The sequence below is a fragment of the Canis aureus genome, chromosome 18 (genome assembly GCF_053574225.1).
Source record: "Canis aureus isolate CA01 chromosome 18, VMU_Caureus_v.1.0, whole genome shotgun sequence".
NCBI lineage: Eukaryota > Metazoa > Chordata > Mammalia > Carnivora > Canidae > Canis > Canis aureus.
The window spans coordinates 17,439,511-17,582,145 of NC_135628.1; the positions used below are offsets into that span (position 1 = coordinate 17,439,511).

The following is a 142,635-nucleotide window of genomic DNA, read 5'->3' on the forward strand; positions in this document are numbered from 1 at the left end:
CCAGGATGCTCCTTGATATCATTCCTTCCAGAAGGCTATGATCCTCTACATGGGTACTTACCCCACGAGGATAGCTCATGGGAATGGTTAGAGAGTTGCTTATGCACGGACACAAGGCCCCATTTTCTGGGGGTTGCCACTTCTCAGGAAGGCCAACCCCAGGACTCTCAGGCCCTCTGCGCTCCTCTTCATCCTGGCAGCGGGAGGCGGGGTGGGGGGAAAGGGGTCAGGGCTGGGCACAATCATACCAACACAATCTCATTACCCCAGGAGTGGCCAAGAGCCCAACTGTAGGATGATCACCTTGGTCCACAAGGGAGCAGATACCTGGCTCGTGAAGGGTCCCCTCTCCTGGCACTTGCCCACCACCTGCCTCATCCCTATATAGACAACAACCTAAGAGGGCTCCCATCCCACACCCCTCAGTGACCTGACCCTGCCAGAGAGCAGAACTGAGGGTCAAAATCAAAGCCAGGGCTGGTTTGATGGAGTGAGGTCAGGCTTGGGCAGGGCTGCTGCTGAGGTCAATGTCTTTGGTGGAGAAGTCAGTGTAGGAAAGGGGAGAATCATTCCTGGTCTTACTGCATATACCTTTTATAGCTGTTCTAAAAGCATTTGAGGATTCCATCAGCGCTTCTCCCACTGTAATGTGAACACAAATCCCCTGGAGGTCTTATTAAAATGCAGCTTCTGATTCAGTAAGGTCTGGGTAGCGCCCAAGATTTTGCATATCTAACAAGCTCCCAGTTGCTACCAAGGCTCACTGGTCTTAGGACTTTGAGCAGCAAAGGTCGGAATTATGAAACAAAACACTAGTCTAGTTAAAACAAAAAACACTGGGGAGGAGGAAGCTTCTTACGAGACCAGAAAGAGATTGCAACTGAGCATCACGTTCCACCTGAGCTTCCTGGAAGCCATGGCAAGAAAGGAAGACATGTTCGCCAACGGTTACTGTGGTAACAGAGGCAGCTGCCTCTGGTCGGGAGGACGTCTTTCCCCTGATTCTGGCTGCCCAGGGAACTGATGGAGCAGCCCCTATTAGGAGGAGCAGGCCTAATGTTTCAGGGGGGCATTTGGGTCTCCCTGTGAGAAGGGCTGAGCCATGGCACCCACCGCAGTGGGGCGCATCCCTGATGGAGAGCGTCACAGCGTGGATCACACAACGCCCCGGGTGCCTCACCTGGGGCAGTGCCATGGTCAATGCCCATAGGAGACCATCCTTCCCCACTCGCTGGCTCAGACCCGAGCTGGGGTCTGAGAGTGGTTCCTGACAACACAGAGGGCTTGCAGGCGGCCCGTGGGTGTTCAGGGGAGGGCCGCCGAGACCTAGGCCTGAGCCTCAGGAAGGGGTGAGGTGGATTTGTGGGCAGCGGAAGAGCCCCACCTCTTTCCAGTAATCAGGAAAGTCTTCCTAGAGGAGGGGACATGGCAGACAGATTTGTTTATGTAAAGGAAGGGAGGTGGTTTGGGAAGAGGAAAGACCAGGGAGAAGGAGGGATGGATGGGTGGGCTTCCAGCCACGGTGGAGGGGGGGAGGGCCCCTCACTGTCCCGCTCTCTGGGGCTGACTCCGACCCCCACGGGGGGCTGCTGGGACAGGGATGTGGCACGTTCCATGAGCCTGGCCGGGCCTCTGAGCCTGAATCTCGGCTTTCCCTCCAGGCTGGTGCAGAGGAGGCACCTGGGCCCTGCCTGCCTCCGCCCTCAGGGCGCTCCTTGCCCAGACCCGTGCTGGTGGGAGCTGGGGCCGAACGAGGAGCTGGCACGACTAGGCCACCGCACACGACTGTGGGCGCAGCCATGGATGGGACACAGGAGAGGACAGACTTGCTCAGCCTTGTGCCACATGGCTGTAAGCAGTGTGTCCCCAGGAAAGGACAACCCCAAGAGTCATCTCGGCCTACAAGGGTGTCCAGGGAGAGTGCAGCTGGGTCACATGGGGCTAGGTTCTCGGCTTCCCCAGCTCACCCCTTCCCAGGGTGACCGAGGACACACCCCTCTCCTCCCAGCCTCCTTTGTGATGAAAGGGACGACGTGCACAACCCCAATGACTTTCCAGAAAAGGAAATGGAAAGTCTTTAGACAAATAAACCCAAGGTGTGTCTGTGTTAATGGGAAAGAAGGAAAAGAGCGCTTGGCATTTTCTGTGGTTGCTAAAGCCATAGGGGCTGGGGGGATGACAGGAGATGGGGTTTGGGGGAGACCCTGAGGCTGGCTGCCCACTCCCACCTTGGCTGGCCAGCCTTCCGCTGGGAAGGGCTAGACAAGGGGTCTGACTCATCCTTCTCTCTGGGATGCTCACAGGGAGGCGTCTGAATCGAAGGGAAAACCAGGCTCCCATAATAGGTTGTAGGTATGGAAACCCGGACACTCACAGGCATTCCTGAAGGCCCTGAAGTCTCAGGCCTGGGCTGGTGACTGGAAAGCAATCAGGGAAGACAGGGGACAAGGAGCTCCAGGAAGTCTCTCACTCCTCTGCCCTGCGTGGGGGCCTCCCAGGAGGCAAGGGAGCAAGTGAGAACCTGACACCTGCCATCCATTAGCCTGGAGGCCCTGGGCGAGTGCCTTGGCTCCCAGAGACTCAGTTTCCCCATCTGGGAGGGAGAGGTTGGAGGGAGGAGCCTGTCAGGTGCCGCACACAGTGTCTGACACTGGTGCCCTCGTCTGGGTCTTGGGTGTGGTCACCGCTATGTAGAGCCACCTCATCCAGTCACTTCATTTTACAAAAAGTGGGACCGAAGCCCAGAGTAGAAAGGGAGGGCCCCACGGGGTGACCAGAGAGGAAAGCACATATCCAGTTAGCCCAGGAGCTGCTGAGGGCCCAACAAGGGGAAAGGAGAGGAGGGACTGCCATCTGGGGTGGGGGGGAGGGTTTGTGGTCAGGGAAGAGGTACCGACCCCTGGGGGTGCAGCTGGCCTCACTGTGTCACGGCGTTCCATGTGGTCATACTTCTTGCATCTCAGTGAGTTAGACCCACCGCAGGTCCTGCGTCTTCCCATCCAGCTCCCAGGAGAAGAGCCAACATCTGCTGGGCACACACTGGGTACCAAGCTCTGTTCCAAGCACTGTGCATGGACCCCCCACACCAACCTTAAAAGGTACGGGCTATGATTATTCTTTTTATAGGGAGGAAAGCTGAGGCTTGGAGAGGTTTTTTTTTATTGTTTGGTCACTTAACTCAGGTGACACAACCCAGAAGTTGAAGCTAAGATCTAAACCTGGGCTGTCAAAAAAAATAATAATAATAAAAAAAAATAAACCTGGGCTGTCAAAGCCCCGGTTGGAATTCATAAGCACTCTGGCAGGCTGCATGGTCCCCCGTCTTACGGTGCACACCGCCTGGCAGGTGCAGCAAGGATCCCCCAAACCCAGGGATAGCACAGGTTCAGGAGAGCCAGGGCCCCCACAACAGCACATGTGGAAGAAGCATGAGACTCGGACCAGGGTCCCGGGAGCTCTCTGTGAGAGACTCCTGGTCCTCGGGAGACGAGCAGTTCCCATAATGCCCACTAACATCCCAAAAGGCCAAGCTAGGGGGCCCAGGCTCTGTGAATGGAGGTGGGATACGGCATGCCAGGGGCCCTCCCCACAGCCACCGAGAACCCAGGAGCCATCCTGTCATCCTGCCAGCCTGGCCGTCGTCCATAGGCACTTGGAGGTGGCCAGGCCCAAGGGAGGCTGCTGGGCCCGTCCAGCTGGCCCAAGGTCACCAATGGCTGCGAAAACAATGGGCAGTGGGTCCAGCCGAAGCCGGGTCCAGAACAAAGGCCCGGGTACTTCCTCGCATTGAGGCCCCCTCCTTCATGGTTTGCCAAGACGGGAGACGGAGGAAGCCTTCATCAGGAGGTAGGGATGTTTTGCAAAGACTGTTCCCGGGAGAACTGCAGCTGCCACTGCCCTCAGGGGAGCACACACTGGGAACGGCTGCTCCCGGCCAGGCCTGCCTGCCGGGAAGCAGGGGAGAGAGGCGCCCTCCAAGCCCGCGGGTGCCCCCACCTTGCTCCCTAGACTGAATCACTGAAGTGCAAGGTGTCTCGGACCGCAGCTCCTCCCCGGGGTCCTGGCTCGGAGGGAGGTCAGCATCTGCCTTCTGAGCTGCCCTGCACGCTGCTGCAGCAAAGTCCTCTAAAGCAGCGTGGGGCCACCTCTGCCCTGCTCTAGGAACCCCCACAGCTGCCCAGCACGCAGAGGGCGGCCTGAGCTCCTCAGCCTGACATGCAAGCCCTTCAGCTCTAATCTCCCTTAATGTCCTCCCACCTGGAAGGGCCCAGCCCCTTCCTCCTGGCAGCTGTGCACCTGCCCATCCGGCCTGGGGTACTTCTGCCCTTCCTCCTCTCCAACCCTCCCTCAGGGTCCAGCTTCAATCCTCTCCCTCTAGGAAGCCTCCCTGACTGCTCTAGCCCCTACAAATTCCCCTCGTCTGAGCCCTGTGCCCTCAATAAAATCCAAGAAGGATCTGAGCCCAGGAGTTTGGAGAGCACCAAGGCAGAGATCAACTGAGAGTAGAACAATCCTTCCTTAGAGTAAAGTTCCCATACACACCGCGGTTTGTTTATATAATCGTCCTGACATAATTACTAATAGCACCCTCCCAGGTTCGGGCCCGGGCTGGAGCAAGGGAGGGGTGAGGCAGAGGGGGCAGGGCCCAGGGTTGGCACTGACAGCCGGGGCTCCAGTGCCCTGGGAGTACTCACAGTGGACACCCAGGCAGGACACAAGGAAGTGGATGCTTATCATGGAGATGGGCTCCATTCCACAGGGAGGCAGGACTTTGCTGAACCTCACAGATGTCAGGGGGCCTTAAAACAGAAAATGCCAGATAAGCACCCAGAATTGCCCTTATCAAGGGCCACAGGAAAGGCGCCAGGTTTAATCTCAAAACCACACCTGGAATCAACGGTTTAGAGACTTCGAGCAGTGCCTCCCCACCCCAGCACCCTGTGACTGGGGCTTTATGCCTAAGGGTGGGGTGGGGGAGGGGTTTCTTCAAAGATGGAGAATGAACTTTGGGCCCTCAATCAGCCCCTCCGTCACTGCCCAGATCCCAGTTGGTGGTTGGCACCCAGCTACAGGTTTCTCCCATTACCCTACATGTGCACGCATATGAGTGCACGTGCATCCCCCCCCATCCCCACCACCTCACCTCTATAGTGCTCAATTTCCTGGTCTCTAGGTCTGGGGCTCATTGTCTTCCCTCCCTTCCTCCCTTCCCTCCTGTACCTGTCCCATCCTGAGGGCACTCAGACGACAGGGCCTGCACTTTCAGCTAGGTAATCCCTGAGGGCTTATAGAGGAGGGGCCTTGGAGATAGGCTTTGAGGGTCTAGGGTAGATCTGGCAGATGGTCATGGGGACCCAGAGGGCAGGGACCCAGGGGCAGCAAAGAACACGAGCAAAGGCTTCAGGCAGCGAGGGAAGCAGTGCTATGGTTTGGGGTGGGTGGAGTAAGCAGCTGGAGGAGGGAGCGAGGTGGGGAAGCAGAATGACAGACAGGTTGGCATCACCCCCACCCCCTTAGACCTCCCATCAGATGTATTCCCTTCAGCCCAAAAGCCATCCAGTGGTCTGGTCTCTGGGAGACCCTTCCATGAATGACAAACATCCTATCTGGGCCTCAGTTTTCCCCACTGTAAACAGAGGGCTTTCAATGATTTCCTAGGGAACAGGACATAGGATAGACCTCCCTGGGGAATGCTGACAGGGCAGTGGGATGAAGCACTATGGTCCCGAGATGGCAGGAAGGGCCAACAGTGAGCTGCTGTGACCATCGAGCCCCTGGCCAGTGCGGGGCTCTGGTTCTTCTCTTGTGAGAGCAGGTCTGCTGGAGCGACATCCCTGAGCAGCGTGCAGGCGCTGGCAACGTGCCCCCCTGACCCATGGGCAGCCTGCCTGCCCCCTCTCCCGCCCACCTGCCAACCCGCCCCTCGTCCTGCATTAAGCAATCTCTATTATCGCAAATGCCTGACATTTTTCCCTGGTAATTACAGCTCCCGCAGCCCCATGAGGATTAGGGCATGATTAGGGAGTAGGGAGGACTCTGGCAGATGGAGAGAAATACCTGCAAATAGACTTGGCACCCTGACTGCCTCCTGCAAGTTCAGGCTCCCGGAAGAGCTCAGTGGCCGGTGAGGATCGTCCACGGGGCCTTGGAAAGCAAAGGCCATCCGCATCTGTCACTTCCATCATCTCCTGGCCTCCTCCCTCATACTGTATTTCCTGGGAGCAGCACAGCAGCCCCTCGATGTGCCCCTCATCTCTGCCCCCCGCCCTCCCTGGCCAGGGAGAGAGATCTGAAGTAGAGCTCTGAGTAGACCTTGTCTCCCGGGAACACATCCCAGCCCTGGGCCTGCCATCTGAGACCTCCCACTCTCTGCCTCCTCCCCTAACCCTCTGGGACTCCCGCTTTTGGATCACCCTGATGAGACCCATAGACCCCGCAGACTTTCATGGTCTCTTGGCTCTCATCATCTCACCATGTCACCTGGAATAATCTTTCATTCAATTCTCCACTTGTCCAAACCGTACCCATTCATCAAGGCCTAGGTAAGATGCTACCACCACTGAGGAGCCTCGCCAACCCCCACCAGACATATTGAGAGCAAACACCTGGCAAGTCCACACACCTCACTGTGCATTGACTCTCATTGTCCTCAATACAGCCCTGTGGGATTGGTGATTTTACAGAGGAGGAAACTGAGGCCCGGAGAGCTTAGGTCAGGTGCTCATAGTCACACAGGCAAGCAGCAGTGGAGGCAAGACTGAACTCAGGCCTCTGGTCCTGATGCTGCTTCTTCCCCAGACATTGCTTCGTTATGAGGACATCTGCGTTTTCACACTGTCACCCCCACAAAAATCACAAGCTCTAGAATAGAACGTTCTCAAACTTTAACCTGATTCACCTGATGGTTTTGTTCAAATGCAGGTTCAGATTCAGGGGGGATGGGTGGAACCTGAGATACTGCATTTCTAAGAGGTTCTCAGGTGCTGCTGATGCTGCTGGTCCAAGGACCACACATGGAGTCGCAAGGCTAGAGTCTACACTACAGCAGACAAGTCTTCCTCCTGCCATTGTTGGCTGAGCAGAGCCAACGGCCTGTGGGGGCTTAAGACTGGTCCTTCACATCCCGGGTCTCCCAGAAGGCTGGGCCCACTGCTCCCCCTCTGCCACTACTGATGCTCAGGATGGGCTGGGCCCCTGGCCCTAACTTCCCTTCTGCTCAGAAACAAGCAGTGGGATGGGGTCTGGATGCACCCTTGCCTTAGGATATTCTCCAAGACCACCCCCAAGCCTTGGCCCAGCTCTGACAGCCCCCCCACCCCCCACCAGGGAATCCTGACAGTTCTTCTGGAAACTGCTCTTCTTACCTGTGCTGCTGTCACGAAGAACCTAGAGTCAGTAGTACAGATGGCTTGGCCGACATTAGCCCAGTATGTCGTCTGGCCACGGAAGAAGGTGAAGAAAGCCCTGGGCTGGCCGTGGAAGAGGCCAGTAGCTAGTAAGGAATTCTGGAGAGAGGTGTCAATGTGCTGGGATCCCTTTCCCCGGCCATGGTGCACAGAGGTCTGCATCTCCTCTCCTAAGGCCAAGTAGGGGAGCCTTCAAGGAAGCTGCTTAAGAGCTTGGTACGTGTGCCAGCAGCAGTGTGGGATGGTCCCTGATTCCCACCTGAGGACAGCAGACGCTGCTGTCCCCGACAGGGGGTGGAGAAGACAGGCAGGCTGAGGTGGGAAAGGTCTGACCTCCAGAACCGGGGAGGCAAGGATGTGCGGGTGCTTGGCCTGGTTCAACCGTGCAGAAGACTCAGATCTTCTTAAAAGGGGAAGGAGGAGGCTTCCCCAGAGGCCGGGTGGGAGCAGGTAACGGGAGCTGCCAGGGCGGCAGCCGCAGCATGAATCATCTGCCTCGGGAGAGGTCCCTAGTGGCTGGGGCTGCTCCCCAGAGACCGCTCTCACTGCTCGCACAGCCGGAAGGGCAGTGGGATCCACCGGCTCGTCCCTCCCGGGACCAAGAATTCGCACCTCCCTGAGGTCTGCTCGTCCACTAACCTGGCAGGCGGGTGAGCACGGATGGGGTGGCCACACCCAGGACGGTCCCTGGGAAGCCACTCAACTCTAGGACTCTTAATTTTTTCAGGAGGGTGTTAGGCCAAGTCAGTAGACCCTCTCCCTGGAACATCACACATACATACACGAACGCAAAGATTTTAGTATAATTTGGGAGGGAGGCTATGGGCTCACTGAAGCCTACCCACACTCTCCCCAGAAAACCACGCACCTCGGGAGGAGAACACCCACATGCAAGGAGGCACAGGCCTCTATTTAATTCTTGCAGACCTGGTGGCAGTCCTGTGGGTCTACTCTAGCTCCCGGATCTGGGAGAGGGTGGTGCTGGGGCTTTGCTCACCCTTCATTACAGGAAACCCCAGGCACAGGGTGTCAAACGGTGCATGTACCTGTGTCTTGGCTTCTAGAAAGATGTTTTCATAGTTTGTTGGAACTGGGTTTTTCAAGCAACGCTGGGAATATTTTGATTTCTCCAGCCCTGCCAACGGGACCCTGGTCAGGAGGTTAAGTGAGTTTCATTGAAAAAGACACACTTTTCCTTCCCAGGCTGATAAACAAGCCTGCTGCAGGGAAACTGACTTCCTCCACCGGTGCTCAGCTGGAGCAGCCTGTCTCTGGCCAAGGAAAACAAATGCATAAACATTTTGGGGACATATAGGAAGCATTTCTGCTGGACGCCTGCTGTGAATAGCCACTGGAGTTTACACAGCAAACCCCAGTGGGGCCTCTGCACAGCATGGACAAAGAACGCCCTGCCCTCTCACTTCCCTCCCGGCTCCTCCCTGCATCTCCCCAAAGACCCACAATGAGATACTACAACAACCCGGCCACTACTCGTGCCCAGTCCGTGAGAGTGCAAAACAGGCCTGGAGTTGTCACCACCAACGTCCGGGCACTGTAGAGGGAACACCGTCCCTCAGCTGCTTGCATCCTGAGCACGGGGAGAGCACACAGAGGCTGGGGACCAGCTGCCATCCAGCGTCTACCACTCTCCCGGGCCTCTCTCTGGGCCAGGACAGACATGGAGGAGCTCACAACCTGGTCCTTCCATGCAAACACCCACTGCTGCAGGGCCCACCCAGAGCTACGGCCTAGGCGCTGGCCAGGTCCAACAGGGGCAAGCACTGACGCTGCTGAGTTGCTCCCAGTCAGCATGGCTTACAGAGCCTGGTGCCTTAGACTTGGGGCTGATCAAGAAAAGACAGGCTAGACCAGAAGCCCAGCCAGGGAAACTACTGGACCAGAGGGCATCTCCTGCCTGCAGAGCCCCTCGTTAGGTGATGTCTTAGCCCACAGGTCTCCGGGGCTCTGGGGCCCCTCCACCATCACTGTTCCTACCCCAGCCGCAAAACACAAAGACCTCATGCATCCTTTGCCACAACAGAATGAATGAGTCTCTCTGTACTTGGTATGGGTTTGACTCTTGCTTTATAGAAAGACAATTGCCAGAAATAACGAGCCCAGGGTGCCCGGGCTGACCATATCACAGGCTTGACAAGGGGACAGGTGGCCCAGCGGGGAACAAGGGAGGGATGCAGACAAAATGCGCAGAGGCGGTCAATCCTTGGCAGTCATGGCTCAGCTGGGAGGGAGCCGTGTAGCAGCACTGTGGGCCCTCATCACAGTCCTGGGGGCCCTTCATGGAAGGGGCAGGGAGGTGCTGGATGCTTCTGCAGCACCGCTGGCCCAGACGGGGGTGACACTCTTCTGAAAGACTTGTCCCTGAGGCCTGGGGCTCAGCTGTCACCCCCAGTGATGAGTGGCGGAGCCAGAGGCTTACCCAATGGGAAGGGTCACAGGATGGGCTCTGAGCCGTTCCAGTTCACCGACGCCCCCTTCCACCTAGAAGCAGAGTAGCAGATAAAGGGTTAGATCTGCAGAGACCCACAGAGGAGCCATCTCTTGCCCTCACTCTCCTGAAGTTCCTGTCTTTAGGGCTGTGAGGATTTCTGGGTCCAACCTCCCTACCTTGCCTCTCCACACTCACGCACAAGCTTACACACCAGGCCCATGAGAAACAAATACACCTAGGACTCCAGAGAGCCACGGAGAAGACAAGAGTGGCAGGTCATTCATTCATTCATGCCCCAAGTGTTTATCGAGCACCTCCCCTGTGCCTTGCACCGCAGGGCCCTCAGCTCATGGGAGTGACCCACAAGCATGTGGATCCAGCCGCCCTCCAGGGGTGCCTAATGGTAGTACTTTAAAGCATGTGGGAAAGACCTCAATAGGGAGAATCCTGGAGTGTTCCAGGTGCTGGAGCCTAGAAAAGGAGGGAGAGAGGTGCAGCACATTAGGACCTGAGAGCCCCCTAAGGATTCTGGGCTTTGCTCTAAGAGCCAAGGGAAGCCAGCAAAGGGCTGGGAGCAGCTCAGTAAAACACAGATTTGCATTTTTGTAAATTATGAAGTCTTACGAGACAGAGAGTATCATTTAACTGTAGTCCAGGCCTAGATACAATTTCAATTCCAAAATAAAAGTTATTGGAAGTGAGACCATGAAATGACCCAACACTTATTTTCTTTTTAATTTTTATTCATCCATTTATTTTTTGAGTGGTGAGGAGGAGCAGAGGGAGAGAGAGAGAGAGAATCCTAAGGCAGGCTCCATGCCCAGGGCTCAATCTCACGACTTCCAAATCATGACCTGAGCCTAAATCAAGAGTCAGACACCTAATGGCCTAACGGACTGAGCCACCCAGGCACCCCCCCAAACACCTAATTTTCATACGTGGCACACTAGTTTTCTAAAGCAACTCAGAGGAATCACATTTCTAGGGGATGGAATATTCCTGCAAGAGCTGGCACTGGGTATCTAATACATATACATACATCCTGAGATTATAGGGACTAGGAAGCAGATGTTGCATACCTCAACAGCAGGGCGAGGGTGCAGAGTCTGAAACTGGGCTCTAGAAATGCTTTGCATGGAGTGGGGCTTGGGGAGGGAGCAGACTTTTTCAAAACCTGAAGCTTTTCTTCTGACGGAAGTAAAAAATCTTAACAGCCAACAAAGGAAGAAAAAAAAATGGAAGCTTTCCTCATTTTCGCCGTGCATCTGCACTGGAAAGTCCAGTCTGCCTGAGATGGGAACCACGACAGGTGAGTGAGCAGGCTCTCCCTGAGGAAGACTGCTGCACTTTCCCAACTGAATGCTCGGAAGCACTGTGAGGTTTCAGCGCTGGTTGGTTGTAAACCCAACCTTCTCCACCTCCACCAATAGCCCAGACTCCCTCGGAACTTCTTTGTCCAGGACTCCTTTGTCCTTCCTCAGGCTCCTGCTCTTCGGTCTTACATGATGTCCTTGCCTCAGTTGCTGCATCACCGTCTCCAGCTTTTAGGTTGAGAGGGACAGCCTTCCAGAGGCAACGGGACTCACACTTACTCTGCTCTTACCAAATTACTTTCCTCTTGATTGCAGGCAACTCCTTGGTGTCTGTAAAGACTGTATTTTCCTCTGTTGAATATCTTGCACACCTTATACCAGCCCATTCCTTTTCAGATGAGCAAAAGGATCTCTTGTCATTCGGAGAAAAATAATCTTCGTGGTAATTGTGTGTCCTGCTCCCCCTGGAAAGGTTTGGTTGTGGGAGATATTTGCATGTCGTTTTCGAACAATATTACTATTCCCTGGTTCTCCTAGCTCCACCCAGCTAGGGTGTGAGGATCGACGGGATGTAAGAATGTGGTGTCTAGACACAAGACGCAGCCCTGTCCCGTGCTGTACACACCAGTCGACGTCCCAAGACATTTTTATCCAGTCTATATATGAACGCTGAATTCCATCTTTTCATTAAAACGCTCAGCATAAAAAAATAAAATAAAATAAAAAAATAAAAAGCTCAGCATAAAAGGCTGAAATGGGTGGATGATGGAAGAAAATCTGCCAAGCCATGACTGTTACACTGTTTTAGGAAACTAGTCCTTCAAAACTAGCTCTGCGTGCTCTTCAGTGTCATTAATAAAGTCCTGTCATGCCAAGAGAGTCCACTTGGACTTTTTCAAGGGGTTGTATGGCTTTTTGACAGCCAACCCTTTCTCTCCTGTGTGAAAGGCTGGGAGATACCTTTCACACCTGAATCATTTGACCCCTGGGATCCTTCTGGTCACAGATGCTTAGAAGCAGGTCTGGATATGCAAAAAAGTTTGCATACATTCCTCAGTCTTTTCTCCAGATTAACTGGTGGAAGAACTATCTTAGCAAGACACATTCCAAACATAACCTGTGACGAGACACATAACCCTCTGCTCATCCACTGACCCTGCCTCTCCTTCATTTTCAACCATGTCATGTGAATCAAAATGGTTAGCACCACTTGTTTCCCTGGCTGGGCGTGGCGAGGAGGATGATTAGGTGATTCTGTGGTGTATGGGAGCTTTCGACTATTTCCTGAGCTGCTATGTGTCAGCGCTGGGGCAGATCCAGAGGGATCCATTAGTTGCTCTGGGGCTGAGCCACTTTGATAGACTCCATCAGCGTCAAAGCATCTGTCACTGCTTGAAGAAGAGGCACTGGCACTGTATCTGGAGACTGCCTGACATGGCTGGGGGAAGTCAGACCACTCCTCAGTGGTCAAGTGCCTGCTGCCTGCGCTGTTTGGTGCTGGGCCTGATGATGTCGTCGGGTAGCCCCTATGGGTCCAGTCAGTAGGGAAGATGGATGCAGCTCTTACTTGCATACTGAGTAGGGTCTGTGGGGTAAGACAGGCTGGGAGGGCACTGTGCTGATCACAGGTTCCGAGGGACCAGGGTCACCTATTGCACCAAGTGGGTTAATAGGAGTTTAGCAGTACATAGCAATGTGACCTGGGGCTTAACTGATACTACCATATAACTTGAGATTTTCAACTTTGCTTCTCTGTTCATCATCTTTGCAATTTTGAAGCACATCACTAAAAAGCTTTAATCGTCTATTAAGATTTATAGGTAAGCATCAGCCTCTGTAAGTTTCTTACCAAAGTCTTAGACACTAGGGCTATATCCTGGATCCAGACCTCCCAGAAAGCAGTAGAAAGGAGGCATGGAGGGGAGCAACATTCTGCCCATAGCATAGCTCCAGGCAGGAATCGGAGGCCCAGATTGTGAAGGGAAGAACACTACTGCCCAGACCCAAGTGGTTTCTTGCCCCAGTTGTGGCAAGAATGGGCATGGGGGGGAGGGGCAGTGGAGTCGGAAGTACACCAGACCTCTTGTATCACTGTAAGATCTACATTTAGCCTGGCCCCCCAAACCCTTCCCTCATTCCTCTCCATCCCTCCCAGACTTCACCCTCCCCACTCTGATAGGCACCAAGACGTTCCTGCTAGGAGCTCCCAATCTTCAAACATCTCAGATCCTGGCAACACAGGGTTTGGCTTCCGTGCAGGGGTGAGTCATATTTGTCTACTACTAGACATCTATGCCATACCAACCGTCACGGAGTCTTACGAAACTAGGCATAACCCCCTGCCAACTGTGGGAGGGTTATGCTTAGTTTTGAGGCTTTTTAGGGGTAACTAACGCACCTCATCCCAGCCAACAGGTGCAAGGTGAAGAGAATATTAGAAGCACCAGAGAGAAGCAGTTTACAATTGATAGAAGACCAAAGCAGAGATGTTTTTAAAATGGCAAGGGCTGAGACTCAAGGCTGCTGTGTTTGTGTGGGGATGGATGGTTCCCTGGTGGGAAAGCCCACGGTCAATTACAAGGACAGTAAACAGAGCTCTGGGTATGCAATTAGGGGCTGGCAGAGGGAGGGGAGGGATGAAAGGAGACCCGCAGACAGTGCAGCAGCAGAATTAAAGCTCACTCATCCAGGAAGCTGAGTGTGAGAGTTTCCAGCAGGCTTTCTCAACCCCGGACCACTACACCGTGGGCTAGGTTGGGGGCTGTCTTGTGCACCGTGGGATATTTGGCACCCTCCTCCTCCTCCTCAGCCGCGATACCCTGGTGTGCTACTAGATAAGCACACCGCTCCACAGCAGCTGCTCCTCCCGGAGCCCCAGCGGCCTGGAGGGGAAGCCCATCTTCGTTCACATGGCACTCCCTTGCCTGTGACCCAGGCAGTCACAAAGCCCTGCCCTCGGCCCTTGCCCTCTCCTGTCCCTTGCTCTCTGCCTCCTCCTGATTGTTCCTCCCCACCCCGAGCCTCACGTGAGCCCCTGTGGTCTTCACAGGAAAGGGAATGCTCCTGCCTCTCTTTTTTCAACCTCCCACCAGCTCAGAGAAGGGATCTTTCTACCTAATCAACAGATGAGGAAACTGAGGTTTGCAGCAGGACCAAGGCTTCTGGAGGTCATACAACGTGACAGCAGCAGAGCCAGGACTCCACAGAGATTTCCAGATTCCTGATCTGTATACTTCCCTCGCATCATGGTGTTGAGTGTTCTGGGAACCCAATGGGCAAGTGTGTGGGGGTTGCAAGGCAGGGAATCAGGAGAGGGCAGCTGGGGCCATGGGAGGACCAAGGGAACCCTCCTTTGGTGGGTGAGAGGCACTGTGAAGAGATACCTGGGCAAGAAGGGTGTCAGCACAGGCCCCCCCACGGGCGGACATACAGCCTAGTGACCTGCGCACTCAGCTCCAGCCCCTGGAAGGCACCGTTCCCAGCTGAAATTATATTTTCAATTTCTTCTCTGAGTCTCCAAACAGAAACATCTGTGGCCTAGCCCCAGGCCCTGGTTATGAGTTCTTTCCTCTTTCCTCTGGACCACTGACAACTGTTTCATTTTCTCCCACTCTGGCTAGGCTGGAAGCTCGAGAGGTCACTGTGTGTCTTGTTTGGAAATGACCATAAATGAGTCTGTTTTTGCTGAGATGGTTAGAGAGCAGCAGGAACCGGGGGGTGGGGTGGGGGACAGACCCCACATTCCTGACACAAGTGTAGGTAATGGGAGACTTGCTGAGGCCCAGACATGAGTCACACTTGAGAGCAGAGGCGGCACGGGACCTGGGATCGTTTGACTTAGGATGCTCTTCCCCAAAGGCAAAACCAACAATCTGGTCTTGTGTAATGTCACTGTGACAACAAAGCCAGGTGGCGGGAAATCACACAGCCCGCTGGGTGACCTTCCACTGGGCTGGGACAGCACAGGTCTATGCTCCAGGACTTGGGCTGTGTGTGGCTCAAGGTATGGCCTGGGGCACAGAGTGACCTCTATCTGTGAAAGGAAGGGTCCTATCAGGTAGCGTCTAAGGGCCTTCCCATGGATCTCAGCAGGCTGCCAGACAGCCAGGTGTGTGGTGTGCTCCATACTGGGTCAGGGTGAGCATCAGAGGTCCTTAGGAGGTAACAGAGCTAGGTTTAAGGGTAGGCAGCACATCTCTCCCTGGATTAAGACAGAGTTGATCATGAACTTGACTTCTATTCAATTGTGAACTCTCTGAGAGCAAGAACTCATTCTTATCTGGCTGTTTCTTCCAGCCCAGGGGTTCCATGAGGTTGAAGTGATGGGCCCACCGGTCTGGTCCAGCCCGTGGTATGACCTGAGATGTGGCCAGAGTTCAGGTCATGGCACTACATGCACCCCTCATTCATGTCAGGGTGGGGACCTCCTCCAGGCAGTGGGGCTCATCCCCAAGACGTACGGCCCTTTCTCCCCAGGGTCTTCACTGACCTTGAAGGCTACTTTCCCAAGTTTCTCCCTTTGAGCTGTTCGAGAATCTGGGATGAAAACAAAACGCAAAGCCTTTGTAATCCAACCCCTCAGAATAGGATTCCAGGAGACTGGGCCTGCTGTTTCCCATTACAGTGGTATGTTATCTGATGGGTACTGGCGGGAGAGGGGGGAAGCAGCATTCCCACTAGTCAGTCACCCACTCAGCTTTTCTGAGAATAATTCTGGGAAAAATCTCACCGCATTCACTGCCCAGGTGGACCCACCATGGTGGGGCAGGTGGCAGAGGCAATAGAAGAGGCAGGCAACTGGTTTCAGGAAACTCCTAGCAGAGGATGGATACCATACCTGGGGGAGGGAGGGAAATGGGGTGGGGCAGCCCAAAGACCCAAGAAGGAAGGGCCCCTGGCCCGGTGTACTATAGCAGGCCAGAGGCTAGAGGCTCAGCACTTCACCTGACATCTGACTCACAAGGCAGCCAGAGCGGGCCGGAGGGGTAGCCATGGCCCTCACCAGGCACCACAAGTTCAGAGCATGGTGCTGGGAACTCCCCAGATATGCGAATTTTCAGGCCCCACCTAGATCTCCTGAACCAGAACCCCTGGGGGTAGGATCCATCCGTGTGTGTTTTACCACAGCCTCCAGGGATGCTTGCTAAAGCTTGAGGACCGCACTCTTCCCAAGGGCTACAGATGGATGGATACCATAGAGGGATACACGTGTCAGAGTATCGATCCCCACACCCAGCAGGGGGCTGGTGGAGTCTGGGCCAACAGAGGCCCCAGGCCAGTCGTCCCTCACCCTGTGTGCTGCACAAATGTGATCTTCTATCTGTAACACAGGGCTGGGAAGCACGGCTAGAGCCTTGCCTGACCCCCACGGTGAGCAGGAACAGAGAAGGGCAGGGCAGGGACTCAGCATGGACCACACGGCCCAGGCCGTCGGCTCGCTCCTGGCTGTAGGCAGTGACCCCAGTTTCCCCCATCACGTCACGACACACAGCCACAGCTGGGAAGGGCGGGGCCCTGAGAGAAGGGGACAGAAGAGGAAGAGGCGCTCGGGGCCCAAGCTCACACTCAGATGACTCCGGACTGAGCTCCCTGACAGACCAGAGCCCTGAGTCACTGTCAAGCATTGGACAAGTAGGGCTGAGCCCAGAAAGTCCAACTCACTGGGTGAGTCCTGCAGTGGAACCGTCCTTGGGCAAAGAGGAGTTATTCCAGATGGGGCCGTTGGAGAAGCGCTGGGTGGCGGTCTCCTCAGATGGAGGCCTCCAGGGTCGGGGAGGTGGGCGGAGCCTGTGCCCAGGGTGTGGTCCACAGCCCCGCTTGGCAGGCCCACCTGCAGGAAGGATGCCCTATGGCCTGCGGAGGGTGCCAAGGCCAGTGTCACCTCTTTTTTCCAATGCTGCCCTTCTCTCATCACCTGGAATGAGTGGCCCTTTGTACATGAAAGGAAAGCGACCTGCATGGGCCTTTAATCCTCCCGACGAAAGAAAAGCCAGCACATGACCCCACAAGAATGCTTTGTCCCTGGCTTGGTGGGCGGGTAGGCGGACAGATGAACAGATGGACGATGGGGCATAATGAGGATGTCCCAACCAACGTCTCCTGCATCCCCACCTGGTGTCGCCACTGTGACCGTGGCTCCAGTCAAGGGCTCGCTAGCCTACGGGTGGGCAGCACCTTGAGGCTGCAGGCGAACCCCCAATGGTCAGAGCCCCAGGGCCCAGCATCGTCCCTGTCCTCCACCCCAAGCCGATCTCTTCAGAGTCGGGGCCACAAGGTTCTGCCTAAGGCCACGAGGCCTGGGCGGCTCACACAGGACCAATGAGAGCTGCTTACAAAGCACCAGCAGTATACCCAGCGCTCTTCACAACCCTGGGCTTGGCTCTCCCAGCTGACAGTGTGACGGACAGATAGGTGAAGTCTAACAGCTCATGGCCAGAAGGCAGAAAGGACCGGAAGTCTAGAAGCCTTACTTACCACATGGGAGTCATAGTGCTTCCCTAGGAGGAGGCACTGGGATACATACCTGCTCCTGCCACTGTGGCTCCTGGAGGCTCCTGAGGCCTCCAAGTCATAACCCAAAGGCTCTGTGAAGGGCCTGCCTGAGGCTGGTGGGGAGAGGGGCCAGAGCTACAACCCCAGAGCCCTCCAGAGTACTGTTCCCAGCCCTGGGACCTGGTCAGTGGGCTCCTGAGTAAGGTGACCCCAACTCACCCCAAGCCTGAGCTGAATTAGAGGAGTCAAGGGCCCCCATCCCTGGGTCTGCTCGGGGTTCAGAGGGCCCAACCCACACCACAGGATGACTGGGGCCTCTCCCCCCTGATGCAGAGGGCACGCCATCTCCGAGCTATGCCCTGGGGGCCATAGGCCCTCTCACCTCCCTGTCCTGTTCAGACACTGCCCCCTGCCCCTCCCCGACCTGTACCCCTACCTGTCCTTCCTGACTGGGCCTCACTGCCATGAGCAAGGAGGGACCCCAAGAGGCACCTACTCACACCACCATGCGTAGCATAGGGCAATCTCAGGAGCTGTCTGAAGACACGTCGCCTCACAGATCACATGCCTCTCCACTTAGGCCACAGAGACCACAGAATGCTACATACAAACAAGCCCCGAGCCCCGCGTCTTTCCCTTCTGCGGAGGTCCTGCCTCACTACGGACTGGTAGTTGGGGCAATCCAGAAACACATCCTCCTCCCCGCAGGTCTGACGACTTCCAACCACCACACCTCCCAGCCACTCAGGTGAGCTTCCCGAGCCAGAGACTTGACTCACCTGGTTCTGATGCAGAGCTCAAGGGGCGGGATGAGGTCATTGTCTTTGTCCTCAGGGACGGTCTGGGTGGTGTCTGTGGGCCAGGAGAGAGAGGCATCAGCCCGGGGCCTGAGCCTGCTTGAAGGTTGGCACCCACGACCCAGCTCCCAGCACCTGCCCCACTTATCATGGCTGGACCCATCCTTGCTCCTGCCCATTGGTTCCCTCCTGGACCACAGCACTCCTCATGGCCTCCTGCCTCCACTCCACTCTCCTGGTCCCCGTCAGCCACTAGAATAGTTCTTTCTAAAAACACATCTGATCCCACCTTTTTCTTGCTCCAAAACCTTCCATGGCTCCTCAGTGCCTGCCCAAGAAAACCCAAACTTGTCAGCACAGTATTCCATACTCTGCTACCACAGAGTAGGTCTCAACTTTCCTTACACCTGTAAGGCCATCAGTTTCTCAAGGCCCGGCTCTGGCTCCTCCTGTAGGAGGAGCACAACACAGTCTCTGATCCCCCCAGTCCAGACACAGGTCTGCGGGTCTGCGCTCTTCTGTGACTGCCCAGAGGATGTGTGAGGGCCGAGAACACAGGCCAGGGGGGCGGCGCACCAACGGTCAGCCGGATCTGCTCCTGCTGGTTGGCCAGACCGTCGTAGTAGTACAGGTCAAAGAGCCTCTCAGCCCTCCAGTCTCGCAGGAGCTCGAGCTGCAGGCTGAAGAGGATGCTGAAGTGGCTCTCACTGCACACCACCCAGATGGGGAACCTCGGCGTCTTCAGGAAGCAGCCCACCTGGGAGAGGGAAAGGAAGAGGGAGCAGATACAGAGGCCTGTGTTAGCCCCAGGGAAAGGGCCCAAGCATCCTCCATCTAACCCAGGGTAGGGCTGGGGTCTCTCTGGGTCTCTCAGAGAGACCTGCTGGGGATCACGGCCCTTGAGCCATGCTGAGAGTCTCTTGCACTGCTTGCAGACATGGACTCATCTCCCAGAGCCATCCCCACCACTCTCAAGGCCTTTCCCTCACACACGGTAATTGCTTTAAGGTGCCCCAGCCTGAAACCCACGAGTCCCCACTGCTTCCTCTCCCACACCTAGCTGGCTCACAGTGCTGCCCATCCTGCCTCCAGAAGCTCCCCTGCAGCCAGCCACTCCTCCCCAAACAATGACCTCCTGATTTTTCCACACCCCCACCCCGCAGCTGCACCAGCCTCTCACCAGCCCTCGAATACGCCAGCACAGCAGGCCCCTGTGCATCCACCGTCCACCACCTAGAGCACTGGGTGGAGGAGACACCTCTCCTCCCCTTCCAGGTCCTGCATCACCCAAATGACCCAAACAAGGGAACACAAATCCCCTCCCTCTGGCTCCCGGGTGGGGGGTTACTAGGGAGTAGGTACTAGGAAGCAGGTACTAGGTACCAGGTACCCACCTGCAGTACACTACTGCCTCACCCGGCTGCACCAGCCTGCCCCCTGCACGCTGGACTATGCCCTTAGCACCGAACGCTGGGGTTATAAGTCAACATAAGCAAATGTTTGACAAATGCAGGTCCTCATGCATGACGTGGAACTCGAACTAGATAGAACTTTACCTTGAAGAGAGGTGGGCTTGGAGCCATGGGGAAAAGGGAGAGAGGGCCTCTGGGTGAGTAGTCTTGGGGGGCGGGGGGGTTCCAGGAAAGAATGTCCAGAGACATCCAGGGACTAGCAGGGTATTAGGGAAAGAGCACAGGGGACGGAGAGGATAAGAAGCTGGGACTTTCTGATGACTCTCTTAGAAAGCTCCTCAAGGAGGACTTCTTCCATGGCAGAGGAGTGTTTGTGGAAGGCAGATGGCATGGAGCATGCCCTAGGACCCTCAGTGCTGCTGCTGTTCAGGGTAGAGGAGTGACAGGAACCCTCTGCAAAGTCCAGCTCAGGGGCCTGGATGGCTCTGCCCCTTGGGCCAGCCATCCCTCTATGTGCTCTCTCCCTGTCACCTGTGCCTCCCTGGGGCAGCACCTCTCCCAACCCTAGGCCCTGGTTTAGTCAGCTCTGTGCATGCCATGGGCCAGGCTGATTCTGGCCTAATCCCCACCAGCCCCAGGGAGATGTTTGCATGCTCAGGTATTTACAGCCACAGCCTGCGGATTAAGGAAAGAATGGGAATTATTTTTCCAGTGGGGAGAAGGGCATACTTTCTCTGGCCTGTCACAGAAGAGTGGCCGAGCAGTCTTCCTGGGGCCCCTCAGAGCCCTCCTGGGAGCAGACTCTGGGCTGGGGTGTCTCAGACAGGGGGGCTGTGCTCAGAAGGCCCTGAACCAGGTCCCTGGTAAAAGACTTGCCCATAAACAGCTGCCTCCTCCAGAGGGCCAAGCATCCTGCCCCGCCCCCACCTGGCCAGTAGGGCCCTCACCCCAGCCCCTTGTGACATTAAAACGTGACTACAGAGCTCTCTTGGTGGATGTGGGGGAATTAGATGCCTTAGAGACGGGGCTGGACGTGCCTAAACCCTACTGCAAACTTGGCTCCTGTTCCAGGCTCAAAAGAGGCTTTTCTGGCGAGGGCCTCACCTCGAACAGTGAGCCTTCTTGGGGACCCAGGGCTCGTTTGCTGCAAGGAAAAGAGCTGTGCAACCTGCCAGGGGGCAGGCGTCTACATAAGCAGCCACCCTGAATTTTCCAGCAGAGGGACAAAAGGGCAGCTTGCCATTTATTTATTCAATGGTCAAAAGATTGCAGGCAAAAAAAAGCTGCCCAGAGACTTTATAAATGAGTTTTCTCATTCAGGAGCCCCGTCCAAGTGGGTGACATTTTCCAAAGATGAAATTCGCTTCCTCTGGGTTTGGAGGTAGCTGGCTGAAGGCCCTGGGGCGAGGAGGGAAGGTGGGGGGCACACTTCCTTCGGTACAGTCTCAGGCTTGCTCCTGGCAGAGGTGCATATGGCACCATTAGGAATCACGTGTAAAGGCGGATTCTTTTTTTTTTTTTTAAGATTTTATTTATTCATTCATGAAAGACACACACACATAGAGAGGCAGAGACACAGGCAGAGGGAGAAGCAGGCTCCATGCAGGGAGCCTGACGTGGGACTCGATCCCCAGACTCCAGGATCACACCCTGAGCCAAAGGTAGATGCTCAACTGCTGAGCCACCCAGGCATCTGCAAGGGGGATTCTTAAATCCCTTTGCAGAGGTGAGGTGAGTGACGGCCCCACACCCAGCTGTGGACCGCCAGCTTAGAGGCCCTAATTTGAAAAAAAACAATGTTTGGTTGCTGGCAGTCACCACCTGTCATCTCCAAGGGTAACTGTCATTCACTGTCATGACTTACGCTTCGGTCCCAGGCACTGTGCTCGACCATGGGGGTACAGCAAAGGAGGAAACAAGGCCAGTCTTGTCCTCAGGGGGGCTCACCAGATTCATGGGGATGACAGAGAGTAAACAAATAGTCATACAGAGACATTTGCACTGCACTGCCCTGAATCTACGGTGCAAGCAGAGTCACCTTAATTGTTTGTTTCACTAAGAAAGAAAGCTGGCCATCAAAGTCTGACACGCCCTCGACTGCAAGAGTGCCTCCAAATCTCAGAAACACTCAAAAGTGTGAAAAGTTTGCATCTCAAAAGCAATGAAATGGGACACTTGGAATGAGGAGGCGGCCTAGGAAGGAAAGCATGATGGTTCCATGATGGAGAAGGACAAAGTGGCAGGGGACCATGAGAGTGGACCCCTCTTTAGATGGCTGATTAGGTCGGGAGAGGCTTCCCTTGAGAAGTGACAGTTAAGTCAAAAGGTGAAGGGATGAAACAGTAGGGACAGCGCTCGTGGGGCCTTGCAGATTGTGCTAAGTTCAGGGTTTCGGGCTCTGCCTTAGTTAGCTGGGGCCGCCATGACAAAGTCCCACAGACCCAGTGGCTCAAACAACAGAAATTTGTTTCCTCACAGTCCTGGAGGCTGGAAGTTCCAGATCCAGGGGTGGACAGGACTGGTTTCTCCTGAGGCCTCTCTGCTTGGCTTGCAGATGACCGTCTCCACTGTGTGTGTCTGTGTCCTAATCCCTTCCTCTTGTAAGGACGCTAGTCAACTGGATTAAGGGTCACGCAGATGACCTCATTTTAACATAATCACTTCTTCCAAGGCCCTGCGTCACATTCTGAGGTACTGGGTGTTGGTGCTTCAATGTGTGAATCTGTGAGGGGATACCATTCAGCCCCCAATGGCCTCAGAGGTTGGCAAAACCACCGACAGGAGGGAAGCAAACAATGATGTGATTCAGTCTACTCTTTTAAAGACCACACTGGCTTCAGTGAAGGACCAGAAGGGGGTGGAGACAGAGGCCAGAGGCGTCACAGGTGTCCAGACCAGCACCTGGTGCCTTGGACCGTGGCAGAAATGGACAGACTGGAGAAAGGACTCCAGGTAGGAGCCACATGACCTCCTGGTGGTTCAGGCATGGTCCTGGGTTTGAAAAAGTTGGGGCTATTTGCGGAGCAGGGGGGAAACAGGAGGAGGACGCTGCTGGCAGAACTCTTCCTGCCAGGTTTAGTCTCTGCTCAGGTCCCTTCACGGGGACAGCAAGGAACGTGCCCTGCAGGGCATGGGAGAAGGGCTGCAGTTAAACACGTGGTCCCACGCTGTCCTTTCCTGGACTGCCAGTCCCCGCCTCGCCCCCCTACCACAATCACCTTGAGCCAGCGGGGGTTGGCCTTCCAATTGCAGCCCCCTATGTGAGCTCTGCAGTGGCGAGAGTGAGGTGCAATTCAGGTGGGCAAGACCGGCCCCCGGGGGTCATGGAGAGCCAGCGGAGGTCCAGGAAGGATAGCCAGGCTGGGGCGGGAGGCTGGCTAGTTCAGCAGGAGTGCGTTTCTCGGCCCAGAGGCTCCTCTGCTTCCCCAGCAGGCACATCCGGAGTGCGGGTCATCTCATATGCTCACTGATGGGCAGGCCCTTACCCCCAGCGCACACATACTCAGTGAGGGCCCCAGAATCAGGCTCCCAGCTAGAGCCTGTAGTGAGAAGCCCCGGATAGGCTGAGTAGCAGGCAGGCCCACTTCTGCCTTCTGTGAGAGAAAGTCTAAGCCTTACAAGAATAGCCCCACTGTGGATGCCAATCCCCCAAGCTGTCCCAAGTACCAGATCTTCCCCATGGCCACACTGGTGCTGCCCAGCGGAGGGGGACCAGGTCTGAGCATGGATGCCAAACCTCCTGGATTCCTGCCACACCCAACACGGCCAACCATGTAGAACCAGAGGAATTCAGTGACAGAAGGGATGGCAGGTGGTGGCAACAGAGAGGACAGGCTTTGTCTACGCTGCCAGACCTCTACCTTCTCCTTCAGAGGCCCAGTCCTCAGTGAGCTCTGGGGAAGAGGGTCGGCCTGAGGGTCCTTCCTTAGAGAGCTTGCAGCCCCAAGGCAGAGGAGCAAACATCCTCTTGCTGCAGAAAGATACAAGCCGCAGTCTTTGGTCAAGCATATAACAGCAAAGGGGCGTCTGTGTGAAGTCAAGAATTTGGAAACTTGTAGGGCCTGAACTTCTTCAATCAGCATTTTATTCCAAGGGAAGGACGACCCCCAACTGATGTTCCCATCAATTACCCTCCACGGACCGAAGGAAAATAGTTTACTTTTTGACCAACGCCCTCAACACAAGAATGAAACCAGGGCTCATGGTAAGCCTGGGGATTCCACGAGCCCGGCCAAGGTTACCTTTCTCAGCCCATGGAATTTCGGGCTGAATGTTTTCAGAGCCCACCCAGGGCTGGATGCTCAGGGGCCCCGGTGCTTCTCTTGGGCCACGTGGCCACATTCCTGGGCTCCCTCCTGACACCAGTAAATCAGCGAGGGAACCACTATCGTTCTTTTCTCCCCAAGTCTCTGGAGACCATGAGTCGGCTTTCTGTCCTTGGGGGTAGGATCTGGGGACGCCGGCGCACCACATGTTCCATTAGCAACAGGACAGCACACCTGAACTTGCGACATGAGAGAAGGGCACCATGAAACCAACCAGAAAACAATGTCTTCTCTGAAGATACAAAAACCGAGACTCACAGAAGGTCTAGCAGCAAGCTGGGACAGGGGCCCAGTGCTAACCTCGTAGAGACATGCAGCCACCCTACCCTGCCCAGCTTCACAGAGGCCTAGCCCTTTCCAAGACCCTGGCTGCAGGGACAGAGGAGAGAAAGGGACCCGTACACCAGCAAACAGACTGAGTGGCCTGTTAGGGGTTGAACTGGGCCCTCAAAAAGACATGTGGAGATCCTAGCCCCCAGAACGTGACCTTACTTGGAATTAGAGTTGTTGTAGGTGTAACTAGTTAAGAGGAGGTTAGTGGAGGAGAGCAAGCCCTTAGCTCCACGTGACCGATGTCCTTATAAGGAAAGGAGAAGGCACATGGGGAGAAGATGGCTGTGGGATGACAGATGGGAGAGATTGGACTGGTGGACCCACCAGCCAAAGAATGATGCCAAGGATTGTCAGAGAACACCAGCAGTTGGAAGGGATGAGAGTGGATTCTCCCGATGGGTTTCAGTGGGAGCACAGACTTGCTGACATCTTGATTTTAGACTTCAGCTGTGCGAACTTCTGCTCCAGGACAAATCTCTATCGTTTTAAGCACCCAGTTTGTGGTGCTTTATTGTGGCTGACCTAGGAAGCTCTGACAAGGCCTGAAACTTTCGATCCCATCCCTAGAGAAGACCCCATTCCCCTGCCTCCAGCCAGCACACACATACACCCTGCCTCTGCTCAGACCCCCAGTCATACTGTAAATCCCTAGGAGTCCCTTTGAAACCGCCTTTCCCAGAACACGGTTTGGGCTGGCTTTGGGCACGAATTACATGCCAGTACTCAATGGCAGTGAGGTTAGACTTCTTCCCAAACCTTCTGTGATTGAGAATGGACCAAATTCTGCCCGGCTCTGGGAACCTGAGTTGAACTTCCTTTCCCCTGCCTTCCTTCTCACTGTCCCAGGGAGCGGCGCCCCTCCATCTCCAGAGACTTGAGCTCCCGGTACCTGGCACACATTGTAGTGCTCAAAGAGAGATAAGAATCCAATGTCGCTGCGTGCAGCAATGCCTTTGAGTAGCGTGATGTTCCCGTTCCCAGAATCCAGCTCAACCACGTCGTTGAAAACATTGGACACAGCTTTCCCGGTCAGGAGCAGATTGACAAGTTCCTGTAGATGAAAGAAAGGGGAAAGGTTTGTTCAGGGTTGATCGGGAACAAGAAAAAAAAAAAAAAAAAAAAAGGTGAAAAAGGAAGGAAAGCAAGGAGGGAGAGACCAAAATCACAGGGGGCTGGGCCTTCGGGTTCCCACCAGCCCGCAGGGAAAGCTGCCAGGGGTTCCCAGCCAAGCGACCCTCGGAACTCATCGTGATCTTTACTTCATGGGCGTTCACTGGATGACAGGTGTGCACAGGCCCCTGTCCCAAGCCTGGGTGGCAGCAGGAAAGTGGGGGTGTCCTGCTGGAGGGAAAGAATGGCTCCCAATCTCGGGCATCCGGGTCTAGGGCAGGGATCAGGTGCGTCCCTGTGCGGCTGAAACACAATGTAGGATGTGACTGGGACTATAAAAAATGTGTGCTCGGAGCACTCCAGGGCCAGGCGGGCACAGGACCACATGGCTGAGTCAGAGCCACTTTGTAGAGAAGCCACATTTGGGTGGGTCTTGAAGGATGGCATTTTTTTTTTCATAAACTTTTGTATTTTGAAATAATTTTAGACTCAGAAGAATTTGTAAAAATAGTATTGAGTTCCTGTGCACCCTTCACCCAGCTTCCCCCAACGATAACATCTTACACAACCAGCACTGGTTATCAACACCAGGAAGCAGACAATGGGGCAAACACCAAGAATGCAACTCTAGGCCTTATTTGGATTTCATAGGCGATGCGGGGTCTTTGAGCAGGGAGGGAGAGTGGAAGCCTGCAGAGGCAGACAGGTGGAGGTGGCAGGGAGCCCTGGTCTGGGTTCTAGATCTGCCCCTGCCCTCGTTGGCCGAGCGCCATCACGCACTCGTTGGCCATGTGACTTGTGCCGCACAGCCAAGGGGCCAACAAGCCCGCTGACCCCGGAACCGGGAGACCAGTGACCTGTGGAGCCCTGTTCCTCTGGCGGTCTCCTTCAGCCAGAGCCTTCTGCATCAAGGTGGCAGGAGAGGATTTACCAACTACACAGCTAGTTAGTAACAGAGCTGGACTTCCGCCTACATTTTCAGGCTCCCTGCCTGGTGTCCTTCCCTCACCCCTCATGTGTTACCCTCAGGGTAGCCCCTGGCCATGGAAGGTCCCAGATGAACGGTGGCCACTACAAGCCTGCCGCACAGCTGAGGAAGGATCTGAGTGAGGCCAGCCTTGGCACTTGGGCGGGCGGGACCCTCTGTCGGGCCCGCCCTGTCAGGGCTGGTGTGCGTGGAAGGCCAGCAGGCAGCAGTCGCCCCCACGGTACGTGGGAATAGCCGTGATAGCCCTTTCCCAGCATAAACTCTGGAGGGAAGAGTTCACAGAAGTGTTTTCCCCTGAATTGTAACAGCCATGCCCCAGTTAATAAATCCCTCCGTCAACACCAAGACCCCTGCCCCGGTGACAGTAAAAGAGGCCCCCTCTGATGGCCACGGAGGGAACCCCATTGGAGGGAGATAGCGAAAGGGCCCCATTGTGTCCTTACAGAGGAAATGAGAAAGAATTTGGAGGAAATGTCTGCTCTGAGATACTGCACCTCAGGGGCAGTGGCCCTGCTAAGAAAGGCGCGGCGTTTTTCAGATGGGTTTGAGTTTTCCCATGTGGTTCTCAGGGGAAGAAAAAGGTTCTTGCTCCCCATCTGTCTCAAACCCTCCTCAGCACAAGGAAGCCCACTTGAAATGGGGAAGGCAGGGGAAATAGGCTGCTCCCTGCCCCAAGACTCAAAATCACGCCGTGGCAGAGCATACTGGTCATGGAGACCCTTGCTATCCAAAGTGTGGTCCATGGACCAGCAGCATCCCCTCTGGGAAGCCTGGGAGAAATTCAGAACTTCAGGCTCCAGGCCAGACCCACTAAATCTGAGCCTGCTCTTCCACAGGACTCCCAGGGGATTCATGTGCATGCACGTCAAAGTTCAAGAAGCAATGCTTTATGGGCACCTGGGTGGCTCAGCGGTTGAGCATATGCCTTCAGCTCAGGGTGTGATCCCAGGTCCTGGGATGGAGTCCCGCATTAGGCTCCCTGTGAGGAGCCTGCATCTCCCTCTGCCTGTGTCTCTACCTCTCTCTGTGTGTCTCTCATGAATAAATAAATAAAATCTTAAAAAAAAAAAAAAAAAGCAGCAGCAGCAATGGTTTAGTCCATGCTCTTTGGTCTACAAAAGAAGGAACTGGGGCTTAGGGAGAGGAAGAAGATCAGCCCAGCTCATTCGTGTGTGAAACAGTGAACATGGCTCAGAACCAGCCCAAGATTCCGGTCCAGCATCTTCTACACACCCCCTTGGCTGTCCACGCCTGCTTATATGTCTCTTTTTGCCTGCTGAGGGAGAAGCTCCCACCAAGAAGACAGGCCCCCCAGAGAGGGCATGAGGCCATCCCAGGTAGATAGGAAGGCAGCTGCTCACCCTGAGGACTTCCTCTAGGAAGGTGGGCTTCAGCCAACCCAGCAGCCCCTCAGCTTCCCGGCACAAACCTCAGGCCCCGAGCTGGCCCCTGCCCGGTACCTGGCTACGTTGGCAGAGCGGACACAAGTAAGCCAGGACCCTCAGGACAGCTGGGTCCTCGGTTGCGCCCAACAGACTCCACAACTCTGCCCAGCCTGTCTGTGCTATACATGCTGCTCCGTGTGCATCAAGGGTCAGAGATAACTATGGCCTGGTGGCCATTCTGGTGGCCTGGCCATGCAGAGAAAGGCACAGACGGAAGCCAGGTGCAGCATCTGGTGCCTCATCCTAATGCTCCCTGATAGGATCAGGAGCAGATCTCCTCCCTGGTGTCACTGGCTGTCTGGTGGGAGGATCGATGATGTGTGTAAGGGTTCCTCCTGCCCCATGAGACCCCTCAAGGTCTCTCGTGAGGCTGCAGAGGTGAGGGTCATTGTCAAGATGGTGCCCTGTGCAAACATAAAGGGTGCCATGGGGCTCTGACTGGGGCTCTGGGCTGTGTGGCGCCTGGCTCTGTCCTTTGCATACCCTGCAGTGCCAAGCACACAGATGAGGCACAGCAAGTTCTCCAGAAGTGGAAGCTGAACTGAGTGGCCTTTCAGGGTCTCCTTGACAGTGAAGTCCAGCAGAGGCTGGCACGTGAAAGCTGCTTGGAGAAGGGTGGCAGGGGCCAAGAAAGAAGGCAGGAGGAAGGAAAAGAAGTGCCCTGCTGCCCAGTGCCCCACTGCACCCCCTGACCTGGGTGCAGTATCCATGTGCTCCAATCAGGTGGCTGGTGGGGACATCAAAGTCTTGGCGGACACTAGAAAACACAGAAGAGGTGGTATTAGCATGCCTCTGCCTGACTCAGGCCTCCTGGGCAAACCTCACTGGGGGACCAGGGGCTCCCTCGGGTTCCAGGCTGAGGCCCAGAATTCTGGATCTGGGGGCAACTCAGGGCTCTGCAGCACATGCTCACTCTGCTCTGGGCAATGGCCTCCATCTGGCTTCACCAGGGCCACCACCAACATGCAGAAGAGTGATGCAAGCATGACACAGCAGAGAGGCCCCTGAATTTGGGATCCAGCATCCCACATTCACACCCCAACTGCCACTTACCAGAGTGGGAACTGGGACAGCCCCTTCCATCTCCCGGCCTCAGTCTGTGAGCCCGCTCAGTGGGATTGATGGTCTCTAACACCTGCTAGAATCCTAATACAACAGCTGCCACCACCTGGGCACAGGCCTCATACCAGGCCCTCTACACGCATAATTCCCCAAATGCCAAGAGGAAACCAAAGCTCAGAGAAGTACTGACTTGCCCAGGGCACAGGGTGTGTGGGCTATGGAGCTGGTGGGGAACCCAGCAGCCAGCCTTAAGTCCTGCGCTCTCCCGACCCCAGGTCACCACAATGGCTCTACCCTCAGAAGGGGGCCCCCAAAAGACATGTGGTGAAAAGCCCCTTTGCCAAAACACATCCCTCAAACCAGAAAAAACGATTTCTTAGGGCAGTATGGAGCTGGGGACCAGGTGTCATTGTCGGCAGGGCTCTGTCATATGTGAGGCCAGCACCAGGAGGCAGCCCCACCCCTCCACGAATCTCAAAGCTCTCCCACCATCTAGAAAGCCCAGGTCTAGGACACAATTGCTTTTACCTACCCCCACGTAAGTCCTTCGGGAGACCAAGTGTTATTGTTGACCAGAACCGTGGACGGTTGGACAGGAAAGAGCCACCATCTATGGAACGCGCCTGGAGGATGCCAATTACAGCCCTGCCCCCAGCGAAGTAGGATCACTATATTTTATAGACATGGAGAGACTCAGAAGGGCATCGCTGGAGGTGACGGGAGGCTGCCGCACAGTCCTGGGGCACGCTGCCAGCCCAGCGCTGTGCCCATGGCCCGGCCTGCCCCCTCCAGCCCCACCCCAAAGAGACCACAGAGAGACAGCCCAGAGGAAAGGGCTCAGCAATCACAATGTTTGTTTTCTCTTTTAGTGGAAGAGAAGAGAAGCCTGGTCTCAATTTTATGCTTTAAATCTAAGATCTGCCATAAGTCCACAAACCTAAAACACCCTGGTCCTGTATCCTTCCCAAACGAGTTTAGAAACTCAAGCTCCATGACCTTTGCTGGAGAAATGCTTTCTTGTGGTTTTTAATAACCGTGGCCAAATGGGGATGGTTTGCGGTCCACACGGCAAGATGGGCCGGGTTGGCACTGCAGGGGCCCGGCGGAGAAGTACAGAGGCCTGAGGGTCCTGGGAAGGGCCTGGGAGGCTCACCCATCAGAGAAGCCCAGTAGGCCGGGGAAGGAGCCGGCTGGGGCGCCAAATGGCCAAAGGCAGCGCTCGACTGGCGCTCGTTCAGGCAGAAGAATTGATGGAAACGTTCTGCGCAGCATATATGGGCATCTTCTAAAGGGAAGAAAATAACCTCAAAGGAGCCCTGGGTGGACTGATAATCATCACTGGCTCCGAGCCAGCCCAAAGCTTTCAGAAGCGGTCCGATCTTCATCATCTCACAGCCTCGTGCTCACCCAGCGGGTTTGAGAGCCTGCGTCAGCTGAGAGCGGAGAGACAGGCAGAAAGGACAATGGGAGGAAATGGTAATTGCATCCTTAGGTGCAAACACGATGGGAAATTCAGGAGTGAGCGCTGAGCTTGAAAGGGAGGAACGTCTGCATTTCACATTAGGGCACTCGCAAGACGCCAGGGAGCAGCTTACGGCTTAAGAGATTTACAACTTTGGCAAATCTAGATGCCCAGACCTCCCTCTAGGGGAATTCCCTGGAGAGCTGAGTGTGAGGAGTCCTTGAGCAAAGGAAAAACGGGCTCTGCTCTGCCCAGAGAGAGGGCAGTTCAAAGGGCAGGGCCGTCACCAAGCTGGTGGTCCAGCCCCAGCCAGCTGTGTGGCAGCCAATCTCTCCTCTCCAGGCCTCAGTCTCCCCTCTTGTGACATAAGGCCCTTGCACAAGATGAGTGGTGTTGGGCACCTGGGTGGCTCAATGGTTGAGTATGTGCCTTTGGCTCACGGTAGCATCCCGGGGTCCTGGGATCGAGTCCCACAGGCTCCCTGCTTATCCCTCTACCTAGGTCTTTGCCTCTTTCTCTGTCTCATATGAATAAATAAATAATCTTAAAAAAAAAAAAGATGAATGGTGTTATGGGCTGAGCTGTGTTCCCCCAAATTCCTATGTTGAAGCATCGACCCCAGTACCTCAGGATGTGGCTGTATTCAGAGACAGGGCCTTTAAAGGAGTGATTTAAGATCCCCGAGCCCATCAGGGTGGGCCGGAGTCCAATCTGCCTGGGTCCCTGCAAGAACAGGATACCAGAGATACAAGCTCACAGGAGAAAGACCATGTGAGGACACAGAAGCAGGCAGCCACCCCTCAGGCCCAGGAGAGAGGCTGCAGAGGAAACCAACCCTGCTGATGCCTCAATCTTGGACTGCCAGCCCCCAGAACTGTGAGTTTCTGTTGTTTCAGCCACCGAGGCTGTGGTGCTTTGTTATGGCAACCCCAGCAAATTAACACGAGCAGCCTCCGATGTCTGTTTAGACTTAGAGCTCTTTCTTCGAATGTAATCTCCTAGGCAGACACCAAACATATAAGACATAAAGGCAGAGCTGCTCTGGCTGAGGGGTCCCCTCTTTCTCTCTCCTCCAACACCTGTAGCCTCTTGGGGGAACCCCCAGGTCTCCAAGGTCGTGCAGCCTCCTGGGAGCAAGTGCTGAATCAGAGGAGGGGTTGCCTGGGCTCTGAGGTCCCCATACCTGCTGGGCTTCTGAGCCACAAGCTGTGATGAACCCTTCCCTGGGATCGATGCCATTCCATCCAATGAGCAGGCTCTGCCTTCCACAGTCCACTTGGGGGACTGGACAACGCTGGGCTCTAAAAAATTCTGCACAGCCCAGGGCCAGCTACCGGGCTAGGTGACAGGAGCCAGGAGGAGCCACAGCCTGATGACACCAGTACCCCGAGGCTCTTGGCACTGGAGACCCCTCAGGGAGCAGGAGCTGACCTGGATTTTCGATTCCAAGAAGCATAGGGAAGGAGGAGCCTGAATGGATCCGCCCAGGGCAGGGACCCTTATGAGAAGGGGCTTGGCCCTGGCTGCCCTGCTACTAACCTCCTCAGCATTCTGAGAGCAAATGGCCAGAACCTGGACCCACGGTTGGAGTGACAGTTCACCACAGAAGTATCCAGAGGAAGAGGAACAGAGAGCTCTGCCCAGGATGCCAGCAAGGGCTGCTTCTCCCAGCTGTGCCCCCAGCGAGAGCTCCCAGAGACCAGGCACTGTACCAAGACACAGAACAAAGAGGACACCGGGGCTGGCAGAGCCCTCAGGGCTCAGCAGTTTGCAGATGGAAAGATGGGTGCCTCGTGAAAGGAACACAAGCGGCCCAGGGCTAGTGACAGGTGCCAGCCCGGACTCAGCACCCGAAGCGGGGCTAGAGCTCCACGGGCTCCCTCCAGTCACTCCTCCTCACACGTCTTAGAGGGGCAGCTTTTGAGCTGAGCCACTGAGCAGCTTACAGTGCTTGCGCCTCAGAATCTGAAGAACCTATGAGCTCGCTTTCAAACACATCCTCTCCTAAAGCCCCATAAGGCCCAAAGAGCAAGAACCACCTAGGGGGATAGTGAGGCCTGGCCAGGAGAAGGGACCTGGCGTCTTGTGATCACACAGCCAGCCAGCAGGCAGGACTGTGTCCCCACACAGAGTCCACTGTGGCCTGAACCATGTCGTGCTCAGCCTGGCTGGCCAACTCCAGGCAGCTCCGAGAGCCTCGAAGCCCCACTCCTGGTCCCACCCGCGCTGGCGGGGGCACGGCTTGTCCCTTCACACTAAAGCCTCCCCAACATGCATCTGAACATGTGAATCTGGGCATCTCGTGCAGAAGTTTCTCAATAAGAAGGAAGTATATGTCTCCATGGCCCAGAGACACGGTTCCTGCCTACAGTCAAAGCCACTCACCTAAAATCAATGTCCGCGAGGTGGAGTCAGTGGCCAGCTCGGCCTCAGACTGGCCGTGTAACCTCAGGCAAATCCCTGCCTCTCTCTCAGACTGTGTCTTCACTTATAAAAGCAGAGGACTGGAGCGAGGGGTCTCAGGGGACCTTCTGGGATGTGAACAAGTGTGCCTGGTTCGTGACTCTGATGTTGAAAATATCATGCCTAAAATAGGTGGTAATTAACCCAGGAGAATCCGGCCAGCCACCTCCCTTCCACCTGACCCCAGAGCACCGGGCCTCAGGAGCACCACCACACCCTGCTCTGGCTGGTCCTCCCTACCGCCCCCTCCCCTGAGAATCCTATTGATTTGTGAGGACAAACCAACAGTGAGAAGGGCAGCTTGGAACAACTATGAGAACCTGGGCTCCGAAGTCAGGGGGCCCTGGATTTGAATCCAGCCACTGCCACTTACCAGCTGTCCCCCTTCTAAGCCTGCCTCCCCTTGCAGTAGGGGTGGGATGATGCCTCCCTTTACTATAGACTGTTGTGAGAGTGAGGTGAACTATATAAAGCATCTGGCATTTGGTAAATGTCACTTCCTTTTTCCTACGATAACAACAATAACAACAACTAAAAACACAATGACCGAGAGGTCACGATTCCCGCAACCTCAAACTACTCGTGTGGCAGCCAAGAACCCAGAATAAATGGAGGTCTGCGAGCAGTTGAAAGTAACTATGAATATCTAAAAAGGATTTGGGTAGAGCGGATATTGACTGTTTTCCCAGGAAGGCCTGCAGGGAGTGGACGATGAGTCAGGACACCTGGGTGGCAGGCCCCCACTGCCACCTGCACTTTGGGACCTTCTGCAAACAAACTGCTTTCCATCTCTGGGCCTTTGGTGGGTCACTCCCTGATGGGGATAATGATATGCACCTCAAAGATCTGTTGCAGTAAGGGCCCTGGCCACTCAAGGACCTCACAAACAGCACAGGGCTCCACAGGTTAGAGGGGCTGGCTGTTACTTCTGCTCCCCAGGCAGGGGCCAGGACAGGAAGGGGCTGGGTGGGGACCTGAGGGATGGGGCACAGTGCATGGATGGAGAGAAACGAGTGGGCCTGGAAGAAGGAAGGGAAAGTAGAAGTGTCCAAGGCCTTCCCGAGCTGTCCCCCTCCTCACCACCCACAAGACCCCGCCACCTTCCTTCTCAACCAGACCTTGTGCAATGGTTCCCTGCAAACCCCCATCACTGGCCTTTGCCTGCTTTGTTCTTGGGCCTGCCAAAACCCTTCCCACATATCCCTCAGAGCCCAGCCGAACGTCGCCTCTTCCATAAAGCTACTCCCTCACCGCAGGACAGATGTGCCCCACTCTCTCCTGAGCCAGCCCTCTTCCTTAGAGCACCTGCCAATGCTTTTCCTGTGCCTGCCTCATCCCTCCAGGCAGCAAGGACTTTGAGGGCTAGGGTTATGTTGGGTTCGTCTGGCCCCCTGGCACCCAGAATTGGACTCTAACTCGGCAGATGCACAGCAAAGGGGCCCTAAATCATGTAAGCCTGGCCCACACCCATCCGAGGAGAAGCTATAAGGAAGGCCCTGATGGAGCAGCCTCCAGAAGCTGAATCCCAGGAGGTGTGCGGAGGCAGGCGGAAGGAAGCATCCCACCCAAGCAACTGAGGTTGGTCTGGAACAGAAGATCCTTCCAAAATAGTCCATTGCCTCTCCCTCCTCCCAAGGCCCATCCTCTGTATCTGGACACCCAAGCCCTTCGAGGAACACAGAGGACTGGCTCGTGGGTAGGAATGCTAGATGCACTGAGAGTCAGGAGCCTCTCCTAGCTCTGCCGCTCACCCCAGGGTGCTCTGGGCTTAGTTGCCCTCATCTGCCACAGGGGCTCAATGTTCCCAGGCAGACCTACTGCCCTCAGCCACACCCCGCTGCCACTCACCAGCCAGGACTTGCCACCTCAGCAGCCTGGGGCCGGGCCTGCTTTGGCCCAGGCCATGCCGGCAGAAATTAAATGGAGAAGGAAGCTGGTGGACAGGCGTCTGGTTTGGGATGGGCCTACTTAGGGGTCTTGTTTCCCACCTCTCCTTCTAAGTTGGCAGACACAGCAGGGCAGTGCCTGTCATTCCTCCCCTAGCCCAGGAAGGGCAGGCAGGCATCGAGTCTTAGACTGGAGGCCAGGACACTCAGGGATGGTGTCAACTTGCCACCAACCTGCCCTAATTTCTTAGAGCCTTGGTCCCTTCATCTGTAAAATGGAATAATGGCCCCAGGTCTTTGGGCTGCTCCTTGGGTTGCTACACGCCTTCAAACCCCAGAGTGGCACTGAGGACCCTCCCTGTCTCCTCCACCTGTGGTGAGCCTGGGTCTCCAGCCCCTGCTTCCCAAGGGGTAAGAGGCCCCCACAGGGTCCCCAGAGGGAGCCGCTGAGAGATCTCCAGGACACAGCTCTGGCCCACTGTGGAGGGGACACGGGAGCAGGTGGCCAGAGAGAGGGTCTCCTGTTTCCAGTGACAGAGGTACCTGCAAGCCCTTTGGTACCCGTCACCTTGGTCTCCTCAGACACATTTGCTGAAAGCGCTCACAGGCATGGCCGCTGCCCTAATCTGAATCAAGGTTACAGAGGACTCGGAGGTCACTGAGGAAGCTCCTCTCCTCCTGTTTCCCAGCTATACTCAAAAGATGTTGGCAGGTTAGGCAGGAAAGGCCTGTAGGCCCCCTGTCCTGTCTCTCCTGTTGCACGTGGGAGGCCCAGGTGAGAGAGGCCAAGGGCTTTGTTCAAGGAGCACAAAGCGGCTACTGTGTGGGGCCGGGGTGCCTAGGTTGGGTGCTTCTGTGTGCACCACGTTATTCTGGGCTGGAGGAGTCCAGGCAGGCGAGCAGGAGGATGGAGGAGGAAGCTGGGGGGTATCCCACCTCCCCCACCCCTGTCACAACAGCATAGCTGGGACCACCAAGAACAGCCTCCTGCTCAAATCCTTATGCCACAAGCCCCTGGCCCAGCCCACGACTGAAGGATCTGGAAGCTTTGTCGTTGCTTTTCTTCATTTCCAACGGGAGCCTGTGGGGGCCTACATTAAGGTCCAGATCTGACCCACCCCCAAAGTCACATCTACTCTCCTGTTCCTGGACGCCTCCCAAACTCCCAGTTCCTGACGAGACAGCCGTCCCTTTCCCAGTCAGCGTGTGCCCCTCTGTGGGTCCTGCCTGCCTTCTGGGCCCTCCGTGTCCACACGCCCCGTGATGGATGCAGCCCAGACCTGTCCACCATGAGGTGTCAGGAACGGGTCGCGGCTGCCAGCAGGCCGAGGAGCGCTGGGGAAAGGGTTTCCACAGGGCACCTGGGTGGCTCATCTGGTTAAGCATCGTCTGCCTCAGCTTGGGTCTTGATCTCAGGGTCCTGGGATGGAGCCCCGTGTCAGGCTCCGTGCTCAGCGGGGAGTGTGCTTCTCCTTCCCCTTCTCCCTCTGCCTCTCCCCCTGCTTAGGCTCTCTCTCTTTCTGAAATAAATAAAATCTTTAAAAAGGTGGGGGGATTCCTCTCCACGGGGCTCACTGGAGCCTACCACGCAGCAGGGCCCCCCTGGGAACACAGCTGAGACAGAGGAAAGAAGCGTGACGGGACAGAAGGAGGGACACCATGTCCCAAGGACGCTGTCTGGTTCCTGGATCCAGCCACTCCTAAAGCTGTGGGCTTTTGATATGAATCAATTAATAGTGCTGTTTTCTGCTTACATTGGCTAAGAATCAAGTTTCTGCCACTTGGCTTTGCGTTACCAACACTCATGGCTGGCTTGCATTTCAGGGCTATTTCCACAAAGAAATAAACTGTGCTGTTGTTCTTCCTCTCCTGGAGAAAGTTACAGAGAGCCACAAAGCCACCATGGTGTGGGTACTGCCCTTCACCCTCAGTGCCTGGCTTGATCTGTTCAAAAATGACCAGCAGATGACAAACTACTACCCATTTTGGACTTTAAATCAAGATTGTCTCTGAATGGCCCCAAGTTGCCCCTGCAATGAATGCCACGGGTCTGAGGCATGAAAAGGGTCTCTTCCCAAACTGTCCCCCCTCTACCACCACCTAGGCCTAAGCCACCCCATGGGCGTCTCCGGAGCCCTCCCTTGTGCCAGGACCTGGATCACTGCTCACTCCCTGGGCTGGAGCACCCTTGCACTGCATTGTGCAGGTCTGGCTCTGAGCTGGCCTGACCCCAGGGCCCCGAGCATCTTTGGGACTTGTGACAACATGCTGGGGAAAGTTCTAGGCCACACAGTTCAAAAGGCAGTGGCACTAGGTAAGCATCAAAGCCTGTATGAGATTTACTGTAAGCAACTCAAGATCTTAGGAAGGAAAATAGATGGCTGGAAATCAAGTGGATAAAAATAAAACCTTCACAAGGCTTTGCAGTCGGCCCCAGTAAACAAAACTCAAAGGCCAGCTTCAGTACGGTTATTTCAGCCTCTGAGGGTAAAGTGGCCAGGCTGTGCCAGGCTGCATCTGCATCTGCCCTTGGTGCCCTCACCCTGGCTCCCCCCAGAGCTGGGAACAACCACTGGACAGAAGGCACTGACTTGGGTGCAAGGCCTGCCCCTGGGCCTCGGGGCCCCTGCTAGAGAGGGAGGGACGGCCATGCCCTCAGTCACACACACAATCACACAATCAAGTCACCTTCACACCATCTCGAACATAACCACCAACTCCCACATCATCTCACACCCAGCCCCACAACCTCACGGGAGCCCTCATGCACGCACACGCCACCACAAGTGCACACATACTCGCTGTACTTGTAGAGCACTGGAGGCTTGTTCCCAGCCCCCCACTCTGTTTTTCCCGGGCTGCACAGCACATGATCTGGGCGACCGCTCTCCTTGGGCTACCAGGTCATGTTTTCAACTGCCCAAAGTAGTAACAGATCACCCTGAGACGGCATCAAAGGGTTTGGCGACACTGAATCCGAACCTCAGAGCAGGAAGGCCCTCAGGGATCGTCTGGCCCTACTCCTGTTAAGCTTCTCCAAACAGGGGTCTCCTGGGGCCAGTCTGGGAGACAGGGAGGGGCAGGAAGGGGTCTCCACCTCTCCCCCATTACCACCACCCCCCCCACTCTAGGCCTGCTGCATCTGCTTTTTATTGAGCTTTGGGATATAGTTTATTTGGGAAAATGTTAGATTTCAGGTTCGCAACTCAAAGAGTTTCAGAAGCACCAGTTTGCCTCCCTCCTGTTAGAGATAAAGGGCCTAAGGCGCAGGCTGGGTCAGCCACAAGCATGTAGGCAGCCAAGCAGACTGGGGACTCGGGTGTTCTGAAGCTACATCTTAGCCAATGAGGGGGATGCTTTCATGTGAACTGTCACCCACTGGGCTGCCCCGGACAAGCCAATCAGCTCAGCCGGACAAATGGAGACTGTGCTGGATGACATCTGTCCCCATATGCCCCAATGTCCATAAAGAAAAGACTTTGCAAGCTGCCAGGCCCTGCGGCAGGCCAGGATGGGGTGGGCTTTCACAGTCCCAGACTGTTGTCACTGCCAGGGGAATCACAGCAAACCTTCAGCCAGGCCTGGCACCCCTCTTGAGATCAGAGATCAGAGGCTCTGGGGAGCCAAGGGAAGCACCGCTGGAGTGCGTGACTGGCATAGAAGAGGCGTGGGCCACTCCAGGAGCTCCCCTTCTAAGGCCAGAGAACAGCTTCTTCAGAGGAGCCCTGCGATGCCAGGAATGCTAACGTGTTCTTTTAAATCATTTCAGCGTGAATCTCTCACAGGATCTGGGCACCGTTTCGACAGACTGCTCTCCTCACCATTGGTCCCATCTTTCCACCTCACACTGCCACCCCCTTCAGAGAGCCCCCCAGACCACAGGGAGGAGTGTCTGGCTCTCCTCTATGTCGCCAGCAGCCCTGTGCCCAAAGGCTGCCCCATTCCCCCCGCAAAGTCCTCAGTCTCTCAGTCTGTCTAAAAGTGATTTTGAACTTTGACCAAACAAGACACTTGTGCCGAGTGTCTTCCCAGACACATCTTTGGGTGGTGCCCTCCCATGGCAGGGATGGGTTTTCCAACCTCCCCTTCTCTTGCCTGCTCTGAGCACCAGCACACAGCACCCGGGAGCCTGCCGGCATGCCTCCCATCACCACTTACGGTGACATCCCTGGGGCCATGTCTCCACCATCAGGCACCAAGCCAGGTCTGAGGGCAAGACACAACAGGATGGGACATAGGACACCTCTGAGCACAGCTGTGACAGGGTCAGACCAGCAGTGGCCATCATCTAAGGCTTGCTACCCACCAGGAGCCGACTCAAGCACTGGACATATAAATCTTTGTCCAATCCTGTAAAGCAGGAACTATCGTCCCCCTTTCAGAGTAAGAAATTCAGGCTCAAAGGAGTAGAGAGATTCAGGCCTGAAACCAAGCAGCAAACCCAAAGAGCCCCATCCAGGGCCCTACTGTCTGGGCTGAGCTGTGGGAGCCAGGGCAAGCCTTGTTTCTTCATCTGAAAGACAGGGAGGCTGATAGTAATCACTAGTGCCCACTAACAGGGTTGGGGGTGGGGATGAAGCTAGTTTCCTGTGTAAAATGCTGTAGCATCGGGTCAGGCACATAGGAAGCTTATGAGATGCCCGTTACTATCGTTCCTATTGCTAATGAGTGTATCCTCTGTGTTGCCTTCTTAGAAGGGAAGGGGAGGCCCAGGAGTAAGACGAGCCCAACCAGTGTGGTGCCGGGTCCGGTGCTAAAGCAGGTCTCTGCGCCAGTCCTCCTGGAAGGCAGGGGACAGACGGCCAACGCTGCCCCTGGGGGCTTTGATACCATCAGCCTCCAGGACCCAGGGAAGGTCCTCAGGAGCCCTGAGTGGGAGGCAGATTATCTGTACATACTTCCACTCCTCTGTCCTGAGACAAGGGGAAGGAGGTGACTGCAGCCAGATCTTGTGGGTCTGAGTGTCTGTGGCTGTGTCTGTGCCTCTCCTTATGTATATCTGTGTGTGTATGTGGCTGCGTGCGTTTATATGTGTGTATGTCTGTCTTCGTGTGCATGTGTCTGTGTGTGCTTATCTGTGTGTGTATCTGCATATCTGTATGTGTCTGTGTGTGTGTGTGTATTTGTGTGTCGTGCATGTATGTCTGTGTAGGTCTGTACTGCAAACTCTGCATCTGTGTATGTGTGTGTCTGTGTATATATCTGCATATCTGTGTGTGTACCCGTGTATCTATCTGTGTCTGTGTGTATCTGTGTGTGTGTAGCGTAGCACAAGGGAGGAGCATGGCAGGGCTGAGACCTCAGGCCTACTAGCACGCCGGGCTTGGTTAGATGGGGCAGGGAGGGTGCAGAAGCAGCCCAAGCCCTCCAGTTCCAGACGACATGAACAGTAGCCCGGATATGAGGCTCCTGGGGGGCTCTGAAGGCCCCTGCAGAGGGAGAGGCCCACCAGAGCTGCTCCCTACAGGGGCATGCATATGAAACAGCTCCCAGGCTGGCGAGCAGGACTTGCAGCTGCTGCCCAGAACAGAGACACTCGGATCAGAGGCCTAGACCTCCAGAGCCAGGGGACCTCCCCCTGTACAGATGGGGAAACTGAGGCCCAGGAGATCACAAAGCCAGATGTCACCATGCCTGGTCCTTCTGAGAGCCTAACTTCCCCTCAGTGAGCTCAGGGGTCTCACCCACACACCCAGAAAGCCCCACCCATCCTGATCAGCCAGGGATTAGCAAACCCAGGCCTGGGAGAAGGCGGTGAGGCTTATGGTCTCCATGCATGTGAGCCCGGGCCAGGAATGAATCATATCATTATGGCAGGATTAGAAGAAAAATGCCATTAGAAAAATCTGTGCGTGCACCACGTTTAATAAGGTCAGTAGCAGCAAGCAGCAGGCAGGCTGGTGGCATGAGGCCACAGAGCCCCTGCATCCTCCTCCCACCCAAACCAGAGCCTGCAGGGAATGGGACAGGCCCTGGCCAGGCCCAGCCCCAGTGAGCAAGTGTCTCCTCCTACTGGGGCCTCCCCAGCCTGGGCATCACATAGCTACTCTTTCTGCCTCCCCACTCCTCTGGGCCCACCTGCTTGGGGTTGTTCCCAAATCATCTCTCACAGCAAGCATCCTCTCAAGGTGAAAATTCATTCCCCAGGTCCCCACACCCTCTGGAGTCTGCCCTCTACTTGGACAAGGAAGGAGCAATCAATTATACTTTACAAAACTGCTAATGTGCTGTTAATCTGCCACCCTCCCTGGTGACAACATGCCCAGGTGACAAATACGGATAAGAAGCCTAGAAAGCTCGTGGAGGATGACAGTGATGGAGGAAGTCCAGCTCTCAGGCAGTCTGGGAGGCCACAATTGACAAACATGCATGGAATTGAAGTCCTCTTGCTTCCAGGGCCCCTGGGCACCCATGTCTTCAGGGCTCAAGATTCACAAACCTTGCAGCTTTCCAAACTGCCATGGCCAACAGTGAACCCCCCCTTCCTGAGATGGTGGGGACCCCCAGTCATTTCCAGGGCCTTAGCCTCAATTGCCCACCCCTGCACATGTCCCAGGGGCGTCCACACCTATGCTTAAGTATGTGAACACCACAGTCCCATTGGGGCCCTAGTGGGACCGGAAGCTCTGTGGGCAGGGGTGTCTCTCTGGTCAGCCCCAGCACATGTGGGGAGACTGATAAGGGTGCTCTGAACACACATGCAACTGTTCTCACCCCACTGCTGATGGTCCTCACTGCTGATGGTCCTTCCTTCATCCTCTCAACCACATCTGCTACACTCCCACTACGCACCAAGCAGAGCACCAACCAGATAGACAAGCCCGGCCCCGGGGCGGGGAGCGAGGTGAGGGAGGAAGACACTCACAGCTCCGTGGACCTGGACAGGATGGCAGACAGGGTGAGCAGGATGCATCCGTAGGGACCTGCTTCGAACTGGGAAAGAGAAGAAAGGAATGAGCACCCACCATTCCCCTCAGTCTGCACTTCCTTCCCCTCACCTCCTTGCGGGGCCACATCCAGGGAGCAGCCTGACCCTGAGACAGCTGCCACCCGCCTGGTCCCAGAGGTTGCCAGGTGGCTCCACCACAGGGCCCTTGAATGATGGGAAGCACAGCAGCCTGAGTGACAACAGAGCAGACGCACTGCCCACCGAGGAGCCCCCGTGATGTCCGAGTCCTGGAAGCTTGCCAGATAGCACCGGGGCAGCCTCCCTTACCACGCAGGTGTCTTACGTGCATCATCACACTTAAAACTGTCACAGGCCTATGTGACAGTAGTGTTAATACTGCCCTCTGCCACAGAGGGAAATGGGCTCAGGTACTGAGCAACCGGCCCAAGGTCACATAGCTGGGAAGCAGCCTGTTGGGATTCCAGCAGTCTCTGTCTAATTCCAAATCCCTTCCGCCAAAGACCTGCACTGTGTTAAGAGCAGCAGCAAGCAGCCTGGGGACAGAGTCAGGGTCAAGAGGGGTGAGTGAGGTGAGCCGTGCAAAGACAGATCCCATCGTTTAAATTTTTGGTATTTTGTTCATTGTGGATTTTTTTTTTTTGAAGATTTATTTATTCATGAGAAACCCAGAGAGAGAGAGAGAGAGAGAGAGAGAGGCAGAGACACAGGCAGAGGGAGAAGCAGGCTCCATGCAGGGAGCCCGATGTGGGACTCGGTCCCAGGACTCCAGGATCACGTCCTGGGCTGAAGGCAGCGCTAAACCACTGAGCCACCCAGGCGTCCCATGAATGTTTTTGGATTAACTTTGATATTATTACTTTTAAATTTTTATACTTTTGGGGATGACTGAGGACTTTGGTACCTCCTTGCATTCTTCACCCAAGGTAAGCACCTTCATCTCCCCCTAGTCCCAACCCTGGGTTAGAGCCCAGCTGCTGGGGTTTGAATCCTGGCTGTGCCACTCTTAGCTAGGTGAGTACAGTGACCTTTCCTAATCTACCTGCCCCCCAGTCTTCTCATCTGTAAAACAAGGAGGATTATATTTTGGACCCACCCTCATCAGGTTGTTGTGAAGAGTCAGTGAGATCATCCTTGTACAGCACATAGAACAGGGCGTGACACCTGTGTGAGCCCTGAGCATATGCCAGCTCTGTGCGGCCCTTCTGTCCAGGGGGCTCAGGAGGCCGTGGCCTCCCAGGATAAGCTAAGTCACTTGGGCTCACTAGAGAAACGCCAGCCCCCAGCTGCAATTTTGTCTGAAGACCTTACTCATCCCACTTTGGGGATGACACTCATCCTCATCTGTGAGCTGTGATGGCAGATGCTGCCTTACAAGGGTCAGTGTTCCTTATGTGTGATCAGTTTCTTAGTGGACTTGAAACCAGATCCAAAAGTGCTTGTTTTCCTGAAACAATAAATATAATATAATTGATCATATTTCCATTTTGCCTAGGTTGCCAGGAAGCTCAGAGCGAAATACGGTCCTCAACTGTGGCAATTATTTCGGCTCAGGCTTCTGATAAACTTATCTTTTCTTTCCTTCAAAACATAGACTTTGTTTTCATACAGTAATTTGATTAATCCTTTAAAAAAATTACTGTGTGAACTTTCGTGCCAAGAGGATGCTCTCTGCTAAGGCTATGCTTGTGAACAAGGTGGATATGGATCTGCCTTCATGAGAAGTAATGCTAGGAAAAGAACAAGAAACACCTGGAAAAGAGTGGAGCAGGGACTCTGCTCTGACAGGAAGTACCAGGTGCTCTAAAAACACACAGAAAGGGCCTCTAAGCAGACTCGGAGTGCAGGGAAGGAAGGTATGTAAAGGAAGGCTTTCTGGAGGAAGTGGGATCTAAACCGAAAGGATTGGGAGAGAAGGGAATTGCTGTTCCAGGGAAGACGAAAAGCAAGTGCAAAGGCCCAGAGGCAAGAGAGGGCAGGTTTGCTAAGGCTGAAGCCCAGAAGAGCCCTGAGGACAGCAATCTTATATTATTAACTTATTCTTATAAATGTGTAAATAAGAGAACCTTTGTGAGGGGGTATAGAAATGGAATAAATGCATCAACAACAATCTTAAATCAAGCTCATCCTAATCCTCTGACCTCAGGCCAGGCACTTTGCTCCTGTTGCCCTCAGTTTCCCCATTTGCTGAATGAGGATAACAAATCCCTCCCTTGTGTATTTCCTTGGGTTCATAAGACCGAGGCTGTGCAAGTGTTCTGACAACTGAGTCATACTGAAATCCTCGCACAGGGGACACGGGCCTGGGAGGACCCGTAGCCTGTCGCAGCTCCCCTGCAGACTTCCCTGTCGCCTCGGGGAGTGACAGAGCTGTCTCCGTTTCCCCTTTCGAAATGCCAACTGCCTGCTGCCATGGACTTGCACGCTGTCTTGGGGGAGCAATGACACTTTCTCGGGCTGTTGCCCCTGGGGTGCCCGTGGCTGCAGGGCTCCAACAAGGCAGGGGACATGGAAGCCCACCGAGGCCCTAGGCCTGTGTAAACGTGGAGGACTACTGGTACTACGTGGGCCAGCGTCTTCCACAGTCCTCGGGCTCCTTCCAGGACAGCTTCCCGGGAGCTGGGGACGTGCCCCTGGGTGTGGACTGTTAGTGCAACTACAGAGGGTGGAGAGAGGACGCTGCCTGGGGCTTCTGACCCCTGCCAAACATGACTGAATGGCACCAATATGCCATTCTGTTTTTTTTTTTAAAAAACATTTATTAAAATTATCTCATCAAATTCAAGCTGCCGAGACATGGGAGGCCACAGGGAAAGGTGCCTGCATTGAAAGGAGAGCTCCCCAGCCCGAAAGTCAGGCCGGAAACTGCTATTATGCTCCAGAAAAATGTCTGGTACTGGTAGGCAAGAAGGGGCCGTCCTCCAGCACTGCCCTGGCCCCGGAGAGACCGAAGCCCACCGAGGAACCCCAATGGGAGGCTGCGGGGGGCACCGGGGACCTCGCCCAGCTCACAGGGGGGCAGCCAGACAGCTCACTCTGAGGGTGAGCAGTCATGAAAACACAGCAAGGAGCCTATTTATTTTGGGCAGAGATGGTTCAGTGTTCGTTTCCAGGCCTGGCACGAGGAACCCCTCTTAGGCCCAGGCCATGAAAAATGAATTTGGTGAGGGTAGTGCTGAGGCAGCTCAACGGCTTCCAGCAAAAACATAATTAAGCTGTGGGGGAAAACATCACCTTCCCGAGTGAGGAGGGCCAAAGACAGACCGCCGGCACCCAGCGAGCAAAGCCGAGTGACGAGGGGGAGTCGCCGTGGGTCCGGAGGAAGGACAGGAGGCCGGCAGCCCCTCCCCTGGCACAGGCCCCGCTCTCTGAACCACTTCCACCGTCAACGTCTGGCTTGGGCTTCACCGAAACCCTGGGGTACTGATGGAGGGAGGAGGGAAGCCTCTTTTCACAGATAAGGATGCAGAAAGCCGGGGTGCGGGGTGCGGAGGCGTCAGCCCCGGGGCCATCAGTGGGTGGTGACAGGCCTTTGGAGCCTGTGAGCAATTGCCCCAGAGCCGTCCTTTGCGCCCTAGAAGCCTCCAGGGCACCTCCCTCTCCTGGCCCTGGGGCTCCATGCTCTGCTTCACCTGACTGTGAACACAGGTGCAGGGGGAGGGGAGGTCTGCCCCCCACTCCTGTGTCAAATCACACGCACCGAGACAGTCAGGCTTTGCTCGGCTCCCGGATGCACAGCTGCATTCTCAGAATGCTCTGAGTGCAGTTAGGAGTATGATCCTTCCTGCTTATTTAGATCGTGCCTGGTGCTTAATTTAGAAGACATTCTTCTCCATGCATTTAAGTTTCTTCTTAAAAAACCGCTGTTGAGCAGTAAAGAGCTGCAAGTATCTGCTAACTGCTCCATCTTCCATTTTCTAGACAAGGCAACTGAGGCCCAGCGATGATCCTAGGGCCACAGGTGGCCGAGGTATAAGCTAGAGGAGGTCGCTAGGCCCCTGCTCCAGGCCCCCTACAGCTGCTCTGGGCCAGCCGGGGAGCGCACCACATCAGCAGACAACCCACTGGGTTATGCCCATGAAGAGCCAGAGGGAGCCGGGGGACAGGGAGCGGCCAGCCTTGGCCAGGCCCCCTCCCACGTCAGAGCCCCTCCCTCGAACCTCCCAGAAAGGCCAGACAACACAGTCAGTGCAGAAAGGCAGCGTCCTAAGCTGGGGACATGGGCCAGGCTCCTCGGGCTGTTGCTCGCTAGGCAACAGCTCTGGGGCAGAAAATTGAGGGTGAATCAGCGCCTCAATGAGTGTACCCCTGCCTCCCAAGAGTCTCTGAGCAGGCCCCATTTTCCTACCCAAGAAGCATCTGTGATGTCAGAGCTGGCACTCTTCCTAGGCTATGCCCAGACCCTCAGCACTTTCAGGGAACGGGAGGAAGGTATTTGGACAGCAGGAGTGTCCAGCCTGGCCCCACATCTGGCAAGTTCTCCCACCTTCCAGGCTCACCAGCAAATACTCTGTCACCTTCTCTGGAGCCTAAAAGAGCTGGTCCCACAGGCCAGAAGGCTGAAGGAAAGGAGCAGAGGAGGCACGGAGCATTTGCTTGCACACCAGACGGAAGGGCTCAGTGCTCTTTCCTTCCATCCTGACACACAGACATCAGAAAATGAGACTTTGCAGTTGGGGATCTCAGGAAATGACCTCTGCCAAAGTCATCTGCACCCTGCCCCTGTAATGTGTCCCCCTCATTTCCACATGTCCACAGCTAACCAATCTCAAGGGGCCCTTAAATAATCATGATGATAGTGATCATAACATCAACAACAAAAGCTAAAATCACTGACAACATCAAGCCGGGCGTGCTAGTTCTGTTATTATCAGCTGCACTTTACAGATGAGCAAACTGAGGCAGAGAGGGGCTAAAGAAGTTGCCCAAGGTCACAGAGCTACTAAGGGGTGAAACCTAGATTCAAACACAGGCTGAAGGCTCCAGAGATCATGTTCTTTGCCATGGAGACTTCAAGTCCCTCATTCACAAAGCCAGAGAGGCTACAGCCCTTCTCTGAATCCCCGTGGCACTGTGCACTGTTCAGACCTTGGACACCCCATCTCACAGCAAGGAGTGGGTACACAGATCTCCAGCAGATAGGGTGCTGGAGGACCCAGCCAACCAGCCAGGACACCAGGCAAGATCCTATATCCAGCAGGGTCTCCAAAGAAAGCAGCTTAAAAACACACATCCCCCCCCAAATAAACCATTGTCCATACCTGATGGATACTTTGTTGAAGAAAAGTCACCAGCTCCTCATAGCAGGTCAAACTGTGCAGTGTGAGCTGAGGAGACACAAACCCATAGCGTGAGCTGTCTGAGCTCCACAGACGGTTCCATGTCCTGCCCTGGTTTCAGTAGCTACAAGCCCCCACTTGGGAATGTCCCTGAGGTCACAGTGGCGACCCTGAGAGCCAGGGCAGCAAGGCACCCCCATGCCTGTTTGTGACAGGACCCAGCCGGGGTCTCCGGGGTCAAGCCGGCCCTGCCAGCCAGACAGGGCCTACAGAGCCCAGGAATGGAGACCCCGTGGAACTAAAGCAAAGGAGCCAGTGGCATGCATGCCTCGCCCCACCAACCAGCGGGGCTGCACCCCTGCAGGCCAGTCACAGGTATCTGAGAAGCACCTGAGGCCTGGCAGGGGCGTGGGGGTGTGTGGAGAGAGGCAGGAGTCCCATCCAATGGGCCACCACCAGTACAGCTCTGAGCCCAGCAGGCAGTGTCATGAGGTCAGTGGAAAGCTGTGGGTCTGAGTTTCCTTTGCTTTCTCATGCAGCTCAGGAGAAAACCACTTGTAGAGACAACACCCAACTAGGTGAGACCCCTAATTAGGATCCTAGGGCCACATGTGCCCAAACTTAGGTCAAAGGAAACAAACTATGTCAAACAAAAGGCCTCAGTGAAGAGGAGGCTCGTCTGTGGGAAATGTGGCTGTGTCCATATTCTCATGTCTCCCATTTCTTTCCCTTACTTGGTCACACTAGGTCTGGCTTCATGGCTGTGCTCTGCAAAGCTCTTCCCCATTCTCTACCCCACCCCTCTGTCTCCATGCCACCCCACTGCCCTCTCACAACAACCCCGGAGGGGATGCTGAGGAGACAGGGAGGGCTGTGGCTTGGCCAGAAGGCATCACGCATGGACTGCTCTTCTCTGTACAGCCTCCACGTGACAGGGTATCCATCAGCCTTTTAGCCATAAGGGCAGTTCTGGCCAAACCCCCCCAGACCCCCACCTCTGCCCGCACCCCATCCCAGGTGGAAGATCTGCTAGCCTGGGCTGCAGGGAGGGCTGGCCGATCCCCAGCTGAGGGAGGATTTACTTATATGAAAGGAGACCGTCCCCAAACAAAGCCAAAGGTTGCGTGATAATTTTTCCAGAAAGCCGTACTGTTTCTAAGACTCCATCTGCTTTGTATTTCCCTGTTGGACTGAAGTGCTGTGTTCCCGAAGCCCTAAAAAGGAAAGAGAGATGCATGAGTCCTCCGCATGGAGAGAAGACATGCCCTTGAGCCAGGGTGAAACCACATGTGCCACTGACTGAGGACAAATAAAAAGGTGGCTCTGGAGGAAAGAATGGGACCGAGGGTTTCTCCTTTCTCCCCCGATTTGAACTCACCCAATAGGCTGGGCCCAGGGGACCTGATGAGTGGGGGAAGGGAAAGGAATGGAAAAAAGACCTCAGGAGGAGAGCTCAGGGTAACCAAACCCAAGTCCTGGCAGTAGGGAGTCTGCCTCTCACCCACGACCGACAAATAGATTTCCAGACCAGGAATGCTGACTTGCCCTTCGCTTTCAGGGCCGTGAGGAATTCCAGCCTCTGGCCTGAGGCTCCCCACGCCAACCCCATCGCCATCTGTCTATACAACACCCTGTATGTGCAGCCCAGGAGATACACACTAGAAGTGGGGTCTGGGTGTGCGGCCCACGATGCCATTAGCCTGCTGCGTAGGCTGGGACAGCCGCTGTCCCTCCATCTGTAAAACGGGGAGAAATTGAATTTTTGCCCCATCTGTTTTCAGGGCTGCCATACAGATCCTAAGGGCCAGGGTTAATGTGTAATAATGTATTATCTGGAACACGAGTACCAAGGACAAGCACTCCATAGGAACAATAACAGTGATACCGAACTGTTAAGGTATTTAGTATGGGCCAGACATTGTCCTAAGCACTTCACATTTATTATTATTTACCATTTACTTATATGGATAAATGATTTAAACTCATAGATAGTATTATCATTTGTTATATATGATTTATTTATATGGACTCATTTAATTCTCACAATCACTCTACCAGATAATCGTTACTATCATCCACACTTTCCAGACGAGTACACAGATGAAGCACAAAGAGCACAACTGCCCAAGGTCATACAGCCAACAAACAACAGCATTGGGAGTTAGCCTCTGGAGCCCCTTCTCTTAAGCAGTATGCTCTAGTAATCATTCTACCCCACCTGAGTGTCACCTTTGGCCCCCAAAGGTACCCCTTTTACCCAAGCTTAGCCACAGGCCTGGGATGAAGTGATGCCTCCACTATGAAGGGCCAGATTGAAAAGCAGGCCGACCATCCATGTGGATTACAGGGATGGTGTCCTCCACCTGCAGTAGGATAGAGGCGGCAGGGGAGGTCTCTTCCTCGGTGGCGCAGGGGACCAGGTGACAAAGCGAATGGAAGCATGTCTTGGGGACTAGGAGAGAGGTATGAATCAGAGGTATAACTGGTTCCTGAGAGGTCCAGATCAGAGAAATAGGGGAGCAGTCTGCCTAGGCCAGAAGTTTTCTCAGATGGGATGTGTCCCCCAAAGCTCCCCAGGGCAGAAGGCCAGGCAGATGTGACCCCAAGCAGAGATGAGACTGGAGCTGTGTGGAGGCCCCTCCAGGCCTCTCCCCATGTGGGGCTGCCTCGCTGGGCTTGTACCGGCGTGGGGCATGGGGCCGACATCCAGGAGGATACACAGACAAGCAACGTCCCTAAGGACAGGAAAGCACATGGCCAGCTTGTCCGCAGCTGTGCCAGCGCATGAGTGGTAGCAGCATGGCCCTGGGGAGCACTTACAGTGTGATCACAGCTCTCTCTCGGCCTCCCGCCCGCCACACCATGTCTGCGATGGCCAGGGCGAGGCAGTGGGTCCTGCGGGCGTTGGAAGGTTGCAGCTGCCTGAGAAGGAAAAAGAGTGTGTTTATGTCTGTAGGGACACAAGCCAGGGCCTGTGCCACCCTATAGCAGATGGCCTATTCTTTCCTCTCCCACACAGAGAGAACCCCGCAGCCCACGGACTCCAGCAGGGCCTCCTCGGACCCAGGCCAAAGGAAGACCCCTGAGGGAGAGGCCCTGGGTGGGACTGGAGGAGGAACAGGTCCAGGAAGCTGCCCAGGGGAGCAGAGGGGACCCTGGAGGCTTGGCAGGGCTGTGGGTTCTGATGGAGCCCAGGAGGCTGAGCTAAATGTGCTCGGGAACTCACGCTGCCCCAAGGAAAGGCGGCCACCCCAGGCAAATGCCTGATACTGTCCTGACCCAGTCTTGGCCACTCCCAGCATCCAGGCCCCTGGAGACAGCAGCTTGTGAGAGCAGGTGCCCTTCACGCCCACCAGCCACAGGAAATGAGATCATGGGTGCAGACGGGAAGGCAGCCTGTCTTGCTGTTACTTATATATAGGGTGTGGAATGGGGGAGAGGAAGGATTAGGGGTAATCTCTGGGGGTTTAGTGGGTGCAGTGAGGCTGCCAAATGGAATGGGGAATGCAGGGCAGAGAGGAGGATTGGGGGAGCAGCTGGATGTGCATGCGGGACCCCTCGGTGAAGCTATCTGACACATGGAAAGCCCAGGAGGGCATCGGGGCTGAGGGTAGGTTTATGAGCCACCAGAATGTGAGAAATCCTTGGCACTTTGAGGGGCTAAGATTTCCCAGGGAGAGGATGGGGAAGGGCAGAGGCAGCAGCCAAGGATGGAACCCACGGAACTCTGGGTTATCAGAGACACAGACGAAAGCAGGAAAGGGTACAGCAGTAGGGGCATGGCTGGGAGACAGTGCTGTTACCCAGTCCTGGGAACAAATGGGCTTTGAACGAAACAGGTAGTCAACAATGCCAAAAATGGCAGAGAGACACCTGATGATAAAAATGGTAACAAAGAAGCCCTGGTGCATGAAATGAGCAACAGGGAAGAACAGGCAATAGCCTGACAGAGACACTTCTTTCAGTTTCATCTTTCCAGGGCTCCTTAGAGCTGTACTTCCTGCCCACTGCTGGAATCTATGAATTTTTTCTAAATTCTTAGAAAAATTAAATTCTTACAAAAGCATTCTGAGTGTTAGGCTCTTCCTAACAGACAAAGGTGCCTTGATGAAGACCTGCTGGGGCTCAAAGGAATACACGGTGGGGGGTGGGGGGATTCTATGTTTTCAGTGCCCAGCTAATATTTGAGCTCCATGCTGAGCTGTGGGGCGGGGGGTGGGGGGCGGACTGGAGAAATGTGAACCAGGAGACCAGGACACAGGTCAATATGATGGGCAGCATGTGGCCACTCCCCAGTGCCTGAGACGCAGAGCAAATATCCAGGCTGTCCAATGACTTTAAAATGGGAGGTGAATGACACAGCCGTCCCTCAGTTCCCCTTCCATAAACTAGAGATGACAACAGTACCTCCTCTGTAGCACTGGGGGCTTTAAAACAAGGTGATAATGTGTAAGGTCCATAGACCAGTGCCTGGCATGGGATGAATGTTCAATAATGGACATCTATCACTATTGTCTTTATGGAAACATCAAGTCCCCACTTTGGCTGTGGTGACAGGAAGGTGAACTCCTAACATCTGGCGTGAAAGAACAAGCCCCTGACACCAGGCAATCCTTCAAACCTAATGAGACAAACAACAAGTCCTCAACCACTTGAAAGATGAAATGGCAGACTGCCTGCAACTACTGCAGCCTTTGGAAGCCCGCCACGCTTCTCGAGGAAATGGTTACCACGCCATCACTAAACCAGGGAGCCTGAGCTGTGCGGGGAGCACTGGCCCAGGTCACCATCAACTATGAAAACAAAGGTAAGGAAATGTTGTTCTGGGTTTCCGGAGAGGTGATGCCAAGGACAGAGGAGGGCCTGGAAAGCAGGGCTTGTCAGACAAAGGAGAAAGGATTGGCCATGTATCTCTTTGGGTTCAGAATCTACGAAAGTAGGCTTCATCATCCCCACAGCTCCTGTTTCCTGCTGTGTGCCCTCCTGTGCGACCCCACTCAGGTGGGGGCACACATCCCGTCAAATACCCCTCCTGAGAACCCCTGCCAATCCCCATCCTGCCCCTACCCAGGACTGGGGTGCCCTGCTCCCCAGATGAGTTGTTACAGCCAGGGCCTGACCAGTGTTTCTGCTCTGTCTTGTCCCTGTGGGCTCTTCCTACAACAAAGGGGTGACCAGGGTACTCCCCCGGTTAGAACCCTTATCATGGCTAGAATTGTGCAAAATTGTGTCTGGACTGTAAACTCTGCCTAGGACAGCTATGCTGGAAAATCTGCAGACTGGACCTAAGAAGTCCCCTTTCACACAGTCACTGTGCTCTGCACGAACTTGCTGACGCGAGTCATGTGCTTCATTGAAAGCTTCTCGGTGTAGCCACAAATAAGATTTATAAAGCCGACACACAGGGGCACCTGGGTGGTTCAGTGGTTGAGCGTCTGCCTTTGGCTCAAGTCACAATCCTGGGGTCCTGGGATCGAGTCTCCCTGGGATCTGGCTCCCCACAGGGAGCCTGCTTCTCCCTCTGTGTCTCTCATGAATAAATAAAATCTTTATAAAAAAAAAAAGCTGACATATATTGAGCACTTACCATGTGCCAAGCACTGTTAGAAACACTTCACATGTATTGTTTCATCACCCATCAAAGCTCCCTTATAAAGGTGGCAGTATTCTTGCCCCTTTTAAGATAGGGAAACTGAGGCACGGAGACTGAGACACTCGAGGTCACACAGTAAAGTTGGAAAAATTAAAACAGCATTGAGGGAGGAAGGAGAACTCAGGGAAGTGGAACCAACTGTCTGGAGCTCTTGGCTTTAAGAACCAGCATCCCTCTGTCTTCAAGCCCGTCTCTTCCGCACCGTGCAACACCACCAAGAGATCCAACTCATGTCTTCCTGATCTCACAAACTGGTCATAGACCCTCTGAACCTCTGTGTTTCTACACCAAAATCCTCATTCTTCTCACTGGCTCCTATTTAGAAACTCTTCCCATCTCTCCATCCTCTCCTGGGCCCCAGTTTGCTCTTTAGAGACACATCTTTCCAGAAGACACGGTGGGAAAGTGCAGTGGCCGGGCCTGGGTTAGGCTCCTGGCTCCCAGGCCTTAGGGAAGCCCCTGGTCCTCGCTGCCCTTCACCTTCCCACACAGATGTGGACACCGGGCCACGTGCCCCCAAGCATCATTCTGCCATTTGACTGGCCACAGGGTGGACAGGGCTATCCATGCAGATGATGACGAGAGGAAGGGAACAGTGGGGTGAGTCACCCAGACTCCAGCTTCACCAGGTAACTCCCTGCTTTAACCTGCAAAACCTCAACGACCAGGATGGTCCTGGGTTGCCTTCATCGGTCAGATACACACTCATCAAACTCCTCCCACAAATCTAGCACCCAGCCTGGCTCTCCAACCAAGAGAAGTTTCTTTAAGCATCTACTTCCTCATGGGAGAAGTGCAGGATGAAGACATTTGTCTATGGGTGGTGGTGGGTGGTGGTGGGCGTAGGGGAGCAATACAGCCTGCATACTTGCCCAAACTACTCAAGTCCTTCAGATTAAAGAGATGCTCTGATGCTGATGATCTCCAACTAGCCTCACCCATCCACTCTGCTGTGCCCAGCAGTCCGCATCTACAAACCACCCAGAGGAAGGCTGGGAAATGACCACAGCCTTTCTGTTCCCTCTCAGGCTCACCAGCTGCTGCCAGGGGTGGGAAGAAGCATGGTCTGGGGACCGCTGGACCTGGGGTCCAACCCCAGCTCTGCTACTGGTGTCCAGACAGGCCTCAGAAAACTGTCCCTCCTTCTCTGAGCCTTGAATGTGGCCATTTCAAAGGGCAGAGGAGGTGAGGAGCCAACATCCTTGTCTGTGGCTCTCTCTAGACCTGCAGGGGAGTGAGGCTCATCATCGCTTCCCACAGCCAGCCACTGGCACGACCCCTCCCTCAAGGGGTAAAACACGGAGCCCTGCCGCCTGGCTCTGTCCTCGACTGAGGAGAGGCCAGCTGCCGGCCTGACAGAGTGGGCCCTAATGAAGCCAGACAGCCTTGACGAGAAAACACCACCCCTGCCAAGAGGCCTTTATTTCAGCATGACTTCCCTGGAGGGCGCAGTCAATCCCCCACGCAGCTTCCACAGAATCGTTCCCGTCCGTGGTGGGTGGAGGACGTGAGGAGGGGCCCCACCGCCAGGCCTGCAGCCCCAGCGTGGGAAGGCGCACAGGTCCTTCAAGCCCCCACCTCCACCCCCAGGGCCCAGAGTTGGGCAGCTGCCTAGACGGGGCGGGCCAGGCCACCGTGGTGTTCCTAAAGAGAACAGAGGAGTCACCTGCATTTTTTTTTTTTTAAGTTGGGTCATTTCTGAAATCCTGGAATTTCAGCGTCAGAACGAAGTACTGAAAGCCTCCAACTCCACTCAGCACACACCAGCCAGGCAGAAACATCAATAACCCAACCCATCAATATTAAAATTGTATGAAGAAATCAAGGAAACCAGAGGTGCTGGGCACAGAGAGAGGCTCCTACAGGGAGGTCACCCGTGGTTCACACGAGGCAGGGGGTCCCCAGGATTTTGCTGTATTACTCTTTGTACCCTTCTGTACTGAGTTCTTCCAATCAGCGGTAAGGGGGAGGGTCTTCCCAGAAGCCCTCTGTGAAACACAGAGCTGCACCTTGGTCATGAGAGTCCCTATAGGGTCCAGCACCCAAGTGTTCTAAACTCAGGCCATCAGCCTCCTGGCACTAGCCCCTCCTGACCCCTCTGGCTCTCCCATTGCTCAGAGTTTCTTCTGGGGCACAGCAGAGTCAGATGGCAGACAGGCTCAGCTGCAGATGCCAGGAGGGACCCCGGGCGAGCAGAGCATCTTCCCTTTCTGAGCTTCCTATGGTCCTGCCTGCTTGCACAGCCCTTGATGATTTGCATTTCCTCGTCGAGTCAAACTTAGAGGCAAGACAGAGATTCACCACTGGAAAAAGTGAAGCCTTGCAGCCCAGGTCTCTGGATCCAGCCCAGTATGTCCCACCCTGGAATGGGCTAAGGAGAGCAGGATACTCCTTCTAGCCTCAGCATGGGCACCTACAGGCTGCGTGGAAACTCACGTGGCAGGGACAACCCTCTGTGGCTTCTGACCTGCAGGGCCTCACTGCCACAAAGACTCTGCTCTCACTTCCCTCCTCTGCTGCCAGCCCTGGGCACCAGGCCCTTGCTCCCCTGACCTTGGTTTGCTGCAAGTCCTAGCTTGAACCCAGAAGACTCTCCCCTCCTACCCCTAATCCCCCTCGAGCCCTACCACAGCCCCACAGCAAGGGAAGTAGGAGAAGGAAACACAGGACTCGTGTGTGTGTTTGTGTGTGTGTGTGTGTGTGTGTGTAGGCATCTGGCACCGCCCCTTGCCTATAGCCTACCACCACCGGGACCTCCCTCAGCTCGTCCCCCTCTGAGGTACCTCTTCCTGAGCCCCTGATAGAACCCCGGTGGATGGAAGCAGAAAGCCAGCCCACAGCACTCAACCTGCATGGAGGTCAGCCCTGGTTGCAGCACCTGGGGCAGCAGGGGCTAGGGGTGCAGAAGGGAAGGTGTTTCTGGTAAGGAACAGTTGTGAGACTAGTTGTGGGGCTCTCCCCCACAAGGAATAGTTGTGGGGCTCCCAAGAAAACTGAGGTCACTCTTCCGCAGCATGGATGCTCCCATGCTTCCTGGAGGAGGGGGCCCTGGCCTGCAGGCCAATCTCCCTGGATACCGCACGCAGACCTCTCCTGGTTGAGCCAGGCAGCCAGACTGGGGCTCCTTCCCACCTGGCACACCCCTACATAAATCCCCCAGCAGCTCCTTCTTCCCCCTTCTCCCTCTGCCTATCCACCATTGCCCCTAGGACCCAGCTCAGACCCACCAGCCTGGCCACGGTGGGCCTTCAATCTAGGCTGACCCCAACTCCCCTCTGAGTCCCAGCCAATGGGGAGCCTGTGGGAGCCAGGAATGCACTCCCTCCTCCCTCCTTCCCAGCAAAGACTTGACGGAACTCTCCTCTGGTCAGTGCTTAGACACCGGTCAGTGTAAACTGGGGCCTGAGTCCAGGCATGGCCAGCGGCTGGCTTGCAGATGGTGGGAGGTGTTAGAGAATCTCACGTCCCATAGCTGACCCAGTTTGCTTTCTACCCAGAGCCCAACTTGCACCCACAACCAGGACGTCTTTTTGCCTTCCAGGCCCTGGCTCCCCTCTCTGGTGTGGGGACCAGACTGCTCCCTGGAGAATGTGCCTATGGGTACAGAAGCTAGAACATCCTCTCAGTGGTGGTGGGGAGGGACGAAAAGGAACTAAGCCTGCCTTGTGTGTGCCCTGGGCAGAAACAGCCCTTCCTGGAACCAACTTAAACACCCCATCCCAACCTTTGGGAAACAATCCACAACTTCCCCCAAGTACAAAGTCCAAGTTCAAAAGCAGCTCTGAAGGAGAAGGGGGCCGAAATAAATTATGAGACATCTCCCATGAGGGCCAAGGCCACGGCCTGACCCAAGCAGCTGGTAAGACCCCAAGGCCCTTGTGGCAGCCTGGCCCTGACCCATCCGCCAGCCTCAGATCTCATCCTGCCCCTCCAAACTCTGCCCCAGGCACCCTCAGGCAACTCTCAGCTCCTCTCTCTGCCCTGCTCTCACTGCCCTCGGGCCTCTGACATATTGTTCTCCTTACTGGAACACCATTCCCTCCCCTCCCTGTTAGTCTGGATAACTCATGCATTTGTCCATGCGTTCATTCAACAAAAATTCTGAGGGCCTCTTCTGTGGAGTAGGCCCTGGGCTGGATGCCAGGGACAGGCTGCGAACCAGGCCGCCCAGGGAGGCCCCTGTTCCCATGGGGCTGGTGTTCTCAGCGGAGGAGGAAGGACAGAAGACTGTGGACAGGTAACAACGTCAATGAACGAGGGCATCAAGTGGTGGGGAGGCCTTGGAGTGGGCCCAGGTTTGTCTCAACTAGGGAAGGCCTCCCTGATATCAAGGACTCTGTGCTATGAGGAGCCCAGAAGAAGTCTGAGGGATTGGCTGGGAAGGGGGACACTGAGGGAGGAACAAGCATGTGCAAGGATGTGTGTGAGGCCAACTGGGAGTCCTGATTATCTCCAGACCTCAGTGAGATTTAAGTGTCACTCCTCCAACAGGCCTGCCCCACCCTGCCTAGGTCTGGTGAACCCTGAGCATCTGGCACATCCCTATGAGCCTCCTGCTTGTCTGGCTCTCGTGCTTGATCATAGGTGCCATGAAAGCAAGGCTGTGGCTGTCCTGCTGAGCCCTGTGTTCCCTCCAAGCACCTGCCCAGCCCTCCCTGCATGCTTCTTTTCAGTGCAAGGAAGGAAGGTGGGCAGGCAGGGGCATGTGCACTCAGGGACAGTCCCTGCACCCTTTGAGGGCAGCAAGAGGTCCCTCCCTTAGCAAGCAGGGAGCATTCCAGAATCTCATGCACTGTGCTGCCTCTCCAGGAGAGTCGACAGCAGGGTAACTGTCGGCCGTGGTCACTGTGGGCAGCAGTCTGCTGGCTGGCCTTGCAGAGGCCTTGCACAGACAGGAGCGGCTATGTTCGGCCTGGTGGGGATGGGCACGGAGAACAGCAAGGACAAGGTGGGATCCTGCTGTGGAAATGCGATGTCCCTCTGCTCTGGCTATAGTTATGCTACACTGGTAATTAGCACCTATTAGCTTGAGACACAACACCTTGATGATTACTTGGTAATTAGACAAATTATATTATTAGACAAATTCTAAAATGCCAAGCAGGAAGAGCTACCTTCACTTAGGCCCTGTCTGAGGCAAACTCCTCTAAGCCGGTAAAAGATGTTTCATTTGTCCTGAGCTTGGCAGGATATCAGGGGAGCCAGCATCTCTCCCAGGAATCTAAACATGGATGAACAAGGAATGGGCCTTTGTTGTCTTTATAACACCTCAGGTTTGGTTTTTGGTTGGTTTGGTTTGGTTTTGGTTTTTGGTTTGGTTTTCAAGGCACTGGAATGCCCAGAGCAAAGAGCAAGTCCCTTTAATTAAAATTCAGAAACTAGGGACACCTGGGTGGCTTAGTAGTTTAGCACCTGCCTTCGGCCCAGGGCGTGATCCTGGAGACCTGGGATCGAGTCCCACATCGGGCTCCCTGCATGGGGCCTGCTTCTCCCTCTGCCCGTGCCTCTGCCTCTCTCTCTGTGTCTCTCATGAATAAATAAAATCTTTAAAAAAAATATTCAGAAACTGGCAAAACTCAGCTGTGATTTTAGAATCTGTTTAATCACAACTTTGTGGAGGGGAATGGCAGTATCTACTAGGCAGGACTCTTCTGGGGTGCCGGAGATATTTTTCTTTCTTGATCTGGCTGATAGGTTCCCGGGTGTGGGACTTTGCAATAATGCACTGAGCAGAGCATATAGGAGTTGTGCACTTTTTTGAGATGTGTACTTTTCTGTATGCATGTTCTATTTCAATTAAGAGAGAGAGACAAAAGAACACATGCCAGTTCTAGAGTTCTGGGGGGTAACCGAGCCCAAGCTAGTAACCGGGCACATGCGGTGATGAAAGTAAGAAGCTGATCTCAAACTGGCCATCCAGCCCCGGCCTTGGCCAGCACCTTGCCAATCCTATCTTAGCACCCACCACAGTAAACAACTGTGGTTTTCTATCCACCCCTCAACCTCACAGAGCACTCTGCCTGCACAGAGATGTTCCAGAAAAGTCGATGGAGTGAGGAGAAGGAGGTGCCCATGTGTAAACACTTAATGTGTGAGGTGGAAAACAAATGGCTGAAGGGAGTGGAAGCAATGCACTGTGGGGCCGGCTGGAATGCGTGGTAATGGCTGTTGGCAGAGGTGAGGTAACATGGGGAGGGAGGGGAGACCTGGGCTCAGTCGAAGGGTCAGCAGGTTGATGTGGGTGTGGATGGGATTCGGGCAGCTGCTGCGCTCGACTGCTGAGGAGGGGGCGGCCTGAGTCTGGGTGCCATTCCAGCAGCTGCTTGCCACGTGGAGCAGGACTTAGCAACCCTCCCTTCTTTTAGAGGCAAACGCATGCAGGTCATTTAAACTGGTCAGGGCTGGCCCCATGAGCCAGTCGCCATTTCCCTTTCCAGAAGACAGGAAATATCAGGGAACACACACGCTTCCTTGCTTGTTTTTTCTGGACACTGAGGAAAAGACTTGGGAAAAGAAGATATTGCTAGAATGAGCGCTGACTTACCGAACGCCGTCAGCTTTGCTATCTCCTTCAAATAGGAGTTTTTGTAGGACACAGCCTTGGACAGCTGCCAGAACCCCACAGGGACCCCCCTGCAAAGAAGGACATACATTAGTGCCAGTGAGGACTGGCCCAAGGCAGAGCTGTCTGTTCCTCCAGAACCAGCCTCTACCCACAGGTTATAGACACGGGGCCACGAAGCCACCGCCTCTCACACATGGGCCTTTGATACGCTGAGTACTTCTACGAGGCACTGAGCCTGATCACAGAGAAGGGCGGGGACAGAGGCCCCGGGGCCCAGCACCGGAGAAGCAACGGGTCTGCAATGTCTCCTGCGAGGAAAGCCCGCCCTCACAGCCAGTCAGGTATACAACCAGGTATGACCCAGTCATCCAGGGCCATGCTTCCACAGGCTGAGGATGTCAATGGTTTGCTCAGCCTTCAAGGCCCATCCTAAAGGCGTCCTCTACCAGGAAGCCCTCCCTGACGATCTCAGCAGCCCCTTCAGCAGCCTCTGCTTATGTGAGCACCTTCTACCCAGCTGTGGCCTGCCTGAGCACCCGTTAGGTGTGTCTTGGCCCCCTCACCCATGTTAGAGGAAGAAAGCTCCTTTAGAGTTCATCCCTGTAGGCATCCACAAGTACAAGGATTATCAGAGTAGCAGGTGTGAGTACCCTTGAACTGTGGGTGCAGGAAGAGGTGCTGAGCTTGGCCACACTAGGGACAGAGGCTAATAGTCCTGCGGTTCTTCCACAGGCAGTGAGAGGCAGGGGAGACTCTAGGGGCTTGAGAAACAGAACCCTATTGGGCTGCTGGATTTCGAGTATCTTCTGGCCCTTAAAGTGTGTATCTCGGGAAATGTGTACACACCTGCCCCAGCCTACCTACATTTCCCTGTCTTACAAGGCACCTCCCCTTCATGCACTTCTTCTCAAAGCCTCCCCTTTATTCATGCTGCCTCCTGCTTCAAGTGTCCTCCTCTTTCCAGCCCTACCTGCAACACCATTTCCCAAGACTCTGCCTGAGGACCCTCTTTGATGCGCCCAGCCAAACACAAGGCCCCCTTCCGCCCCTCTCAGAGAGGCTTCTGGACATTGAGGAGAAGCCTTGGTAGGGTGAGGGTCACATTCCCCAGCTCTTGCTCTGCCAGCCCCCCATGAAGTCCCAGCACTGGGTGATGAACCTGGGGCTAGCCAGCACTGGATAGCTCAGGAAATGTGCATGGGACTTAGCAAACTGGAGGACACCCTGCATGCCAGGCCCACAGAAACATCCCTGGGAGTCGTAAAGGCAACCTGCCTTGTTCTGCACGATGCCATATTTTAATGACGCTTTGTCACTGAAGGAAAAACTCTGAAGTTTCCATTCTTCATTGAAACAGCAAAAGCTGGAACCGAACAGAAGAGTCTTTATGTCCTGTCAAAAGAAGAGAGGGTTTCGTTAGTTGTCTTAAGGGCAAACTTAGTATTATTAGTATTAAATTAGTATTAGTATTACTATTATTAGTATTATTAGTATTAAATCATAGTATTATGCTGCTCAGTGTTTGAAGTCCCTCAGGAGCTGGTCTTGCATTCTAGCAGAGCAGTCTGTTTTCCAGCAAGGTCATCGACTTTCGTTCTTTCACAAACTCATTCTTCTCACATTTGAGAGAAGAGAAAGTGTGACCCTGAGGGTCTTGGCTCTGGAACATCCGCAGGCCAAACCAGCCTATGATGACCCAGGCCCAAGTCTTTTTAGGTTCCTTAGAGGAAAACTGAAACACAAAATTTTAGTCCTAGAAGAGACCTTGGAGGTTCTCGACTGCACGCTATAATCACCTGTGGAGCGCTTAACAATCCTGGTGCTCAGGCCACATACCAGCCCAGCTAAATCAGAACCCCGGGGTGTTAGACTCCAGTGTCTGTAATTTTAAAAGCTCTCCAGGCAATTCCAAAGTGCAGCTATGTTGGAGAACTGGTGCCGTAAGACAGGCTTAGCAAACTATGACTCACAGGCCAAATTTGGCCCCACACATGTTTTGTAAATAAAGTTTTACTGAAACATGGGATCACCCATTTACTTATAGATTTTTGATGCTGGCTTCTACGTTACAATGGCAGAGTCGAGCGGCTGCAACAGAGAGCCCAAAATACACGATCTGTCCCTTTACAGAAAAAGTTTGCCAGCCCCTGCGCTAGTACCACCCCCTACTACATGTAAGAATCTCCTCTATGCCATCACCTACAAGTGGTCCCCTGTGAACTCAACTTGAACCCCAACAACCCAGTGAAGGGGTTCCCACCACCCCCCAAGGCAGTACCTCCATTTTTTCACAGCTCTGTATCCTCTAAATTTCTAGCTGATATTGATATCACTGTGCATCTCCCATAAACCCAAGCCCTACTCTACAGAGCCCTGGAAAGTGCCCTGAGCATCCCTGGAAGGCAGAGCCTCTCCTAGGATGCCCCCTCCTAATGCCGCTACCTCCTCTCTGTCCACCATGATTTTATAAGGTCTCTGAAGGATCAACACATGGGTTGTATGGCCACCTCTCCAGGTCAGATCTTTCCTGCAGATTCAGATTATTTCCTTTCAGAATTTTTTTTTTCATTACACGTGAGGAAGTCTAATTGATCAAAGCATTTGTCTACACGACGTCAAATGTGGGCTGGCGGCACACAGGAGAGAAGGCTGGATGAATTCAACCGCCAGGACTTGGTTTCCTGTCTTACACAACAACAATCAAACAAAAACAAATTTGTACTGAGTTTTTTGAGAGCTTAGAAACTACAGGGACTGGAGTTTGCTGGCTGAAGCCCATGTCTGTTCTCTTAATCACAGAACGACAGCCCGCTAGGCACAGCGTGGTCACCAGGCCACAGAGTTGCAAGCCTGGAAGCCTGGGTGCTATGGATGCCTGTGCCCTGGGCCCTCCTTTTCCCTGGGTGGGCCTCAGGTTTTCCAGCTTTCGGAAATGCTACTGCTGGATGGTCTGATTTTAGGAGTCTCAAAGGGCCCTTCTCAAAATAGGAGTGTGCACTGCAATGAATCACAGCCCTGTGGCTACAGATAGCCAGAGCACTTACTCCCGGGCTTGAGGCCATGTAGAGTGTCTGACCCGACCCCCTGGCCTCCTCTGCCCTATGGTCTGAAAAGAAGGAAAGAAAAGAGAGGGGAGGAATGGAAAGGGATAACACTCCTAGAAAAATCTTTGACTTTTTTATCTGTGAGCTGAGTAAATACTTATAGGTAGGAAGCAAAGGAGGTCAACTGCATCCCCAGGCATTTTAGCTTTTCCTCCTGGATCCTGGTTGAAGAGCCAGTGGCAGACAGCAGGAGCAGCATTCCATCCCCCAGAAACTGCCGGCCAAGGGGAGAGGTGAGGCCATCTGGCAGCTGAGATGGTGAGGAATCCAGGGCATCCCTGCAGAGGAGGCTGACAAGGCCAGGAACCTGCTCCCTAAGTCTTATGACCTCAAGTGCCCCCAGGAGGCCAATGCCGATGTGAACCCAATGCTAAGGAATGATTAACACCCGGATATCCTTCCCTCACTTCGATGCAGCCTGAGCCCAGCTTGGGAGATGAGCGCCAAAGAGCCAGTCTAATGAGGACAGTCCTCCTACTGCCATCACAACTCTGGAGTTGCCTGTTGCACACGTGGGGTAGCAGCACTAGGCCGAAAGGAGAACGAGACCCTGGAATGTCTGAATGGGAGGAGGTTGTACGCTCACCTCCTCTTGGAGAGGACAAGGCCCTCATTTTCCTGACTGGAATTTCCATTTTAACAATGACTGAGACATAAGCTGAATGGGGCCAGAGGGATCAAAGTCACCTCACCCACACCAATTCACACCAAGACAGCCTCAATTCACACTGCACCGATTCATACCAATTCAAATCAAAATGTATCCATCCATACTTTTAACTCCACACCAACCTTGGCCACTGAAAGGTCCATCGGCTTTGACACTATTTGCAGCTTGAGCATCGTTGGGACTGGAGACAGGATCACTTCTTCCCTTGTCAGTTCATCCTCCACATCCTCTGAAAGAATACCAGGACATGTGAGCTCGTTATGATGCATAGAGAACAGAGTAAGAAATCACTTGGGGTGTCTGGGTGGCTCAGTTGGTGAGGTGTCCAATTCCTAGTTTCAGCTCAGGTCATGATCTCAGGGTCATGGATTGAGCCTCCTACCAGGCTCCATACTCAGCAGGGAGTCTACTTCAGATTCTCTCCTTCCCCTCTTCCTCTGTCCCTCCCCCAGCTCACCCTCTTCAAATAAATAAATAAATAAATAAATAAATAAATAAATAAATAATTAATAAAATCTTTAAAAAAAAAAAGAAATCTTTTAACACGAAAGACATGGATAAGTTTGAATGAAAGGAGGGCTTTCCCAGCTTCAACCTGCCTCTCCTCTTTGGAGTTCCCAGCCCTTCACCAGAAGGAGAAAAGGTGCTCCTTTTCGCAAGCTGCTCCTTGTCACAGCTCCATGCTGGTCCATGGCACAAGTATGCTGTGATTTGGCTACTGGTCCACTAGAAAGTTCTGCCTACGGACATGCAGTGAAACAAGAGCCTAGGTCTGAAGCCATGGCATGGAGTCAGGCCCAGAAAAGCCTCCCTCAGACATGTTTCTTAAAAAAGGTGGGCAGGGCGTGCAAACCTATGGCCGAGGACAAACATGAAGAGGGCAGAATTAGGAAAGAAAATGCCACCATTCCTGATGAAATAATAATAATAATAGATTATCACTGTCATGGCTTTCACTTACCAACCACTTGTGTTTTAGCACCTAAGTCCTGTAACAGTCCCAAGATGGGGCAATTATCACCACGCCCACTTACAGGTGAGAAACTGAGCCTACAGAAGTGAAATGACCGGCCTGATAGCCTGCAGAAGGAAAAGTGGCAGAGACAGGATAAAACCCAGGCCAACTCCTAATTGTTCTGCCATCCTGCCAGCCAGACTTCCAGACCTCCCTGGACCTCCAGCCGGAAGGGACACTAAGTCACATATCCCATACGGTCTTTCTACAGCTGGAGCAACAGAGGCCCGGAGAGGGTCCCAGCGTGGTCTTGGCAGCACCAGCCTGTGCCTTCCTAGCTGGCTGAGCCTCCGTCCTGCCTCTTTACCCACGGCTGCAGCATTTACCAGAACACTCAGAGGAAGGACCCAAGTGAAAACAATCCAGGATAATTATGCTGGCAAAGCTGAGTGGACCAGTCTCCAGAGAGCCTACTGAACCTGTTTTTTCCTCATTTTCCCAAGATTAAATGATTATTTTAAAAGTACACTCCACTACATAGAAATCAACATTATTGCTCATAATTCTGTACATCTGGGACTACAGAATTGTCATTATCCCTGCCCCACATCTTCTGGAGATGCTATCCAAAGGCCAACATCCCCAGGACACACGTCTTATATCCTATTCTACAGTCTCCTTTTCTCCCCTGGAGGAGGACCAGGCACAGGACGAGGCCAACTCCACTGAGAAGGAAACCCTTCCACCTTTAAGCTGAAAAAAATTAAAAGTAAGTCTGGAATTTAAATGAGAACTCTTCTTAGTTAGGGCCTCTGAAAAAGTTGCCCTGTGACCACAGCCTTATAAAAGTACCCAGAATTATGACCAAATGTTCACTCAGCAACGTACATAGGTCTTAAAAACATGGTGCTCAGTAGAGAAAGCAAGAATGCGGATGGGATGTGTAAGGCGGATGCGATTTACAACCGTCACAAACACATGCACACAAAAAACACTACACATTTTGCAAGAACATACACAAGTAAACAGATATTGACTAAGTACTGGAGAATGGTGGCTCGAGGAGAGGAGGGTCATGGGAGCGTGGGGGTGGGGCTAAAGGGAAATGAAGGAAAGCAAGAGGCAGGGAGGAGGAGAGACAGAGAAGGAGAGGGAGAGAGAGAGGGGGGAGGAAGAGAGGTACAGGGAGGGAAGGCCAATGGGCAGGCTTGCAAAGATCAATACCGAGAATGTTCCCTGGGGGAACAGATGTGTGATTAATTCAACCCTGGGCAGCTGAGGCCCAGAACAGATGGGAAGATAACCTGAGTGACTCTACCAGGCCCCAAAGGGCTCCTTGCAACGCCTCAGCCCAGACTGTTTCCTGGAGGCGAACAAGGGGCAGTATTTAAGCCTATTTGGAGGCTTCTGTTTAGTCTGAGTTTGTCCGGGAGGGAGTTGGGGCCAAAAGGAGCTCTGCTCGGGGCTCCATGAAGTGAATCTGAGACTGAAAGCTGGGGGCCCGGGGGACACAGACCGGGTGGGGCCCCCGAGAGCAAGCAGCCATCCTCAGCTATGCCAGGAGGAAGTTGGCCCCTGCGCAGGGATTTGGTTCAGGACCACAGAGCAGGCCTCGGGCCCAGATGTGGTGGGACCGCCATGCGAAGGAAAAACAAAGCACTCCAGAATGACATGTTGGCCAAGCAGACAAAACCATCTGCAAATGCCGGTGGTTTCAGGATGCTATTTTTAAGGCCCTGGAATAAGGGTTTGGTTGAAAAGAAGCAAGGGAGTTTGTTTCCCATACCATTGTATTTACCCTTTAGAGGAAAACATATATACACACACGCACACACAGTAATATATAATAGAGGTCCATATATGTCTATTTCCAGGCGTCTGATGGGTATTTCCCACTGACTGCAGATATCTTGCCCTGGAAGTGCCACAACACCCAGACCCGGAATCTCAGCACAGCACCACTCCAAGACTGCATTCGGATAACAGATCCCATCTCCCCAGCCTGAGACCTCAGCTCTCTCTCACACACCACGAGGATCCAGCCTCCAGATCATTCTGCCTCCAGGATGTCTCATACCTCACCCCTACTCCGTCTCCCTCCACTGTTACAGGAATATGTCATTCTTTTTTTTATCCATCCATCAAGCACTTCATTAAGCATCTGTGGTGTACCAGGGATTGATTATGTGGGACAGTGGAGGTCCAGAGAGGAGTAAAGCACCACCCCTGCCTTCAAGAAGCTCTCTGTCTAGAGGGAGACACAGAGCCCCAAACAAATAACGTAACATGAGACAGTGCAAGGGTTTTAAGAGCAGAGGAGAAGGGGCAAATAGTTCTGCCTTAGAGAGCAACAGAAGCTTTCCATTAGAGCTAATTATTCGAGCAGGGTCTTGAAGTACCCAGAGGATTTCACCAGAGAGAAGAGGGTACCAATCACATCTTTCTGAGACTATTCCAAGAGCCCCCCCCCCCCCACTGTTCTTCCAACCTCCAGGCCCTTATCTCTAAAATCCATCCTCCACAGGTATCCAGAGATAGCCCAGAACCCACAGCACTGCACACATTACTCACCTGCACAGAATCTTCAAGTGCTCATTACTGGCTAATGATTTACAGTCAAGCTCGTTAGCACAGCACTCAAGGTCATCCTGGCCCTGGCACACCTTCGTTCCAGCCCCATCTCCTCCTGACCCCATGACTTCCCCTATGGACCAGCGGCCTCAAGCCAATCACTCTTTCTCATACTCCGTGCCTTGTCTACAGGCTTGTTGCACATCCCTACTTGGCAAGACCTTGCTCAGCCTTCAGAGCCCCATCTAAATACTACTTCACTATGGAGACTTCTGGAACCCACCACAGAGCTTGCTTATACATCTCTTGAAGCACTGATGAACTGCTAATCATCTGCTTTATGTGTTGCTATCAGAGGACACCTCTCTTCCTTTGCCCCACCCAACTCACCCCTCCAAGAAAGTAGGTCACTTTTTATTCCCCTTGATGTACTTTCAACGGCCTCATCTATGCCCTGGCACATAATCACCAACAGAAGTTTGCTGAACTGGACCAAAGGAAAATGAATTGGGAATCAGGGTAGGGAAGAAGATTCTATTCCTCTAACCAAATTTTATTCCTTGTCTCTGCCTCACCCCAAAACTTCTCTTGCCCTTCCTCTTGAGGGCTGGGTTCCATGATCTCTTACCTGTTACGTCCTTCCCTTTTCTAAATCATTAGCTGAGCCACTAGCAAAGTGGGGTCTGCCTCCCTCTGGAAAACACACACACTTCAAACAACTAGGTTCTGAGAGAATTGCTAAAAGCCTTCCTTCCAATAGAAGCCCTCTGGGTTCTGAAGGCCAGGAAGTGCTTCATTTTATGTCCAAACAGGAGTGGCTTTCACTGGAAAATCTTAAAGTGCAGTGCTTTACAGAAACACTTCGGATGCCAGCACTTGCTGGCTCCGTACCTCATTCCGCATTGCCACGTGCAGGACTCTGCCCCTTCCCGGGCTGGCCAAATGACACCCACCAGGCACTTCTGATGATTAAAACTCTAAGGGAACTGTTACCTCTGAAGTGAGCTGAGCAGAATAAACAAACCCCTGCCTCGTCATTCAGAGAGAGGCCCCCTGCCTTTCAACTTCATCAAAGCAAATTGTCAGACTGCATGTCTCACACAAGAAACTTCTAAAGAGTGCATTGCTTTTTTCCTTTGGTTTAAAGGGAGCACTTAAAAGGAGAGGGAAAGTATGTGAAGAGCTCCTGTCTGCCAAAATGGCCCAACAGGTAAATTGCTGGCTTCCAGAAGAAGACCAAATATCAACGGCACTCAAGGCTCATCCTTTCAAGTCTGGTCGCTGGTTTGGCATTATGCATTTCACTGCTGCTTTACCAAGCCCCGCAAACACATCAGTCCTTGAGGAGTAGAGAATTGTAGAAAGAGGAAACAAAAGATCGCTTCAAAACCAGAACAGATGGACATGTTCTCTATCTGGATCCTGAAGAGTAGTTATAGGGATGTACATATATGTGAAAATGCGTGGAGCTAAACACTTAACGTGTGTACTTGGGGATCCCTGGGTGGCTCAGCGGTTTAGTGCCTGCCTTTGGCCCAGGGCGTGATCCTGGAGTCCCGGGATCGAGTCCCACATCGGGCTCCCAGCATGGAGCCTGCTTCTCCCTCTGTGTCTCTTCCCCCCGCCCCTCTATGTCTATCATGAATAAATAAATAAAATATTTTAAAAAGAAAAAAAAAACAGGTGTGCACTTAAGTACTTCATGCTTATGCCTAAATAATAAGTTGATAAAGTTTTTAAAGGATGGTCCCCGCCAGGCAGAGCTGTCTTCTGGAGACCTTGGTAGGTTCTCAATAGCCCTAAAAGAGCCTCCAAAGGCAAAAGAGGCCCCTCTGTACCCCGCCCACTGCCCCCCACCCCAAGGTGGGTCCAAAAATGCCCAGATTTCTTATAAGGATTTCTCCAGGACCGAAAGACAGAAGACAAAAGAAGACAGCAACCAAAAAGAGAGAAGCCTGCTCTACTCACTGGGCCAGCGTCTCCTTCCTAAGGTCAGGTGGGAGGTAAGGAGCACCCACCCACTAACTCCCAGATGGAGCAAATAAAGCCCCCTGAGCCCCACGGGCACAGCATAGAGGCACAGCTGCACCTACCAAGTTGCAGGACACCCAGCTCACCATCAGCTTTGTTGGGCACTGGCAACTTGTTTTTCCTAGAAAAAAAGAAAATGTCAATGTACCAGAGGAAAATGATACTGAAACACAAAAAGCAGAGAAGAACATGAGGAGCACTGGATGGGGGTTCAGGGGCTGGTTCTCTCTGGCCCTTGCCCTGCCATTCATGTGTGCCTCGCACCAGCCACTCCCCCTCTCTGGGTTGCAGGTTCCCTCACTGGATGGGACTAAACACCCTCCCAGGTGCCTCTCAAATATGTGTTCTCACGGACACACACACATACACACAGCAGCCAATACAGGACAACATACCTTGTAGTCTGACACTTGCTAAGAACCAAATGCAAGTGTATCTTGCTGATGTCACTGTGATACTGCTAGAAAACACACGCACACACACACACATGCACACACACACACACAAATCAAGTGCTTGTAATTAATCATTGCACAGATATTTTTTCATCACATCTCTATTTTCTTTTTATTTTTTTTTTCCTCCTAGCTTTCTTGTAAAGCCATCAGCAGCCATTTATGAGAAACCTCTAAAATGCACCAAAAACCTGTCCTGGGATTCTGATCTGTAAGTTCATGTATGTACATGTGGAGCTTTCTTAAAATGGCCCACCTGTATTTTAGCTCTCTTTAGATTTTTTTTTCCCTCTAGCATGCATCATTCTGGATTAAAGCAAATCTTTTTTTTTTAAAGAATGTATTAAGAATAACAATATTACATCACTCTCTGAAAATCCATTTACTATGTTAAAAAATGACAGCCCTTTTGAACATGGCATTGAAATATATTTTCCTCCAACATCCTTGCAGGGTAAGATATGATTGAAGTAACAATCGTAACCTTGCCACGGTACGTTCTATTGAATTGGCTTCCTCCTGAAGATGTATGAAGGGGCGTGAGTAGAAGACCACAGAGGATGCATGGCACCAAATCCGTGAGCACACACTGCTCTGAACTCTGAGTTTCTTTCTCTGGCCTGGGGCTCTGGAACACAGAGCTCCTTTCCCCCACCCTCCCAGGCAGCCCTGATCCTCCCCCACTGGGTCAAGCCCATTTTTCCCTAATTCAAAACCACAAAATTCCTATGTCTCTACGCTACCAGGATTCAGCAAGCGTTCTCTTGGGGACTGGTAAAAGAACAAGCTGGAAAGAGAATCTGAGGCTTGGAGGGGCAGGAGGAGGAGGTGGAGGGGGAAGCAACACAGATGCTGTGTCACAGCCTCCCTTCCCCAGCCTCCAGCAATGAGAAACTGCACTTCACCAGAGGCTTCTGTAAGCATCTCTCTCCCACCGCCACTGGCTCTGCCACTAGAGGCTGAGGACCCGAGTTCCACCTCTTTCTGCCCCTTCTGTCACTATTCCAACCTGAGACTAAGGCAAGATGCCTCTCCTTCGCATCTCAGTAGCCCTTCCTGAAAAGTGAGGATCGAGGCACGGGGCTAGATGACCTCTAAAGTCTGCCCCAAAGCATCCAAGCAGGGAACAGCAGGAGCAAAGACATCTCCGGAAGGCCCCAAAGAAAATGACATCTCTCTTGTACCTGGCTCTGCTCTCTCTGTCTCTCACCCAGATCACTGGTTCCCTGAACCCCCAGTGTGATGCCCCACCTCACACCGACTCTCCACATCTCTCTCACACGGGTGTCAAGGGAATATTTCTAAAAAACAAATCTGAATACACCACAGCGTGGTTGAAATTCTTCAAAGGTTCCCCATCATCATCACCACCACCAACAATAATATTTATAAAAATGACAGCAATAATAACAGCAAATACTCTCTGACTCCTTTGGCTGTTCCAGGCACTGTGCTGATGCTCTGCAAGCAACAAAAGCCATCTGCTTCTCGGGACAGCCTTATGAAGAAGCTGTTGTGCTGAACCTCACAGACATCCAGTAATGTTCCCAGTACAAGTAAGTGGCGGCCAGGAATTTGAACCCAGGCAATGATGCCAAAGACAAAGGCAGCAACCACCACATATACTGCTTCCTTGAAAAATAAAATCCAGGATGGGGCGCCTGGCTGGCTCAATCAGTGGCACCATGACTGCTGATCTCAGGGTTGTGAGTTCGAGGCCCATGTTGGGTGTAGAGGTCAAGTTACAATAAAACATTAAAAAATAAAATAAAATAAATCCAGGCCCCTTAGGGTGCCCTATGGGCTATCTATTACTTGGCCACCTACCACCCCAGCCCCCTCTCCCTCTGCACCCTCGCACTCCATGTGCATTCCCTGCATGCTGAGCTTCTCAGCCTCTGCCTCTGTACCTTTTCATAAGCACTTCATTCGGGCTAGAACATCCTTTGGCAAACCCATGCTGATCCTCTACAGCCCAAGGGTATGCCACTTCCTTCTCAACTCCAAACACACATTCATTCATTTCCTCACTCTCTCATTCAGCAATCACATGGCAGTTATCTGGCAGGCCTGTCCCTGCCCAAGGGAGACCCAGGCATGGAAACTGAACAGACACAAACTGCAATTTGACTTGGGCATAGTAGGTTGAATAGTGGTCCCCAAAGATATTTGTGAATGGTCCCTTAGATGGCAGAAAGGACTTTGCAGATGGGACTAGGTTAAGGACCTTAGGATAAAAGAGGGTATCCTGGATTATCCAAGTGGGATCCATGAAATTACAAGCATGCTTATAATAGGGAAGCAGAAGGAAAGGTGACACAGAAAAGGAGAGGTGGTGTGATGCCCAAAGCAGAGTTTGGAGGAGTACACTCCGATGATGCGGGAAGGGCCACAAGTCCAGGATGTGGGTGGCCATGAGAAGTTCCAAAGAAGCAATGAAACAGATTCTCCCCTGGTGCCTCCAGAAAGAACGAGCCTTGCCAACATCTTGACTTTAACCCAACAGAACAGATTTCAGACTCTGATCCTTAGAACAGTGAGATAATGTATGTATGTTGTTTTAAGTCACTAAGCCTGTGGTAATCTGCGACAGCAGCCATGGGATACTAATACATATAGTAAGAGTAATCACAAGGAGGGACGAAGGACCGCGGAGTCTCTTGGTCACCCCTGTACCCTGCATGCCCAGCACCAAGGCAATGTTCCACAAATAGGTGCCGAGTCCCAGAGTGACCTTCACTGAAGCCAGCTGACTCACACAAGGTCACACAGCTTAGAAGTGCCAGAGCCAGAACTCAAACCTAGGCCACTGGCTCCAGGCAAAGCTTCAGAGCACGTGGGTGGCCGAGAGCCACGGCGAGAGGGTGGAGATGATGTTCCCATTGCATGGGGTACAGCTGGGCCTCTCCCCGGTCATGGGACTTCCACCCGGAGCGCCATCCATCAGCTGCAGAAACCCAGGTCAGATGCTTTGTGTCCATTTCCCATAGACCTCATCACCAGAGGAGACTTCAGTTCTGCTCCCACTGAGGGGATATGCTCATTGTTCCTTTCATGTGTCCCTTTGTGGTGTAAGCATTACAAAGTTTAAAAGGTCAGTTTAAAAGCATATTCTTGCCTTTGAGTGAAAACTATTATGGAAAACAATGACAAAAAGATAAATCAAGGGTTCAAAACACTTTTTCAAAATGTGATGGTGCAGATAAGCCAGAGACATGTCAAAGTGTGCATCCAGTAAACCCACGGGAGCCAGGCTGTAGACACCCTGCTTGTCTTCCATGTCTGAGGTCACCACTTTCCCCCTAGGCTCCCTTTTGTGTCCCCAAAGGAGAAGCCAGGACTCAATCCTGGATAACTGAACCCTGGTCAGTGGGAAGAGCTACTTAGAAACCTGAGTTCTTGACCCTGTTCCATCAATCCCCACGTGCCTTGGGCAAGTCATCTCCCCTCTGTGGGCCTCAGGTGCCTCATCTCTACCTTGGGGGAAGCCCAAGCATGCTCATCACCACAGGACAGGACCAGGTGCAGGGTCTCTGAGAGGCCTGAAGTGTCTGGGCCATGCTAGCTTTGAGGATGCTCTCCTGTTTATGCAGCCTCACACTCAGACTATTTCACTGACTCTAAACATAAAAAGAGACGGGAAGATGCTCCTTCCTCAATGTTTGGCACTAGATACTTGGCTACATTAGTTATAGAGTACAAAAGAAAGGTGTCCCATGAGAAGACATTGAGCACTCACTATATATTCCATTTGATGGCAACTCAGAACCCAGTATGAATGGAGTCCAAACTGACCCCACTCATGTGGCACAAGAATCCAGACTATAACATAAAATTTTCCCAAGATGGTGATATCCTAGCATACCTAACTAAAGCAATGTAAAATTATCTGGAGGGGCACTTCTCCAAAGCAGGTCACACAAGAGTCCCCAGGAGAGAGATTTTTTTAAGTACCACTGAAAATATGCTCAAAACAAAAAAACTAGTAAATATATGAGAAAATCATGCACCATCAGTGAAAACCAGGTGACACAGAAAAAAGGACTCCCATGGACTTGAGATAATAGAACAATCTAAAATACACTGTAATGGGGTACCTGCGTGGTTCAGTGGGTTCTGCGTCTGCCATCGGCTCAGGTCCTGATCCCAGGGTCCTACTCAGCAGGGAGTCTGCTTCTCCCTCTCCTTCTGTGCCTCCCCCTGCTATGTTCTCTGTCTCTGTCTCTCTCGCATAAATAAATAAAATCTTTTAAAAAAGTATGTGTTACAAATATACATACTATATGTGGGGAGGGGAGAAGAGAAGAAAAGAGAGAGAGAAAAAAACAAGTATGACAAAGTCCTAGGCTCACTGAGTATAGGTGAGGATGGTATAGGTGTTCACTCTTCTATTCTTCCAACTTTTCTATAAATTAGATCTTCTTTAACATTAGGGGAACTTGGGGTGAGCTTCAACAGAAGATAGGATACAATGAAGAGAAAATAAATTACTAGGAGCTATCAGATGACATGATCAGAATGCAGCTCAATATGAAGAGAGAAAATATGTGCAAGAGCAAAGAAGACATGTGGAGGTGAAAACATCAATTCCAATACCCATCTAAAAGGAGTTCCAGAAAAATATTCCTTTTAATTTTCTCTATTCCAGAAAAATAAAGAGAGTGTGAGAAAGGAGATTATTGGAAAGATAATGGCTAACAACCTAGCAGACACGAATCCTCACAGAAACCTAAGAAGCCTCAAACGGCACATGTGGAAAGCAAAGCACACCTAGATACATCATACTGAAACGACCAGAATTTTAATGACAATGGGAAAAATCTCAGCGGAAAGGCAGATTATTTATAAACAAAAATTACTTTAACAAAAGATATCTTTGATACTCAAAATATTAAAGGTAAGGTCAAAACAAAGACATTTTCAGACAAAGGCTGAAAAAGTTTACCATCACAAACCTTCACTGCACAAACCACTCACGGACTTACTCTAGCTAGAAGGAAAGTGAACCCAGGAGAAAAGAGCAGGATGAAGGCAGGAGCAAGAAAAGAAATCTGCAGACATGTAGATAAACCAAAATGAGAGCTGATGATACAAAAAATAACAACAGTAACAACTAATTACGGGGTAGTTAAAAACACAGGGATAATACTAGATGATGATACATAGGAAATGGGACAGGAAATGAGCAGCTGAAGCTTTCTAAAATCCTTGTATTCTTTGACAGGGTAGAGAGACTGATCAAACCCAAACTTTAAGTCAGTTATGATTTAAAAAAAAAAAAAGAATTTTAAGAGCAACTGCTAAAATAGTAAAGACATAATCTATAACGTCCAAATCAGAAAGCCCAAGAAGAAAAAATAAACACCACTTGATTCACAAGTGCCGCTGTGGATAATTATTTGGCAGTTCCTCAAAAAAGATGAATATAGAATCACCATATGAGGGGCGCCTGGGTGGCTCAGTGGTTGAGCATCTGCCTTTGGCTCAGGTCGTGATCGTCCTGGGACTGTCCTGGGACGGTCCTGGGAACAAGTCCCACATCTGACTCCCCGTAGGGAACCTTCTTCTCCCTCTGCCTATGTCTTGGCCTCTCTCTGTGTGTCTTTCATGAATAAATAAATAAAATCTTAAAAAAAAAAAAAAAGGAATCACCATATGACCCCCTGCAATTCCAACTCCTGGGTATATACCTCAAAGAAGTAAACACAGGGACGTGTGTTCACAGCAGCACTATTCTCTATAGCCAAAAGGTGGAAACAACTCACATGTCCACCAATGGGTGAGTGGATAAATAAAATGTGGCATATTCATGCAACGGAATATTATTCTACTATCAAAAGGAGTGACATGCTATGACGTGGATGAACTGCAAAAACATGATGCTGAATGAAAGAAGCCAGAGACAAAATGTCACATATTATATGATTCCGTTTATGTGAAATACCATAGATTGGGAGTTGCTGGGGATCAGGGGGTGGGAGGAATGGGGAGAAACTGCTTGACAGGAACAGATTTTGCTCTGAAAAGAAGAAAATGCTTTGGAAGTAGACAGAGGTGACAGTTATATAACACTATGAATATGCTAAATGCCACTGAATCGCTCACTTGAAAATGGTTAAGAAAAAAAAAAGGGACGCCTTTGGTGGCTTAGTGGCTGAGCATCTGCCTTCAGCCCAGGGTGTGATCCTGGAGTCCCACGTGGGGCTCCCTGCGGGGAGCCTGCTCCTCCCTCTGCCTGTGTCTCTGCCTCTCTCTCTCTCTCTCTCTCTCTGAGTCTCTCATGAATAAATTTAAAAAAAAAAAAAGGAAAAGAAGAGAAGGAAACAAGAAATAAAGAAAAAGCATATGGCGAAACGGAAGTACAGAATACAAACAAAAATTCAAGTGTATCAGTAATTACAATAACAGCAAACCAACTCCTTGCCAGCCAAAAGACAGAGACACTCAGGATTGACCTTTTTTTAATCATTAATATGCTGCTTCACGAGGTACGTGACACAAAAGGTGAACCATACAACATGGGAGAAAAGAGAAAACCCTTTAAAAGCTAACGCAGGGCACCTAGGTGGCTCAGATGGTTCAGCGTCTACCTTCGGCTCAGGTCATGATCTCAGGATCCTGGGATCGAGCCCCGCATCGAGCTCCCTGCTCAGTGGGGGGTCTCCTTCTCCCTCCAGCCCGCTCATATTCTCTCTCTCTCTCTCAAATGAATAAATAAAATCTTTTTAAATAAATAAAAGCTAATGTAGTTAATCCTGTATCATTGGATTAAAAGTAGACGTTGGAATAAAAAGCATTATTAGTGATAAACTTACTTGTTACAGAACAACAAAAGGAACGATGCAACAGGAGAATTCAGCCGTGTTGAACCTCTATAAAATGAGGTTCAAAAAAAAATGAGGTTCACCACAGTCCCACCTCAAAGACCTGTGGTGAGCATTACACACATCAATCCATCGAGCGCTGAGAATAGCGTCTGACGCAGAATTGCTCCATGTTCCCTGACATGAGGATGATGGTGGTTATGAGACTAGTAGCACCTTGACTCCAAGCACCTAAGCTTACGAATACGAGTGCAAAAATATGAAGTAAGATAACAAACAACCGCACTGGCCATGACTTTGAAGACAATCTCGGCCAAGTAGGGAAGCAAGAATATTTTAACATTAGAAAATCTAGTCATGGAATTCATACCAACAGAGGAGACAAAAATCTCAGTAGACCAAGAAGAAACATTTGGTAAAAAAATTAAATAAATACTCATATGTACTTTCAAACTAAAAACTTTAGCAAGCTCAAGGAATAAGAAGGGCTTTGCTTTACTTGGTACAGACGGATCTCAACCCGACAGGACATCCCTACACTGAAGCCCTGCTTGCATCCCTACGGGAGGCAGTGGCCTCATGAGGCTGTCCTATCCCACAAGATTCAAGCTCTCCTGGAAACACACCAATGGCAGGCAGTGCAACCAGACAAGTGAACCTGACGACTGGGGCCAGGTTTCCTGGTGCAGGTCCAGCACTCTTGCCACCACCCGGCTTCCAATAGAACCTCCTTTCACAATGCACAACAGGGCTAGATGATAATGGAGCAGAGAGCTGTTCCATTGTCAGGGGACACACAGGAACTGGACAGACGAGCCACAGGGCTAGCTCGCACCAGAGAAGACTGGCATCACTTCGAGCTGTGACTGCCTTGAGTCTCAGCTTCCCTTTCTCCAGAATCGTCTTTGGGGAAGCTCTAAGGGCCATAACATGCAGTGATTCTAGGCTTCAGAACTGGGACCCAGCCCTTCCCCACCTGCAGGCACTTCCTGGACACGTGCAGGTTGGGGTGGGGGGTTAGCAAGTCCTCAGGGGGCACCCTCGGAGGAGCAGTTGTGTCACGTTCTTTTCCTCACAGTGACGTTCCATAGCCCTGTGCCTAAAGGCTCTCATTAAGGACCAAACTTCAGGAGGAGTAAGCCTTAATGAGGTAGATCCCTGACAGGCAAGCTGACCTAAAAAGAACTTTTTTAAAAAGTCAAAGTGCTCCACAGAAGAAAGATTCCTTTCACTTTCCTGCTGGTTCTCTTCGGCTTCCTACAGAGGCTCAGCAAGCTCCCCGAGATGAAGGTACAGAATTGTGGTGCCTTAGGCTGGGAAGAAGCTTGGGAGTCCCCTGGCATAACCCTGGTTTGAGAGATGAGGAAACTGAGCTCTGGGGAGACGAAGGGAGCTCCTCCAGCATCCTCGCCACCCAGATGCTCGGCCCTGTGGGATCCATGTCCCAACCTCAGGAAGCACTCTATCTCCCTGGACAGCCCAATCGACAGGCAATTTTCAAATGAAGCCCTAAAGAGCACAAGGCTATTGGGAAGTCGTCTTGTGCACTAACACAGTGTTTAACCCATCTCAGTTTCACACCCAGCAGCTGCCAGTGCTCAAACTGTTGACCTTCAACATATAATAGGAATATTTTTTCCCCCTCTCTCTCTTTTCTTTTTTCTTAAGGATGTGGAAAACTTGACTAGAATTGCCTGGTCTGACATTTCCTGTAAGAAAGCATTCTGCTTGGAATACTGTGAAAGCAATCTGCCTTAACAATTCAATCCAAATAAATTATCTTCCTGAAACTAGTGAAAAAAAAAAACGTAATTGGAAATTGGGCTACATACCCACGTCTCTCTCATCCGGGTCCATGATGACGAAGGTTAGAGAAAGATAGGGATCACCCGGTGAGGACAGATTTGGGGGAAGGGGAGGAGCATGGATGGCCCTGCATCCTCCTGGAAAAGTCATCGGCTCAGCCCATCTAGCTGGAGAGAACACGTACTCTGGCCTCCCAGACCATTGTTCTTTCGGGATGATGATTTCTCAGCTTAACTATCTTTCCGTATGCGCCCTTCCCCACAGGCTTTGGCACACACCCTTGATAAGAAGTGTGCAGAGCCAGAGCAAGATCTGAAACCAGGTCCAACATTTCTCTTTCCTTGAGTCAGGCCGGATTCTGACACATTCCAGGAACAGAGAAGAAATTTACCCAGTTACCAAGACATCAGACTGGGAGGGTTCCTTCAAGGGCACACAATTCATAAAACAAAACTGTACTAGGTGTGACCTTCCCTCATATTATTCTCCCATTCCCCCAATTGGCACAATGTCTTAGTATACAACTGGTATTCGATGGATGCCCACTCTGAAAGCTGAGAAGTTCTCAGAGTTCACCTAGATCCAGCTCATCCATCTGGAAGGACTAGAAATGCCCATCCAGACCATCTAGTCTAATCCTGCAGCCCTGTCGGGGGTAGGGGTGAGGTGGGTGTGGAGCTTTTGCCGAGGCCCCCTGAGTAGTGGGCAAAGCCAGAAATAGAAATGTTAGGCTCCAGACTCTCGGCTCAGTTCATTTTGAATGCTGAAGCACTGATTGCACTTCCTTATGACCCAGAAGCATTAGGACAGGTTGGCTGCTCTTCCCTTACAGCCGCTAACAGGGCTTTGTGGCTCTCCCAATTCCTATCTCCCTGCCCTTTTCACAAGCTACAGTTTCCTGGGTGTGGCTGAGCTCAGCTCCATGAGGAGACTGGTGCAGAGAGGCAGACATTGCTCAACAGGCAGTGAAAAGGTGAGTAGAGCTGATGTTTCACCAGGGAAAGAAAAAAAAAAAAACCTGGTGAAGGAAAGTGGTCTCTATGGAGTGGATCTCTGGAGCATGGCCAAATCCACTGAACCATTCATTCACCTGAGCTGTGCCGTTCACCAAGCAGAATGTTACTAGCCCATGATCTCCCATGGTCTTGCCCCCTCGCCTCTGCCCTCCAGCATGTGGCTGCACCACTCAGCCAAACCCAACCACCATGAGACCCTGGATGAGCCCAATGACAAGGGCCAGAGCTGGAGATGTGATGTGGCACCTGGCCTGTGCCACAGAGGTCCCCCAGTTTGGGCCTCAGACTGCACATCCAGCAAGTGGGATCCCAAGCCCGCCTCTGATTAGGGCTCCTGGCATCAAGGTGAGGACACAAAGGCATGGCTCTACCAGAGACAAAGATTAGCCCTGGCCCTGCCCTCCTTGAGGCTGGTAGGAGAGTCAGGATGGAAAGGATTGCCTCTACAACCTGGCACTGTGCCAGGGAGTCAAAAGTCACACTTGGGAGTTATAAAAGGGAAGGCACTGACGTGCTGCCTGAAAGACATTACATAAGAGTTGCCACTGGTTTCTACGGTGGATTGGAAAGCTGTGTGGAGATGTTTACTTAGCTGCTAGGGGAAGCTGCTTTGGGGCACTGTCCCTGCCCTGTTACTGTCCTACTAAAAGCCAACACATCCAGGGAGGGAGCTGTCCCAATAAGAGAGGTCAACTTTCTCTGAGTCCCATTAAACAGTGAGTCCACTTCAGTTCTGTTTGGTTAAATATGCCAACGAGTGGCTTAAAACAACTTCCGAGATGAAATATTTCCATTTTGCACACATAAAACTCTACTCTCCCCCGCATAAGCAGTAGTAAAAGAGCCACAAGCCACCAGGCTGAAACAACACTGTCTGGGTACATTAACTTATCATTTTAAAACAAAGAAATCTGGGTTCATTTGTTTTTAGGAAAGTCAAGGCAGTTACACTTAAATAACAATTATTTTTGAAGCTCATGTCTTTCCCCCAAGTGGTCCTAGGTGGATATTCACCTTCTCTGGACTTCATTTCCCTTCCTGTAACAGTCTAAGTGTTCTAAATATTCTATGGTTTTGTCCTTACAGTAATAATTATTTACCTGGGTATCTATATCTACCTCACCAAGCACTTGCAAGCCATCAATTTTAACTTAATTCTCACTAAAGGCCTATGTGGAAAGCAGCATTTTCACAAATGAGGACAGTGAGGCTCAGAGGCTTGGAAGTTGTCCAACACAAACCAGCCCATGACACACAGGTCCACAGTGAAGTGAGGAAAATAAGCACCGACACAGTGCATCTATCACATGGACTCACTCATGTGTTCATCTTAAACACTGGAATTTTGTTTCAAGGTTATATTTAAATTTTATGAAATTGGGACATCTGGGTGGCTCAGCAGGTGGGCGCCTGCCTTTGGCTCAGGTCATGATCCTGGGATCTGAGATCGAGTCCCACATCGGGCTCCCTGCATGGAGCCTGCTTCTCCCTCTGCCTGTATCTCTGCCTCTCTCTCTCTCAGTCTGTGTCTCTCATGAATAAATAAATAAATGGTTAAAAAAATAAAAATAATAAATTTTATGAAATTGGTTTTTAATGTTCTTATTAGCCAGAAAATCAGTAACAACAGCTAATAGCATCCGATCAATGGTGAAGTCAACAGGGCTGAAGCTTCAGGGGCCCTCACTTGTACAGGCCCCTTCCAAGAGGCTCAAGCAATGTGTTGGCATGGTCTTCTATTTTTGCAAAATTTGCAAAAATGAGATACTTTTATACTCCTTATCTGAAAGAGGCCACTAAAACTGTGTTTGTCTCAGGCCATCCACCTCTGGATCTGAACCAAGTAGGTCCCCCAGGATTTTGTTGTTTGTTATTGCATTTGTTTATATGTTGCTGACCTATGAACTCTCGGTATTCACTGTACCAGCTGTCTGACACAGAGTCTCTCTTGACCCAAAGACCCTGCCATTGTCTTACCCTAGTTCACATAGACAAAGGCCCAGGGAGGGCTGGCTCAGTTCTCGGAACATCTTTCTTCCACCCCACATTGCCCCATCACGAAAAAGGAATCTTCAGGAAATTTTGACCTACTCCAAAAGCACAGAGGACAAGTTGGTTTCTGGAAAGTTCTTAGAAAAAAAGAGAAAGAAACATGTTGCTTTAAAATCAAGTTAGCTTTGCTAACTTTGAGCATTACACCACTCACACACATAAAACCAGAGAGCTATGGAATTTCCATGGGTGGGCCAGCCCCAACTCAGGACAAGCACACCCTGAGCTAAAATTAGATGTGTCCCTGAGCCAGTTAGGCAGCCTCCCTATGCAGGGAGCCTCTTCTGACAGCTGTTTTCACTTGAAATGGGGTGTGAGGGTCCCTGAGTACCCACTAGAGTGTAGGTCCCTCACTGCCCCCCCCTCCCCGGAGTTACCCCTCTGCTTATCTGCTTTGAGCGCAGGTGGCCCCTGGGCAGGAAGCCCAGCAGGTGGGGGTATTTAGTGGGGAGCAAGGACACTGCTCAAAGGTGGGGAGGAAATCCACGCAGGAACATTCTACGAGCCCGGAGGCAGAGGTGCTGAGGGCCCACTCAGATGTCAGGAAACTGGGGACTTAGAATTTTAGCACAAGGCAAATATTCCTTCCCAAGTCCTTAAGAGGTAACCAATTAATGTGAGTTTAAAAGCACTCTCTTCTACTTAATAGAGAAACTTCTGCAGAAGCGGAAAAGAGCCCTTTGGCAAGGCTCTGGCTTCCCTGGTTTCTAAGGATCTGAATCTAAATAACACAAGAATGAGATGGAAAGCACAGACTCTCCAAAACACTCCAGAGCCCTTGCTGCTCCAGGCTGCAGCCCTCTGCCACCATTACCTGTCCCCAGTGGGGCAGGCGTGCAGGGGCCTACAGATGGCAGCCCCTTCTGGATTGTGTGGGTGAGAAATGGCCTTGGCAACGCGGCCAACAGGAAGAGCTTTGACCAAAGGTAGCTGGAGCTTTTTCCAGAACAAATATAAAAACCATGTGAAGCAGCTGGACCCACGTCAGGCAGTCTCCTGTTGGAAATGTCACGTTGAACCTCACGATGTGGGTGTAATCAAAGGACTGGAGATTTCGAGAAAACATCCAGAGGATCGGCAGAGGGAAGACACTGCCAGCTTGCACTGCCAGGCTGTGGGTGTATGGACTCCAGTCCTAGCAGCGTGGGGAGGGGAGGATGGTTCGGGGGAGACAGGGCAGGAATCACCACCGGGAAAGAGTCTGCTCTCTGTGCATCTGGACTGTCTGTTAGAACTACTGCTTCTCTAATAGGCAAGGGACGGTTCCAAAGGGCTTGAGGATGCCCCTATGTAATAGGGACGGGCCTGCCACACGACTCACTGGGCACACTGGGCTGTTCCCTAGGTGCTTCCTGGACTAGCCTTATGTTTCACATTGTCACCCCACCTAGACCCCAACCCTCACTGACACACTGTGACTTTGTTACACTTCTCTAGGATCTTCACTGAGAGAGAAAAGATAGATTCTACGGATTATTTGTTTTTCTTATTTTTCCTATGTTATTTTCCCATTTTTATTTTGGAAAAATATTGAACCTACAGGAAAATTGAAAGAATAACACAATGAACAGGAGTACACCATTCACTTAGAGAAACAGATGAACATTTTACCATATTTGCTTTTCCTCTCTCCTCCCACTTTCTCCTCCCTCCAAACACACACATACACATAGAAACACAAGTTTTTTGTTTTTAGTTTTTGCTGAACCATCTGAAAGTGAGTTGGAGATACTATAACATCATCCCTAAAGAGTCCAGCCTGTATCTCCTAAGAACAAGGACAGTCTCCTACAAAACCCATGTGGGGTTTATTTGCATGACAATACTTTTTAAAACAAAAATCCTTGTTTTAGCTCTCCCACGTCCTGGCATCTGGTAAGTGTACCTTTTAGAGTTACTTTCTTTACATCTGGTAAGTGTACCTTTTATAGTTACTTTCTTTAAAGAGATGGGTAAATCAGTCATAACGTCTTTATTAAATGGGCCAGCTCCACTTTTGGTTTTTATCTAAAATGGATACTTTCAACTTCTTTCTTTTGCTTTTAAAATACTCCTAGGAGTGTATTAGGTTTTAAGGATGCCTGTCCATCCACATCTAGGCTAGAAAGGGACCTGAAATTTGTCAGGAAGCTGGGACGGGGCCAGGGGTGTGGGAGAGACACTGGGTTGTAGAACCCAGATGGATTTCCTTGACTTATGCAGCATTGTTTCCTAGATACTTGTCAAAATGCCCTTATAAGTTCTTCTGCCCTCTAGAGAGTAAGTTCTGGAATGTGAATGCTCAGTATGCCATTGCTCATGAGGAGATGAACATGAAATTATGAAAGTGATTATAAACCCTGCAAAAGAGGCTCCAGTCTCAGATGATGGTGGAGAGTTTGGTCATTCAGAGACTTTTCTGGTTGGTTGATTTCTTTTTCTCAAAGGAAATCTTATCTGAAGGCAAAAAAGCTGAACAAAGTGACACTGGGACCAAAGGAAGCAACACTGTCAATGACAGGAACGCCATCCTTCTCTCATGGACTTCCCATGTCTCTTTATTCTTTCATGGAATCTCATGAAGCCCTCACGAAGTGCAGAAGCCTTGAGCTGGACGACCATAGCCATAGGGGCCCAGGCAAGGGTAGTTTATCCTGCCAGCCCACTGTCCACACGTGGCCTAGAAAGAACTTCTAGAAAAGAGAAAGGCAGGAGTGTACATCTGTGTCAACCTCTAGAGCTTTAATGGAGGCCCAGCCTCAATGCCTAATGGAAGGCAAATTTAATCCACAAATGCTCCCTGAAGACCTACTATGTTTCTAGACCCATAATCTGGTTCTAATCTTACTTCCCACACCTTTCTTTCAAAATTTCCATTTATTCAGGAATAAATCCATCCACTTAAGAAACAGGGGGTTTTGGATAACAAAACAGTAGGAAAGAAAGCTAGTATTTTTTAACTATTGTGGGCCAAATATTTTACATACATCATTTCTTTTAATCTTCATAATAATCTTCGTAAAGACAGGTCATATCATCCCATTCTTAGATGAAGAAACTAAGCCACAAAGAGATGTACAAAAACATTGTGTCCAAGGTCATCCTGTTAGTAAATGACAAATCTCTCCAATTCTAAATCTCAGGTTCTTTCAATCTCACCACACTGAGAATCGTTAAATCTGTTAAAGATGGAGAGCCATGTTTCAAAGTTTTAGAATTCAATAAAATGCCATGTTTTCTAAACAGCAGTCCTCAATAACTTAAGAAAGCTTTGCTTAATTGGAATAAATTTCAAATAACTCAAAAACTCTACTGAGAACTGTTGGCTCTTTCACTGGGGATTTCAAAGCTACTTTGAGAACTGGTAATGCCCCAGGCCCATCATCACAACATCTATTACCGTTATGGAGCACGGCCGAAAATGAATCTAGATACTGTCAGTGCAGCCCTTCCAAGACCCCACCCAAGCACACACTTCCTGCCTCTCGAAGTCTCCATGAATGGCCAGTTTCTCCTTTGCTGCTGCCGCCCAGCCCTGGGCTTACAAACATGCTCACATCTCTCCCATCCTGGAAAAAAGATTTTGTTCCCTAACCCTCCCCCTTCTTGAGCTGCCATCCAGTCCCTATGCTTCCCTTCACCTCTAAACTTTTAAAAAGCTCTGTGTTCTCTGCATATGACTTTACCCCCATTATTCCTCACCCCGCTGCAGTTGACCTTCTGCCCCCAGTCCCCTGCTAAAAGCTCTCTCCAAAGCTACTTCCGTCATCATACCTGGTGACCTGCCCAACCTCCCCAAGGGTCCAAAGCTATCAATTTCCTGCTCCCTAGAAACCCCCTCTTCCCTCACATCCCTGGTCCTCCTTCTGCTCTGACCACTGCTTTTCCTTACCACACCAAACACATGGCTCTCCCACTGCAAGATTTGGTGTCCATCGCTCCAAGGACTTCAATTTTTGCCAGGACCTCCCAGATACCTCTCAATCAACATTTCCCAGGATCTGCATTTCTGCCCCACACCAGACTGTGGAAACAAAAGCTCAGCTGGAAATGTCCAGCATCCAACCTCTCATCGCCTTGTGACCCAGGCAATGCCTCCCCTTTGGATCTCCACCTCTGCCACCTGCATGCCCAGCCTCCTGGCCCTCCTCATCCCACAGCTAGGTCCTATAGGTTCTCGTCCCAGGTGCCCTGCACCCTGACCCTCTGGTACAGTCAGGTCAGAACCCACCATGCCTTCTAGGTCCAGCTCCTGCAACCAGTCATCCTGCTGTCCTATAGTGCCTCTGGATTAGTCTTCCTGAAGTACAGCTCTAACTGATTTTTTAAAAGTACAACACCCATGGAATGCCTGGGTGATTTAGTCAGTTAAGCATCTGCCTTCAACTCAGATCATGACCTTAGGGTCCTGGGATCAAGCCTGTGTTGGGCTCCCTGCTCAGTAGGGAGCCCGCTTCTCCCTCTCCTTCCACTTTTCCCCCTGCTCATGCTTTCTCTGTCAAATAAATAAATAAAATCCTTAAAAATAACCCCATATAACTTCTATCCCTCTATTGCTCTTTGGGCCAGCTCTCAAGGCACAGTCCGGTCCTCCAGTCTCCTCTCCTCCTGGTCCTTGCTACCCCATCTTGCCCACCTTCTTGCCTTTGTTCACACTGCCCCTCAGCTTGGGATGGGTCTGCTCCCTGAATTGCCAGACCAACTCTCTAAGTCCTCACCAGTGTCAGCTCCCTAGCACCTCTCCTTCCCAAGACAGGGGCGTAAGGACAGTGGTTAAGACTGAGGCCCCTAGAGCCAGACTGTCTGTGTGAACTCAGACTGCTCAGTCACTCTGTGCCTTGTTTTCCCCACTTGTAAAATGAAGCCAATAACTCTCCCAGTGTGGCTGTCAGGATTAAATAAGGTAATACACCCAAAGCTCTTGCCAAGGGACTTGCCAAATGTGAGCACTCAATAAATAGCAAGAGCTTCATTATCCCTGAGACAACCCAGATCCTACCTCCATGGCTCTCTGCCCTTGTCCCCTTGTCACTTGCCTTTTTTTATTCCTGTAGGACAGTCATTTGCATGGACGTCTCAGCCTCTGTGGGAAAGGAACCTATCCATCACCTCTCTCTCCAACACCATTCAAACAAGCAAGACACACTCCATAAATGCTTTGTTGAACTGAATAAAATTAAATAATATGTGTTTAGATTGAGATCAAAAACTGTTTACTCTATTGGGAAAAGGTTCCACTTCTGAGGGGCCCATGGTTACAAAAGTGGCCTCAACAGGAAATGGAAGGAATCCCATGGCTTTAGTAACTTCTCATGGAATGAGCAGAGAAAACAAAGTAGAATTTTCTGGAATGAGGCACACACATGGAATCCAGCTATACAGGAAACTGCCCTGGCAGGTCATCTTTGTGATTTGAAGAACTCTGACCAAGATGCCCCTGACAGAACTCAGGATCAAAGACCATCTTTCTACGGTGGAGGCACCAGCCTGAGTGAGTCACAGCAGTACTCCTGCCCACAGCCGCTTGGGAAAAGCGGCTGGGGAGTCATGAGGGAAGGTCCACTCTGTCAGAACAGAAAGGGATTTGGCAGGGGAGAGGCATCAGCTCTCTCTGCCCCAGTCCCAACAGCAGTCAGCCTGTCATAGTTATACTTGGGGTGCTAACAAGGAGGCCCATCTCTTCTCTAAATCAAAGTGCCTTCCCATCCTGAAGGAAAGCTATGAGCTTAGGGTCTTTTCTCCATAAGCCCCCATACATGCATATCATCCAAAAATGTATGCGAATGCAACAGAACCCAATGCAGGCCCCAGAAAAGAAGGGCTGAGGAAAAATAAGAGAGCTACTTTCGCTTTTTAGGAATGAGACTCCCAGGGACAACAGCAAGCTGTTCCTCAAGAAATCTCAAGCTTGGAGGAAAGTGGAGAAGAGCAATGAGTATGTCCAGGCACAGCAGTGAGCCCCTTGGCTATTCTCCAGCTGGGCTATTCCAACTCTGCTCACCCTTTAAGCCCAGCCCAGGAGCACCCCCTCCTCTAAGATCCCGCAGCACCTGAATGGGCACCATCCATCTGGTCTGGGACAGACACTGCCTGCTACTTTTAGGTGACCTTTTCTGTCTGCAAGATCACTAATCCCACTCTCCCGCGTGTTCCTTGAGTGAAGGGAAGACCTCACACTTCACTTCCCCCTCCTCAAGGCAAAGCCAATAATTCAGGCCCATCCATTAATATGGAACAATTCTGAGCAAAGTTGAGGGACGAAGGGTCACAGACAACTAATCCCCATGCTCAGGCAGCTGACAGTCCAGCAGGAGAAACAAGGAAGCCTGTCAGCTCTTTTCAGTGTGCCATGTGCACATGTGAAGAAGTATGAGAAGGGAGTAATGTCCAGGTGTTAGAACAGGGAAGAGATCTGGAAAAACTTCCTAAAGAAGTCAACATGCGGGGATTCCTGGGTGGCTCAGTGGTTTAGCACCTGCCTTTGGCCCAGGACGTGATCCTGGGGACCCGGGATCGAGTCCCACATCAGGATCCCTGCATGGGGCCTGCTTCTCCCTGTGCCTGTGTCGCTGTCTCTGTCTGTCTGTCTCTCTCTCTCTCTGTGTCTCAAATAAATAAATAAATAAATAAATAAATAAATAAATAAATAAATAAATAAAATCTTTAAAAAAAAAGTCAACACGCAAAATAACCTAAATATAGGACATCATAGTTGTGGTGGCATGGGTTGGTGGGTTGGTGGGTGGGCTGGTTGGTTAAACGGATGGTCGGTTGGTTGGATGAATGGTTGGTTAAATGAATGTATGCATAAAAAAAATGAATACCCACAAGTGAACTTGAGGATAAAGTTTTAATTGTTCCAATTCTACTGAAAATTATCAGTTTAAGTTTTATGACACTTTCCCAAGCAGATCAGCATAATTTTCCCTTCCTTTCTCTTTGCTATATGCAGGCTTTCATTCGCTCAATATTTATTGCCAGGTCCAGGGATACAGCTGGAAAAAAAGAAAGGAATGAAGGAAAGAAGGAAAGAAGAGAGGGAGGAAGGAAGGGAAGAAGGAAGCCCACTCAAGTTCTCAAAGACTACATGGAAGTAAAGGTGAGTTATCAAATCACTATGCTATATCGAGGGTTATCCGTGATACTGAGGAGCAGAAGAGAAGCATATAGACCCTGTGAACCAGGCAAGGGTTAGGGTGAGACATGTGAGGAACCTAGCATGCAAAATTTAAGGAAGCACTCACTTCCAGGTTCATGCAGGCGTCTGCACTACAGATGAGCTACCCTGAGAATGCATGCTCCTTAAATTCGATACCCTAAATGCCTCGCTAGCTCACTCTCATCCTGGCCCCATTGCTGACTTCAAGATGGGCCACTCTTTGCAGTTCTGGTAGCCAGGGTCTAGTGAGCTAACTGGCAGACCAGCAAATAAGCACCGTGGAGTGAGGGGGGCGGGGGGAGGCACTCAGGAAAGAAGTATCTCCATATACTTCCCCTGCTGATAATCATCTCCCCAAAGTTATCCCTGAGCCTTAACAGCCTCCTTCCACCCAGCAGCAGTGGCTTCCCCTGCATGGAACAGCTTTCCAGCCTGTGTGCTATGGATTCAGGCCTTGGGCAGAGCAGCAGCAAGGCCCAGATGTGGTCAGAGGAGGATCTCGGAGCTGCCACTCTGATGTCCAGAGATGGACAAAATGAGACCACTCACCCTTCCACGGAGAGGTGTGGATGCACTCTCACCTCTTTAGCCACGCTTTGAGGGTCTCAGAGGGAATCTGGGTCATGAGAAATCTCTCTGCCCTGGGAGATGCACTGGACAGAAGAGCCCCAGGTGCTCCAGAGCTAAAGGTACCTAGCAGCTAGAATTACCACATAGGGTAGGGGCAGATACCCCCATCTTACTCCAAGTAGCCTGTAACATGCAGTGAAGCAGTTTCTCATATTTATGCTCCACACACGCTAGGCAGAGGCCTGCATGCAGGAGACAGAACTGGTATCCCACCGTGGATGGGGGGCACACGTAGGGTAAACGTGGGTAAGAGGTAAGAGGGAGAACCAGCTGAGCACAGGGCAGCCATACCCACCACAGAGGAGAGGTCCCTGGAGGCAGTCATGAAGGTGAAGCTGGATGAGCCCAGGAGCTCCAGGCCGCCCACCTGTTCACCCGGGGCTGCTGGCACACAGGGAAGCAACTACCTGTTGTGCATGTTTCAAGAGTCAGCTAATTTCAAACCTTTAGAGTCTGACATAAATCCAAATAATGTGCAGAGGTAAATTAAAATGGAAATTCCACCCGTTACTCATCCCATGCGGTGCAGATGTTGTCAGACTCGGGATGCTCGAGTATGGGGAATAGTCAATAAACCACAAACACCACATCCTCAGAGGAGCCTCTGCCAAGCCCCAGATGGCATTATTCATTCCCTATCAGGACGCAGCCAGGCATCTGTGTGCCTGCTGGCCCACTCAGGACCAGGAGCCCAGGAGGGGCTGGGCAGCCAGGAGGGACCAGGATTCACTCATCTCTCCTCCCAGTGCACAGCCCTCGCAAGGGGTCTGGTGAGTGGCTGCTGAAGGAAATCACTAGCAAGGGTCTCTGGAGCCCTGAGGATTGATGAAGATCTGCCGCCACCTACTGTCCATTCTGCTAAACCCCAAAAAATCAGCCAGGGCAGCCCTAACGGTAGGCACTAAATCTCGGGAGACAGGGACACTGATACTCCTGGAGCCATGGTGGTCACAGAACAAGGCAGTTATATCGCATTCCTCACCCAATGTTACCACGTCACCATGAAGTCCTTGCGGGGACACAAGGCCTCTCCAAGCCCAAGGGCCCCTTGCCCTGTCAACAGCACTCCCTAACCACTCAGGTCTTCCACTCCTCTGACAGCGCTGCAATCTAGCACCTGAGTATGGAGAGTTGGACCCGAGCATGGGCTTCTGAGGCAGGGAGCCATCTCCCCCTTCTGCATCCCTAGTGATGAGTTGGACCCCAAAGGGCACTCAAGAGGCACCTCCTGTCTGGCCGACACAGCAGGACATTACCAGCCCCAAAGCCCAGGATGGTGTGAATGGCACTCTTCCCTGGGTGGGGGGGGGGGGGGGGGGGGGCTGTGACATCGGGATGGGAGGAGCTGCCTGCAGGCCTGAATCGGGCTTCGTGCCAGTCTCCCCTCTAGGGTCTGTCTGCCTGGCTTGCCTCACCAGGGCATCCCAGAGGTGATGGCCGTGAACAGGCTCTGCCACTAGTCTATCAAAACTCTGGGGTCTGGGCAAGTATACAAGGAGCCACAAGAATGACAGGGAAGACCCTGGTGCCCCACCCAGGTCCCCTGGCCTCAGCATGCCCATCTCAGCTGCTGTCCATGTTGGCTACTAACGGCTCACAGCTGTGTCCCTCTCCACGGAATCCCCTCTGTCAGATTCACCCAGGAGGTGGCACACTGCCCACCCCATCCCAGGATGGGCAACCCTGAGTCAATGACTGACAAGGGGTAAAAAGCTCTCTCCTAGCTTAATGGTGGGGACAGCTGTGGATCAAGTCACACTCTCATCTCCCTGTGGGATCAGACTGAGGCCCCACATCCTGGCTGAAACCTTCCCCTGCCCTGTCCTGCTTCCCCCACTGCCTTTCTCCTAAGAGCACCCCCAGTAATTACATGCAACTGAGCCTCCATTCTAGGCTTGAATTCTAGGGCAACGTCAGCCTGGAGCACACCACCTCCCCCTGCCTCTGCCCCTGGCTGTGACTTCCAGGGCCACCTCTGAGCCCGATGTTGCAAGGCCCAGAGAAGGCTCCAAGTAGCCACCTTCCCTCACCCCTGTTAGGTCTGAGTGCTGGGACAGTTCTACACATACAAGCCAGCTCTGCTATTGCCTCACTGTCCTTTGTCACGCTTTAAAATGATTGATGCACACGTCTCTCCACCTTGAAGAGCTCACAGGATCTGAAACATACTAGGATTCACATCCACCTTTACAGAATTGAATGACATAAATGGGGAGGGGGATGCGGGTGGGCAGGACTGATGGTGGGGAGGTTGGGAAGGGCAGGGAGATTACTCTGGTCCTGGTTTTAAATCAAAGGTGCTGCATACAGTTATGTGCACTGCACAAAGATGCCTAGCTGAGGGGACAAGAGACAGCTGAAAGCCAACCCATATTCCATCCACCAAACTATGAGCCCTGGGATCTACTTCCACCCAGAACCTTGACAGGTTCCTTAAATTCTCTGGCCTTAGTTTTCTCATCTGTAACATAGGGATAATAAGTGCTAGCAAGATCCTCATTCTCAGCTCCCAGCATCTTCTGGGAGTTTGGAGGGAGCTCTACTAGTCTACCCGCCTGTAGACCTTTACTCTCCTCTCCTCTATGCACTGCATCCTGACTTTAAGCGTGACTTATCTGACTGAAAGAAAGAAAGAGAGGGCATGAAGCTCAGTTGTACCCTTTCACTCCTAAGTGGGAGCTGCTTTCCTGGGGTGGCCCTTCCCACCATATGGCCGTGTGAGCTGACCTGCACTGGGCCTGACACGAGGTGAGGAAGTCGGTCTAGTGCTGGGCCCATCAGACCTCATGATTATGATTTGCTATGTCTTCTATCTTCCCCTTGTCAATCACAGAAACATATGAGGTCTACCTACAATATCCAGGTCTACCTGGATACCCTTTGTTTGATTTGTCAATTTGTTCAGAACTCAGGAGAAGAATACTTTTTAACAAGAACACAAAAGGAAAAAAAATAATAATATTCATCTCAGTGGATTATTAGAAAGAGCAAACTGACCAATATATACAAGTACCTAGCAGAGTGACCAGCAAATGGACGGTAAGTGGTAGGCAAACAACAAAGCCCCCAAAATGTTTTCTGACAGATCAGTGTAAGGGTCAACACTACTAAACATGGGTTAAATACCCCTAATTATATACTTCGCTTAGTATTGGGGGGAGGGGCTGTGAATACACTTTTACCTGCTTCCTGTAAGACAAAGTTCATACCATCTTTCAAGAGTTTGATAACCACTCCAAGGCCCCAGGGGTTCTCAGGGGCAGAACTGGTTTGCCAGTCCAACCTGGAATCCAGCCTGGAATCCATGCAATTCCAGAGCCCATGCGCCATACCTCCTAAGTGCACTATAACCAGTAGGTCCTCAATAAATATCTGACAATTGAAGCAGAAGGCTCAGAATAACTCCGGAAGAATCATAGGCCAGCAAAATGCACAAGCCAGCGGAAAACCCGGAAACCATTTACCCAGGGGCCACATTTTACAGTCAGAGACAATGAAGTCAGAAACAAATGACTGGCCCAGGTCAGCCAGGCCAAGGGAGGGCTAGAACCCAGGGCTCCTGATACACCAGCCACTCCTATTTCTCCCCCTGAGAATGCTTCCACTCCGTTAGGTTTGAGGCACGGTTCTCAGCGCACACAGGCATGGCACTGGAGGGCAAAACAAGGTCTGCTGAGTCAAACGACAGCAGGCAGATTTTAACTCCATGTGAGGAAGACTTTTCTAGCAGTCAGAATCATGCAGAAGCGCTGCAGGGAGTTCCCCATCACTGGGGGTGTGCAAACGGACACCAGTCACCACCTAAAGGCCATGGAAAGGACTTCTATTCAGGAAGAGAGGTGAAACCATTCATTCTTGTATTCACCAGACTCTGGAGCTCGCTGCCTGGGTTCATATCCCTGTTCTGCCTCTTACTAGGTATATAAACGTGGACAAGTAAAAGACCTTCTCTGAGTGAGTTTCCTCATCTGTAAAATGGGAAGTATAATAGTATATCCCTCATAGAATTTTATGAGAAGTAAAAGAGTGAATTAACCTAAAACACTTAGAACAGTGTCTTTCACAAAGTAGGTCAATATCAGAAGTTTATTGATCTTGTTATTGCTGTGGGTGGTAGTAGTAATAGTATTAAATATTCATTGAGTGCCTTCTGTGTACCAAATACTAGTAGAGGGGCAGGGAATATAAAGGTCCCTGTTCTCTCTCTCTCTTTTCTTTTTTAAGATTTTATTTATTTTTTCATGAGAGACACAGAGAGAGGGGGAGAAGCAGAGACACAGGCAGAAGGAGAGGCAGGCTCCATGCAGGGAGCCTGATGTGGGACTTGATCCCGGGACCCCAGGATCACGCCCTGAGCTAAAGGCGGCGCTAAACCACTGAGCCACCCAGACGTCCCTAAAGTCCCTGTTCTCATGAAATTTATTTTCTATTGTGAGGGAGACAAACAATGGATATGTAAAATGATTTCAGGTAATGATAGGTCCTGTGAGGACAACAAAACAGGCTGGAGATGTGGGGGCGGAGGTGAAGTTGGTCAGAGAAAATCACTCTGAGTCCAGAACATCTGAGAGACAAGAAAGAGACAGTCACAAGATGATTTGGAAGCCGGGCCTTTACATCAGGGGAACAAGCCAGTTCTCCCTCTTGTGGGAATAAGCTACAAATGTTGGGTAATAGGAAAAAGGGCCTGTAGAAAGAGTGAAGATCCATAAGTAACTACATCAATGCTAACACAAAGGAAAAGAAGGGGGACTGGCCCTACCAAGATACTAAGCTATAACTACAAAACCATAGTAACAAAAGCTGTGATTACGTGGTTTCAGTTTTTTAAAAAGACAAAAGACAACACAATAGAGAGCTCAAAGACAGACCCATGTCGAAATGGGAACCTAGGAAAGAATAAAGGTGGCTTCAAAAAACCACTGGGTTGAAGAACAGATTGTGGATGGTGCTGGGAAAACTGTCTCACTCTATGGATAAAAACAGAGGTGGATCTTTTCATCCTGACAAACACAAAAAGAAAATGTAAATGCAATAATTATTCCAACTAAAATAAAAATTATCTGATAGGAAATATATAGCGGACTGTAAAGAAATATCAACAAATATCAAAAGATTGAAATCATACAGAATGTTTATGGATGAAGGGAAAATAAGCCAGGAATCAAAAGCAAAAGCCAGAAAAGCACCCCAGATGTTTGCTCTGGTCAATAACATGTCTAAATAACCCATGGGGCAAAAGAAGACATCACAATGAGAATTAGAAAATATTTAAACTAAATCATATGAATACATAACATACGATTCACAGGATACAAAGCATTGCTCAGAGGGAAATCTGTAGCTAGCTGTAAAAGGTATTATACAAGATGACTGAGGGAGAAATGGATGAGATGGGATTTTGTGTACATGTATATATGGATTTTTTTCAGCTTAAATAAATTATAAATTTTTAAAAAGAAAGAAGGATCCTGGCAAACCCCACAGGCTTTTGGCTGCAACCCCTAAGTAGAAGGCTATGGAATGGATGAGAGTAAAAAGATGAAAACAGATAACCCCCAGATACACTAGAATCAAAGGAAGGCTGAGGTCACTCTACCTAAACAGACATGAAGTCAGTAAGCATTACTAGAGATGAAGACAGATTTCACAACGATAGAAAAAAATCTATCCATCCCGAGGACAGAAAAATTCTATGTGTATATGCATCAGATACCCTAGCCACAAAATGTGCTGAGCAGAGTAGGCCCAGCTTCCCTAGGGTCACGAACGGAGTTCACAGACTGTATCTACTTAGCTTGCCATGTACCACCCGCACCTAAGTACCTCACTAGTCAAGAGAAGAGAAAGAAGGACTACCCCTGCTAGCATATCCTAGATACCAGAATCTCATGAGGCTGTTGCAAGAAATTTGCCAGCCGATCACCTTCACGAATTTAGAGACAATTCCAAATTGTATTTACGTACAAACCCTTACGTAAAAATATTAATTGAATCAAACAATATGTAAAAAGATAATATATCATACCCAAGTAAGATTGATTCCAGGAATGTAAGGTTGGTTTAACATTTAAAAATCAGTCAATGTAAGACTGATCAAGGTCAACTGTAAAGGAATAAAAGGAATAAAGAGGGATGCAGGGATCCCTGGGTGGCGCAGCGGTTTGGCGCCTGCCTTTGGCCCAGGGCGCGATCCTGGAGACCCAGGATCGAATCCCACGTCAGGCTCCCGGTGCATGGAGCCTGCTTCTCCCTCTGCCTGTGTCTCTGCCTCTCTCTCTCTCTCTGTGGCTATCATAAATAAATAAAAATTAAAAAAAAAAAAAAAGAGGGATGCAGTAAAAAAAAAAGAGATGCCCCAGAAGGGGCCTGTGGGCGCTGCTCCATTGCCAAATCTGGGGCCTCCCCAAGAAACACTTCTTGCATGCCATGGCCTGGCCACGTTGCTATGGGTCAGCCTGGAAACCATGGGAACCATCTGCTAAAGCTTTCTTGACTTTGAGGAGAAAAAAGGACCAAGGAAACCTACCCCGAAGCTTCCCGCATGGGTGTACTCTGGGCTGCTTGCTCCCTGGTGGAGAGGCCATACCCACCTTGTCCACTTCAGAGGCTGACTCTGAGAGCCCAAGGAGCCACGGAGGACTGGGCGGATCTTTAAGAAAGCCATGGCCTCAGCACAGCATGCTCACCTGAGGGGCAGGGGCTGGCTCTCCTGCCTTGTGAATGTTCTTTCCAGCCTCTCCTGGGTCATCCTGGCACTCCCACCTGGCAAGGAGAATTTCAACGGCGTCCTGTTGGCCTCTGGGCCGCTGTCCACAGCTGGGCCATCTTCCTCGAGCTCTTGCCATCTGCCGCTTCCCCTCCGCAGCAGCCCTTTGCAGGACAAGTGGCGGGGGCTGCCGGGTGTGGTTCTCTGCTTTTCTGCAGTCAGCTCACCGAGAGGGCTCCTGGAAGGGGAGCCAGGGCTGGAAGCCAGGCCGTCCTGGGTGGTGGGACAGGCTGGGGCATGGGCAGAGAGCTCGGGCACTTTCCGGCTCTCGGAGTCGGGGGCCTGGGTCCTGCTGCTCAAGGCCGGGGACCGCTTCAGGGAGCGTCTGTGGACGGAATCCTGAAAGGGCCAAGCAAAAGCCCAGTAAGGATCCCCTTCAAGGGAGGTGGGAAAAAACTCTATCCCCCCACAGGCATGTGCCCATGATGTCCACTCCCCCAGGAACGTCTTCCCCCATCCATCCCCCAGCTCTTCTGAACATCCTACCTATTGTCTGAGAAGGTCCTCCTGGGCCACCAGATCTGAGCTGCTTTCACTGTGCTCCACCTGCATAAGCCCCAGGCGCCGGCCTCAGCCCTTCTCCCGCAGCCCTTGCAGACAGCGTGCTCTGCTCCAGGAGCAGTGGACCTGTAGCTCCAGGGCCAGGCCTCCATCCAAATTCCTACATCACCACCTACCAGCCATATCCCCTGGGCCAAGTTATTAGTTTCTCTGCTTCAATTGCCCTCCTCTGTAATATAAGCAGCCCACAATCTACTATCTGCCATTTCTAAAACCTCTTAAAACAAGTTCCTTTTTTTTCATATATATATATTTTTTATTGGAGTTCAATTTGCCAACATATAGTATAACACCCAGTGCTCATCCCGCCAAGTACCCCGCTCAGTGCCCGTCACCCAGTCACCCCAACCCCCCACCCACCTACCTTTCCACTACCCCTTGTTCGTTTCCCAGAGTTAGGTGTCTCTCATGTTAAAACAAGTTTCTTTTGGAGTTCTGTGGCAAATTCTTTTTAACTGCTATGAGGTTGTTTATACTCTTTTTATAAGTGTGAATATTCCTATCTTTAGCTGTAGAAATGTTAACGTTTTTGCTTATGGGATGCTACCCCAAACCCTACTGCAGGTGGTAGGTGGTATATGGCTTGTGCATGGTGTTTCTTTTCTGAAAATAAAATTCTGAATTCCAAAACACATTTGGCCCAAAGGTCAGGTGAAGGGTTGGGGACCTATAGCACCTATCTTGTACAGGATCGAGGTATTAAAGGGGATCCCCATGGAAGACATTGGCACAGAGCCAGACCAATCAGGGCAGTCAACAAATATCAGCCACTGCTCTACAGCTTCTCTCCAGTCCCCACTCACACAGGGCCTCAATCCTCCTGTGAAACAGACCAAGAATGGCAGAAGCCATTCTTCATTCATCTCTGGTGTCCACCGAGCTCCCAGCTCAGTAACTTCTTCCTAGTAAGCACTCAAGGCTTGCTTAATGTTTGAAATGAAGGAATTCCAAAAAAAGTCAATTGAAATGTCCTCTCTTGCTATCAATGATTAACTGATAAAATGGGAAGTCAAACTGTTTACCAACCTAGCGTCAGGGAGTGGAGGTAAAGAAGACAAGAATAGACCTGCTAGGCTTTTCCAGGGTTTAAAATTTGGGATCTCTTAGCATTTCCAGAAATATTCCAGAACCAAATGGGAAAGCCTGAACTGGAATAGAAACAGCTAATTCTGTAGTATTCTTGCCTAGTGGAAATTACGAGGCACTACAAACCTCCAAAAGCCACCAGGGCCTCCCTTGCCACACAGTGAAGAAAATATTAGTCACCATTCCCAAGTAGACCCAAACAAGGCCCAAGGCAGGGAACCCAGCCTCTTATTCATCCTTTGTAAGGACAGAGCTGATCTAGTAGGGGGGAAAAAAAAAACTAGCAAAGCTTGCTTTTATTCTCTTGAGCAACCAAGTATGGCCAAGGTACTCAAAAGCCCACAAAACACTTTCCAGAAAACCTGGGGAAATTCTACAACAACCTATCCTATCTTTCAATGCCCTTCACAGGATTCGGATATCCTCAAGGGAAAAACACACCTCCCAAAGCAATTATTCCTCCTTTTAGAAGTTTGGGACAATCTCCTAGATAATATTGCTCCAAATCTTCACACCTTAATTGTGAAGAGGGTCTCAACTACACGGATTGGATGTCACTGTAGGACAGGACCTTAGCATTCATCTGATCCACCAGTTCTCAAAGTGTGATCCCCCGGCCTTAGAGGTCCCCAAATCCTTTTAGGGAGCTCAAATCTATTTTCATAATAATAATATGACACAATTTGCCTTTTTCATCGTGTTGACGTTTGCAGTAATGATGCACATGAACTGGTGGGAAAAACTGCTGGCCCATAGCACAAATCAAGTGCTGGAGGTATCTGCCACCACTTGCAACAAAAATAAATAAGTAAAATGCTAATTTCATCTAAGAATGTCCATGCTGGGGCAGCCTGGGTGGCTCAGTCGGCTAAGCGCCCGACTCTTGATTTCAGCCCAGGTCATAATCTCTGGGTTGTGAGGTCAGCTCCACACAGGTTGGAGATTCTCTCCTTCTCTCTGCCCTTCCCCCTGCTAAGGCTCTCCCTCTCTCTCAAATAAATAAATAAGTAAAATCTTTTTTAAAAATGTCCATGCTGAAGCATATAAAGTATTAATTATATTCAGTCTCAACCCTATGGTACCCATCTCTTTAATATTCCATATGACAAAATAGGAGGTATATATAAACACTGCCAGATGCAGAGGATGACAGTTGTCTCAAGGAAAAGCACTTGCACAACCATCTGATTTGTGAATTGAACTTGCTACTTTCTTCCGTGGAACAACTGACAGATTAATTGTGGTTATTCAGACTTGGGTATTCAGCAGGCATTTCCTTGATAATAAGAGGAGCCTGTCACTTCAAGGGAAATGACTGATGTGTTCTGTCCATGATAAAATACAAGTTGTCAGGTAAAAATTAATATCTGGGGAAACTTGTATCAGCCGCTGTGATTGGATGGCTTCTCAGCACTTAAAATCTTTTCTGATTAGTTGGGTGGTGACATCAAAACATGGGATTTTTTTTTTTGATGTGGGTTAATTTTTCATAATGAAATGTCAACATTCAGAAGATCTCAGTAATTCAGATAACTTAACCAGTATTTTCCAAACTACCAAAACCCCCATGATATACAGGCAGAGGCAGGGAGATAGTCAGCTTCTTTCTGTCCTGATTCCAGGTGAATTGGGAGAAGAACACCAGCCTCTCGAGCCACAGCCCACATCTAGCCATACAGGGTGGGAGAGGAGGTGACCAGCCGTAGTAGACACACGAGATCTGTGCAGGTTTGCTCAGGCTCCCTCGTGGGACTAATACTGCCCTATGAGTTTGGTGTTTGATTTTCCTTTGTTTTCCTATTTCTTTGTTGTTTTACAAACTCCTATTACATTCATTCTCTCATTTGGTTGAGTCTCCCCACCTAATGGGACACTCCCACCAGAGTCCCTCCTTAAGGAAAGATATAAAACAATGATATGAAAGTATCAGAATTTCTTTTTAAAGCAAAGCAAATGAAACCATAAGGATTGGGATTTCCTCTTCCCTTTTAATATTATGTTCTAAAAAATAAAAAAAAATATTTAAAAAATAATAAAAAAGATGTTCTCTAGACTTGGATGGCTTGCCCCTGACTTCTGAATGGCAGAGGTAAAACTGGTAGATGTGTTCTCACTCAGAAGAGGAAGATAAAGCCATGACATCCATCTTGTTGACTTGAGGGGTAAACTGAGGTCAGGGAAGGTGATAAGGCCTGCCCATGATCCCACAAGGAGTTAACAGTACCACCAGAGGAAAAACAGGCAGGTGTCCCTCCCATCCCAACACACAGATCTATCTTGTGGGGTGCCCTCAAATAAACCCAGGCGACCCCTTAAGCCCTGCCTGGTTCTCACTTTCCACTCTCATCATAGCATTGAGAGCAGCAACTCTACCTGCGGGGAACTGGCAATAGGACCGGCCATCATGCCTCGGACAATCAGGCCAGACTTTGACCTGATCTTCTCGCCCACCCTCTTGGTGTCCAAGGAAGACTCTGACGACGGAAGCTTGTCCATCTTCTCCCACGCAGGGGCCACGGCAGGGCTTTCACCTGGGATAACTTGCATAGGCTTACTTTTGTGTGGGGGCCTTTTCGAGGATACAAAATTACCAAGCAAATCCCCATCAAGATTGTCGTGCCTGCAAAAAAGGGATTTCTCCATTAAACAGATTCCCCAATAGCTAACAACAATAATAAGTCCCACATTCAACTCAGAGCAAGCCCCTTCATACATCTGTGATGATTCTAACCCGCTAGTACTTTATCATTAAAGGTAAAGAATAGAAAATACTTTCACACCAGGGCAAGTCTGACCTACAAAATGAGACCAGGAAACAAACAAAATCAGAATTGATGACGTATGATAGGATTCCTCAAATATCCTTGAACGTTTTGTGTCCTCAAATATAAAGGGCATCCTTGTTCCAGACCTGAGTGATTACAGAAAATCACAGCCCTCCAAGAGAGTCATGAGCTACATGAAGCCCAGCCTTACTGCACATCAGTGAGATCAACAGATGGAGACATGTGGCAAACTTTGTGTTCTCCAACTATTCAGTTCAGGTTCAGTTGGGCATGCCAATGGCTTCTCTTATTGGGCTGCTTGGCACTGAAACAGAGTGAGAGAGAGACTGTGTGTGTGTGTGTGTGTGTGTGTGTGTGTGTGTGTGTATACAAGGGAAAGAGAGAGATAGAACAAAAGAAGATGAGATGCTGAGGCAAACAAGGAGGAATGATAAGAAAGAGAAAAAGACAGTGCAAGAGGCCCAGCTCAAGAGTACTCTTACCTATGATCTGTGATGGATCAGCCACAGCTCAGCACTCCTGTGACACAGGCTGGCATGTTTTCTACCATTGGACTCTGGCCTAAAGGGGCATTGACTGCTGCTCTATCCCAAGCTGCTGACTACCAAGCATTGGGTCACGTGTGAGAGAAGCAGTCATGTGTGTGCTATGACAGGGGCATATCCAGCAAAGGAAGGTTCCAGAACCAGCTTGGGTAAACCGAAGACTCATAGAGAAGCCAGCCCTGAGTGTGAAGGAATGAGCATGCAGGAGATAACCAGAATGCCCCAGGCATTAGCACAAAGGCCTGTAAGAGCAGGCCAGGCCAAGGTGAGCCATGCAGGCTGATCACGGAAAGAGTTTTTGCAAGTTACCCTTAGGAATTTGGATTTCATCTTGGAAGCCATGGGAAGCATCTGAAGGCCGTTCCACAGGGGAGCAGCATGGCCAGGCTTGTTCGTGGGAAGCTCACACTATCTTAGGTGGAAGGGGGATTTGAGCAGATTACCAGAGGCCTGGAAACCAAGGAAGTCTATAGGAGTTAGCCCAGGCAAGAGGGGAGGTGTGAACTGAGGCACTGCTGCCAGGGCAGAGAAAGCAGGCAAGAGTCTAATATCATTAAGGGCTCACAGAGACAAAAATGATAGAGTAGAATAATACCCAAGTTTGTAGCTTGGATAAGTGGGTGGAACTCGGAAGCCCCCACTTCTGCTAGTTCTTTATCACCTCAGAAATATTTATTTTCCCAGCCAGGCAGTAAGCACCTCTGAAGGAAGAACCATCTTCTTCCAAACTACTCTGACTCACTTTCATGTCTTAAGCCTTGAGTTAATATTTCCAGTGGTCCTCGTCCTTTGGCCAGACCCTACCCCTCAGCTACCCTTGGGAAAGAAAATGCTTCTCAGCAGAGCCAGAAGGAAGCATGCAGCCCCAGGGAGTTAGACTCGTTAGTGACTACAGACAGCATATTAAGGTTGTAATTTAATATCAGTGCTTTCCAATACTGGAGGTTCAATCAAGAATGGCAATTAATTTCCTTCCTAAGAGTTCTAAAAGGCCTTATTTTTATAGATGTTTTCATCTCTACAGAATTAAGTTGCTTTTAGAAGTCTATACCCCTATTTCTTTAAGAAAACGCAAACCCAGCAAGCCCCTGAAGCTGACAAACATTAAACATTTGAATCATAAGCATCCTCCTCAGCATCCCCCTCCATCCTCAAGGCCTCCAAGGAAAGTAACAGTGCTCCACAACAGGGAATCTGAAGGCACACAATGCGGAGGCTGAATAATGGCCCCTGCAGATGGCCTGATCCCAGAACCTGTGAACGCTACCTTCTGTGGAAAAAGGACTTTGCACATGTGTTAAGGTTTTGAGATGGGAAGATTATCCTCAATTGTCTGGGAGGGCCCATTAGAGTCACAAGGTTGCTTGTTTAGCGAGAGGCAGGAGGTCAGAGCCAGGCGTAGGAGATGCCATGGCAGAAACAGAGGCTGGAGTGATGTGCTCTGAAGACAGAGGAAAACAGCCACAAGCCAAGGAATGTAGGTGGCCACTAGAAGCCAAAAAAGGAAAGGAAACCAATTCTCCCCGCAAAAGTCTCTAGAAAGAACAAGCTTTACTGACACTTTGCCATTAACCTGGTGAGACCAATTTTGAACCTCTGACCTCAGAACTGGAAGATAATAAATTTGTGTTGCTTTAAGACACGGTGATGGTGACATTTTACATGTCAACTTTGCTAGGCTATTTGTCTTGTTGTTTGGTCAAACACTAGCCTAGATGCTTCCCTGAGGGTATTTTTTTTATGACTAACATTTACAGTCAGTTGACTTTAAGCAAAGAGGATCACCCTAGATAACACGGGTGGCCCTCATCCAATCAGTTAAAGGTCTTAAGAGCAAACTGAGGTTTCCCAGAGAACTCTGCTTCAAGGCTGTAACACAGAATACTTCCTGAGCTTCCGGCATGCCAGTCTGCCCTACAGATTTCAGACTTTCCAGCTCCCACAATCATGTGAGCCAATTCCTTAAAATAAATTTCTTTATAATTGGGGCCCCTGGGTGGCTCAGTTGGTTAAGCATCGACTCTTGATTTTAGCTCAGGTCCTGATCTCAGGGTTGTGAGTTCAAGTCCCACACTGGAGTCCATACTGGGCATAGAGCCTTCTTAGGAAAAAAGAAAAAAGGGTAAAAAAAAAATTTTAAGAAGTGAAAAAAAAAAAAAAGTAAAATTATAAAACAAATCTCCTTATATGGGATATATAAAACCAATATAATATGTGTGTGTGTATATATACACTATTTGTATATATATTTACATGTATTCACATACCCATACACACACATATCCTATTGGTTCTGCTTTTCTGGAAAACCCTGTTATAGCCACTGAGTTCATAGTCATGTGTCACAGCAGCGATAAGAGACTAATCCATGGTGTAAATAAGAGATACCTGGCTTTGCTTGTTTCTGACAATGATGTTCTCCTTCCTGAATCTTCATCTGCAAGGTCATATATATTTACCAGCATGGTCTCTGAGCACCTTGATGTTAATTTGTTATTTTTCTTTGGAATTGAGAGTGCAGGGATTGGTGTTTCTTGAGTGAAATTGTTGGGAGGATTTCCAAAGTGATCCAGAAAGTATCTGGTGATGAGTTCAAGGTTTGTTTTTAGAGGATTTTCCTTTGCCTATCATTGGAAGAAAACAAAAATCATTAGTCATATGTACAGCTTCAGGGGAAGGGCAGAAACGATGCTCTTCCAATTCCTTGACAGTTTATCAGCTTCTCCTACATTCATACCCTCTCAGCAAATGTCCACTGACTGCCTATCAGACGTGAGGCACTGTATTACAACACAGAGATGAAGACAAAAATCTCTACCCTAAAAGAATGGACATCCAATGCATGAGTCAGGTGATTCAACCAACAGCTGTAATAAAATACAAGATAAACAGAAAAAACACCCAAGCAAATTTCCTCTTGGTTTTCCTCATAGGAATAACTTTAGAAAATAGCCTTTCATTAAAAAAAAAAATAAAAAACTTAAATCTTTAGGGATCATTAACTCTACAAGCTTATAAACATTTGGGACCTGAGTATTCTCATAGGTTGTATACTCTGCATTTAACACTGGGTGCTGGGGCTTGCAGGGACGGTACCACAGCAGGTTATTGCAAAGAACACAGAGAGGCCGTCAGGACTGTCTCAATCTATACCTGAATCTTAAAAACATTAAAATTCTTCAGTAATTGGTTTTAGAAATAAATGACATCAGGGGCACCGGAGTGGCTCAGTCAGTTAAGCATCCACCTCTTGATTTCAGCTCAGGTCATGATCTCAGGGTCGTGAAGTCAAGCCCCAAGTCAGGCTCCGTGCTGAGTGCAAAGCCTGCTTAGGATTCTCTCTCCCTCTCCCTCTGCCCCTCCCCACCTCCACTTGCACTTACTCTCTCTCTCTTTCTCTCTCTCTCTGGAAGGAAGGAAAGAAAAGAGAGAAAGAAAAAAAAGAGAGAGAAAAAGAAAAGGAGAGAAAAAAGAGAAATGAAATGACATCAGTATTTCCTGACCCTAATCATGCCAAATGTCATCTCTGGAGGTTTTTAGAGATATATATTCCCAGGCCCTATTGTGTCTTAAATTGCAAAGATTAGAGTCCTGATTTCTCTTAAAATTCCTAAGTCATTTGGACAAACACAGTCATCCAAGCAGCAATCCACAGTCTGACCTCAGGCCACATAACTGTGTCAGTCCCCACCCCATTTGTCCAGGAACCCCAAGCTGTTGGCAAGTGTGGCCAGACATGGGGCATTTGGAGGGCTGGCATTTGATGAGACTGCAGTGAGAGCAGTAAAGCGCCTGACAAAGCACCTGGCACAGAGAGCCCCTCAGGCACATGCAGCCCTCCCTCCTTCCTAGTGCCTGGGTCTATGCAGCAGGACTCTGGGACCAGCACCCACAGCCAGATGGGTTATGACCAATAACAACAGATTTATCAGGCAGTTAGAATCAGGGGACAGCTTTATTTTCTTAGGGTGGAACCCAAAAAAAACAATTTTGTCTAAGTCTAAATGAAACTCATGAGGAAGAGAGTCAGGGGAAAGATGTTGTATGATTTATTTTGACCTCCTAGCTTTTTCTTTCAATATAAGAGATTTATAGCCCTAGATAACCTGAATCACACTTTATGGCTTTTCATAACACTCTGCTCAGAACAGACACAGCCTTTATGTGAATCTGGACACCATTTTTCAAAACCTCAATTTTGCATAGGCATTTTTGTATATCGTACTATGAGTAGGGAAAAACAAGTTACTGGAATTAACATTAAATTGCGGGGCTTTCCTAGAATCAGACTAGCTGCGTGCAAATGTCAAAATTACTATGCAACAGATAGATTAAGAAATATGTTGTTCTGTAAAATATAAGCTCAATTCACTATATAATAAATAACTATTATATAAATCAAATAATCAGGGCACTTATCAAAACCTAATGGAAATATCTTAAGTATCTTCAGATAATTATTACCCTAGGGAAACTATTACAGTGGAGAAGTAAAAGTAACTTGAATGGCAAAGATGATTCCAGGAAATTAGGTAAAGTTGCATTTACATAAAATTCCCACTGCACCAGCATGGTTAATTGATTTTCCTATTACCTGTCTCACTTTCTGTGGAAAAAAAAAATCTTTCTAACATGTACAGTCCACACTCTTGCCTTACAAACGTAGCAAAAGGAGGTGGGCTAGATATCTGCTGCCTGGGTCTACGGGCTTCCAGCTGAACACAGGGAGGAGGTGGTGGGGCCCTGCTGTCACCCCCAAGACCAAAGATAAGAAGGGCATCGAGCTAATGTCTTCCCTGAGCCGACAACAGGACTGCACCTGGCTGCCACTGCCCTTTTCTCATCAAAGTGGGGCACAGAAACTTCTGGCAACCCGAATGTTCCCGTAGGTTGATGCCATCCTTCACTTTACTCAGGGAAACTTAGCCTGAGCTTCCCAATGGGTGATAATGGGCAGGAAGGTAGTTTACAAGCTCTTCTGAGGTTCCTCTGGGCATCTCAGAAACAGCCTTGGAGGGCTGGCATTTCAGCCCCATCTGCTAAGGTTTCGTTTGAGTAGAGGGTTACAATCACAGGAGGCCTGATGACCATTATTACTACGGCAGGACTGAGAATCAGAAGATCCGGTTCTAGCCTCACTTCTGCCCCATAACTCACTGTGACACCTGGACAGGCCATTTTTCTGTGGCTTGCAGCTCCCCTAAGTGAGGCCCCCAGTCTCCCAGCAGTTGAAAAGCTGCTTAGCCCAGTCCTGAGGGGCTGCCCAAGAAGGCCAAGAAGGCAAGTCCTCTTCATCCCCAATTCAACCATGGGGCTTGCTTCCTTTCTTCCTTCCTTCCTTCCTTCCTTCCTTCCTTCTTCCTTCTTCCTTCTTCCTTCCTTCTTCCTTCTTTCATACGTGTGGACATCCGCAGGATATGTCATTGTATTGCCTTTTTAAAAAATGACGATAAATGCTAAACTACCTGACCATTAGGTTCTTTCCCACTCTACCACAATGCCTTACCACAAGGCCACATCTGCTGGAGAGCCCATTCCTCGGTCAGATTAGAAGATTCTGTCTTTGTGGCAGAAAAAAACAATTAAGCCAGAACGGTAGCTTCATTCAGTCAGTCGGCCAATGATATAATCCACAAACACATATAGAGACTATTCGCTATGTCCTTGGGCAACAGGCTAAGTACACGGACACAACAGTGAACAAAAGGGACGCCAGTCTCGGGTCTCCTGCTGCATCCAAAGTGGTGGGGAGGCAGATGGTAATTAAACAACCTATTATAAGTGTGCTGAGCACGACATACTCTATTATACATACTCTATTATAAGTGTGCTGAGCACGACAAAGGACAACTACAGGGTTGGGGGGAGGTGGTGGGGCTGAGGGATCAGGGAAGCCCCCCACCCTCCCCAATCCAAGGCACCAGGGTTAGCTGAGCCCAAGCCCCGTTTCTGCCTAAATTAAATGTCACAGTAGACTTAAAAATAAGCTATTACTCAGATTTGAAGAAGGAAAATTTTACATGGGCAGGGAATGGAAAATTTGAGTATAACCGAATATGATATTCCTAAGTACGGTCTGGCTAAAAACAGCCTCCTAGGGGAGGAGGGAGCACAGGGAGTAACTGTCAAGGGCCTGGGTTCAAGGTGAGCTTCCCGCCACACATGCGCAACAGGCCCCGGGGGGGCAGCCTAGGGCCTCCATGAGGCTGGAAACCCAACTCACACTCGGGATTTGTCAGCACTTGGCCGGGTCTGCTGCTCCCCTGGCCGCAGGCACGGCAAGCCTCCTGCCACCACCGTCTCCGACAGCTTGGCAGGGCCCTGCCAGTGCTCTGACATTGCCAAGCTCAGTTCCAGAACATTACACCACACCTTACAAAGCACGTACCTTGTTCTCCTTGTAGAGAAACTCAAGATGCAAAACCTTGCGGAGATTATTTCTGCTGTTTATGCTGAGGTCAGAGCGTGGGCGTTCCTGGTCCATGGTCACACATGTCTTCTTTAAGCCCTGCAGGAAGAAATCTGAATCATTATTTTCATTTTAAATCAAAACCTTCCGTTCTCTGATGTAGGTTATAAATAAAAGACTGTTGATGCTCATTATGATCATTCCTATCCTGCCTATCCTGCCTTCCTTGCAAGGAAATTACAAGGACCAAAAACTGACTTAAGAATTTAGTTTTAGGCGCCTGGATGGCTCAGTCGGTTAAGGGGCCACCTTTGGCTGGGGTCATGATCCCCAGGTCCTGGGATCGAGTCTCACATCAGGCTCCCTGCTCAGCGGGGAGTCTGCTTCTCCCTTTCCTCCCCTTGCTTGTGCTCTGTCAAATAAATAAATAAAATCATTTAAAAAAGAAGTGAAGGGTGCCTGGGAGGCTCAGAGGGTTGATCTCAGGGTCCTGGGATCGAGCGCCGCCTCGGGCTCCCTGCTAAGTGGGGAGCTTGCTTCTTCCTCTCCCTCTGTGATCTCTCTGGCTCTCACTCTCTCTCTAAAATAAATACATAAAATATTTTTTTTAAATAAAGGAGTTTATTTTTATATAAGCTTTACACTTGACATCTTCACTATTATTATTATTCTGAATCTTAAAATAACTCCATGGCCCGAGTTAAGGTTGGAGCTGTTGGCCCATTTTATAGAAAAGGAAAGTGAGGTTCAGGTAACTAACTGATTCACCTAAGGCTGGAGCCCTGGGTTTGCACTAGATTTGGAGCCACAGAATATGAAGCTTTAAAAATAAATAAAAGGAAAAAAATAAGCAAAAGGTCAATAACAATTCCTTTCTTTTCTTGGGTAAGAGCAAGGACTGATCTGCCCAGGTAACACAGGAGAATCACAGAGCAGGGGGCTCTGACCATCCCAGCCTGTGAGTCAGCAATGCCAGGACTGAAGCCCCTGGAAGCACGTGGTAAACGTTTGCTGAGGTCCCAGTGAAGCCACTTGCCATCATCCAGTCCTCACCTCCCAAAAGGCCCAATGAAGACACTCCAGCGATGGCAAGTGCTATTCCCTACTATGAGCCTGGCTTCTTCATCCAAAAATTAACCACAGAAGCTGGGGCCTGCCCACCCCACTGGACCATGGTGATCACCCAACACAGAGGAGGAAGAGATACCTCACAAACAGCTCAGCCTGGTGCTAAGGGAGCCTTTTGCGCTTCGTGGATCCAGCCCCTCGTGCTAGTCAGGCCTCAACATCTCACCCAGGTTTTGTGTTCACAATCTTACAGAGACTCCCACTGATGGGAAAACAAGACAAAACCTGCTTCCTGTCATTAACTGAGGGAAGCAGAATTTGTGAAAAAAAGAGATATGAACACAACCTTGAAACAAAGAGAATAAAAAGGAAGTCCTAGGGAGGAGGAACAGAAAGAAATGGGTGTGCATGTTGGGGGAAAGGCAGAGGCATACCTGGGTGCCCTAAGGAGAATGAACTGGGAGTTAGAGGGAGGAGGTCACAGCAAGCACCTACATTGCATCTGGGTTTCCCCACAGCTTTCCAGCCAATGAGAGCAAGGCAGAAACCATGAGAGTCCCCCTCTGCTGGATAACTCTTTATGTCTGTCAGGAGTTCAGATCAGCAAGTCTTGGCACACTTAACAAACTCCCCAGGATGGTGGTACACGCTGACATTTGGAAGCCACTGCGGGAGTGGACAAAGATCCCTCAGGAATCAGCCAGTCCTCAGTCCCATCCAGGTCCGCTTAATCTTTATCACTCAACAAACATTTCCCATGTACCTACGATGCAGCAGGCTGTTCTAGATGCAGGAGATACCAATGGAATAAGACAAACTTCACCCCTTCACAGAGCTGACATTCTGTTGGGGAAGTGGACCACAAACAGGGGTAAATGTACAGCAGGCAGCTGCTGACGTGCACTACTATGCAGACAAATAAAATGAGAGCAGAGACACAGAGAAGGACACTGTTAGATAGTCAGCTACTTATTGAGCATCATCTGCAGGCTCACTCCTGTCTTCCGGTTTTCCCATCTGTCAAATGAAGGGAATGAACCACTAGTCTACTAGTTCAGCTGCTGGAGGCAGAGGAGTAAACAGATCAAAGTCCTAGCCCTCACGGAGCTTACATTCTATGGGGGAAAGCCAACAACTCTAATATGCTGTGGGGAAAAGAAGTGTAGCAGAGCAGGAAACAGAAAGGACCAGGAGGGGGTGCAAGGAGGTTTGATACTTTACAAAAATCAGGAAAGATTTCGTGATTAGGTGACATTAGAGCAGGGATATGAGGGAAGTAGGGGAACAGGCCATGCAGACAGTTCAGGGAAGTATGTTCATGGCAAGAAAAAGCAAGTACAAAGGCCCTGAGGCCAGTGCAGCTAGAGCCACGTGGCCAGGGGGAAATGGCAGGAAATGAGGTCAGAGAGGTTGCCTAGAGCCTGAAAAGGAAAGGCCTTGTTGACTTCGATGAAATCTTGGGGGGGGGGGGGGGGGCGGCAGGTAGGGGCAGGGTGAAAACAGGAGCTTGTATTTGTAAAGGATCACTGGCTGCTAGGTTGGGAACAGATTTTTGGAGGCAAGGATTTAAGCAGAAACTAGTTAGGATGCTGTGGGACAACTCACATGAAAGACAGAGGTGGCTTGGACTAGGGCAGTTGCAGCACAAGTAGAAAGAGGTGGCTGCATGCTGTATATGCTCTGGGGGTAAAGCCAACAGATGTACTAATGGACTGGATGTGGGGTATACAAGAGGGAGAAAAGCCAGGAACGACTGCAAAGCTTTCGGCCCAAGTGACCAGAAAGATGGTGACACTGCCTATCAAAATGGGAAAAGCTGCAAGACACAGAGGGGATCAAGAATTGGGTTTTGGACATGTTAAGATATTCATTGTATACCCAACGGAAAATATAAAATTGGCAGTTGGTAAGAATGTAAGAGTTCGGGGAGAGATCTTGGCCAGACAGGCATTTGGGAATTGTCATCATGTTGATGGCCCTGGAATCCAGGAGGCTGGAGGAGGCACCTGGAAAATGAGTGAAGAAGAGAAGAGAACACTGAGTCTTTGAGTCCCCCAGCACAGCTCCAGGAAATGAGGGGGACCAGCAAACACCCCGAGAGGTCAGAGGACAGAACGCAGAAGGTGGCCTCCAGAAGCCAAGCGGAATGAGTTTCCAGAAAGAAGGGCACAAAACAGCTGTGCCAAACACAGTATTAGATCAAGAAGTGTGGGAACTATAGTTAAAGGTCATTGATAAACTAACTTGACAAGAGTTGCTTCCATGGATCAGTGGGGACAGAAGCCTGATTAGAGCAGGCTTGAGCAAGCAGGAAGGATGAGGATCAGAGCACACATAGTTCTTTCATGGGGTTTGGCTGTAAGAGGGAGAAGAAAAATGACCCAGTAGCTGGAGGGACCTGGGAATCAAGAAGGGGTTCTGTAGGAACGACAGTAGAGAAGACAAAATATATATGCAACGGAGAGAGAGAACTGCTGCAGTGCCCTCACGCAGGCAAGAGGGGATGGCACGCAGGGAGGGGCTGGCCTTTCCCAGGAGCATGGAGAACAACCTGGTAAGAGCAGCAGGGAGGCAGAGGGAAGGTCCAGGCCCAGGAAGGTTCATAACTGGAGTGGTACAGCCTGTGTGTGTGTGCTGGGGGAGGTTCTCAAAACTGCTTGTTTGCTTGGTGCGATGAGAACAGGGAAGTTGTTGTGTGGGCTTAGATGAGAGGGCAGGTGTGAAACAGCCATCCCAGAGCAGAGAGAGGGGGCAGGCTGGGGAGCTCTAACCAGGAGGGCAGCCATGCCTGAGGCCTCAGGGGGCTGGGGGGCCTGAAACCATCCGCATGCTGCCGTGTTTCTCTCCAGCCCCGTTCGGCACTGCAGGGGCAGGCATGGAGGAGGCCGAAGGGAATCTGAAAACTCGGAGGGCTGGGGGGTTGGCGGAGGGAACATGATGAAAGAAGTGAAGGGCAAGGGAGGTGAGCATGTTGTTGAAGGTGTGATTATAACGACGGGAGGGTAAGAAGTGGGGAGAGGTCACAACAGGACTGGAGGGCCCCGGGAAAAGTTGGCAGGAACTATGGAATGCAGATGTGAGTGAGACTGAAGAACAGTTTATGATGGGCGGGCTGCTAAGGAGGCAAGCTGCAAGTGAGGATGACAGACTGCTTGCACAGATTACAGGAAGGGTACTGGTGACCACAGGCCCAGGACATGCCCGCTTGGAAAGGTGGCATAAGTAGGATGGGAACAAGTGACTGCAGGAGAGGGAGGCTGGGGCACAAGAAGAGCCACCCTGGAGCACCCTGACATTGCAGGAGATGCTCATGACTCTCCGAGGGCAGCCCACACTTAGAAGGGGGCCAGCGTAGCTGGGTACGATGTAGGGGAGAGGGCAGAGGAGGCAGTCGTGGCAGATGAGGTCGGAGGCACCGCCTGCACAGGGTCAGAGAGAGCCTCGTAGCCCAGGTGAGGCGGTGAGGCCTTCCCTTGGATTTTATGCTGCTTGTAGCAGGAAGCTCATAGAGAGTTTTGAGTCAAGGCATGACAAGATCTAACTTGCTCACTGTGGGCAAGTTTCTTTGCCCCCTAGTTTCATGATCATCTTACATGAAACAGAGTAAGTATTCCTGTCTTTCAGGCCTGTTATGAGGATCTGAGAAAACAAACAGGCAACCAGAAGGCACCTCACATCATGATGGGAAATCTAGGTTATACCGGCCTTGTGCCAAGCCCTGAGGGGAGTACGTGGTCTCTGCACCAGAGCAGAAAGAAGCTGACGAGGAAAGTACAGCTGGACTACATGGCAGTCCCACCTCTCCACAACTTTCTGAGTGACTGTGGGCAACTCCTTGGTCAGGTCAGGGCTTTAGTGTGCCCAGATGAAAAACGGGAGGGAGAAGGGCCGGGTGAACCAGACACGGCCAAGGCTCCACCCAGATCAGGTGTCAGCTCTGCGGACTGGTCTCGTGGGTGAGACAGGCAGACATATAAATTATAATGTGAGCACCAGTGAGCAAGCCACAGACAAGGTAAGTCAGTTATTCCGATGGAAGTCATCCAAGAAGACTTCCTGAAGGAAACAGACCTGGGGTGGGCCGTGGATAGAACAGGCGAAAGCATGTGGGAGAAGCTGGAACCCACACTGGGGTGGTACACTGGGGTGGAGCTATAGAGGAGCCTTAGATATCCGGGGAGGACTTTGGGTTTCATTTGTACTCTTAAGAAAGGAAAGGCAAGAGGAAAACAGAGTTTTGCTTGGTGACCCAGGCTTCAAAGAAATGATAGTGGGCAGCCTCCCAGGGCGTGCCATTGACATCAGATGTGCAGCCAAGACTTGGTGATGGAAGGTCAATTAGCCTGAAACACAGAGCAGATACAATGAAGCCACATTGCATTTATTTTTTTTTTTAATAGAGGCACTGGGGATCCCTGGGTGGCCCAGTGGTTTGGCGCCTGCCTTCAGCCCAGGGCATGATCCTGGAGTCCCGGGATCGAGTCCCACGTCAGGCTCCCTGCATGGACCCTGCTTCTCCCTCTGCCTGTGTCTCTGCCTCTCTCTCTCTCTGTCTCTCATGAATAAGTGAATAAAATCTTTGTTAAAATGATAATAATAATTTTTAAATTAAAAAAAAACATTATTAAGAAGCAAAGAAAGACACTTTGAAAACATGCACAAGAGGGGCGAGAGGTGAAGACAACGCTGACTACAGGTACCTACTAGGTGCCAGATACAATGCTTGGGGACTGCCCATATGTTATTATTAATCCTCATCATAAATCTGCAAAGGGTGGGTCTTATCAATCCTGTTTTACAAATAAGGAAACTGAGGCAGTGTGACGCACCCAGGCTCACACTCTGCTAACCGGTTGCCGGTATTTGAACCCCTCCACCTGATTCCAAGGCCCTTCCCCTTTTCCGCCCCCGCCCCCCCAAAAAAATGATTTTGCTCGTGTGTTTGTTTAATCCAGACACCGCCCCGGCGCCCTGATCAAGTGAGCAGGGGGCCCAGTGCGGAGGCTCCATCCCAGCTCCCTGGGGTCACGACCCCAGCTGAAGGCAGATGCTTAACCAACTGAGCCACCCAGTGCCGAGCCCTAGGGAAGGGGTCAGAAGGCGGCAGAGGCTTCCGCAGTCACCTGCAGCGACCTCTGTCTCCCACGGAGTCCCCACCTCCGCTGCACATGATGATGCTTAAGGGCCTCCCGGAAAACTCTCCCGCTGCGACCCGGGGCAAGCTGCGCGCCGCCGCGGCCTGCAGCCTCTGGGCTCCCGCCGCCGCCGGGGACCACGCACGACTCAAGGGCTCGACCACCCGGGAGCGGGGAGGCCGGTCCCGGCCGCGACGAGGCGGCGGCTGTGCCCCCGGGGGAGGCCGGGGAGGGAGGCCCGGGGGGGGCGGGGAGGCCCGCGCCGCCGCCCCCGTGCAGAGGCGAGACCGGCTGCCAGCGCGGGGCGGCGGGGCGGGCGGCGGGGCGGCGGGCGCTGCGCGGGGCCCGCGATGCCTCCTGGGAAATGTAGTTTCGGCCGGCCCCGGGCTAGAGGCGCTCCCGTCGGGCATCCCGGGCCGGGCGGCTGCGGCGGCGGCGGCGGCGGCGGCGGCTCCCCCCGCGCGGAGGTGCGGGTCTGGCGCCCCCTCCCTGGGGCAGCGGCCCCGAGCGGCGCCGGCGGCGCGACCTACCTTCCTGCTGAGGAACTCCCGGACCAGGGAGGCGGCCACCTCCTCCACGAAGAGGCTGTCCATGCCGCCGGCTCTGCCGACGAGGCCGGACGCCGCAGCCCGGGCCCCGGTCCGTTGGGGCGGGTAGGGCCGCGTTGCCGTGGCGACCGTGTCCCCGGAGCCGGGAGCGCTCCTCCCCTTCCCCGGAGCCCGCGGGCTGGGAGGGCGGGCGCAAGGGGAGGAGCGTCCTGCGCGGCTCAGCTCCCGGCTCCGCACCAGCCTCGGCTCGGCGCGCGCCCCTGATGGCCCGCGGCGGGGAGCGGGGGGAGGCCTGCCTCGGCCCCGGGGGACCCCCCGCAGCTGGCTCCTGGGCCCACTGAGGCCCGGGGACCTGGGCGGCCTGCGCTGGGCGGGTCCCTGGGAGCTCCGTGCAGAAATTAAAGGACAAGGGCCTCACCCGCTTAGTGCCTGCTGTCCCGTAATGACACTGCCAGTAATTGAGCGCCAAGCGTTATACAGGTGTCCTGGAAATAAGGACCCAATCATTATAAATATCGATAAGCATTCCCAAAGAAAAATAGGCTTTGGGGGCAGCCCCGGTGGCGCAGCGGTTTAGCGCCGCCTGCAGCCCGGGGCGTGATCCTGGAGACCCTGGATCGAGTCCCACGTCGGCCTCCCTGCGTGGAGCCTGCTTCTCCCTCTGCCTGTGTCTCTGCCTCTCTCTCTGTGCCTCTATGAATGAATAAATAAAATCTTTAAAAAAAAAAAAAAGAAAGAAAGAAAGGAAAATAGGCTTTTCCGAGTGCCGTAAAATGGAGCTGCTGAGTAAATCAAAGCTATAGAGTATGACCCCAGTACCCAGCAAATAGAATTTCTCCATGCCACAGACTAGCACGAAACTGGCATTAGCCACCAAGAGCATCGGCCTCACGGTGATCAGCTGTAATCTCTTCCCCTAAGTTAACTCGCTGAGCTTTCAGCAATGGAACTGTGAGTGGGAAAAGTTAATTCCCAAAAGACTACATGCAGCGTAAACGTAAAACAACTTCAACCAGAAAATCAGAACTTGTAGGGACATAAGATATAATGCTTTCCGGTAAAGTTTAAAAAAAAAAAAAAAGTGCAAGGGGGCAGCCCGGGTGGCTCAGTGGTTTAGCGCTGCCTTCAGCCTGGGGCGTGATCCTGGAGACCAGGGATGGAGTCCCACGTCGGGCTCCCTGCATGGAGCCTGCTGCTCCCTCTGCCTGTGTCTCTGCCTCTCTCTCTCTCTCTCTCTCTCTCTCTCTCTCTCTCTCTCTGTCTCCCATGAATAAATAAATAAAATCTTAAAAAAAAAAAAAAAGAGCAAGGGAGCAAAGACCGCATGATTCAGAAGGGGGAGGATGGAACACAGGGTAGGGGAGAACCACATGGGTAGATATAAGTAATTTTAATGTTCTAGATGTCACGAGGGCATTTGTTTCTTAGGCATTTGTTATAGCGTTTCTATCAATGCATTAGTTTAATAAAAGATGGCCTTGCAGGGACTGATTTGAGGAGGATGTCATGAACCACAGCATATTATTAATTCTATGCCCCTGAGGTCCAAAGGAAGGGAGGGAGGAAAGGGGAACAGAGGGACAATTTAGATGGCTTTGTCTCACAACACAGGGTTCTGTGACGTGTGTGCATACACACACGTGCATGTGTAAAATCATAGGCATCTCTGTTCAGCAGTGGCTCTAGGCATCTGAGTTTGTGTCATTTGTGTGAGTCTGACCACAGGAGTTTATGGGGTCCTTGGCTTCTTCCTGGTGCCCCAGGGGGCTCTGGAGCAGGGTCCAGCTGGCATGGTATGGGCCTTAGAACAGGCCTGCTGCATTATGTTGTGAGAGTTGTGGTTCATGTGCTGCCTCCTCCAAGATGCTCCAGGTTGGGACTGACTGAATGGATCCCCTTCCAACCTCGGCTCCTTGAGAGCAGGACAGGACTGGGCATTTACCTGGGTCAGCGGGCTCCAGAGAACAGAGGTGGGAGCATGGATCTGACCAGGTGTAACATGTCTAGACCAGCTGGGTTGGAAGGACATTGTGAGAGTCCTTCTAATGACGTGACCCTCAGTCCTTCCCAGCCATCTGGCCACCACTCCCAGAGGTCAGGACGGGGAGTCCATTCCAGGTTATTGTCCTTGGCAACATGAAGGAGCAGTTCCTCTCCAAACTCTCCACACAGCTCCACCTCATTGGCCACCTTCCCAATCTCTACTTCATATGGCCACTAATGTGAGATTGGAGATGGAAGACCCACCCTCAGCCAGGCCCCAGCAAGATGAAGTGCGACAGCCACAACCATGGTGAGATTTGGCCTTTCATTCAGCCCAAAGCACATGAGACCTCCTGAGTCCCATGGTGATGGGTCTTGCCATCTGTGCAGGTCTGTGCAACAGGCCATCCAGGCAGAGGGAGGAAGGAAGGAAGGAAGTTCTTCCTCATATTTGAATGTCAACTAATAAACATAGAAAGAATGTTGGAATTGGCAAATAGAAAGATGGAATTGGCAAATAACCATTTGACAACTAGCATAATAATCATTCATTCACGCAGGAATCATCAATGGATGCTTAAACTAATGGGTCAAAGTTTGATGAGAACAGGACATTTATATAATCTCAAAGCACTTCTATAAATGGGAAAAAAATGTCACTTTAGAATACAGAAAGTTGGCCCCTATGACATTCACCCAAGTGATCAGAGTCACCATCACCAACAATGGGACAGATCAACATCATGTCCCTCCTTATGCACTGAAAGAGACAATACCGCAGAAATGGTATTCCTGCCAAAATAATAAGAAGAACAACAACATCAGTGACTTTAACAAAATCCAATTTCGTTTGTCTTTTATAGAAATCCAGGACTCACACAGTGCCACACAATATTGGGTTCCCCCATTTCTTTCTCTCTTGTTTCTCCATCATTGTATGGCCTTGACCACGATGGAAGCACCCATGTTCCAGGTAGCAAGATAAAGGATGAAGAATAAAAAGCAAAGAGTCCATATGTACCATATCTTGAAGAAGTTTTCCAGAAGCTGGCACAGAACACTCCACTTACATCCCTATGATCAGAACTCCCTTGCTTGGTCACACTCAGCTGCAAAGGAGGCTGGGAAATGTAGTTTTGATTTGGCAGCCATGTGCCCAGCTAAAAAATTCTATTACTATGAAAGGAAGGATGGCTACAATGGACCCGGGAGGACAACGAACAATCTTTGGCACACTGATGTTTCCTTTCAAAATGGCATATTTCTACACCCTCGGTCCTTTCTATTGGGATCTCAAATCATGGCACCCTCTCCACCTCAAGCACTTACTGTACACCCAACACACCCAGTGGTGTGCCTGGACATGCACGTTGCTCAGAGGCCCATACCCTGCAGACCTCGATCCCCAAACATACCTGGGCCAATCTCGCTTCCATGCCTGTGCACAACTTAAAATCTCAATGCCATTTCCTATTAGGGATGACAATAGCCTACGGAAACTCTCCCGTGGCCTCTATGCTGACATTTAAGCTGATTTAAGCTGAGATAACCAGAATGTCCAAACTTTGTTCCTTCCTTCCTAGATAAGCAAATTTAAATGCCTGTGGTAAATAACTGTTTCTCTTGACCTTGGGCTTTTTCAGAGCTCTGGAGGGAAAAGAGATTTGGAGGTTTTGAAATTAGCATGGAGTAGCAAGATGGCTGGACTTGTCAGTTCTCCGATAGAGCCTGGGGATCTCCATTTGCCCTGAAGGCACTAGGGCAAGATGGGTCTGCATTTAAGGGCACAAATGACAACAGCCACAGATCCCATCACTGTGTCTTTTCTTCCTTGTCTCCCACTCCACCCACCACCTCCACCTCCACTAGGATGTGGGGTGTTACAATCTTGGGGAGGGAGGATATTGGGGAAGTTGATATGCTTTAGGAAGCTATAGAGTCTTTGTGGAAGCTTCTCTCCAAGTCTGGCTTGGCCTAGGATGGTACTTGATTCCCATAATATGATCGGGTGGAGGCGTGGAGAGTGGGAAATCTCCTGAGTATCTATAGCCAGCAGCCTGTGTCTTGTCTTATCTGATCCACTGCAGGACCACAGGGGCCGTGCCTGCGAGGTGGGCCTGGGTCCTTGTGTTATTAGTCACATCACACAAGTTTTTCCCTCTGCCAGAAATGGCTAGGCCTTCTCCTCTCCATTAAACGTTGTTAGTGAACAACTCACTCTTAAAACCCAGCTCAATGGTCACTTCCAGGAAGCCTTCCAGGAATTCCCCCAGGCCCAGCTCCACGCTCTCCTGGCACTCTACGAGGTGATGGTGTGAGCTGCAGGGGAGACTCTCAGGCTTTTGAGCTACACTGCCTGGATGCAGAAGCCTGGCTCAGCTTCTTTTGTAGCTGTGTGATTTGAGCAAATCTTTTAACTTCTCTCAGTTTCCCCACCTGTAAAATGAAGATTAAAAGCAATACCTTCCACATGGGGCTATTGTGAGAATTAAATGAGTTTTACATTTTTTTTAAGTGGTTGGCCTCATAGCAATGTTATTCACAATAGCCAAAAGGTGGAAATGATGTAAGTGCCCACCGGTGAATGCATGGATAAACATAGTGTGGTGGGTATTCCATACAATGGAATATTATCCAGCCTTAAAAAGGAAGGAAATTCTTAGATATGCTATAGCTTGGATGAAACTTGAAAACATCATGCTTGGAGATCCCTGAGTAGCTCAGTGGTTGAATGCCTGCCTTCGGCCTAGGGTGTGATCCTGGAGTCCTGGGATCAAGTCCCACATCAGGCTCCCTGCATGGAGCCTGCTTCTCCCTCTGCCTGTGTCTCTGTGTCTCTCATGGATAAATAAATCTTTAAAAAAGAAAGAGAAGAAGAAAGAAAGAAAGAAAGAAAGAAAGAAAGAAAGAAAGAAAGAAAGAAAGAAAGAAAGAAAGAAAGAAAGAAAGAAAGAAAGAAAGAAAGAAAGAAAGAAAGAAAGAAAGAAAGAACCATGCTTGGTGAAATAAACCAGCCACAAAAAGAAAATACCGCATGATTCTACTTATGTATGGTACCTAGAGTAGTCACATTTATACAGGTAGAAGGGAGAATGGTAGTTGCCAGCAGGAAGGCAGAGAGTTGTTTTTTGGTTCGGGGTGGTTTTTAAAAAGATTTTGTTTATTTATTCATGAGAGACACAGAAAGAGGCAGAAACATGGGCAGAGGGAGAAGCAGGCTCCATGCAGGGAGTCCGATGTGGGACTCGATCCCGGAATTCCAGGATCACGTCCTGAGCCGAAGGCAGATGCTCAACTGCTGAGCCACCCAGGTGTCCAGAGAGTTGTTTTTGAATGGGGACAGAGTTTCAGCTTAGAAAGATGTATGTGAAAAAAAAAAAAAAAAGAAAGATGTATGTGTTCTGGAGATGGGTGGTGGAGCAGTTTGCACAACAACATGAATGTACTTACTTAATACTACTGACCTATACACTTAGAATGATTAAGATGGTAAATTTTATATGTATTTGACCACAATTTTTAAAATAAATAATTTTTAAAAGGGGCTGGCACTTAATAAGTGCTATGAGGGTGCCAGCTGTTAATATTAGCCCATGATCTAGGTGTTTGTTGTCTATCCCTGTCCTCTAGGGTGGACACTCAAGTTCAATACTGTTATAATAAATGCTCTAGAAATGGCAGGAGAGGGACGTCTGGGTGGCTCGGTGGTTGAGCATCTGCCTTTGGCTCAGATCATGATTCTGGGGTCCTGGGATCGAGTCCCGCATCAGGTTCCCCACAGGGAGCCTGCTTCTTCCTCTGCCTATGTCTCTGCCTCTTTCTCTGTGTCTTTCATGAATAAATAAATAAAATCTTAAAAAAAAAAAAAGACAAAATGGCAGGAGGAGGGCTGCATCTGCAAAACTCATACAAAATATCTCATAGGAATACAAAGAATTGTTGGGAGGGAAGAAGGGTATAGAACAAGGCAGGGAAAGTCCCAAACAGACTGCTGCCAAAGAGCGGTGGCAGGGAAGAAAACTGGCCTGAGGTGAGCCTGGTGAGCCCGACATGAGACAGAGTTCACGGCACTGGGAGGGCCCAAGAGCTGGGAGCCCTTCCTCCTCGGGCCTCGGATGGGGTGCCTGCAACCATCATGCTGTACACGTGCTCTCCCAGTCTTCCTACAAGGGTGTCAGAAGCAGCTGTCGCATGGAGGCCAGTGCATGCTGGAAATGGAAACTGAGGCACTGACCTCTAAGGACAGGCTGTCACACAGCTCCCCTCAGATCCCACGTAGGAGCGTGTGAAAGAGGTTTGAGACATGAGGGTGGGTGCAGGGTGACTTCTCTCGTGTCCAGCTAAGTCCCAGCAGGACACGCACAGTTGGCCATGCATGTGCTGTGTCTGAGGGTACCGCTCCCACCCAAGGGTCTCATACTGAGGGCACCCCACCGCCTTCTGCCTGTTGATCGCTCCGCCACAAGCATTTCTAAAACCTCCCCATACGTGATGCCTCTCCAGAGAAGTCTAGAGAGGGGTCTACTCAGATAGATACACATTGTGGGAGGGGCTGGAGCTGCTGTTGCTGACCAAACCAATGCTGGAGAGACCCAAACGGAGGGAGGGGCTTCTGCTCCTTTCCAAGCTTGTGGGGACACCTAGTGGAAGAAAGGGTAGGGACACCAGCATTGTCACTCCCATCTCTCACCAGCTTGCTGTGTGTCTCTGGGCAAGTCACATACCCTCTCTGGACCTCAGTTTCTTGAACTCTAGAACAAAGAGATTGGACGCCGTCATTTCAAGGGGCTGTTCCAGATCCCTATGAAACGATGTCAACAGTCATTTGAGCAAAATCTTTTACTTGTCATAGCACTTTCACATCAATGATTTCCTGCTCCTAGAATTTTCTTGTAGATTATTAGACGGGATTCCGTTATCCCTACTTCACAGAAAGGAAATATGAGGCCTGAAGAAAGAAAAAGACTCACCCAAGGTCATCCAGCCAATTAGTAGCAGGGCTGAGACTAGAATCCAGGTCTCCTGACTCTTACCAGGGATGCTGGGTCCAGCTGTGCGGAGTATACCCCACACAAAGGTGCACGGCCTAGGAGAAAGGAGAATGAAAAGTACTTAGGGGACCAAATGAGCTGTAAGGATAGGGCACTTTTCTCTCATTGGTCTGCTCAAAAGGGGTACCTTGTTCTCATAGTCCTTCCAGAGGGAGAAGGGAATACATTCCCCAACTGATCAGCCCAGAGGGCACCTTTCTAAAATCTGTCCATCTCTAGGAGCATCTTTTCCTAATTCACTAATTCATGCAAAGGCCCCTTCTGTGCTCTCAACAGCACTGACTCCCAGCCTGTGCTCTTCCCCTTGAGGGCCAAACAACCAGATCTGAAACAGAATTGCCAGATGAAATACAGAACACCCACCCAGTTAAATCAGAATCTCAGACAAACAATAAATCATTTTGTAGGGTAAGTATGCCCCACGCAAGTTGGGGACATACTTTGACAGTTTAGATGAATGGGTGATAACAATTATTTTTGAAAAGCAAGAGAATGATAAATATAAAATTCACATTAGCGATCTCAGGTGGGGGTGGGAGAGGGCAAGGAATAGGGGGAAAGCACATGTAAGTATCATATCGGAGTAGTCAGGTTGGGTGGGGAGTTCATAGCCCTACATGTAATATCATCACAACAAATGTAGTTAATAAAGGGAAGAAGAAAAGATGGGTGGACAGATAGGCTGGACAGACAGGCAGATGGATGGATGGATGGATGGATGGATATGTAATATTGTCACAACGGGAAAAGACAAATGAAGGGGAAAAGGAAAAATAGATGAGAGAGGAAGGAAGGCAGGAAGGCAGGCAGGAAGGGAAGGAAGGAAGGAAGGAAGGAAGGAAGGAAGGAAGGAAGGAAGGAAGGAAGGGAGGGAGGAAAGATCTTTCCATTTAGTCTTCAGTGATCGTGGTGCCTGGCTACATCACATCTTAGTGCAGTCCTACGATAAGAAACTTGCCCCCTTAAAGTGCTATCATCCTGCAATTAGGGGGCCCATCTGCTGTCCCACCCAAAGGAGCCTACTGTCTTGAAAATGTCAGGGACAGGGCACCTGAGTGGCTAAGTGGTTGAGCATCTGCCTGTGGCTCAGGTCATGATCCTGGAGTCCTGGGATCAAGTCCCACATGAGACTCCCTACATGGAGCCTGCTTCTCCATCTGCCTATGCCTCTGCCTCTCTCTGTGTGTCTCAAATAAATAAATAAATAAATAAATAAATAAATAAATAAATAAATGTCAGGGACAACAGAGAGGGCAGAGAGGCCTCTGAGAAGGGAAATTGAAGCTCAGCCCCCCAGAGAACCCCCCTCCCCAAGTCCTGTGTCCTGCGTGCTCCCTTCCAGCTCTCGGGTCCATCTACCAGACAGTGAACCAGGAAGGAATGATGTTCCTGAAGGTATACTCAGGCACTTGGCCGATGGATGGCCCGGACTGAGGTCGATGAGCACATCCCCTGTGAGAGGAGAGAGGTGACTGAGAAGGGTAAAGGGCAGATGAAAGAAATACGACCTAAGACAGACAGACACCCTGGTCCTGCAATGGGGGAAGCAGCACTAACCACGACCACTGCCATGGATTGACGCTTCCTGGATGCCAAGCACCATGCTAAATACTGTGTGTGTTTAGGACAACCCTGTGCGGTGACTACTCTTCTATTTCTATTCCAAAGACTAGAAAACTGAGTCTAAAAGGGGACAAACAATTAGCCTGATATATTTCAGCCAAGAGTGTAACCACTACCTTTCTAGGCAGAGAACAGGAGCCCCAGGCCCTGCTCTGAAGCAGATTCTGGTTAGAGGGTCCAAAGAAGCCATTCTAGGGGCAGGGCCCTTAGGTTCAAGGCTGACTGGGAGCCTCCCCTGGATGTCCAGCTCCACCTGGATGGCTTGTTCTGGTAAGAACAAGAAGCCAGAGCAGAGAAGGAGATGACCAGGAACCATGGCCCTGGGGTTAGTTGAGGGTCAACTGGAAGCTGAAATGAAGTGTGACTTCCAACATTGTGCCCAGAGCCTGGGCTTGGGCTGCCGTTGAAGCTGTAGAAGGAAGTGTCTCTGGTACCCATCATTCCCCCCACCCTCTTCCCGCAGGTGTGCCCCCTCCAGCCTGCCTGAGTCTTATGAGGACTCAAGATACTCCAGACTCCACCCCTAGAATTCCGTACCTGTCCCTCAGATCCTCCCATGCCAGCCTCTTTGTGATCTGCCCCTTCTGGGGCGATGCAGAGGGGGATCTGGGGACCTTCACCCCACCCCAGGACCCTGACATACCTTAACAGAAGCTCATGTAAACTTAAAGCCATGAGACCTGTGGCTGTGGGGCCCTGCTTCCTCTATAGATGGACCTAGGTCCATCAGTGATGATGAGTGGTGCTCAGTCCTGCCTCCTCCTCTCTGCCAGCCACATGCTGCCATGCGACTCTGGGCAGCTACTAGGCTTCAGTATCCCCATCTGCATGCCTGCTTCACTGGCTGTAAGAACCAAAGTTATTTCCCTGGGCCACAGATGGCATGATCCTGATGGCACAGTGAGGCCCCGATCGGTCCCCTCATGGACAGTGGGGCCCAGTGGCTCTTCCCGGGCAGCCAGATAGTCTCTGCAATCACCCCAGCCCTTCTGGAGGTCATTGTACAGACCCTGGGGTACAGAACAGGATGGCTGACTCTGCCTTACTGGGCAGACCACTGCGATATCAGAAAACAGCCACCATCCTCCATGAATGGAACAAGGGAGCCCTGTCAGAAAACAGAAGCTGTCAGAGGAGTCCTGGCTTCTTGGTGGCTGACTTGCCATGAGACCCCAGGTAAGCCAATCCTCAGGCCTCCGTGTTCTTCCCCCTTAAAGTGGGCATGGGTCATGAAACCTCCACAGACAGAGAGAAGCGTGGCCTCCTTTCCTGGTACCAGGGAGTGACTCTGACTTGGCTACAAACCAGATAGAAATGAATCTGCTGCACTGGAAATGTAGGCCTCTTTTGCCCTGGAAGTTGGCAGGACAAGAATATCTTGTTCTGGGGCGTCTGGGTGGCTCAGTCGGTTAAGTGTCCGACTCTCGATTTCGGCTCAGGTCATGATCTCAGGGTCGTGAGATCGAGCCCTGTGTTGGACTCCAAACTGCCTAAAATTCTCTCACTCCCTCTCCCTCTGCCCCTCCTCCCCACACCCCACCCCTCCGCCTTGCTCACACGCTCTCTCTCAAAAAAAGAATGTCTTGTTCTCACTTTAAATAAACAAACAATTCTAACCCCATAGGGCCCAACAGACTGAATCCTCCACAGAAGCAAGAAAACCCAACAGTCATTTGGGGCCTGGTTTCCAAGGGTTGGGTACCCGGGCAGTTTCCAGGGAGGCCTGGAACCATGGTGCAAGCCCACAGAAGATATTCAGAGCAGGCGGGAGACTGGAGCTCTCATGTTATATAATTTGAGGAGCATTTAATAAACGAATGGAATTAGCAAAGATGTGGGTAGGGTTGAGGGAAGCCACAAGGTACCTATGTTAGGGTATTCCAGAAAAAACAGAAGCAACATGATGTGTATATGTATATACACATATATATGTATATATTAAATGTTACATATAGGGCAGTCCAGGTGGCTCAGCGGTTTAGCGCCGCCTTTGGCCCAGGGCGTGACCCTGGGGCCCAGGGATCAAGTCCCACATCGGGCTTCCTGCATGGAGCCCGCTTCTCCTTCTGCCTGTGTCTCTGCCTCTCTCGCTCTCTCTGTGTCTCTCAGGGATAAATAAATAAAATCTTTAAAAAATAAAAATAAAAAAAAGTTACATATAAATATATATTTTATATATTATATATAAATGATATATAATTATTATTATACTATATTATAATTATATATATATATATATATATGCAAGCAAGCCCACAATCTGCAAGGTAGACCAATAGACTGAGACCAGGAAGAGCAAATGCTGCAGTTCACATCTGAAGGCTATCGGGCTGGAAAACCAGAAAGAGCCAATTCAACAGCAGTTCAACTCCAAAGACCATCTGCTGGCAGAAATCCCTCTTGCTTAGGGGAGGGCAGTCATTTATTTTATTCAATATTTCAACTGATTGGATGAGGCCCACCCACATTATGGACGGCAATGTGTTTACTGAAAGTCCACCAATTTAAATGCCAATCTTATCCAAAAACACACTCACAGAATCATCCAGGATAATGTCTCATCACATATCTGGGCACCATGGCCCAGTTAAATGGACACACAGAATTATCCTTCAGCAGACTCCAGGATGAAGAGCTGATTGGTGGCATCATCTGCCCTAGACCCGAGACAGCCATATGGAGAGGGCCTCCTGCAGCAGCCAACAGCAAAGGAGCTGAAGAAAAAAATACCCCAATCTTGCTCTCCTCCTTGCCTCCTATATCCTACCAACCTCAGCTGAAATCCGGAGGGCATGGAAGCTGCTAACAGAGTCCACGCAGGTCAGCCTCCTAGGGCTCACAAGAGGATACAGAAGGATGGCGAGCAGTATTGAGGGGCACATGGAAGATGCCCGACATGGCATCACATTAGCAATTATGGAATTGAACCGTGGACATCAATGTACTATCCAGGCGATACCCAGAGCCCACATGGTGGGATGTGGACATCCGGGGGTAGAAGGAGATCACCCCTTCCCAGAACGACTTACTCTTCTACAGCTGGATGCACAGAGAAGGCCCACCCCAACTCAGGGGTTCCAGTCCATCCTGCTGCCCAGAGAAATGAATCTGAACACCCCTGGCCTCCCAGAGCCTCGGCCCTCAGGCCCCAACAACATCCCTACCAGTTTTGCCCTCTCCATCCCAGCACACATCCTGACCTGGCTGGGGGTCTCCAGGGCACTACGGTAATCAGCTCAAAGTCAAGGTTTTTTTTTTTTAAGATTTTATTTATTTATTCATGATACACATAGAGAGAGAGAGAGGCAGAGACACAGGCAGAGGGAGAAGCAGGCTCCATGCAGGGAGCCCGACGTGGGACTCGATACCAGGGCTCCAGGACCACGCCCCGGACCAAAGGCAGGCGCTGAACTGCTGAGCCACCCAGGGATCCCCATCAAGTCAAGTATTTTATAAATATATTTTGAGGAAGGGTTTTTCAATGTCAGCACCACTGACATTTCAGACCAAACATCCTTTACCGGAGTGGGGGCTGAACTGTGCATTGGAGGATATGTAGTAGCAAATCTGGCCTCTACCCACAAGATGCCAGTAGCACCCAATCCCCAGTTGTGACAACCAAAAATGTCTCCAGACAAACCAGATGTCCCCTGGGAGGCAAAGTTACCTGAGTTGAGAACCACTGCCCTAGACGTTGCCTTTTTTTTTTTTTTTTTTTTTTTGACAACATTTCATTCATGCCAGGGCGGTTTCAATCCCCTTTAAAAACATCTGCATCACCTTGAGCATCTTTCTGCATCATGACTTTTGGATAACTCAAGGGAAGTTCCATTCGAGGGGACGTCTGCCTTAATTTCAAGAAAATGATCAACTTTCAAGCTGCCTATCAAGAAAATGAAACCTCTTGAAAGTCAATCAGATGAGGAAAGGATCAATCTCCTTCTTAAGATTAGGAAAACTGCCATCAGCGTTCCACGCTGTCTGACACCCCCATAATTGTTTTTTCCCCGCCTGACCTCGTGGAGGGAAGAAGAAGGTCCAGAGAGGAATTTACAAGTATAAACAAGACTTTACTCTGGTGAGTTTGTAAGCAGCCACATAGAGCCTCTCATGTCACACCAAACACCAAAAAATAAAGGCTAAATGTCTTTTTAAACATCATAAATAAACAAACAAACAAACAAACCTCAATCACAGAAGCTATAGCAGCAATTGCACAGCTACCAAATCTCTGGATCAGGAAGGGTTTTCAGAGCTTAGGTACAAGGGATGCCTGGGTGACTTAGCAGTTGAGCACAGGTCTTGATCCCAGGGTCCTGGGATCAAGTCCCACATTGGGCTCCCCCATAGGGAGTTTGCTTCTCCCTCTGCCTATGTCTCAGCCTCTCTCTGTGTGTCTCTCATGAATAAATTTAAATAACCAAACAAACGAAGCTTAAGTACAAGAAAATCAGAAAGAAAAAACAACTCATTTCGTTAGACAAAAATGAAACAAATATTTGTCCTAAAGGAATTAAGAGGAAAAAAAAAAAAAAGAAAAAGTTTTCCTTTTGGAAAGATAATCTGGCAATAATTTACCTAAATTATTTTTTGCCACATTACTAGACTAACATATCCATACTAAAAGTTTTAGAACCTTGACTTTGTAATCCCACATCTAAGAATCCAGCTTAAAGCCAGAATCCAAAATTCAAGGAAAGTCTAATGTGTAAGGAAATGGATTTCAATGTGATTTACCATCACGGCAAGTCTCTTAGCTGTCAGCCACCAGGGGAGCAGTTAAGCCAACCTACAGGAGCCTCCTCGTAGTCTACTGATTAGGCAGCCCTAAAAGCCGACATTTCCAGAGCCTTTACAGTGACACGGAGAGGTGATGCTGACCCAGCACTAGAGAACAAGCAGGCACAGAAGAGCACACTCAGCAAGACTATAGTTCTGCAAAGACATTCCAGATGCAAGTGTCCCGGGGATAAGAAACCCTGAGACGAAGAGGACATGCTCAGTATCACCCATCATTTTAATCCACTTAGAATTTATGCTAATTGCATTTTAATATGAGATACATTTTTAACAAATTGCATAGAAGTCTAACGTTATTTTCTTCCAACCAGATGGGCAGGTGTCTTACCACCATTTGTCATTTAATCAACCTCTTCTCTCAGCGACTGGAAATACCACACAGTACAGGTTCTATTCATCTCAGGGGAGGGGGATATTTGCATTGAACACAACACACCTGAAGTTGATATTCTGCTGAATTTCAAAATCCTGAAAAATAAAAGCTGACGTTCTTTGGTTCTGACCAGTAGGACGAAGGGGCTTTACTACTCAGAGTGTGGCAGCCTCTGAACCAGATTCTGCGTCTTCACAAGGTCCCTGGGCAGGGGGATGATTCCCAGGCACAGGAGTTTGAGCAACAGTGCTAAGAGACACAGACAGACTGCGTTGGGGGGCAGCATAGTGTGATGGGTACAGGGGTAGCTTTAGAGTCGGTCTTTATTTTGTCTTTGGACCCAGGCCTTGAATTTGAACCCAGACCCCATCACTTGCTGCCAAGGCCACTTCGGGAAAACACGCGTCACCTTCAGCTCCCTCAACTGTGGCGGGGTGGGGGTGCCAATATCCACTTCATAGACGGCAGAAGCCAAGGGACGCCTGGCACACAGTAGGTACCCCATGGGATCATCCTCCCACCAAGTGTTCTCCTTGGTCCTTCTCTTTCGACATCTGTGGGAGGGGCGGCTCATTCCAGGCCAAGGCCCCAGACTTGGCCATTTGCAAAACACATGAAGGTTTACTGCTTGAAATCTCTGCTCTTCAGTGGATTTTTGAAAGACATTTGGCAACACTTTTTTTTATATAAAACTTTTTATTTTGAAATTAGATCCCCATGCAGTTGTAGGAAACAGAGAGATCCATGTACCCTTTATCTAATTTGCCCCAATAGGAACATCTTTCAAAATAATAGTACAGGGCAGCCCCGGTGGCTCAGCGGTTTAGCGCCGCCTGCAGCCCAGGGCGTGATGCTGGGGTCCCGGGATCGAGTCCCACGTCGGGCTCCCTGCATGGAGCCTGCTTCTCCCTCTGCCTGTGTCTCTGCCTCTCTCTGTGTGTGTCTCTATGAATTAATAAATAAAATCTTTAAAAAATAATAATAATAGTACAATATCACAACTGGGACATTGTTGTTGATAGAACCCACTGATCTTATTCACATTTCCCTACTCTTACTGGTGTGTGTGGGGGGTGTGTTAAGTTCCATGCAATTTTATCACATGTTCTGTTTATACATGGCAACACAGTTTTTAAAGATTTTATTTATTTACTTATTTGAGGGGAAGGAAGAGCAGAGGGACCAGCTGACTCCTTGTTGTGCACGAGCCCCACACGGAGCTCCATCTCACGACCCTGAGATCATGACCTGAGCCGAAATTAAGAGTTGGACACTTAACCGAATGAGCCACCCAGGCGCCCCGACACGGCAACACTTTTTTAAATGGTTTATCTAAACATAGGCTTCCCAGGCTTTTCAGAAGCCCTAGCTGTTTACTTCTGACCCAAGCAAAAGGAAAAAAAAGGTATTGACTAAGCAAGTAAAGTAAACAGGATTGAAGACAGGAAGGAATATGTAATCACATTTAGGACAAACTGTTTTCTTTCTTTCTCTCTCTCTCTCTCTCTCTCTCTCTTTCAAGGGAATGAGAGTGGGGGGGGAGAAGAGAGAGAATTTTTTTTTTTAAGATTTAATTTATTTATTCATGAGAGAAAAAGAGAGGCAGAGACACAAGCAGGCTCCATGCAGGGAGCCTGATGTGTGACTCGATCCCGGGTCCCCAGGGTCACACCCTGGGCCAAAGGCAGGTGCTGAACCACTGAGCCACCCGGGGATCCCCAAGAGAGAGAATCTTAAGCAAGTCCCATAGCCAGCACGGAGCCGGATGCAGTGCTCCGTCTCACAACACTGAGCCCCATACAGTCCTCCGTCTCACGACCCTGAGATCATGACCTGAGATGAAATCAAGGGTCAGATGCTTAAATGACTAAGCCACCCAGGCGCCCCCAGGACAAACCGTTTTCAAGAGCAAGTTCACTGTCCTTGGCCAGTGAAACCTGACATCTCTGATCCCTGTTCCCTCCCCCTTAGGGATCTTTGCACTCTGGTTCTTGTTTTCCCTCCAAACCCAAAGAGGGAAGCATCCCTGACCTGTTGGAGACACCTCGTCTCCCTCTACGTCTGTCTCTATCTCTTCCTTTGCCACCTGTCTCCATCTCTCTCTGTACCTGCCCCTCTGTTATATTCTCTCCCTCTCCCCCCTTCACACGTAGCACCTCCACCCAAAACATCACCTGTCAGGAACCAAGACCAAGAACACCCCAGAACACTCGCCTGCTCGTGATAGTTACCCCCCAGATAGACTCCAGCCAGGGGAGCTAATGGTGTGGCCTGGCCCCCTGTGTGTGGACTCTGCTCCTCCTGAAGACGGAGGGCTTGCTCTGTGAGATCAGGAACCTCCTTCTGGAAAGGGGCTGGGAGACCAAGGGTAGATGGAACAGAACGGCGGAAGCAGGGGGACAGGGAGGGAGCCCCCGCCAGAACAGAGGGCAAGCCGTGCACAGGAACGAGGACTGAGAAAGAGCTCGGCCCCCAGGACTAGGGAAACACCTGCTATACCTTAGAGTCAGGGACCCTTGCCCAAAAGAAATCTTGAAATGCAATGCGGAGGGCTCCTCCAGGCCTCCTCTCTGGGTGAGCAGCTGGCCTCCACATGGGGAGGAGTGCAGGGCTGCGCTTGCTGCGGGCCGCCCCATCCTCTGGGCCACTGCTCACCCAGGATGCTGCAAAGGCACCCCAGCAGGTGAATCTGTGAGGGCAGCGTGGTGGGGCTGGAGCCAGACCGTGGAGGCCAGAGATACAGGCTCCGAGTCTATGACAGGCAGCCTCAGTTTCTCCACCTGTAACGTGGGAAGGCTTTCTCAAAGGTGGGGCTCACAGGTTCACATGGAAGAAGGAAACGAGAGAACACATACGAGCACACTACCTATCCCTGACCATCTCCTCCTGAGTCCCCTACAGTGGCTGTAATTCTGGGCTGCAGAGCCTCTGTAGGCTTGGAAATCCCTCTGAGGGACGCCCGGGTGGCTCAGCGGTTGAGCGTCTGCCTTCAGCTCAGATAGTGATCCCGAGGCCCTGGGATCAAGTCCCTCACGGGGCTCCCCACGAGGAACCTGTTTCTCCCTCTGCCTGTGTCTCTGCCTCTCTCTCTCTCTCTCTCTCTCTCTCTCTCTCTGTGTCTCTCATGAATAGATAAATAAAATCTTTTTTAAAAATTAAAAAAAGAAATCCCTCTGAAAATCTGATGAAAGCTTTTGCACACATACACACCTACTCATAAAGTTTTTACCCAAAATTGAGAGAGCTCATGGAAAAAAGAGAGAGAGAGAGAGAGAGCTCATGGATATCCAAAGCCAAACCACAGGCTCAGTTTATAAATCCCTACCCTGGGGCATCAGAACTGAGTAAGCTGGCCGAGATTTTTGTCCACGTTCCTCAATGCACACGAGGGGAACCTGAGGTGGAAGAGAGAGGGGTGGCCGGCCTATGGTCAGGCAGGCAGTCGGCAGCAAGACTCAATTAAGATCGGTTAATTCAGGGCTGTCATGCACTGTTGGGCAGGGAGTGTAGTGCACCACTCTAGGGGTTACTCAATTGCTCAACAAACCTTACCTAATTATGTAATCAGGGCCACAAAGGTATATCTAGTAACGTCCACAAGAATACAGAGGAAAGAAATCTTAACGCTCAGATAGTAATCTGAGAAGCAGGCTCCATGCAGGGAACCCGACCTGGGACTTGATCCCGGGTCTCCAGGATCAGGCCCTGGGCTGAAGGCGGCGCTAAACCGCTGAGCCACCAGGGCTGCCCCGACAAGTGGGTTTTTATAGAAGAGGGAGAAAGTGGGGAGAAAGGGCAGTGCACTCAGTGTTACTCTGAGGCACAGATCCTTCCCCACTAACTCATCACCAAATCCTCTCACCTTCCCAGACTGGCTGAGCCAGATAGGAACCCATGGGCTCAGGTCTCAGCCCTTATCAGAGCCCTTATCCTCTGCAGCAGGGAGTCTGTCACTGTCCCTGCAGAGGAAGACCCTGTTGGAAATAAACCAGTACCTACTGAGAAGTCGTTCTGAAACCCGCCTGGAAGTGCAGAACTTGTCCTACCAGGTCCCTGGTGGCAACAGGTGGGGCAGCAAGGTGGATGCTGGTATCCCCACACAGCCCGCCTGGGGACCACCCAAAGGCAGGCTCGGGTCTCCTATTGTCACCCTCTCCAGATGACAAGTCCCGGGGAAGGGCAGAGCCTGTGGTTCTTTTCCAGCTGCCTTAGCTGGGCATGGAGTTGGGGTGTCCCCCCGTCGCAGACCTGGCGGACGCTGTCTCCTGCAGAAGGAGTGAGAGGCGACATCCTGATCGACACTGGCACAGGCCCCACCATCTGCCAGGGACACTCTGGGCCCGGGAGACTTCAGGAGACCATCGCCACAGATTGTGCTGAGCAGAATGTCCTGGAGCTCAGCTGAGGATGGAGCTGGTCCTCAGTCGTACAGGTACCCACAGGCCACCATTCTCCTCAGGTGGGGTCCTCCCCGTCTCTCCCCAGACAGAGTGTGAGCCTGCCCACCTGCATCATGAGCCATCTCCTCGCACTTTTGTCCTGACCCACGTGGGGTGCACATTCCCTTCCCTTTGAGTGAGTCTCACCTCTACACCCTGCCTTTGGGTGGCCCCCAGCCTGGGTGAAGCTACCAGACACGCACCTGAGACTCAGGTGGTTGATGGCTGGAGAAAGGGGCACAGCCTGGTATGTGTCAAGTCCCCCTTGTTTCCTCAAGGCTTGCTAACCAGAGACCTGGTAGGACAAGGTACTGTTGCCGCCACCCTACCCCACCCCACAGACCAATAGCACTGACTCTTCCAGGCACCCTCCCCACCCAGTGCACAGAGTGAATGCATCCACGGGAGCCTCAGGCAGGAGTCTGGCCCAAATCCACAGCTAAGCAAACTGGAGAGTGACCTCGAGCCCCCCTCAGAGCCAGGACAAAGACCAGAGTCTCAGATTCCTGCCCTACCCTGACCCAGCTACAGGTGGGGCAGCCTGCAGGGGGACAGGGCTGGAGGGTCTCTGAACACAGGGGCCGCCCCAGCAACCAACCTAGGCGTCCTTCATTCCTGCCATCCTTCCTGCAGCATGTACTGAGCATCAGGCCTTCTCCTAGGTACTGGGGACATGCAAAATCTTGTCCCCACAGAGCTCATATTCTAGTAGGGAACACATCAACACCCAAACTAGATGGACATTCAGATAACAGTAAGTGGTGCAGAGAAAAAGCTTCACCCAGAAGGGGCCTAGAGAGAGACGGGGTGTCGTGCAGGTATGCTGTGTCTCGGTCGGCTTCGGCTGCCATAACAAAATGCCACAGGCTGGCTGGCTTAAGCGACATTTACTTCTCAGTTCTGGAGGCTGGAACTCTGGGATCAGGGTGTCAGCAGGGTCAGGGTCTGGGGAGGACCCTCTTCCTGGCTTGCAGAGGGCCACCTTCTGTCTGGGTCCTCACGTGGAGGACAGAGGGAAAGAGAGCAAGTTTTTTGTCTCTTATTACTATTATTTTTAAAGAATTTATTTATTTGTTTTAGAGAGAAAGAGAGGGAGAGTGAAAAGAGGGAGAAAGAGTCTTAGGCAGACACGGCACTGAGCTTGGAGCCTGACTTGGGGCTCGATCCCACCACCCTGAGGTCACAACCTGAGCCAAAACCAAGAGTTGTTGGCTTAACCGACCACACTCCCCAGGCACCCTGGTGTCTCTTCTTTTAAAAGGCATGGATTGCATCAAGAGGGTCCCAACCCCAAGACCTCATCTAACCCTGATCACCTCCCCTGACCCCTCTCCCAATACCATTCCCCTGAGGGTTAGGGCTTCAACATGGGAAACATATCCCATCCATTGCAGATAGTAAGAGAAGGGCTCTGTCCAAAGAGGAGCCCTCAGAGAAGCTTCCAGGGTGAAGCGAGGGAGAGACAACACGAAGCTCTAAGGAAGGACAGTGTTGGACAGAGGAGACATCAAGGACAAAGGCCTCGCAGGGGCAAGAGCTGGCTGAGGACGGGGAAGAAGGTCGGTGTGCATGGAGCACAGAGAACGGGACAGTGAGGTGTCAGGGGTGGCAGCCAAGGCCCCTCTCCGTGCGGGACCATGGTAAATGGTAAGAACTTTGTGATGAGTCCCAGGGCCACCAGAGGAGGACAGGACCTGCAGCTTTAAAGAGCCAGGGCTGCCGGAAGCAGGGACATGGAGTTGGTGCTTAACAGCTACAGGTTGCTATGTGGGGTGATAAAAAATGTTGGACGTAGACAGTGGTGATGGTTGCACAACATTGTGAATGCTGTCAATGCCACTGAATTGTACACTTAAAAATGATTGAATGGCAAATTCTTTGTTATATACATTTAACAATATAAAAAATAATAATATACCGAAAATTGTATTATTTTGGATTGTTAAAAAGGAGGAGGAGGAAGAGGGAGAAGAGGAGGAAAGAGGAATCAAACATCAAATCCACTGTCACCTATCAGCCCTGTAGCCTTGAACATGTCATGCAAGCTCTCCGGGCCTCAGTTTCTTCATCTATACCATGGGAAAATAATATCTCCCTCAAAGAGTCCCTGAACGGGTTAAAGCACAGGCCTCACTGAGTGTGGAGGGCCGTTGTCATGATGCTCATCCTCCCTCTGTGTCCCTCCCCAAAGGAGCAGATGGCAGGAGAAGGAAGTCGGGTTCCAAAAGACAGTTGCCACAGTGCAATGTGACCAAGCCCCAGCCACTGGGGCGGGCTCAGGTGCCACTGGTGGACTAGGTGATGGCCCCGCTGGCCCTGGGGAGCACCTGCTCTGCGGATGCGGATGCCTGCTGGGTGACATTGCGGGGCCTGGCCAGCCTGCTGAAGCCAGGTGGGTACCCGGTCACCGTGGTGGCTCTGTGCACCTAGCACTACATGGCAGGCTCCGAGAACTTTCTTGGGCTGTGCCTGGAGAAGGAGACAGTAGAGAATACCGTGCAGGAGACCGACTGCCAGGTGCTAAGGTGGTGCTCAGAGGCCTACTGCACCAGTGAGGGCATCTGCTTTGTGGTTGTCCGTGAGGACCCCGGGGCCTGAGGCCTGCCTGGCAGAGGAGAGCCTGCCCCAGAGGCGAAGTCAGGACCAGCACTTCTAGAATCTCACTCCATGGCCCCCTAAAACACATCCAGCCTAGAGCCCTACCCCTTCACCCCTATTACTTCACCCCAAGGTCCCAGGGGAAAAGCAAGCCTCTCTTTTCCGCGTCATCCCCACACCCAGCCCAGGAATTTAACTCTCACACTCTGTCTCTTGTTCATCCTGCAGCAAAGATCAGGAAAATAAAGTGGCTCAGCTGGGTACTGTCTTGATTTGGGATCCCCCAGAAACAGACTCGGAGACAAGGATTGGAGAGCAAATAGTTTATTTGAGAGGGGATCCCAGGAGACACCCCTAGGAGTGTGGGAAGGAATATGAGGCAGGCAGGAGATAAAAGGGTGTGTTGTCAAGTCCAGTGCCGCTGGGGGCAACAGGGGCTCTCCACTGTGCTCGGGCCTCGGGGGACAGGCACACGCCTCACAGCTGCCCCACTCGGGGAGCTGGTGCACGTGTCCAGCTCCCACGGTCACGGCCGAGGGCCGCCCCGGGCGCAGTAAGTGGCCAGCTTTCCGGCCTGCCTGTGAGGGGGCAGCGGGGAAAGAACATCAGGCAAAGGCTTGCAGGTGCTGGCCGTCAGAGGATGGGCCAGAGGGCCGAGGGGATCAGGAGAAGGTTCCAAGGGGGCCTGCAGCAGACACAAGTGCCCTGTTGGCTGGAGTGTGGGCTCTTCTGGGTTCTCAAAGCCCAAAGGCATCTGCAAGAACTCAATGATTTCTCGGCCAAACTCCTGTTCCCTGCTGATGAGGAAACTGAGGTCTGGAGCAGTCAGTGACTGGCTACTGATGGCTCAGCGAGTCAGCTGCAGAGCCAGAACTGGAGCCTGGGTCCAGGCTATGATAGACCTGGGGGATCTGGAGCTGCCGGGGGCAGGGTGCAAGGTGAGGCCTGGAAGGTGCCAGGGGGAGGCAGGGGCCTGCGCCCAGCCTGCGGACTCCATGCCCCTCATTCTTCCTCGCTGAGGTCACCCCAAGGACCCAGCCAGACTGTGCTTAGGAGGGGAACCAGAGGTTTCTACAGAACCCCCCCCCCCACCCAGAGGACCTGTGAGTCCAGGTTACTGTGGACCTGGTGACAATATAGAGCCTTCAGGAGAGGTCAGCTGAACCAGGCCGGGCAGCACAGGCAGGCAGGCTGCGCCATCCAGAGGACCAAGAACTTCTAGGAAGGCCTAGGGTCATGAGCCCAGAAGAACTTCACAAGGCCCTATGACTCTGAGGACCCCCCTTGCCCACACAGCCCTCACCTTCCAGTGGGCTGCCAACACTGGGCTGACAGTGTGGACAGGCGTCAGCCTTTCTCCACCCGAGGCTGGCTCACATGAAGCCCCTCACGTTCTCTGAATTGCAGCACGGCCCCTCACCGGGCTCTCAGCTCCCGGTGTCCCCCCCCAGCCCATCCTCCACTACGCTGCCCCCCAGAGCAGACGCAGCCACGCCTCCACCCTGTTGACACCTCGTCCCTAAGGACCCACGAGGCCCTCCGCAACCTGGCCGCTGCCTTGCGTCCTGCAGCCGCCCCACAAGGCTCCCTGAACCTGTCCAGGGGCTTCCTCGCGACACAGGCCTCTCTGTCTCCTCCAGCCTGTGTCCTGGCCCTACGCAGCTCCAACAAGGTGTGAGGAGTGATGGGGAGGAGGGCTGGTTCCTGCCCTCCTGGGCCAGGAGCCTTCACCCAGGGAAAGGAGCAGCGTCCATTTGCTCTCCTGTCGCTAACATCCAGCTTTTCTCCAAACTGCTCCCGTTGTGTTCTTGGGGGGTGTCTGAGTCTTACGCCAGAGATCAGGGATAGCCAGTCCTCCTTCCACCTGCCGCTGGGTCTCGGGATCCTGAAGGCAGACATGAGGCAGTGGGAGATGGCAGTGGCACCCCAAGGGCACCAGAGGGCAGTACAGGGCAGAAAGCTGCCAGCAGAGGAGCAGGGCGGACAGATGTCACAGTATTCCTCGGGCCACCTCTTGGCCCAGTGAGGTTCTGCTAGGCCTCACCCAGCAGAGAACTCACGAGCCAAGCCACCCAGAGGAGCCGGAAAACCCCCGGACGACAAGGCCTTCGTGAAGCCAGAAGCCTCCTGTCTCTGGGTGGGCCCTGGACACCGCATTTTAGCTCTAGGGGCCAGGAGACCAGGGCTTTCCAAGCTAACATGCCTGTGAGTCACCCTGGGGAGCGATTCAACTATGAACTCTGAAGAGTATGTATTTCAAACAGATGCCTGCCAGCCAGCTCTTTGTGGCCACGGAGCCCTCCCTCAGCACCTGCCCAGGCGCCACCCAGCAGAGCGGACAGGGCGACCGTTGTTGCAGACTCCATCCTGAGGCCCAAAGATGTAAAGTCGCTCGTACAAAGTCACTCGCCTTCAACGTCCTGGCTCTAGTCCGCCTGAGGAGGCTGGTGGGGCTGGTGGGGGCTGGGGCCGGAGTTCTCACTGGATATGCAGCAGGATCGCCCAGGCAGACGGGCCTTGCTGCAGACCCGTGAGACTGAAAGCTCTGGGGTGGGGTTGGGGGGGCCCCGGGCCGCAGTGTCTCATAAAATCTCCAGGTAGCCAAGATTGAGGACTACTGGCCTGGGCCACTGCTTCTGAAATGTTATTTTGCTGAGGAACCACTTGCAGACTATTAAAATGGAGATTCTGATTCGTAGTTCTGAGGTGAGCTGAGAATTTGCATTTCTAATGTTTCCAGGTGCTGCTGCTGCTGCTAGCTTCTAGAACAAGTCTGGATAACAAGCATATGGAGAGAGGGGTGCCTCCTCTCCACGTCCCCCCAGCCTGGGCACCATACTGGCTGGGGGAGGGGGACTGAAGAACACAATAAAGTAGTCCATGTGTAGACTAATCACCCCTGATGACCACATCCTTCAGGACCTGGGCCCTTCTGAACCATCGAAGCCAGATCTCTTTGCACCGTCTCTACTGATATGTCTATCAGAACATCCAAGAATCACTCATTCCTTCTAGAAGTTAATCCGTAGAGCTCTGTCTGTATTATCCTGCCCTCCTGACCACAGTGTCTGGACACCTCCACTTGTCTGGCCCATGGCAGCCCAAACTCAGCAGGTCCAAAGGCAAACTCCCCATTCCCCATTCCTGCTCCTCCTCCCATGGACCCATCCCAGTGAGGACACCTTCATCCTTGACTTCACCCATCCCAACCTCCTTCCTCTCTCACCCTCTGCCCCTACCCTGGCTCACCCAGGCCTCTTCATGTTGCCTCCTCAACAGTCTCAAATCTACCAACTGTTCTCACTGCCTAATTCGGCGATAATCTCTTCACCTCAGTTCTGCAATGGTTTCCTGACCTGGCCCCCAGCATCCATGTCCATCATTTCCTGTCTCTCTCCATCTTCTCCACCAGCCAATGACCTCCTTGGTACACAGTGAGCCCCACACATAGTAGGTTTTTGATAAATGCCATCTGTAGGGACAAATGAGCCAAGGGCCATGGTATCCAGTGCTGGTTCCGGTCACTCACTCACTGATCCCAGCTGAGCCCCTCCTCTTCCCTGACCTCACTCTCCTCATCTGGCACGGTATCCAGAGACTCCCACACATCAGCTCAGAGATCCCATGAGGTGTATGGTACTCTTGCTTTGCCCCTTCCCCAGGGGGCAGGTGGGATGCAGGTGCCTCCCCTGGAGAGAACTGCCATGAACCTGTCCTGAGCACTGGGGTGGGGGAGGTGGGGAGTAGGGGGGTGACAGGTCAATTGAGATCTGACCCTTTCTCCCTTCTTTCCTCACCTCCAGCACATGCCCTCCTCTGAACCTGGACTTCCTGGGTCTGAGAAGGGTCAGCACTTACCCCACCTCCAGACTCTTGGCAGCCACATGGCATCCCCAGGGAGCTTGTTAGAAATGCAGGGTCCCGGGTCCCAGCCCCGACTTCTGCTGCAGATCTGCATCTTAACCAGCTCCCCAGGGGATGCTTGTTCGTGCACATAGAAGTCTAAAAGCCCTGATCTAGAAGTTGACAGAGGAGGACCCGAAACAAAGGGGGGAGGGAGGGGGGCTGGAGAAAGGGCACAGGGCTCCTTCTCAGCAGCCTCCTCTGGGAGTCCCTGTACTCCACAGCTCCGCTGTCCCCTGTCCCTGCCCTCGGACACACAGTCGATTCTCCCCACTTACTCCTCCAGAACCACCGGAGCACCCCTTTATTTCCTTCACCTCTCGTGCTACCCCGTGTTCTCTCTCTTCCTTCCCTCCGTCATTCTCTCCATTTCAGGGACACATTCCCAGCGCAGAGCACAGAGCGGTAGCCGCCCAACAAGCATTCGTGGGGTGAAGCCTCCTAGGTACCACTCTGTGCCCTTTGACCTCCACAGTCTCTGGAGCCCTCTGAAATGGGCCACGGTCAGGCAAGTTGGTGCTTCACGCAGAGCACCAAGAATTGCAAAAGTGGTACCTAAGGGGAGTGGACTGCAAAAACGATCAGAAATCCCAGAACATGGAAGACTCCTAACTCTGGGAAACGAACTAGGGGTGGTGGAAGGGGAGGGGGGGGTGGGGGTGACTGGGTGGCGGGCACTGTCGGGGGGCATTTGACGGGATGAGCACTGGGTGTTATTCTGTATGTTGGCAAATTGAACACCAATAAAAAATAAATTTATTATTAAAAAAAAAAGAAATCCTTCCCTCTCCGGGAGGCACGTGTCTCTGCAAGGCGACTCCTGCTCCTCCCACTGAGCCCTGGAGTCTGTGGTCTCCACCTCCTCTCCCCTCCCGCGGGCGGGCGTGGACACTGGGCTTCTTTGTTCCAATGCAATATTACCCCAAAGCGAGGCCGGCAAGAACTTGGAAAGTGCTGGCACACTGGGGCTTGTTCCCTCTCTTGCCCCTTGGCATTTACCCAGATGAGTTGAAAACTTATTTCTGGGGGCACCTGGGGGGCTCAGTGGTTGAGCATCTGCCTTTGGCTCAGGGCGGGACCCCAGGTCCTGGGATCCAGTCCGCATCCAGCTCCCTGCAGGGAGCCTGCTTCTCCCTCTGTCTGTGTCTGCCTCTCTCTCTCTGTCTCCCATGAATACATAAATAAAATATTTTTAAAAAAGAAAAAGAAAACTTATTTCTGCACAAAATCCTGCACACAGGCATCTATACCAGCTTTATTACAATCGCCAAAATTTAGAAGCAATCAAGATGTCCTTCAGTAGAGTGGATAAACAAACTGTGGTACATTCCAACAATGAAATATTATTCAGCACTAAAAAATAATGATCTGTCAAGCCATGAAAGACACGGAGGAACCTTGAACGCATACTACCAAGTGAAAGAAGCCCATCTGAAAAGGCTACATACTATAGGATTCCAACCATATGAAATTCTAGAAAAGGGTAACTACGGAGACAGTGAAAGGATCAATGTTTGCAGGGCCGGGGGTGGGGGGGGGGAGCGGGGAAGGGGTGAATAAGGTGAGCAGAGAGGATTTCTAGGGCAGTGAACACACCCAGTAATTTCACTGCCCTAGAAATCCTCTCTGCTCACCTTATTCACCCCTTCCCAGTGAAATTACTGGGTGTGATACTATAATGGTGGATCCGCGTCATTATATACATTTGTCAAAATCCATAGAATGTACAACACCAAGAGTGAACCGTAGTGTAAACTGTGCACTTGGAGTGGTAATGATAGGTTAGTGCAGGTTCATTGATGGCAACAAAAGTCCTCCCCTGGGGGGGCGGGGGCACTGCTGATAGGGGGATTTTGATCGTCAGGGAGCCAGGGGTAAATGGGAACTCTGTGCTTTCCATTCAATTTTGCTATGAACCTAAAACTGCTCTTTAAAAAAGTCTGTTTCTTTTTAAGTGTTTGAATCCTGCAGTTCGTTCCTTTCCTGCTGCTACTGGGACCCCTGGGAGCCCTCGCATATGGAAAAGCCCAGGGGGTCTGTTGGATGCTGATGGCCATGTCGTGCCTATTACCCCGGCTGACATCAAGCCAACTGCCAGACATGTGAGTGAGGGCATCCCAGACCATCAGCCAGCCAAGATGCCAGCTGAGTGCGCCGAGTAGCCTAACCGGCCCTGACCAGCAGTGCTGCCCAGCCAACTCACAGGATCAGAAACAATTAATGCTTGTTGTTTTGAGCCTCTAATTATGGGATCAGGTGAAACACAGATAGACTCTTCAGTTAAAAATGGCAGATTGAACACATGTTGGAGCTCTGTCCTGAAACCCCACTCACACGGCACCATACAGATTATTTAAAGCCATGAGCCACAAGGGCAAATGGGAGGAGAGAGCAGCCCAGTTTTTAAAGCTGGGAGCAGACTGACGAGTGGTTACTGACTCAGCAGATCCTACAGAGCTGCATCATAAACCCACAGTGGTGGAACTTGACTGGCAACTTGATGTGCTTTAGGAAAACCCCAAGACGGGACTTGCTGCCTCTGGAAAGACTGGACTGGCCGCTTCTGGAAAGGGTGAGGGTGGCTGATTGTGGGTTCACCACAGGAGGACTGCTGCACGCTGTGTGGGACACGACCAGGTTCTCACGCCCTGCCCACAGCCCCAGGACAGCTGGTCTCCTTACCCCAGCCAGCCGGACCCACAGGTGCATTCCTTAGAGAGGCCAAAACAGAGGGTGTCTGAAACACTGTCCCGACAATAAAAGGATCATAAAGATTTACATACTGGATATCAAGGCTCTTGGCCTTCCTTCTCACCCAGCTCCCGGAATGCCTGCCACTAGGGGTTTACCCTCCCGTGGGAAGCTAGGGAAGTTTTTGCTAGGCAATCTGACCAGCCCAAGAAAACGACATCGAGTGTCCCCCCAACAAATAGGTCAGCCAAAATGACCCCCCGTAAGTACAGTAGTGCCTGACTCCATGAGGAGACAGCTAAGGATTGCTGTATATATGAGGAAAGCTTCGTTGGTGAAAAATGAAAGAAACAGGGAAAAAAGAAAAAAAGCAACATGAAAGAAACAGATAGTGCAAACCCCGGGCAGTCTTCTCTCTTTCTGATTTCCTGGGACACTCGCTCCCACCCCAACACCCCACACGTGAAGGTACACACATATCACACACTATGCCATGCACACACAATTAAATATGCCCACTAGGGGATCCCTGGGTGGCTCTGCGGTTTGGCACCTGCCTTTGGCCCAGGGCGTGATCCTGGAGTCACGGGATTGAGTTCCACGTCACGCTCTTGCGTGGAGCCTGCTTCTCCCTCTGCCTGTCTCTCTCTCTCTGTCCCATGAATAAATGAATAAAAACTTTAAAAAAAAAATATATGCCTACTGGGCAGCCTCGGTGGCGCAGCGGTTTAGCGCCACCTGCAGCCCAGGGCGTGATCCTGGAGACCCTGGATCGAGTCCCACATCGGGCTCCCTGCATGGAGCCTGCTTCTCCCTCTGCCTGTGTCTCTGCCTCTCTCTCTCTCTCTGTGTCCCTATGAATAAATAAATAAATAATCATAAAAAATTTTTTAAAAATATGCCTACTATATGCACACACTTCGCAAACACACACACAAACATGTATCACATACACACTGTCCGTTGAACACATACATGCACACACACTACACGCCCACATGCATACACATGATCTCACGCTGCCTACGCACACCCACACCCACTCACACTACACATGCCCCCACATAAACATATATCACAAACATCACACACACACACACACACACACACACACACACGTCTCCTCTCTCGTCTGTCCCCTCCGGATCCCTCCGGGTCCTTGTAGTAGTTCCTCTACACCTGTCCGCCTCACCTTCTTCTGCCCACCGTTAAATGAATTCACACACGTAGAGCACTGAATGCCTAGCACACGCTGAGTGCTCACTGCCTGTTAGCTAGGATCACTGGAGTTGTGTTGCTCCCTCGTTCTGTTGCCGTGTGTCTCTCTTGTGTTTCTCTCTGTCTCTGTCTCTCCGTCCCATGGCTGTCTCCACCTCTCCATCGTCACCTTTCCCCTTCGGCCCTTCCTCTGTCTCTTCATCTCTGTAGGTCTCTTTCTTCCCCATTCCCTCTCTCTCTCACCCAGCGACTCATCCCCTCTGTTCTCAGGCCCTGTCCCCTCCAATCCAGGGACTAATCTCACCCTGAGCTGGATCCAAAACTTCAACGACAGCCCTCCCTGCATATGCCTCTCCCAGACCAGGCTCAGCTGCCTGAGTGCTGCTCTGTCCCTCAGGCTCCTGGCTCTGGAGGCTTGACCCACCCTAAGCTGGTGCCCCATCTCCAACA

At 51.3% G+C, this 142,635-nt stretch overlaps 1 protein-coding gene and 1 long non-coding RNA gene across 10 annotated transcripts in view; both read right to left on the reverse strand.

Annotated features, from left to right (window-relative positions):
• LOC144288636 (uncharacterized) overlaps nt 1–4,801 on the reverse strand; it is a 5,715-nt gene extending 914 nt beyond the window's left edge. Inside the window, exons 1-3 of the long non-coding RNA XR_013356594.1 lie at nt 4,695–4,801; nt 2,898–3,025; nt 1–193 (exon numbers count right to left, since the gene is read on the reverse strand). The exon at nt 1–193 is cut by the window's left edge and continues 914 nt beyond it. This is a non-coding gene — a long non-coding RNA (uncharacterized LOC144288636). The remainder of the gene's footprint in view (nt 194–2,897; nt 3,026–4,694) is intronic.
• Nucleotides 4,802–9,474: 4,673 nt separating this feature from the next.
• MINDY4 (MINDY lysine 48 deubiquitinase 4) lies at nt 9,475–113,664 on the reverse strand. Of its 9 annotated transcripts, XR_013356596.1 has the most exons (20): nt 113,489–113,661; nt 106,735–106,854; nt 102,735–102,970; nt 99,389–99,635; nt 95,289–95,707; nt 68,741–68,799; nt 63,244–63,350; nt 60,623–60,739; nt 59,327–59,415; nt 49,950–50,051; nt 48,280–48,343; nt 47,112–47,177; nt 41,809–41,876; nt 28,764–28,827; nt 25,417–25,578; nt 19,034–19,214; nt 18,440–18,512; nt 15,898–16,005; nt 15,658–15,704; nt 9,475–9,905 (listed from the first exon to the last, which is right to left on the reverse strand). XR_013356596.1 is itself a non-coding variant. In XM_077856321.1 (19 exons), the coding sequence occupies exons 1-19, from the start codon at nt 113,549–113,551 to the stop codon at nt 9,886–9,888; spliced, it is 2,304 nt and encodes a 767-aa protein (XP_077712447.1). In that variant the 5' UTR covers nt 113,552–113,662; the 3' UTR covers nt 9,475–9,885. The 9 variants fall into 9 exon arrangements, 6 of the variants coding, with proteins under 6 accessions (XP_077712447.1, XP_077712448.1, XP_077712446.1 ...); XR_013356595.1 differs by lacking the exon at nt 15,658–15,704; XM_077856321.1 differs by lacking the exon at nt 15,898–16,005 and having other exon boundaries at nt 113,489–113,662.
• Between the last annotated feature and the right edge of the window lie 28,971 nt (nt 113,665–142,635).

What these genes read in the sequence shown, in the direction of transcription:
- MINDY4 (XM_077856319.1), bottom strand. Translation starts at nt 113,551, where the DNA reads ATGGACAGCCTCTTCGTGGAGGAGGTGGCCGCCTCCCTGGTCCGGGAG. An exon ending in TCAGAAACAAGCAAAGCCAG is followed by an intron (nt 99,636 to 102,734) that starts GTATCTCTTATT and finishes CCTTTTTTGCAG; the next exon opens with GCACGACAATCTTGATGGGG. An exon ending in CAGATGGAGTCTTAGAAACA is followed by an intron (nt 47,178 to 48,279) that starts GTACGGCTTTCT and finishes GTGTCTCCTCAG; the next exon opens with CTCACACTGCACAGTTTGAC.